The 144,179-nt window shown below is 40.6% G+C and overlaps 2 protein-coding genes, 1 long non-coding RNA gene and 1 pseudogene across 6 annotated transcripts; 2 read left to right on the top strand and 2 right to left on the bottom strand.

The window, feature by feature from the left end:
- Positions 1-70,488: 70,488 nt before the first annotated feature.
- Positions 70,489-79,049, bottom strand: uqcrb.L (ubiquinol-cytochrome c reductase binding protein L homeolog). 4 transcript variants are annotated; one of them, XM_018268165.2, is made up of 4 exons: positions 78,941-79,039; positions 73,679-73,750; positions 72,507-72,673; positions 70,489-70,714 (listed from the first exon to the last, which is right to left on the bottom strand). In XM_018268165.2, the coding sequence occupies exons 1-4, from the start codon at positions 78,957-78,959 to the stop codon at positions 70,637-70,639; spliced, it is 336 nt and encodes a 111-aa protein (XP_018123654.1). In that variant the 5' UTR covers positions 78,960-79,039; the 3' UTR covers positions 70,489-70,636. The 4 variants fall into 4 exon arrangements, with proteins under 4 accessions (XP_018123654.1, XP_018123656.1, XP_018123655.1 ...); XM_041566564.1 differs by having other exon boundaries at positions 70,664-71,765; positions 78,941-79,049; XM_018268167.2 differs by lacking the exon at positions 78,941-79,039 and having other exon boundaries at positions 73,592-73,733.
- A 5,470-nt stretch (positions 79,050-84,519) lies between these two features.
- Positions 84,520-91,261, bottom strand: LOC108719356. Its single transcript, XR_001936212.2, has 3 exons — positions 91,123-91,261; positions 86,462-86,808; positions 84,520-84,889 (listed from the first exon to the last, which is right to left on the bottom strand). It is a non-coding gene; the product is annotated as an uncharacterized LOC108719356 (long non-coding RNA).
- Positions 91,262-91,403: 142 nt separating this feature from the next.
- On the top strand, positions 91,404-118,876 carry LOC108719355 (phosphatidylserine synthase 1). The gene is made up of 13 exons (XM_018268164.2): positions 91,404-91,737; positions 99,650-99,741; positions 100,796-100,840; positions 101,850-101,974; positions 102,065-102,223; positions 102,590-102,741; positions 103,533-103,674; positions 105,038-105,150; positions 105,880-105,945; positions 108,868-108,967; positions 109,909-109,977; positions 112,304-112,370; positions 117,571-118,876. Exons 1-13 carry the CDS (start codon positions 91,559-91,561, stop codon positions 117,675-117,677), a joined length of 1,416 nt encoding a protein of 471 aa, XP_018123653.1. The 5' UTR covers positions 91,404-91,558; the 3' UTR covers positions 117,678-118,876.
- A 20,309-nt stretch (positions 118,877-139,185) lies between these two features.
- LOC121394909 lies at positions 139,186-139,285 on the top strand (annotated as a pseudogene).
- The last annotated feature ends 4,894 nt before the right edge of the window (positions 139,286-144,179 follow it).

The following is a 144,179-nucleotide window of genomic DNA, read 5'->3' as shown; positions in this document are numbered from 1 at the left end:
TGAAAATATTAGACAGTGAAAAGCACGTGTGGAGACAGTGTACGGTCCACACAGCTGACGGATGAGCGAGATGTTGAAGTAAAACGGTAGAGGATGGTGTGCAAATAATGCTACAAGCGTCAACGTCAATACACTACTCACACGGTGGATCAGGATTACGTAAATATATAATGGGCTGCTTGAAAATAAAGTAACTCAGTGGTTGCTTTCTAGGCATAATTTATCAATATTTAACAAAAAATGTGAACAAGAATCACACAGCTCGATGGCGGGTTGAAGAAAACAGTGTGCAAATAATGCCTACAAGGTCAACGTATACACTACTACAGCGGTGGATACGGATTACGTAAAATATATGAATGCTGCTTGAAAAAAAGTAACTCCAGTGGTTTTTCTGGAGACGATAATATTATCAATATTTAGACAAAATGTGAACAAGGTCACACAGCTCGATGGCGGGTTGAAGAAAACAGTGTGCAAATAATGCCTACAAGGTCAACGTATACACTACTACAGCGGTGGATACGGATTACGTAAAATATATGAATGCTGCTTGAAAAAAGTAACTCCGTGTTTTTTCTGAGACGGTAATATTATGATATTTAGACAGAATGTGAACAAGGTCACACAGCTCGATGGCGGGTTGAAGAAAACAGTGTGCAAATAATGCCTACAAGGTCAACGTATACACTACTACAGCGGTGGATACGGATTACGTAAAATATATGAATGCTGCTTGAAAAAAAGTAACTCAAGTGTTTTTCTAGAGACGATAATATTATGAATATTTAGACAAAATGTGAACAAGGTCACACAGCTCGATGGCGGGTTGAAGAAAACACTGTGCAAATAATGCCTACAAGGTCAACGTATACACTACTACAGCGGTGGATACGGATTACGTAAAATATATGAATGCTGCTTGAAAAAAGTACTCCGGTGTTTTTCTGGAGACGGTAATATTATGGATATTTAGACAGAATGTGAACAAGGTCACACAGCTCGATGGCGGGTTGAAGAAAACAGTGTGCAAATAATGCCTACAAGGCCAACGTATACACTACTACAGCGGTGGATACGGATTACGTAAAATATATGAATGCTGCTTGAAAAAAGTGACTCCGGTGTTTTTTCTGGAGACGGTAATATTATGGATATTTAGACAGAATGGGAACAAGGTCACACAGCTCGATGGCGGGTTGAAGAAAACAGTGTGCAAATAATGCCTACAAGGCAACGTATACACTACTACAGCGGTGGATACGGATACGTAAAATATATAATGCTGCTTGAAAAAAGTACTCGTGTTTTTCTAGACGTAATATTAATATTTAGACAAATGGAACAAGTCACACAGCTCGATGGCGGGTTGAAGAAAAGTGTGCAAATAATGCCTACAAGGTCAACGTATACACTACTACAGCGGTGGATACGGATTACGTAAAATATATGAATGCTGCTTGAAAAAAGTACTCCGTGTGTTTTTCTGGAGACGTAATATTATGGATATTTAGACAGAATGTGAACAAGGTCACACAGCTAGATGGCGGGTTGAAGAAAACACTGTGCAAATAATGCCTACAAGGTCAACGTATACACTACTACAGCGGTGGATACGGATTACGTAAAATATATTATGGCTGCTTGAAAAAAGTCACTCCGGTGTTTTTTCTGGAGACGGTAATATTATGGATATTTAGACAGAATGTGAACAAGGTCACACAGCTAGATGGCGGGTTGAAGAAAACAGTGTGCAAATAATGCCTACAAGGTCAACGTATACACTACTACAGCGGTGGATACGGATTACGTAAAATATATTATGGCTGCTTGAAAAAAGTCACTCCGGTGTTTTTTCTGGAGACGGTAATATTATGGATATTTAGACAGAATGTGAACAAGGTCACACAGCTAGATGGCGGGTTGAAGAAAACAGTGTGCAAATAATGCCTACAAGGTCAACGTATACACTACTACAGCGGTGGATACGGATTACGTAAAATATATTATGGCTGCTTGAAAAAAGTCACTCCGGTGTTTTTTCTGGGAGACGGTAATATTATGGATATTTAGACAGAATGTGAACAAGGTCACACAGCTAGATGGCGGGTTGAAGAAAACACTGTGCAAATAATGCCTACAAGGTCAACGTATACACTACTACAGCGGTGGATACGGATTACGTAAAATATATTATGGCTGCTTGAAAAAAGTCACTCCGGTGTTTTTTCTGGAGACGGTAATATTATGGATATTTAGACAGAATGTGAACAAGGTCACACAGCTAGATGGCGGGTTGAAGAAAACAGTGTGCAAATAATGCCTACAGGGCAAATAATGCCTAAAAGGTCAACTTATACACTACTACAGCGGTAGTAAAATAAAAAAAAGTAAAATAAAAAAAAATGAATATTAAAAAAAAAAATTAAAGTTGGTGCTGCTGAACTACTAGGAGCAGCAGATTAGCACACCAGTCCCACTCCCCAACACTGCTAGACTAATAGCACTGGGCTCTTATAGTAGTAGTAGTAGTAGTAGTAAAACAACAAAAAAATAAATAAAAGCAGTCCTTACAAGGACTACTGTTATTGCAGCAGTCAGCAGATGAGATCAGAAGCAGGACAGCTGCCCACTGCAGCTACATACAGAGCACTGCAGTAGAAGGTAGATTACTAGCCAGCAAAGCTACCTAAGCTAAAATGTCCCTCAAACCCCTGCAGACTTCTGTCCCTCCAATAACAGAGCAGTATCAAAACGATTACTAGCCAGCAAACTTTCAACTGTCCCTGAAATCACTAACAGGCAGCAGCTCTCTCCCTACACTATCTCTTCAGCACACACAGGCAGAGTGAAAAAACGCTGCAGGGCTTCGGTTTTTATAGGGAAGGGGAGTGGTCCAGGGGAGAGCTTCCTGATTGGCTGCCATGTACCTGCTGGTCTGGGGTGAGAGGGCAAAAAAAGCGCCAACAATGGCGAACCCAAAATGGCGAACGTCGCGCGACGTTCGCGAACTTCCGGCGAGCGCGAACACCCGATGTTCGCGCGAACAAGTTCGCCGGCGAACAGTTCGCGACATCTCTAATACCAATTAGCTGCGTGACCTTCAAGCAAAGAGGTTTCATTTAAGTTCCTAAAATCCTATATGGAATCAGCTGCAATCTCCAGTAGTTGCCATATACTGCGGTAGTCATTCTCAGGAGGGTTGGATAGAGAAGGAGTTATCCCTGGGGGGCCCAGCACCAGAGGGACTGCCCATCAAAGATTGCTTAGCTACAGCAAATAAAGTAGCACTTTGCCTACTACAAAAATAAGAATAAATTGCATGGGGTTTTGAAACTTTGCGAAAATCGAATTTTGCCGCCCGTGTCAATTTAAGGCAATTTCGACGCCGGCTTTAAAGTCAATGGACGACTGAATAGTGTTGACGCACGAGCGACTTTTAAGAGGCACGTCCAAATTCGCCAGCAAATTTTTGCAGCAGTTTTTAGAATTTTTTCGCCGGCAGCGGAAATTCCCCGGAAATTTGTGCTGTGGGGGGATTTATTCGCCCATCACTATTTGAAAGTAAGGCCCATATTTTAGACTCTCGTGGTTTTCGTTTCGGAATCAGTATGTCTATGTAAAAAATGCAATTATATTATTTTGTTTTGAAGTTCAAATAGTGTTTAAGCAGCACATTAGATAAACCCAACTGAATAAGCCTATGCCTAAAAGAAGCAATATATTTTCCCTTTAATGCCAGCAAATGCTAAAAGAATTTACAGAGGGTATTTCGAGTATTTCATTTGTGTTCAATCTCCCTTTGAGGCTCATCCTGTGGTCACGGTCCCAATAACTTCTAACAAGGTTACAATTTTACTATGAGGTAAGAGAGGACTTGACCAAATAGTGAATCTCAAAGGGGAATGCAAAAAGTCTGAGAAAATATTTCTACAGAAGCACAAAACAGTGAATTGAAGGGAGGCCATCAGATCACAAGTGCAACTCCAAGAGATTCTTTGGCCTGCAGTACACTCAAGATCTCGATAAAATGATGATATTAATCCAACTCCAATACAGTATGTGCAATAACAGATAATTGGGACACTACAGGGCAAATTTACCTAGGGTCGAATATTGAGGATTGAAATCCTTCGACTTTGAATATCGAAGTCGAAGGATTTAGCGCAATTCGAATCTAACGATTCGAAGGATTTTAATCCATCGATCAAAGGATTATCCTTCGATCAGAAAATTGTTAGGAAGCCTATGGGGACCCAATAGGCTAACATTGACCTCGGTAAGTTTTAGGTGGCGAACTAGGGGGTCGAAGTTTTTTTTGAAGAGACAGTACTTTGACTATCGAATGGTCAAATAGTCGAACGATTTTTAGTTCGAATTGTTCGATTCGAAGTTCGAAGTCGATGGTCGAAGTAGCCAAAACACTTTGAAATCCGAACTATTTTTCCTCTATTCCTTCACTCGAGCTATGTAAATGGGCCCCTACATGTACAATCTTGGACAGCATCATCCCCAACTTTTTTTTTTGTTTACCTGTGAGTCACATTCAAATGTAAAAAGAGTCGGGGAACAACAAAAGCATGAGAAAAGCCCATGGGGGTGCCAAATAAGGGCTGTGATTGGATATTTGGTAGCCCCTATGTGGACTGGCAGCTTACAGGAGGCTCTGTTTGGTAGTACATCTGGTTTTTATACAATTAAAACTTGCCTTGCAATTAAAAAATGAGCTTTGTGGTTACTGGGAGCAACATTGAAGGGGGTTGGTGAGCAACATGTTGCTTGTGAGCCATTGGTTGAGGATCTCTGATCTAGATGAGAGCTGTCTAACTTGGTATGGTGATCTGATTATAAGGCTTGCAATGTAAAGAAAAATAAAAAAAAATTTAATGGAGAGCCATGTCTAGCCTACAGACCGCTGGGTTGATAACCTCGATAGAGTGTGCCTTTTTCTCAGCTTTCATTTTGAAGTGTGGGGAAAGATAACAATAAGTAGTTGGTAGAAACTACTGCAGTGCCTAGTTATGGGTTTAGAAATCAACACATGGTTTGTTATGGCAGATACAAAGCTGTGCAGAGCAACCAACCACAATATCTCTTAATGTAAAATGATAGAAAAATAAATATAGGGTATTTAAATGACATTTCCTTTCATCGGTGCCCTTTTGTTATAAAAGTTATTACTAGGTAATTCCTTGTAAAATAAACTAGGTTATTAAAGATAATTGTCAGCTACCAGTAAGTAAGTGCAGATATGCTATCCATCTTTTATCTTTCCTTTTTTGTTTGCTTTCTTTGCTTCTCCTTAATTAGCTGGTGCACTCGACCTGCGCCTTCGCTTATGCAGCTCTCTGCTTGTCCATATCTAAGTATGAGTGTTATACCTAATTTAATAGCATACAGCTAAAGAGGGGGCCAGTACTAAACATGGAATTGGACCTCTAGCTACTTCGCCTTTGGTGGGCTGATCAGTTGTATAACCCAAATATCAGCCTGTGTGTGTGGCCGTGTTAACACAAAAAAGGTCCTGTCTTCATCTGAGCCAAGTCTGTATTTTATCCCCCGTGAATGCACCATTCCTTCCTACCAGATATTTATGTCCTAGCTATAAGCCCCTCCATTTTTTTTCTAGCGATGACATTCACTTCTTCCAAGGTCTAATGATAACACAGCCATTTCGCAAAGGGGCCAAAGAGCACCAGGTTCAGAATGTTGATGTTGGAAAAGCATTATGAAAACTATCCGTTATATGGAACACAAACAGTGGCTTGAAAGAGAAACATTACAGTGCTTGCTTGTTTACATTCTGAAGGAAAGCCTTGCTACCAGATATATGGGGAGAGAGAAGCCCATGTCAGACAGATGGGACGCGCGTGTTCTCGGCTGCCTGAGGGATTCCGCTGTATAATAAATGGTTTAAGCACATATTAATTTGTTATCACTAAGTCCATCAGATTAAACTCTGTATGGCTTCAATACTGTAAATATTGCCATAGCAAGGGCAGAGCTTACTTAACAAGGTGTGTTAACAAGCTAATGTTTCCTTAAACATCGTCTGTAAAATGTGCAGGCTGACAAAACGTTTACAATCTCCGTGTTGCACAACCAGCTGGGTTCAGCAGGAATTAATCACTTTCATGTCCTTTTAGTGACTAGTGTAACACGGAGGCCACTGATTCACAGCTGCACGTTTAACGCTCTGAGAGCAGGGCCAAGAGCTTTCATTGCAGTCAGTGCTCTGTATTCATAAACCATCTAAGATCTGTGTTTTTACATTGATTTGATTTCCCTGTATGTTGCTAAGGGGCTGCATTCAATGATATTATATGGGGCAGGCCCGGACTGGCAATCTGTGGGTTCTGGCAAATGCCAGAGGGGCTGCTGTATGGTGCAATAGAAAGTTACCATATAGTGGGCTGGTAGGGGGCTGTTTGGGCCTCTGTGTACTTGGAATGGCAGGGCCTATTTTGACTCCCAGTCCAGGCCTGATATGGGGCACTGCACACCCAACATCTTGTTCCAGAACCAAAGGTATTAATATAAAGTTGGGGCTCTCTTTGCTGATAAAACATCCCTTACCCTCTAGTGTTCAGGGAAGGCTGTCCACTAGATGTTGGAACATTGTTGGTGGGATTGGCTTTCATTCTTACATGTTGAGAAGTGACGTTGGGTGATCAGTCAGTGTTCATCCCACATGGATTTCTTTGGATTGAGATCAGGGATCTGTGCAGCTTCCAACTCTGCAAACCCAATGAACCTTACTCTGTGCATTGTGTTATTATCCTGCTGAAAAAGGAAACAGCCTTGCCGAAACTGTTGCCATAAAGTAGAAAGCACAGAATGGTGACAAATGCCATTGTATGATGAACTGGCCCCTGTGTTGGCAGTTATGGGTGGGATATAAATTACAATAATTAAATATTATAAGGGGTGTCCACTTTCTTTTGGCCATGTAATGTACCTTATATCCAAAGCTTACTCCTAAGATCAATACATGTAGAAACTGCAGAAAGGTACATTGTACCCTGGCAAAACCTTTAGAATCAAACACATCAGTCCATGGGGTGAAATGTTTTTCAGTCCATTTGGGCTGACAGCCTTTTCTTTCCTTATCTAATGATACAAAATGCTGACAAGTTGCATCAGCAGATGACTTTTATTTGATTGATCTCTGGTCTGACATGATAGTTTGTTGGAAGTGGCCCCTATGCTGAGATACAGTATGGTAAAAATTGGAAAATTTGCAAATCAAATCTAGACACCTATGACTCGGTTCACTACTAAGTTCAAGTATGATGTAAACACAGGGCCAACACGAGGGTAGACTGTTACCCCAGGTCCAGTCAAATTTTGACCTGCCCTACCAGGCACCACAAACTAATGTACATTGCAAAGCTTACATGGATTACTCAAAAACTTTTGTTACTAAGGTATCAAACATTCAAGGGGTTATTTATCAAAGTCCGAATTTATCTCAATATTTTCTGCTACAAACTCAGAACAAACCTGCTGGGGTTTTATACGCTTATTAATTATTATATTTTTTCAGATTTTTTTCATCCAATTTTCCGGGTTTTCATGATTTTTTCGAATATTTCACCCGAAAACTTCAGGGTATTGCACGAAACCCAATGCACATCAAAATATCATTGGGACTTCTCTCATTGACTTATATGCAACCTCGACAGGTCTGAGATGCCGGATTTTCAGATTCTGACTTTTCCATCCTCTGGCTTTAATAAATTCCAAAAAATTTGTGATTTCTTAAAGGTCTGATTTTATTTAAAAAAATCAAGAATTGTTGCATTCGGAGTTTAGTAAATAACCCCCATTGTGTCTGATTGGGGAGATCTTGGCCTACCTGGGCTGCCACATCAGGGGCCCGCACCACCCCGAGTCTGCACACACACCCCCAGAGAGTAAACATGCTCCATTTAGCATTTTTGGGCTGAAAGGCATTTGGTATTTTTGAAATGGTATTTTTAGGCTTGACTTATGTTAGTGCATTGGAGGTAGTAAGAGTGGATTTGAGTTCTTCCTTATCAGATGAAATATGCCAGTAGAGAAAATTCCATTGTGTGCTAAAGCACTGAATCCACTGAATCCTAAAATATCCTGTATTGGGCTCATCATTTGTGTGACAAGTGGGTATGTTTTTATTAATTTGCACCTTGCCCCCCTGGGATTTTCATGTGTCACCTATAGACACAACTCTTGCACTAGCTCATTTATATATTCAGATCTGGCAGCTCAAGACTTGTGTTCTCTCTGGAACTCCCCTACCTTCATCATGCAGGAGCCCAAGAGAAATGATATGTGCAAAGGAGTTCTGTACTTATTGCCTGTTAAGTGCCAAAGAGATAAATATGCCTCCATATTTACAATACAGGTATGGAATCTGAAACCCGTTATCCAGGAAGCTCCGAATTACGGAAAGCCTGTCTCCCATAAACTCCATTATAATCAAATACTCCAAATTTTTCAAAATGATTCCCTTTTTCTCTGCACTGATAAAACAGTAACTTGTACTTGATGCAGGTCTGGACTGAGATTCAAAATAGACCCTGGCATATCAGGTACACAGAGGCCCAAACAGCCTCAGCCCACTAAATACTGACTTTCTATGGCACCTTATAGCAGCCCCTCTGGCATTTGCCAGAACCCACAGATTGCCAGTCCGGGCCTGACTTGATGCAAACTAAGATATAATTAATCCTTACTGGAAGCAAAACCAGCCTATTGGCTTTATTTAATGTTTACATGATTTTCTAGTAGAAGGTATGAAAATCCAAATTAAGGAAAGATCTGTTATCCGTAAAAAACCCAGGTCCCAAGCATTCTGGATAACAGGTCCCATACCTGTATTATATTAACATTTCTGAAGCAAACAAGCACTTCTTACCAGTCAATGGTAAAAGCACATTACATTTCAAGATCTACAAAACAACTTTAACTTTATTGTTTTCCTGGCTCTTTGTGGAACAGATCATCTGATTATACTGGAGTTTCTCAGTCCTTTCATCATGCCCACAAGGAACCACCAATTTAAGTATTTCCCTGTATAAACACTGGAGAGACAATCACCAGCTCCTTTATTTAGATTCAAATGCCTGTGGTCAGCAGGGATATCCTTACATCCACCACATGTATTTAGCCTCTCTAGCCTTTATTGGCTGCAAGTCTTCAGAGTTAAAGCCTTCTGCTTTGTCAAACAGCTTTCAGAAACATTATATTTTACTATACTATTACATTTTTTGGGGTGTTTGGGTTGTGCACATTTGTTTGCTCAGTGGGCTCTGTTGGCACTTGTGAGAATAATCAGTCTCTTGGATATTGTAAGGCATCAGGAGGGGGCTATGGTCCAGACTCATGAAAGGTCTATTTCTATAAGATCTATATTTATGCCTTCTGTAAGGCATCATTTTAATGTTTCTTAATAATTTACCAAAAACTTTGTTTATGGAAATTTAGCTTCAAAATGTTTCATTCCCATATTACATTGACAAAACATCAACTTTGATTATTTTTATCCCTTATCCTTATTTATAAAGTACTTAGACATTCTTAGTGACAAAAATAGAGAACACTCTTTAGCTGTTGGAGCTGGGAGTTGTAACTAAAGGGCTACAGTTTGGGCCATCTTGCCCTGCTGTCACCATCTTGCCTACTATCTGTTGTGCATTTATGCACCTGCCCAGAGCCCTGGGCAAGCACCCCCTTTTTCATGTTGCCACCAAGCTGCTATTTAACTGCCTAGCCACCAGAAACTGACTTGATATCAACATAAAATAAGTAGAAAGGCCTTCGTTTCTAGAAATGGTAGCAGCCCAACCCTATGGAGACTTCTGATGGGCAGCGTCATAGGGATTAGCACCTCAAATGTATTTACTTATTGAGAATTTAGGAGTGTGCACCTTCTGGCTATTGTTTTTGGAACCCTATGTAGACATCATTAAAAGATGCTAAATTGAAATAAGGAGGAAAGGATAACAGAATGCTTAACATGAACAGCTTTGTTCTTCTAGTATTCCCCAACTACAGACCATTGAGGTCTACCTTAGATATGGGCATGTATAGTCATATGATATCCCACTATTAGTCACATTAGTGATTGATCTATTTCATCTCTCTCTTGGAGCCTGATGAAGGGCAAGAAACAGACACAAGCCTGAGACTTGGAAGGGACTTTCTTTCTTTCCAGCTCATCAGACTTCATTCTACTTGCATTCTCATTGAGCTCCTGTTAGAATTCTCACATCTACCATGTGAATCACCATAGGAATAAAATCTAACCCTTGGCACCCTGGTCTCACTCATAGGAGGAAGCTATACACTAGGTTCACATGAGAAATGTCAACTTAAATGGAGGTCATAGTGGTCACAAGAGGAGGGCATTCCAAGACCTCAGGAATTTAATATCTCTGTGAAAGTGGGAAGCCAGAGAAGTAGAAGAAGAGAAGGGTCCTTGGTGGAAGGGTTGAAAGCAACATTAAATGCCACAACCCTGAATAGGATTTTTTTTTTACTAGGGTCCTGAGAGTTACAGAATGTGATGATTGGTCTGGTTATTAAAAGCACGCACTTATAGCGTGAAAATAGGGATTTCCCACAGTGGGAAAATGCACATTGCCACAATCCACCATGTCATCTAGTACTTGAAATTTATGGAACTCCATATAAGCAGCACTAAATTCACCCACAAATCCCTCCATATCCTATAAATAGGCATAGAGGAGAAATTCCTCATGACTGTGGGCAAAGAATGTTTTTCCGTTGAACTGCTCTCTGCTTAATGTTTAAGTGCTAATATGCCTGGGAATAGAAAATGGCATACACCCATTCATTATAGATCCGCATTACAAATATACACGCACACCCCTACTCCGTACAATACAATACAATGCTAGAAGCCATTACTTGGATTTAATGTTACCATCTGACCCGTGAGCATGTGGCTCTTCCAGAGGCTTGGAACACAATCCAAAGTGGCCAGGATACTGGATTCTTACATACATTTACTATTTCAATTACTCTGTTAACTCCTTGTATTGTTGGGCAAGTCACTTGCATCTGTCCTTTGTTCTGATTATAAATTCTTATCACACATCCTTTCAACTGGACTTCCTTTTTTCTTTTTTATAGTTTTTGAATCATTTGCATTTTTCTTCTGACTCTTTACAGATTTCAAATCTGAACCCATTTTAAAAACAAATGATCTGCCACAAATGTATTTTATTGTTACTTTTTTATGTTATTGCTACTTTTTATTACTCATCTTTCTATTCAGACCCTCTCCTATTCATTTATTTTGTCTTATATTGAAATTAAAGCATGGACCCTACCAACCAGAATGCTGAACTTGCAAACTGTAGAGCAGCGGAATAAAAAGCTAAATAACTCAAAAAACACAAGTAATAAAAACCTGCAATTTCTTGGAAAGGGGGACAAATAAACAGCTTTTGCAGGGGAATACCCCAGCCCCCCAAAGTTATTTCTCCACTGTTCTGCAAAAGGTATTACTCAGGTTTTATCCCATCAGGTCTCAATGGTGTGTTGATAGCAAAAGTATGAGCCATAAAGCAGGAGGAGAACAGCTGCTTTGCACAAGAAAGGAAAGAAATGTAGCCTTTTGTACAAGTCCCTTTTCAACACAATTCCCCTTATTAAACATTATTCACTGTGTTATGTGCTAACTTTCTTTCATGATGATTTAATTATTTCTGCTTTTAAGGGCAGGGATGGCACTCGGAATGCTTAGTTTTCCAAAGTCGCCCGAAGTTGCCTCACAAGGAAACTTTGGGCAACTTCTGAAAGCTGATGCGATCCGAGTGCCATCCTGCTGGCGATTTATATTCCAACCGGTGGGAAGGCAGTTCGGTGAGATTAGTCGTCCGAAAAAGAAGCGATTTGTCGCTGGGCGACTAATCTCCTGAAATAGCAGCGTGGGTCTCTGCCCTACTTTCTTTTCTATCCCATAATGAAATGAACATCAAACCTCAGTGAATGGTTCATTTACATAATGATAAGGACAATAAATAAAATGTAGCCTTATAGCGGAATGTTCCAGGTTATATTACATGTTCAGGTTCATAGCGCCATCTAGAGATCTTTTAAAAATGTTCTTTAAACAGCTGTTACCTTGTAAGAAATTGATTGCATTACCTATCTATCTATCTACCTATCAAAAGGCAGCAATTCTGAGAGATTAGTCGGCAGGCGACAAATCTCCTCTTCTTCAGGGCGACTAATCTCCCCAAACTGCCTCCCCTGCCTTCCCGCCGGATAGAATGAAAATCGCCGGCGGGATGGCACTCGGAGCACTTCATTTTCCAAAGTTGCCCGAAGTTGCCTCACTTTGGAAACTTTGGGCGACTTTGGAAAACATAGCTCTCCGAGTGCCATCCCGCCAGTAATTTACATTCCAGCCGGCGGGAAGGTTGGGGAGGCAGTTCCGGGAGATTTGTCGCCCCCATGAGTCTCTGCCCTAACAATAAACCAGGGTAAATAATAATGACTGTGCAAAATCAAAACTGTTACAAAATAGGTTACAAAAATGTAACCTATAAAGGCTAGAATGGCAGGATGTCTAACATAATAGCCATAACAGTACTTTCTCTTTGGCAGCTCTATAACCTCTTAGTTGGTCAGGGAGTTAAAGGGGACCACATGGGAAATAACTGTTCATTTAGGTTGCTTTTGATCTTAGCACACAGGTCAGATTCAAAAGCAAACTAACTGAACAATTATGTCCAATATGGCCCCCCTTCAAGTCACTGATTGGTTACTGACTGGTAACAGGTTAGAGAGCTGCAAAGGAGGAAGTAGTGTTCCAACTATTACGTCAGACATCCAGTCACTCCAGTCTTGGATTACATTTTTGAGTAATTCACTATATTGAAAACATTTTTTTATTTTGCACAGCCTAGCTAATGACCGGGGTTCATTCTTATGCTGAAATGTTCCTTCAACCTCCAAGGGGAACCTCAACTGAAAGGTCAGATGACCACTGCCATGGAGTATAATGCCACCAGAAAAGGGCTGGTTGGGTGGAAAAGCTAATATAGCCTCAGTAAGTGATGTCATAAACTGTAGGTGGGGTCAGAGTTCCATTGACACACAAGTGTCTGGCGGCCACTAAATATCAAGTGGCTTCAGTAGAGGAGGTCCCAGTAAAGTGTGCTCTGATGCAGGAGGCCTCAGGCCAACCACAAGGGAGGAGAAGGAAATTAGCAAGATGAGGGTAGATTTATAGGAGTGTGGGGATTTAGAAACTTAAGGAAAACAGGTAAAAATGCAGGTACCCAGAGAAAATATGAAGGATGGAGTCTCCTTGAAGATGATTATCTATTTTATAGATAATTGGACTAGAGCAGAATGTTTCCCATGTTACTACTGCTTTAGCGTAATGCTCTGATTGTTTGAGAGGATCATTAATGGCACTAATGATCTCTATAAGTAATTTGTCATGGTGCCACCATAATGAACACGGGTATTTTCTTATTAGCCACAATGATTAGATCATAAACCAGAAAAGCAAACAGGTAATGGCAGTGGGTCCCAAACTTGGGGGCTGGCTCAACTAGAGAAGCCGAGAGCCTTGGAACTGGATTGTTAGGGAGAGATTTAGAAAGAATTACTTTTTGCTCTCCATGATACTTTGGAAAATGGAATTCCAGCATTACGGCCAATTACAGTGAGATTTGGGGTGGATGTATGCTGTCCTAGATATTCCTGGAACTATGACTGAATAAATGATAAATCAGTGTTTTTATATGCCTGTAACCTTAGGGGCTCCGGCCATTTGTTGGAACTTTAATAGGTGCTTGAACCCAAAGATTCCAAAAATGAGTTACAGAGTTAATCTCAACCCACAGCTGGTGAGAGTGACTTGGGTTGAATACATTTTTAGAAATATAAATAGAGTCAGGAAGAGATCTTTCCCTCTCCTGAGATGGGTTGTTGACCAAGTAGTTAATGAAGACATTTTTCGTGCTGAGTGGGGAGAGGATAAATTGGCAGTTGACCTTCTGGGCTGTTTTATTTGCATTCTTCTGATTTTTGGATCAGATTACAGGATTTTCCAACAGTTTAAATGTGTCTTTTTTTTTCTCCAACCCATTATGCTACAATGGGAGAATGTAATGCCAGATACAAACTATGCTCTGGTTCTAGCAACCCATAGCAAACGATTAGTAGGTAACATTTACTGGGCTACTGTTTGACCCAAACAGCCCCAATAAATAATGACTGTTTATGGCTTCTTGTAACAGCCCTTCTGCCATTTTCAGTCTACAGATTGGCAGTCCAGGCCTGCGAGGGCCAATTTATCAAAGCAAAATATTCAGGTTTATCTCAACGGAAAATGAAGTTACTCCCACAGATCATGAATTTTTAGATATTTCTCAATTTACTCGAGAATTTTTACCAGTGTTTTTGACAAAAGAATTTAGGAGCTCAGTCCTGCCTAGATCCATTCACATTTTGCGAGGTTTTGTTTTACGTTGGATACATTTATTTCTTAGTAGTGATGGGTGAATATGTCCCGAAAACGTGAATTTTGACACCTGCGTCAATTTTGATGCCCACATTAAAAGTCTGATGCTCACATCAATTTTGACGCTCGCGTTAAAGTCAATGGGTGTCCAAATAATGTTGGCATATGACGGTTTCTATGCAAGTGACTTTTCAGACGCGTGTCCAAACTTTTTTGACGCTGGCGAAATTTCGCGAATTTATTTGCCGGCAGTGGAATGTGGAAATTCGTGCCTTGCAAATTTATTCGCCCATCACTATTTCTTAGTACGTTGTTAATTTGATTATCACCCTTGAACAATGCAGTTATTGTGCAATTTTGACGCCGGCGTTAAAGTCAATGAGGGCCCGAATAATGTTGACACATGGTGGTTTTGACGCAAGTGACTTTTCAGACGAGTGTCCAAACTTTTTTGATGCTGGCGAGTTTTCGCAAATTTATTCGCCGGCAGCGAAACTTGGAAATTTGCCATGAATTTGTGCCTTGCAAATTTATTCGCCCATCACTATTTCTTAGTGATTTATTTGTTAATTTGATTATCACCCTTGTACAATGCAGTTATTGTGCTCATACTTTTATAAGTGTTAGACTCCTTTGCATTGTAAGCTACATGTGATAGGCAGGGCAGCCATCAGGGGGGGACAGAGGGGAGAGTTGTAGGGGGCCCCGAGGGTAAGGGGGGCCCGGCCACGCCGCACTTTCTTGATTAGCCGGGCCCCCTGCTTTCTGAGAGCTGCTGACTTCTGGAAGGCAGGGCAGGAGCACAGGGGAGGTATCTTCTGTCCATTACTTCCCCTTATTGGTCACTGAGTTTAAGTCCTGGTTGAGCTGCTCAGGGATTGGATAGCTGAGGTTTGAACTTCTCCTCCAGCTCATCCAATCACCATGCAGCTTTACCAGGACTTGAAATTCTATGACCAATAAGGGAAGAAAATGCTGTCACTGGAAGAAGATCCACTCCTCCCTTCTGTAGTTGGCAGCTCACTGACAGCAGGTGGCCACACTAATGAAGTAAGGGTAACATGGCAGCCCCCCCCTAAAGGTAACCCTTTGTGGTCCCTGTTGTGTGGTGGGGCCCTGGGCACCAAATTTTTTTAAACTTCTGGGGGTGCAAGTTTTTTTAGATGGATGTTTAAGGGGGCCACTGGCCACCAATTTTCTTATAATGTGGGGGGGGGGGCTTGCCACCAATTTTTTTCCCCATGTGGGGTCCTAGCCACCAATATATTTTAATGGGGGGCCCTGACCACAAATGTTTTTTTCAATGGGGGGGTCCTGACCACCAATATTTTTTTTAACATGTGGGAACCATAGCCACCAATGTTTTTTTTTTATAGTGTGTGGTGGGGGGTGGACCTGTGGGGAGGGCGGACTTGTAGGAGGGGTTTGTGGTGGGTGCAGCCCAGGGGGCCCAGGAAATTTTTTCGTACGGGGCCCTGTGATTTCAGACGGCGGGCCTGGTTATAGGCTTGCATAATATTTTATTGTAGTTAAAATGATCTGTTGGATTGAAAATCTTTTGTTTTTTGGAAAACCTAATAAAAATTTTGAACACAAAAAAAAAAAAAGATCTATTCACACCAGTATTTCTTTTGGATGGAAAAAGTGCTCTACAAAATTTCTGACACTCAAAATTGCCATGAGAAATCAAGAAGAACATTCGATTTCTGATTGATATGTCCCTTATTATGAGATAAAATGCTCATGGAACTAAGCAATGTTACTGATATTTCTTCCACCTTTTAAGCTGTGCTTATGTGTCAGCGCAAAACATCTGCATTAAGCTGGATTCCCACTTGTTTCAGGTCGATGTTTGTTTTGGTTTATTTTTCTAATTTGCCTTTCATCACTTCTTGGGCATGCGGAATGCCCTTGGAAACATGCGGTCATCTGAAGCAGACAAATACAGGTCACATCATAACACATCACGGCAAAATGTTCCATTACACCATTTTCTGGAATCGGCCTTTAATTGTTAATTACAGCACATTTCTTATTCTAGCTCTACTAGAATATAGCTTTTAACTGTTTATAGGCCGCCTAAGTCCTGTCCCCGTAGATGGAAATGGCACTTTGTGATATCCACTTTACCTGCAAGGGATCTGTGGTACAGAATTTTTAAATTATTTTTAAAAATGAGTAACTTTTGGAAAGAAAGAGGCGGGGAAACTGTAAAGTGGGAGCAAAGAAACTGCATTAAGCACAGAGTGTTGTAGCAATGCGCAGCAGATAGTTAGGGCACATGCTTGTACATGTATAGGATCCATTATCTGGAAACCCATTATCCAGAAGTTTTGTTTTCCATAAACTTCATTTTATCCAAATTATCCAAATTTTTTTAAACAGATGTAATTTATCTCTTTAATAATAAAATCTTGAACTTGATCCAAACTAAGATATACTTATTGCTTATTGGAAGCAAAACCAGCCTATTGGGTCTATTTAATGTTTACGTGATGTTCTAGTAGACTTGAAGGCCATGAAGATACAAATTACAGAAATGATCAGTTATCCAGAAAACCCCAGGTCCCGAGGATTCTGGATAACAGGTCCCATACCTGTAACTACAGGCACACAGTTGCTCAGCAAGTCCTTATGTAATTTGTATATAAATAAGAAGTCATGCTATGTGCTATGTGAACTTGATTTATGCTGCACGGGCATTTTTTAGGTTTAGCTTGGAAATTGATTCCTTTTAGCACCTCCCTTTCTTTGTGGTATCAAACAGGGTCATAACTATAGAGGAAGCAAACCCCAAGACCCCTTTAAAGTACTGGTGAGCCCATGGCAAAGATCTCACATGGTAGGTCCTTGCTTCCTTGGTAGGAAATGTTGCCAGTGCTACCATTGTGTAGATGAGATGGAGCCCAGTGCTAGGATCTCCAGTAGGTCTGAGCTCTGGTTTAAAATAGGCCCTGACATTACAAGTCCACTGAGGACCAAACAGCCCCCATCAGCCCATTAAATAGTGATTGTCTATGGCATTTACAGCAGCCCCTCTAGTATTTCCAGAACCTACAGATTGCTAGTTCGGGCCTGATCTCTAGCAAAGAAACCTTTTCTATCCCCCAATATTGTGAAAGTTCCCCTGGGAAAAAATGATACTACCAGTGGTATAACTAGATATTACTGTGCCCCACAGCAAATCATTTTTCAGGGCAGCAAAATGTCTAGAGGTTTAACATTTTTACCAATATTTACTGAAATGATATATGAATTAGGGCCTTATGGGGCCCCTATACCTGCTGGGCAGGGTCTGCTTTCTCTATAGTTACACCCCTGTCTATAACTCTACTGTTTTTCTTACAAAAAACTTGTCTCATTACAGCTGATAGCTGGTCAATTCATGCACAAGACCTAAATATTTAACTTGCTCTCATACAGTCTGTAAACAGAGACATTAAAGAGATACTGACACCAGAAATTAAACGCCTTTTTAACATAATGTTGCCTTTGAAAGCTACTTGTAAAAGCTTTGTGCAAATACTTTATGGCAAAGTTACATTACCTGTCTGATGCCCCATGTTCCTGAATAGGGATGTAGCGAACGGCGGAAAAAATGTTCGCGAACATATTCGCGAACTTGCGACAAAACATGCGAATAGTTCGCGAACGTCGCGAACCCCATAGACTTCAATGGGAAGGCGAATTTTAAAAGCTAGAAAAGACATTTCTGGCCAGAAAAATGATTTTAAAGTTGTTTAAAGGGTGCAACGACCTGGACAGTGGCATGCCAGAGGGGGATCAAGGGCAAAAATGTATCTGAAAAATCCATTGTTGACACAGCGCTGCGTTTTGTGCTGTAAAGGGCAGAAATCACACTACATCACTCAGGTGATGTTTCTGGACACGGAATGTGAAAAAGCTCACACAGCTAGGTGGCACTTGGTTAAAGACTGGGCAAATAATGCCTGCAAGGTCAACGTATACACTACAGCCGTTGGATACGGAATATATTATTGCTGCTTGAAAAACGTCACTCGGGTGGTGTTTCTGGAGACGGTATTATTATTGATATTTAGACAGCTAGGTGGCAGTTGTTTGAAGAACAGATGCAGATGAGAGATCAGCAGCAGGACAGCTGCCCACAGCAGCTACATACAGAGCACTGCAGTAGAAGGTAGATTACTAGCCAGCAAAGCTACCTAACCTAAAATGTCCCTCAAATCCCTGCAGAGTTCTGTCCCTACAATACAGAGCAGTATCAAGTAGATTACTAGCCAGCAAAGTTACTATCAACTGTCCCTCAAATCACTAACAGCTCTCTCCCTACACTAGCTCTTCCAAGCACACACAGGCAGAATGAAAAAACGCTGCAGGGCTTCAGTTTATATATGGAAGGGGAGTGGTCCAGGGGGTGTGGGGGTGGTCCAGGAGGGAGAGCTTCCTGATTGGCTGCCATGTATCTGCTGGTCTGGGGTGAGAGGGCAAAAATAAGCGCCAGCTAAGGCGAACCCAAATTGGCGAACGTCGCGCGACGTTCGCGAACATTCGCCGAACGCGAATAGTCGATGTTCGCGCGAATTAGTTCGCGGGCGAACAGTCCGCGACATCCCTATTCCTGAATGAGGGGGGCTGCCATATTTGTGCAGCAGGAGTCTGTTAGCATTAGGAACTTAAACTGACAGACTGAGATGAGACAGTCAAGTTGGCAAAACAGTCAGGTTTAGTAACTTCAACTAAAAATTACTTAAAAAAAGAAACCTCTCAGTAAAAAACGATCAACATGACCTATAGTTAACTTTTAATGTACATTCATATTTTAAAAAGTAGTTTTTTAGAGTCGGTATCCCTTTAAATGTCCTGATAGGCCAGAGCACCCAATCCAAAAACTGCTTGGTACTGTATATGCGAGTAATCAAATGAGCAGACTTATCAAACGGCATGTTACCATTCTCTTTATATGTGCATCAAGTGAAGATAATTATTTTAGTATTTTAGGCCCTCTCTTCCTTATTGCAAACATCTGTAGATCTGGTTTCTGCTTCAGCAAAGTAACTCCGTAGTAATTTTCTCATTTTCCCCAGAGCAGTACTAAATGGATTTGATGCAGAAGTATTATTAACCCTGTGCAGCACAGGGTAGTAATATAATAACAGATGACTAAGGTACAGGTTTATGGTAAGGCAGAAAGAGAACTGGCCCTTTGCCCCATGTATAACAGGGGCTCCTTGAAGGGGAAACATATTTGTTTAATAACTGTTGTATAGTGTAAGTATGTTAGCAACTGATGGCTTTGGCTGAGCTGCAACCTCCACCACCTCCTACAACTCCTGCTCAACTCCACTCCTTCTCAGCTCATTGGGGCTCAGTCTTGATAGAATTCTGAGCAAACAAAGCAGAACAAATGGATGTGACATTTAGTCATCATATGTAATATGGCCAGTAGTATCAGGCCAATCATTTTGGAGGTGATAAGGCAGCTGTGTGGCCAGATATGTTCCATTGAGTGTCTTCAATGAATTCCTACCCTAAAGTCCCACTTTCCACCAGCCAACATACAAGTGGGTCATCTATATCTACTACTGCAGTTACAGTTGGGCCAAATTTTCCCACAGTCAGATGTATTTAAAACCCAATTCATTATAGGTACTTTTTGTCCTTCTCACCTCATGTTCTAAATCAAACAAAGTTGCTCCTATTGATGCAGGGGAACCAGGCCCGGACTGGCAATCTGTGAATTCTGGCTGAAAGATGCCATAGAACGTTGCTATTTAGTGGGCTGGTGGGGGCTGTTTGTGCCTCTCTGTATTTGGAATACCAGGGCCTATTGCAAATCCCAGTCCAGATCTGAACCCTGAATCTATCACCTCCTTCAGACCAGGTGGTAGCTCAAGGGTTCCCTTTTTACCCTGTCTCAACAGGAGCAGTGCACTTGTGTCCAAATAATTGGATGTGACTTTTAGTGCAATTGCATCTGATTTCTGTGAAAGTGTGAGTGAAATAATTCTAATGTTGATGCATCGGCTGCAGTTGCATCAGGTGAAACTCCCTCTGGTTAGTGCAATGTCGCTGGACTTGTAGATAAAACTTACATAATCGGGAAAGACATTGCATTTGTGCTTGATATTGTACTTTGCTCACTAATTATACGGCTGTACATGATGCCTTTAGTCAGGGCCAGAACTAGGGGCATACAGTTGTTGTTGCGCCAGGCACGTACCTGTAAAACCATCTTCTGCCTACCTCTAGTCCCTGTTCTCTGTCCTGTGTCCTGCTCTCCTCTCCCCCTCCCTCCCCTTCCATCCCACCCCCTTCCCTCCCATCTATCGCTCTCACATCTGACACTTTCCCCTCTCCTCCCATCAGACGCTCTCCCCTCCCATCCAACACATTCACATCTGACACTTTCCCCTCCCTTCCCATCCGACACTCTCCCCTCATTCCCGACTTCCCCTATGCTACCCCGTATGTGCGCAGAAGTTGCGTTTGGGCGCGCTCGCATTCAGACGCACTCATGTTGAGATGCTTGTGTGGGGGGAGAGGGCTTGCCGACCAGGTTGCCTAGGGTGCCCGCTCGGCTTGGCCTGGGACTGCCTTTAGTGATGGCCAAATTTATTCGCCAGGCATTCATTTGTGGCGAATTTCTGCGTTTAACCTCCCGCAAATGTGTTTGCAAAACTGGGCGAAAATTTGCCACGGAAAATTTGCCGCTACAAAAAAAAATTGTCACACATCAAAATTGGCGCGCACATAAAAATTATTTTGACACCCATTGACTCCAATGTGTTTCGTGAACTTTTTGCCGTTTCGCAAATTTTTCCGGACTTTCCTGATTTTTTCAGCGAAGTGAAATGGGACAGATTCGCCCATCACTAGATGCCTTCATTGTCTTACTTTGCTTATTGTCTTAATTGCATATCTAGCCAACTAGGCACCTCTATATGATTAAAGGGTGGTTCTCCTTTAAGTTAACTTTTAGTATGTTCAAATGGGGGACGCTGACCCCATCTAAAAAAACAAATGCTCTGTAAGGCTACAAATGTATTGTTATTGCTACTTTTTATTACTCTTCTTTCTATTCAGACCCTCTCCTCATATTCCAGTCCCTCGTTCACAGTTGCTAGGGTAATTTGGACGCTAGCAACTCGTTTGCTGAAACGGCAAACTGGAGAGCTGCTGAATAAAAAGCTAAATAACTCCAAAACCACAAATAATAAAAAATAAAAACCTATTGCACAAGTCATACAAGTTAACTCAAAGGTGAATGACCCGTTAATACACATAAAGTATATTTTTATCTCACTTTCCTCTATCTTTATCATGGCTTATTCACTAACATGTTTTTCCATTGATGCAGAATGCTTCAATGCAGATATTACCCCTAAGGTCTCCACAAAAATGTACTCCTAACCAGACTTTTCCTTAATTTTTCTAGATACCTAGTGAATCTAAGCAATGCAGCAGCCTGTATTCACAGAATCACAGATAAAAAGGCTTTTATACAGTACACCCACTTTCTAACTATTAAATACATGAAATAAATATCTATGCTTATGTCTATGCTTTTGGTTACATTTTGATATACTTTGTAAAGTTCCATTCTCATAAGCTTACTAGTTAATCTCATTATATTGCGTGTCGTAGTTTCCAGTCTACCGTGGTACTGTGCCTTTTTATTCTGACTCTTGAGGGTTTAGGCTAATTTGCCCTCTGGGAGAGTCTTTACATTCTTTTTCCATTTTATTGGTATTACACCACACAAAAGCTAATGAGTTTGATTGATCAGTACACTATGGCTTCACGGCTTTCAGCACATGGTGAGCTTGACACATCAAGCTGTGTTCCTTACCTCAGAGGGAGGCCATTTTAATTGACTTTTTACCACCAGTGCATGCAGGTTGAATATTCCCTGAGCTTAGCATTAGCAGTTCCTTCATTATCCAAGACTGCATACTCATTAAAACAAGTTTCCAGTTGTAGGGCTTCACTGGAACTTAGCCAAGGCCCACTGATAGGACTAAGTCTTAGCCGTTCGTCGTGTATGTGTGTCCCAGAATTCCACTTTCTTTTGCTAAAAGGGAAAAAAGCAAAGATATTATGGGGCAGATTTATAAAAGGACCAGTAACACCAATTTTTTTTTAAAAAAAAAATCAAAACTATACCCTCAAAATTATACCCATATCCTACTGCATGTTCTATATTTACCTTGGGTTTAGCTTAAAAAGTCACCAATGAAAATCACCACCATGTTGTACAATACATTTTGAAAAAAGACGATATGGCGACCAGCAGCTGCAGCTCTGTCCTATGTGCGCGTCCCCGACAGCTCTCCTACTCACATGACTTCCAGTTCAGGACTGAACCCGGAAGCGGCTTAATTTGAATTTTCGATTATTTTTTTATGGTCAAAACTGTCAAATTTGAGTTTTTTTAAAAAATTAGATTTTCGAGAATTATCCAAAAATTCAAATTAGAATTTTCGATATTTATCATACTCTGGCCCTTAGAATTAGAATTTGACTATTCGCTGCCTAAAAACTGCCGAATTCATGCCAAAGTCAATGGGAGAGGTCCGGTGACCAATTTGGAGATGTTTGTAGCCTTTCTGACATTCAAGTTTTTTTCTGGGAAAAAACTTGAATCGAGTTTGGTTGAATTCGAATCCAATTCGATTTGAGTTTTCAGGTCGGTAAAATTAGTCCGAGTCTTTGGTTTTTTTTTATATATAACCCCCCCAATCGAAGAAAAACTCACATGAATTCGAAATCTGCCTCTATGTGTTATTTTTTTTCAAATACAGTTGGGGGCAATAACTAACACAATAGGTGTCATTTAAAAAAACAGTAATATTGAAAAATAAAAGTGTTTTAAAGTAATAAAAATATGAGGCAGTTTTGCCCTGCACTGGTAAAACTGCTGTGTTTGTTTCAAGGAGAAGGAAAGGTTAAAACTAAGTAAGCCTTATCAGAAAGGTCCATCTAAAAATACCAGTAAACCCCCAAAGCAATGTTGCTCTGAGTCCCCTGTCAAAAGAAACACTGCATTTCTTTCCTTCTATTGTGTACACATGGGCTTCTGTATCAGACTTCCTGCCTTCAGCTTAAACCTCATTGCCCTGGGCAAGAGCATGCTCAGTTTGCTCCTCTCCCCCCACCCCTCCCTTCTCTGCTGTAATCTGAGCCCAGAGCAGGGAGAGACTCAGGCAGGAAGTGATGTCACACCACATTAATACTGCAGCTCCTATTCTAAACAAACAGAGAGTTTCTAGAGCTTTTTACTCAGGTATGGTAAAACATTCTACAGAATAAATATAGCATTCTAGCTTGCACTATTGCAGCTAATCTATTGGCAATAAAATGCCTCTGTAGCTTTCCTTCTCCTTTCAGAAACACTACGTATGTTTTACCGGGTAACGGATCTTTCTGTAATTTGGATTTTCATACCTTATGTCTACTAGAAATTAATATAAACATTAAATAAAGCCTATAGGCTGGTTTTGCTTCCAATAAGGATTAATTATATCTTAGTTTGGATCAAGTACAAGGTATTGTTTTATTATTACAGAGAAAAAGTCTGGGGGAAAACAGTTTTAGGATTTAAAATTGCGATTGCCCTCAAAACTGCACTTTGCTCACTGCACTGTTTTTTATCCATATAGCAGCGCCCCCCCCCCATAATTCTATCATCCTATTGTTCTGTGCTCTGAGGGTCTTGTCCTTTGCTTGTACTCTAGTACATGTGTATAAATCTATTTGGGTCATTGAAATGAACAGAATTAATCATATGCATGTATTTTGTAGTACAGACACTTCTTCAGTTCAAGCACTCATTAAAGCGGTAGTTATCTTTTTGTATTTTATAGCATGGCTAATTCTAAGCAACTTTTCCAGTGATCTTCATTTTTCATAATGTATTTTCCTTCTTCTTCTGACTCTTTTCAGCTTTCAAAAGGGGGTCAATGACCCCATCTAAAAACAAATGCTCTGTAAGACTACAAATATATTGTTATTGCTACTTTTTATTACTCATCTTGCTATTCAGGTATTTTCCTATTCATATTTGAGACTTTTATTCACATCAATGCATGATTGCTAGGGTAATTTGGACCCTAGCAACCTGATTACTGACATTGCAAACTGGAGCGCTGCCGAATAAAAAGCTTAATAGCTCAAAAACCACAAATAAAAAAAAAAATGAAAACCGATTGCAAATTGTCTCAGAATATCACTCTCTGCATCATACTAAAAGTGATTTAAAGGTGAACAACCCATTTAAAAGTCCAACCTTTGGTCAGGGTGTAGAGATATAGAAAAATGATTCTGTGCTTCTTCCCAAAGCTCACCCTAACTGACTTTCAAGCATGGTTTTAAGGTGCATCTAGGTAGTTAGGGATGGGCAAATTTTTTCACCTTGTTTCGTCGCAGAAATGACGCCCATAGGCTTGTATGGTATTGTGCGTCAAAAAAAAAAAAGTTAATAGACTTTAATGGGCGTCGGCGACATTTCACTGGCGGCGAATTTTTGGGGAAACGAAACGGGTCAAATTCACCCATCTAGTTCTGGGAAGGCTGTGGGGCACTCATTCTTGCTCTGAATGATCTGAACTATTTTGGCAACATTTGTCCCGTTGCTCCTTCAGCTTTTTCCATGGGAAGAAGAACCACGGATCAGACCCTTCTTTACAGAATAAACAAGTTGTTTTTTTTTTTTTACAGTTTTCTTCTCCAAAGTAGAAAAACAAAACAATGACTTCTCAGTGCACTTTCATCGCAGAGCCTGAGCAGAAAACGTATGCAGATGTTTAATATAAATATCACATTACTAGTAAATTTAAACATGTCTTAATGAATTAATAGTACTGGAATAAATTGCAGAGCGAATCAGCCAGCCAATGTACTGGAGAACAGATGGACTACTGAGCTAAAAGCCCTGCCAGAATTAGAGTGCCATGCAGAATACTGTGGAATGAAAAATCCATAATGAAAAAAATTCAGAAAACAGCTCATTTGTGGAAGCTTTGATCAATAACCTAAGGCACGCATGCCAACCATTTCTTATTGTAACAGCAGAAGGCTACATTCCCAGCCTTTCCTTAAATCTTACTTTTACCCTGCACTGCCTGACCTGCCCCCCATTATCGGACATCTGCTTGATATGCCATAAAACAGGGAGAGGAACATTTAAAAAAACAAAGAAATTCAGCTCTCAATATTACAATAGGAGTACCACTTGAGAAAAGATGTTTACCAAGCAGAAAAGAGATGTAGGCTCATATATATTATTATTATTATATGGGACCTGTTATCCAAAAGGCTTGGGGTCTTGGGTTTTCCGGATAAGGGATCTTTCTGTAATTTGGATCTTCCTACCTTAAGTCTACTAAAAAATCATTTACACATTAAGGGGCAGATTTACTAAGCTCGAATGAATAGTTTGAATAAAAAAATATTCGAATTTCGAAGTAATTTTTTGGGTACTTTGACCATCAAATTGGTCAAATTCGATCGAATTCGATCAAAACGAATGATTGGAACGATTCGAAGTAAAAATCGTTCGACCATTCGATAATCGAAGTACTGTCTCTTTAAAAAAAAACTTCGACTTCATACTTCGCCAAATTAAAGCTACTGAAGTTCAATGTTAGTCTATGGGGACTAACATTGGTTGAATAAAAATCCTTCGATCGATCGCTTAAAATCGTTCGAATCGTTCGTTTCGAACGATTTCATCGTTCAATCGAACTATTTTTATTCGATCGTTTGATCGAAGCTTTTGCGCTAAAATTCTTTGAATTCAATATTCGAATTCGAAGGATTTTACTTCGAGGGTTGAATTTGAGGGTTTTTTAACCCTCAAAATTCGACCCTTAGTAAATCTGCCCCTAAGTAAACCCAATAGGAGTGTTTTGCCTCCACTAACAATTAATTGTATCTTAGTTAGAATCAAGTGCAAGGTACTTTTTTATTATTACAGAGAAAATGGAAATTTTTCTTAAAGGAGAACTATCGAGAAAATGAAAATTTAATACAAGCTTCGGCATGCTGAAAGCTGTTTTCTAATTATCAAGAATTAAATATTCTGTACCATTTCTGAAATAATCAAGTTCATCTTCACTATTCCTCTCTCAGCATTTGTTTCCCTTCATTTTCTCTTCATGCAGCAGTTGGATGTCAGATATTTATTGACAGTTAGATCCAATATACTGTATCTTATAGGGTGGGTCCTTTTGCCTAGAAGATGTATTAGAGCTCACTCTATTAAAGTCACCAGACATCATGGGGCAAATTCTCTAAGATGCGAAGTTGCGCCAGGTGCAACTTCGCCGCACTTCGCCAGGCGTAGTTTCGCCAGGGCTCCGCAAATTCACTAAAATCCGAAGTTGCGCACAGGGGTAGCGTAAGGTTGCGAAGTTGCGCTAGCGTTGATTCGCTATATAAAGCGAAGTTACGCTAGCGAAGGCTAATTTGCATACGGCGCGAAATTCAAATTTCAATGGAGGAACACGTATCTGCACTACAAATGCCTAGAAAACCTTCAAATCAGCAAATAAAAATTTTATTTTGCCCTACACTTGTGCCCACTGTCTAGGTAAGTTGCCATGAGTCAGGAAATGTAGGGGGGAGGAAGGGGAGCCCCAAAAAATTTTCGATCTTTTTCAGCCTATCACCCATCATGTAGAAAACACGCCAGCGTTTTTTGGGACTTAGAAAAAAAATTGACTTTTTTTGAAACAATCCCTATCTACTCTATTGCGCTTCGCCAGGTCTGAGGTGGCGAAGGAAGTCTAGCATAAAAGGTAGCGTTCAGTACACTGCGCAAGTTAGTGAATTTGCGTAGTTTCGTCGCTAGCGAAAATTCACCTGGCGTAAGGTTGCGAAGTAACACTAGCGAAACTACGCTAGCGTTCGTTAGTGAATTTGCGCAGTAGCGAAAATGCCAAACGCTAGCGAATTAACGCTAGCGTTCGGCGCTTCGCGGCTTAGTGAATTTGCTCCCATGTCTCTCTACATGCAGAATTTGTGCAAAAGGCAGTTATTTTGTTAGATTTTGTTTGTACTGGAATCAGTTATTTGAGTGAGCTCTAATACATCTGCTAGGAAAGGAAGCCCCCCTATAAGATATATTGGATCATTCATCTGACACCCAACTGCTGCATGAAGACAAAATGAAGAGAAACAGATGCTGAGAGAGGGATAGTGAAGATAAAATTGATTATTTCAGAAACGATACAGAATTTTTAGTTGATTAAAATTAAAAAAACTTATTTCAGTATGCCGAAGCTTATATTGAATTTGAATTTTTGTGCTAGTTCTCCTTTAAAAATTTAAACTATTTACTTAAAATCTATCCCATTATACTATTCTAGATCTCCTGCATTTCTGTCCCAGTGAAACACTGCTCATTCCTTTATGGACCCTTGGAAATTGTACTTAATACATGACTGCACCACTGGTGGAATTAAAGGAAAAAGACAGTTATGCCCACAGGACAGTATGCACAAAAGGTTTATAGGGTAAAAACATAAAAAATGATCTCTATATGGGTAGGAACTGCTCATGTCATCTAAAGAATCACAACACAATGGTGGTGCCAAACGCACTTAGTTAAGTATTCTCACTTCATTTTGGGTTTGTGTTTTTGAAAATATTAAAAACGACTCTTTTCTAATTAAATGCATTTCACCCTGCGCTTCTTGTTGAGAAAACACAATCATTACTCAGTTTCCTTTGTTTTTTCATGGAATTTCTGCTGAAGTCATCGCTCATGCTGTTTCTGGAGATAACACGCATGCCTTATTGCATTCCTATCCATTTTCCCAAGAATCTACAATCAGACAAAGTAAGGGGAAATAGTCTGGGAATACGTCATGTTCCCTTAACAATGTTGTAAAATATTTCTAGAAATCCGAGGAGGAGGAGAAGTAGAAGGAGAAGTCAAGTTTTTGTAGAAATTGCAATATAAATACAAATGCTGAAACCATTTTACCTAGTTTTGTGATATAATTGTTATAACGTTAGAGAACAAACAAGGGGATAGATAATGTTGATATATGTTGACCTGCCCAATGCTACATGCCTAAAAATGTTTCTTTTCTCTTTTCTACATTACTATTAATCTTGATTATCTCCTGTATTATATATATGGTGCAGAATCACATTGGGGTGGGGGTTTGGAGGGCATCCTGCAGGAGCAGCAGGAAAGGGCCTGGAGATACATTTGTTATGAACTGGTAAGAAAGAACTTCACAGTCATCTCAAGGACATAACTTTACTTAGGAGGATTTGTTCTGGGACTAATAGAGTAGTATAGGAAACATCTGCCATCTGTCTACACTAGGGAGATTCTGGATTTTAGTTTTGTATTTGTTTTTATCAGTATCGTTACCACCAATGTTGGTCTCTAGAGCTACACAGGCTGTATTTGCTCTAACATTTGCTCTAACATGTCGGATTTAAGTGTTGACTCAACAAAGAAACCTGGTTAGCAATGGATTTTTTGACTGATGGCAATGCATGTGTGTGCATTTATTTGGACTGCTGTAGTGTATGGAAAACAAAGTTAAGGTGGCCATACACGGAGAGATCCGCTCGTTTGGCGATGTCGCCAAACGAGCAGATCTCTCTCCGATATGCCCACCTTGAGGTGGGCAATATCAGGCTGATCCAATCGTGGGCCCTAGGGCCCAACGATCGGATCCTAACGCATGGGAAACGGGGGTCGGATCGCGGGACTGCATCAACGAACAGATGCGGCCGCGATCTGACGGGATTTTTTGTCCCATCTGATCAAGATCTGGCAGACTTTCGGCCAGATCTCGATCGGGGAAGCCCATCGGGGGGCCCCATACACTGGCCAATAAGCTGCAGACTTGGTCTGTCGGCAGCTTTTATCGGCCCGTGTATGGCCACCTTTAGAGATTAGCAACTCTATTATTAGAGGGGTAGATATTTTGAGTTCTATACCTTCTAGACCAGGAGTCCCCAACCTTTTTTTACCCAGGAGCAACATTCAGATATAAAAAGAGCTGGGGAGCTGCATAAGCATGAAAAATGTTCAGGGTGGTGCAAAATAAGTGCTGTGATTGGATATTTGGTAGCTCCTATGTGGACTGGCAGCCTACAGGAGGTTCTATTTAGCAGTTCATCTGGATTTTATGCAAATAAAATGTGACTTTCAAGTCAGGAAATAAGCACCTGCTTTGAGGCCAATTGGAACTACATTCAAGGGGTTGGTGAGCTCACGAGCCACTGGTTGGGGATCAATGTTCTATACTGAAAATAATTGGAAATAACCAAATGCAGGTGTAGGTGTCCATGACATGGTATCTGCACAAGTGAGAGGGAGAAGGGGACAGGAAAAATATTGCATATTTTTAATAGCCCTCTAAACATCTATTGATAATGGTATCAGCTCTTGACTATTGACAAACTTCTTTGTTCATTGCCAAAACATTTGGTTTGGTCAGTGAAAACTTTGCTTCTTATTAAAATAAGTTTAATATATAATATTAAAAATAATATTGTTATTTGTTTATTATTATAAATAATAGAGAAAGTATGGCTTTGTATGACTGTCTGGCTAACATGATGATCAACCAATACAATTAGGACTTTTAGGGTTGTGACTAATAGAATTGTGATAGAGATTCTTAAGAGCATGGAACTATGACCCTGGATAATGCTGCGCAAGAGTTACTTTTAGACTTTGATCCAAAAGTCTCAAAGAGATGGCGTACTGGGAGGAAGCAACATGAAGAGGAGAGCTTGATTATGGTCAACCATGGGTGAACAGTACCATCAAGACCAGAGGAGATGTTCTATAAGAGGAGAAACATTGGGATTTTCATGTGTGGCTTACATTTTTAATAACAAGGAAGAAACATATAAGGGTGGCAAAAAGAACAGTTGAATTTAGAAGCTAGATGCACTATCCCCACTATCAACCTTTAAGATGTTTTTTTTCGGAGACTATTGGAGACTGTTTTAGACACCTGTAATTATTCTTATCCCTCCATAGGCATCCATAAGGTTGATGTTAAACCAACTATTTTACTTTAGTTTAATCAAAATTCTAGATTAAGAATTCCAGAAGAAATAGAAATAAATGGTGCCCTTACAATTAGGGTGTTTATGGAAATTTCATTGGGTTTGCAACACAAGTCACTTTCTTTGCTCTTGCATGCGTTACACATTTTGAGTACAAGCCCATTTGAACATTTCTCACTAACTTTATGTTAAAAAGACTTAATCATTGATGTAGAGTAGGGTTATCCAAGTGGATTCCCTTGGGCAAGATTAAAATGTTCATAAACATTAGTTGTTTAAAAGGGTTGTTCACCTTTATATTAACTTTTAGTATGATGTAAAGAGTGATATTTTGAGACAATTTGCAATAGCATTTAGTTTTTTATTATCTGTGTTTTTTTTTTTAGTTAACTTTTTATTTAGCATATCTCCAGTGCAATTTCAGCAATCAGGTTGCAAATTACCCTTGCAACCATGCACTGATTGTAATCAGATACTTATATAATATAATATATTATATAATATATAAATAATATATAATATAAATATGAGAGGTCCTGAACAGAAAGATGAATAATATAAAGTAGCAATAACAATACATGTGTAGCCTTTTGTGAAGCATTTGCTTTTTACATGGGGGTCAGTGACCCCCCCCCCCCCATTTAAAATGCTAGAAATAATCAGAAGAAGAAGAAGGCAAATAATAAAAAAAACAATAAAAAAGAAAAAATTAAGGACAATTGAAAAGTTGCTAAGAATTAGTCATTCTATAACATACTAAGGGGCTGATTCACTAAATTCGAGTGAAGGATTCGAAGTAAAAAAACTTCGAATTTCTAAGTATTTTATGGGCTACTTCGACCATCGAATGGGCTACTTCGACCTTCGACTACAACTACGACTTCGAATCGAAGGATTCGAACTAAAAATCGTTCGACTATTCGACCATTCGATAGTCGAAGTACTGCCTCTTTAAAAAAAACTTCGACCCCCTACTTCGGCAGCTAAAAGCTACCGAAGTCAATGTTAGCCTATGGGGAAGGTCCCCATAGGCTTTCTTAAGTTTTTTTGATCGAAGGATATTCCTTCGATCGTTGGATTAAAATCCTTCGAATCGTTCGATTCGAAGGAATAATCCTTCGATCGTACGATCGCAGTATTTGCGCTAAATCCTTCGACTTCGATATTCGAAGTCGAAGGATTTTAGTTCCTAGTTGAATATCGAGGGTTAATTAACCCTGGATATTCGACCCTTAGTGAATCAGCCCCTAAATGTAACTTAAAGGTGAATCATCCATTCAATATTTTTTTGAGTTCACAAAGATTTGCCAACATTGATGTAGAACACTACTAATACTTTCACCATAAAATGAAAATAACTATCTTCTCATTTGTGGAGAGTGATTCATTGAGCACAAGTCTGCTGCACCTATTGACGCTGCCCACAGAAAGAACTCTGGAATTACTGTCAGCTTGAAGGTGGCGGTCGCTTCGGGGTTCCTCTGCATCAACAAGGGCACTTGCGCCCAATTCAAAGGAAAAAGTGGTATTCATGCATTGTTTCAGAGCCCTATTGGGAAATATTAGGGAGCAAAAGGAGCATCTTTGGATGCAAGTACTTTTAAGGAATGGTGTCAATGAGCGCAAGAAAAAGTTGCATCCAATGAGCGCAAGAAAAAGTTGCTTCCAATGAGCGCAAGAAAAAGTTGCATCCATTTCAGGGAAGTTGTACTTGCAACTGCATTCTTAAATGATCTATAGAGTGTTTTTACACATAAAACTGTTGATACAGAAGTATAGCATTTGTATTGTCATGTGCCGTGTTTTTATACTTCAGTTATTCTCTGCTGGTTTACATTCATGTTGGAATAGCCTGTAAATGCATTTAATAAATATTAGATATATATATATAAATTCCAGTGATGGGTGTTTTTCTGGATGAAGTATTTGTACTCAATCAGCACATAAAGTGGAGGAGGCAAGAAGTCCCACAGTGACAATACATTTCCATGATAATAGATTAGCAGAAGATAGGGGGTAAGGACAGTTTCCAAGCTACCAAGATCAGGAAATGAAAAACACTGCGCTGAAAAAGATAACACTGCCACCAACTGCTTGGCCAGCGGGAGGCATCGCTGGTGATTGATTACAAAAGATGGTTTAAAGCTAATAGACCACTGTTCTTCTCAGTTCTGGGTTAGGCACACTCAATCTCACCAGTAATGGGATTGTCACAATGTCCTACTCTCTCTGCCTTTGAGCCACCGCAGTAACATCATGAGCTCAACCTATTAAAACAATGTATATACAGTATATATATTTTTTATATATTTTTTTTAGTAAAACAGTCTGGGGATCTAATACCCAGAATGGTTGGAACCTGGGGGTTTTCCATCTTTAAGATGTCTTTCTATAATCTGGAGCACCATGCCTACCATCCATTAAAACCCAATTAAGAACAAAAAGAAAACCCAATTGTTTTGCCATCACCATGGATTTATTCTGGGTTAGTTAACACCACTGACAAAGCATCGTTTTATTGTTACAGAGGATCAGCAAATCAGGCAAGGATGAAGAACTGTTTATTTAGACAGCACCCCATGAGGAAATACATTGCTGGTTTTCAGAGTGCTCTGGATAACAAAGAAGGATGTTGTCTCAATGGGCCACAAAAGAAAACACAATGTATTTTGATCACTTAGTGGTTTTCATCTCTTGATATCTGTGGTGTAATCCTCAGCAGGAACAAAAAAAGCCCCACTCACGTGCGTGTAGTATGGAACTACCCAAATGCAGCACAAGAATTAGAGAACATTTTTAAATTATATAATATGGCTGGCAGCCCACAGACTTGTAGGCAATTTTTCTTTTCATTTACTAAAATTTCTGATTTCTGATAGTTTAAAGTAAATATTATAATTGGTACGAAGGAAAAAACTCACATGCCCATACTGTGGCCACTCTTCCATTGTGTCCAATCTCAGTGGTGTGTTGGTTCCCTCATACTGGTCTCCAGTCCAGTAGACATCACATGTAGGGGGTTTGGTAGGTGAGAAAACCATTCTTCACACATGAGATAAAATTCACTGTCCAGCTTTATTGGAATAATAAAACAACAAACAGGCATCTATTACAGATGTACTCCTACCCTATGACATGTTAGGTCACCTGACGCGTTTCATGCCTCCTTCTGGCACTTCATCAGAGGTGAGGTCACAGGATATCCTGTGCCTTATATACCTGTGTTCATTAAAAAAAATCTCAAATATAAAATAAACAAACAACATATATCTTGTTTGTTACAAGTCATATTGGTCACAGCTGATATTCTCATTATACAATGTTACAAAAAATATGCATTGATATTCACACTTTTTTAACGATAAGGCCTTTCACTTGTACATCATCCAATATATAGTGAATAAAGTACCCCCTCTTGTAAAATATAAGGATATTATAAGTTACCGAGGAGTTTCATGACCATATAAAAACACGAGGCCGAAGGCCGAGTGTTTTTATACAGGTCATGGAACTCCGAGGTAACTTCTAATATCCACATATTTTACAACTGGGGGTACTTTATTTATTATAATACACAAATTTTAGTGAGTCATGTGACAGAAATGACATCACTACTCACCGTTTATAACTGATGACATCACTACTCACCGTTTATAAGGATATAATTTACAGGATATTCATGGCTTTTGTGTATTATACATATATACACATTATGGCTGAAAAAAGCATGTTACCTCCCAGTCATTATTGAGACCATGTGGATGCCTAGTCCTCAAGGTGAATATCCAAAACGTTTCCCTTTGGTCAATTATTCTCTTAATGTCACCTCCACGTGGTCCCAGTTTGACATGTTCTATGCCCTGGAATTTAATGTGGGAGAAATCACCCCCATGTCTGCACATAATGTGCTTACCTATAGCGGAAGTACGCTTGTTCGAGGGATTTTTTTCTTCTATTTTATTCGAGTCTAAGGGTATTAAGTGCTCTCTTACTCTCTCTTTTAGTGACCTGTATGTTCTGCCCACATATTGGACACCACAACTACAGGTCGCTAGGTAAACCAAACCCCTTGAGTCACAGTTTATATAGCTCTTTATGGGAAACATCTCTCCTGTTGTCATACTTTTAAAGAAATTTTGAACTAACATATGTTTACATACTTTGCATCTATTTTTCCCACATTTAAATGATCCTTGTTTCACTAACCAATTTTTGTTTACTTTCGTTTGTCCATCTTTAGGTCGATATAAACTGGGCGATACATAATTTGAAATGGTCCTGTTCCTTCTAAATACATATTTTAAATTACCCAACACTCCTCCATCCAATAGGGGGTCAACCTTCAGTACATCCAGTCTTTTCTCTATAATTCTCCTTATCTGATCAGATTGGTTACTGTATTTGGTAATAAAATATATGTTAGATCCTTCTTGTTTTGTTTTCACATCTTTGAGTGTTCTCCTCTTATTATTTCTATTTTTAGTTGGATATAAAAGCTCTTCCCTTGAGGTGCTAACGGCTTTCATATGCTTTCTTTATCACGTTCCTTCCAATGTGATATCTAAAAAATCTATCATATTATTGTGGGTTGTGTGGGTAAAGCGTAAATTGTATTCATTCCGGTTGCAATTTTCAAAGAACTTGATGCTCTCATCTTGAGTGCCCCCCCAAATGAAAATTAGATCATCTATAAATCGATGGTAAGTGATAATTCTATGTCTGTAGGGGTTCCCACATCCATAGACGTGGCACCGCTCCCACCAACCCATTACTAGATTGGCATAGGTTGGGGCAAACTTTGCCCCCATAGCGGTGCCACGTCTCTGGAGGTAGAACACCCCATCAAACATGAAAAAATTGTGGGTAAGTAAATATTCAATGCTTAATAAAATGAATTCCCGTGTTGTGTCATCATATAACTCGGAGTATCGCAACCAGAACTCGACCGCTCTCAATCCTATAGTATGTTCGATACTAGTGTATAATGAGCTTACATCCAATGTTAGCCAACTATAGTTACCTTTCCATTCGACATTTTGTACTATTTGTAAATAATGTCCTGTATCTCTCAGATATGAGGGTAAAGCCTTGACAATAGGTTGTAACATTATATCAATTATGTTAGACAATTTCTCATTAAGTCCATCTATTCCTGAGATGATTGGTCTCCCTTTTATGTTCTCTAAACCTTTATGTACTTTGGGTAATATGTGAAAAATAGGTATCTTTGGGGTTTTCACCACTATATCATTTATTTGGTCTATACTGAATACTTTGGCAGTTACACCATAATAGAAGATTTGTTTCAGTAGTATTTGGTAGCTACTGGTTGGATTATATTGTAAGGGTTCGTAAGTTTCACAATCATCCAATTGTCTGGAACATTCTTTAAAATAATTCAAACGCTTCATTATTACTATCGAACCACCTTTATCCGAATCCTTAATAATGATGTCCAAATTATCCTTTAGTTGTTTTAATGCAATACGTTCTGCTCTATTCAGGTTGTCATGTTTCTTTTTGCTTTTAGGTCTATCTTTTATACTTTGGGCCAACGTAATAAGGTCCTGTTCCACTAGTTTTTGGAATAGTTCTATATATTGTCCCCTATTTGATGCTGGGTAAAAGGAGGAGGGAGAGGGTACCCTTATAACACTAGTGGGAACATTAGTGTATCTAGATCTATCTAAATCAGTGTCTATAGTGTTACAGTGCTCAAAAAATGAAGAAACTGTTTTTTATCTCATGTGTGAAGAATGGTTTTCTCACCTACCAAACCCCCTAAATATTATAATTGTCCCTTAAACCCTTTGCCCCCCTCCCATTTACTTATTTTTTTCCCAGCAGATTGCATCAGTGCAATCATCTCAAATCAATATGACTCCAAAATATTGTCCTTTTATATAATAAACATAGTTAAGAATCCATGAGTAACTTCTTATTCTTCTATGCATGATAAGTAATAAATTATGGGAAGAAGCCGCAGCATTTTCAGCCATATCAACAAGCTTTAAGGCAGACAGGCAGACAGACAGAGAGGGACAAAAATATATATGCACGTTGTCCAAGAAATCAACCTACGTTGCTTCATATGAAAGTTCTTTTCCTCTAGTCTAAAGGGGAGGCCTCTGGTACGCTGATCTTCTTTATGGGAAAAAGCTCCTCTATCCGTCTAAAATGCCCTCTAATGTTCTTATACAGAGTAATCATGTCCCGCAGTTTACACTGCAAATAATTCACTCTATAATATAAAATTGCATTCCTGAACCAGCAAGTGTATTTTTTCAAGTTGTAATATTGGTGTGTAGGCGCCATCTCAGGTCATATTGCCTGGTCATGTGCTTTCAGAAAGAGCCAGCACTTCAGGATGGAACTGCTTTCTGGCAGGCTGTTGTTTCTCCTACTCAATGTAACTGAATGTGTTGCAGTGGGACCTGGATTTTACTATTGAGTGCTGTTCTTAGATCTAACAGGCAGCTGTTATCTTGCTTTAGGAAGCTGCGATCTGGTTACCTTCCCATTGTTCTGTTGTTAGGCTGCTGGGGGGGAGGCTGATATCACTCCAACTTGCAGTACAGCAGTAAAGAATGATTGAAGTTTATCAGAGCACAAGTCACATGACCAGGGGCAGCTGGGAAACTGACAATATGTCTAGCCCCATGTCAGATTTCAAAATTAAATATAAAAAAATCTGTTTGCTCTTTTGAGAAATTGATTCAGTGCAGAATTCTGCTGGAGCAGCACTATTAACTGATGCATTTTGAAAAAAAAATTTTTTCCCATGACAGTATCCCTTTAAAGTGCAAGTTTGCTAAGAGCCACTCTCTGATGAGGTTGGTTAGTTTACACCACCGGCCTGAATCGGTTTTCTGTCTCTAAAAGGCAGCCAGATTCATTCTGGACAAGCTGCGTTACAGCAACACACTTCTGCAAAGGCTCAAGTCAATGTCACATCTCAGAATCCCTGACTTCAGCGGATGGACTGTAAGCAGCCTGACATCTGGCTGGAAATCATAACATGAAATTTAAGTGTGCATATTATAGTGTTGTTTTTCTCACTGTAAAAAAGTTAGAAATCTTCACCGGTATCTAGTTGTCTAAAACAACGGGGCTTGTTGAGTAATATTACAAGCTCAACGCTGATCATAGCGCAAGTGCGTGAGTATATAATAAGGAGCGCATCCAGTGGAATTGGGCCACTAGGAGGTTGCGGGCAGGGTGGACCAGGCTAAAGTTCAGGCTACACTCACCCGTAGCCCACAAACTTTGTGCAGAAGTCGACCCAAACATCATTACCCCTATTGCCCTTCTTTATGTATGATGTAATTTCCTTCTATAATCCTTTTGTGTTCCTGCCTTCCATGATAAATGATCTGCTCCTTTTGACCTTCAACATTTGTCTATCCACCCCAAATGTCTGGTGAGTTCAGCTATCTGGCAAAGATTGCCCATTGCAGTGGTTGTATCCGCTCCATTCAGTCCAGGCAGAGGTCTCAAGTGAAATCAACCACTATCACAGCAATTGGAGACAGAATACCACCCATAGGTAAATCTCCATTTTACTTTGTTAACCCAAAATACCTACATCACCGCTGCTGGCTATAAACTTAGTAAGATCATCATTTGGTCATGTACATTGTACTTGTTCACCTTCTAAACGCTTTTTTCAGTTGAGTTGTTTTCAGATTGTTCCCCAGAAATAAAGACTTTTTTTCAATTACTTTCCATTATTTATTTTTTACTGTTTTTCCAAAATCTAAGTTTAAAGTTTAATGAGGTGGTTCACCTTTAAGGTAACTTTTATTATGTTATAGAACGGCCAATTCTAAGCAACTTTTCAATTGGTTTTCATTATTTATTTTTTTATAGTTTTAAAGCTAAATAACTAAAAAATCATCAATAATAAAAAATGAAAACCAATTGCAAATTGTCTCGGAATATCACTCTCTAAATCATACTAAAAGTTATCAACCACTTTAATGTCCCTGTCTCTAGTGATTGAGTCTGGCAGCTCAGTAATTCAGGTGGACAATTTTGCAACAATTAGTTGATACATTTCTCAGCAGCATCTCTGGAGTATTAGCAACTATTGTATCAATTCTAACAGCTGCCTGTAATGAAACTCAGCGATTCTGCTCAGCAGGGACAAAGATAAGAAATGTATCAACTAAATGTATCAATTTAGAACAGTTTACAGGGTCAGCGACCTCCTCTCCCAGAGCTGCTTTAGAAGGTAAAAAATTACTTCAATATTAGAAAAACAGTGACACATAGAACATAGAAAGTAATTGGAAAAAGTTGTTATTTCTGGTGATCTATCTGAAAACAACTAGTTGTTTGAAGGTGAACAACCCCTTTAATGGATTCCTCTTGATTATTGACAAGTCTGCTGCTTACTGAACAGAAACAGTTAAGGGGGGTTCTTGGCAGATGTTTTATACATCTGTTACCCAAAAAGCTCAGAATTATGGGACGGCCATCTTCCAAAGAATTTTCATTTTTAAAAATGATTCCCTTTTCCCTGTAATAACAAAACAGTACCTTGTACTAATTCTTGATTCTAATTAAGATTTTATTCATTCCTTGTTGGAAGCAAAACCATCTTATTGGGTTTATTTAATATTTAAATTATTTTCTCGTAGTTTTATGGCATGGAGACAGTGTTGGACTGGCCCATTGGGATATCAGGAAAACTCCCGTGGGCCCACCTGTCAGTGGGCCCTCTTGCTTCTAACCGTTTTGCTTATCATTCTCTATTTCTGTATGGGAACAAAAAGGCTAAATAGGTAAAATAATAGATTATAGAAAACATAGAAAAGAGAAATGAGAATAAAGAGGTTGAGTGAGTAGAGGGAGAGAAGAAATAGTTTGGAGAATGGGCCCATAGTCTAAGGTTTTCTGGTGGGCCCCTGGCATCCCAGTCTGACACTGCATAAAGATTCCTTATCTGGAAAACCAAAGGTCCCGAGCATTCTGAATAACAGGTCCCATACCTATATGGCAATTCTTTAAGGTAAACAAGAGAAAATCAAATGAAGAAAACAGGAATAATGCTGTGGTTTATAAAGCCCTTGTTACTTCATGCTTCGTAGAGTAGAAGGCGCTGTATTATTATAGTTATTACAGATTAGTGGCAATTCTTTTAAGTGAGAACAATAACACTGACTGCACAAAACCTGCAGAACAACTTAGAACAAAGTGCCACCTCTATGGGCTGCATGCATTTGCAACGTCGTCCCTCACCAGGGGCTAAAATTGCTCTTACTCAGTTTAAACACACAAAATAACATCAAGTATATTTGCACAGCAGCCGAGAAACTGTCAGCAGCCATAATTGCTAATTAAATATTTAAAACACGAACTTCACAAAAGAAAACATGTCAATGAGCTCTTCGGGGCCACTAATAGTAAAGCCACCTTTATGAACCTTCAAAAATGAAAGCAAATAAAAATGAAATATGACTTTTAGTTAGTCCAAGTCCTGCATTCTGGGCTTTATCTACCCCCCTTTATTTTTCAGGGAAGGTGAAAACATAAGAGGTCATTGTGTTTTCTGAAGTATTTACTACAATATAGGTTCTTAAAGTCAAACTGTTCAATTACAAGAGCTTAACACACCTGTAGTGAGTTAAAGGGCACCAAATGTTTGCTAAGTCATGTGTACTCTGAAATCTCTAGTGGCGTAAATCGGGTTATAATCAGAAAAGACATTTGTGAAGGAATATTGACATAAAACACTCCCGGGAATTGACTGAACTCTTCACCTAACACTTGCCATAGTGTCTGCACAGCGTGCTTGCTATACACCGCCATTACATCAGTTTCCTTTCTCCTCGGCATGCTTCGCAGGGAACTCTTTAAAGGGTTTGTAGACTTTCACACATTCAGGTGTTATAGCCCTGGACATATTGTTCCCTGGGCTTTTAATCATTAATAATATATTTTCTTTATTATTGACATCCAAAGGATTTAAAAATATAGAAATAAGGAAGGGTGAATAATGCCGAAATGAGAATATACCATCAGCGTAGTATGACCATATAGATATGTGCTCACGAGGTTGGTAGGATTTTTGATCACATTTAGGATGAGCCAAAAGCTAGTATAGCTGTAAAGATGTCAAGAATACTCTAGTTTACAATCCAGATGCTCTTGTAAACTACAGTTCATAGTTTGCCAACTATTAGGAAGACATAAACCCGTAAAAAAAATATATATATATATTAATTTCTGGAAGTTTCTGCACTTTTCCTACATAAACCATAACTAGCTCATGTCAAACAAGGAGTATATTATCCCTTTAAGTAAGGGTGGCAGCAACCTTTAAGATTGTCCCTCTAGGGAATTTTCTAGAGTAGGGAAGTCCAAGGCCCAGAAACCCATATGATGGGATTGGGAAACAGGAAGAGCCTCTTTGCCTTCATTAATATCTGGGGACAGTATTGACCTTTCAAGCTGGTAGCCCATGTAGGTGAAGCTGATCTTGGTAGTTGCTTGATAAGGGCTTGAAGATCCACTAGTAGCTTTTGTCTTTGGAGATTATCATTCATCCAGGTCATGATATACATTATCTAGTAGAGTTAAGTCTAAAGCAACTATATCTTCTGAGTTTTCTTGAAAAGTTGCACTACTCATTAGAGCTGCTTCTTCGGCAGAGATGTGAAATGTTTTCAAGACATTTCACATCTCTGCCGAAGAAGTGCAGTTCCTTTAGACTTAACTGTAGTAGATACTAATAGCTTGCCTGACAAGTGAGAATCAGATAGTTAGGCCAGAAAGGGCAGCTTGCAGCTAGTGATGAGCGAATCTGCGGATGGCAAAACATTAGGGAAACTTTTTTGTTGTGCCCATTTTGTTGTGCAATGATTGAAGCAAACTATATTAGGATCTATGAGAGTTTTTTTCGTGGCGCCTTGTTTCTGCTTTGGGAAGGCAACATCGTATGAATTTTTCGCTCAGTATACTGCTACACACATGCCCTACATTGTTTAAGGACCTCCTATCCCCTAGGCTACAACTGCTTTTTCAATAGAAAAAAGGCTCCCATGTGGCCAATTTCTTAAAAACACGTCTGTGACATTACCTCTGGCAGACTGATAATGGTGTCTACTACTACACTATGTTGCTGTTTAAGAAAAAAGTACCATCTATAGTTTATTTTTGGCTACTATATTACAAACACAAACACAGCTAATAATAAATCTGACCACCAACAGAAAATATCTGGGTGCTTTGTATCCCACATTTAAATGAATAAACCATATATTTATGTGTATATGTCCTTATATACACATTGGGATGTCTAAGATCCCTTTGGTTGATGTGGAAGGAAAGGGGAAGGATAAAATGATGAACGCACGTCTTAACACATGGCCAATTTTTGATGCAGTTTTGCAGAATGCAGAAGTACGGTCCAAATCTGTATATAGAGAAATGATTTGCTCATCACTACTTGTGGCCCCAATGACAAGTTTAGCTTATGGGACCCTGGGAAGCATTTGTGGACCAGAGAGGGATAGTTAGGTGTTAAGGTGTACTGTTGTGCACTGCAGTGCTGGAAATGACAGAGGAGTAGGTGGAACAGAACTTATTGGTTGGTCCCCTCTAAACATTCAAGGCACTCTGAAGTATTTCCAGGCTGCAGCCAGGCACTGAAAGCTTCACATTATGTAGGCAGATTTACTAAAGGGCGAAGTGACTAACGCTGGCGACAATTCACCAGCGTTACTGATTTCAGGCACTTCGCCAATTTATTAACAGGCGAAGGAGTAACTTCGCTAGTGAAAGTGACAGATGCTAGAGCTCATTCGCACTCTATCGCCAGCCGAATTTTTGCTCTGGCGAATGGACGTTGCTCCCCAAATTCACTAAGATGTGGATTTTACTGAACGTTTCCTCTTTTGCTTTGATTGCCGTAACGCTAGTGTGACGTTAGCAGCTTTCAGCGCCCTGGACGCAACTTTGCATTTTGGTAAATCAGCGTTGTCTGATCGAAATTTTGCCTGGCGAAGTGTAGCAATGGGTGCGAAGCTGTTGCTGGTGAATTTTCGCAGGTTAATAAATGTAAGTGAGCGAACTTGAATGTGAAATGTGTAAATATTTCTAACTTTTATTAGTGAGGGCCATCAGCGAGGCTCTATTGCTCTGCACTCCTTTGTAGGACTGCAGAGCCGGACCAGGCTGGCCAGGCGCCCCAAGCAACTCGACCGGCCACTTCGCCCCCTGCTGCAGGTGTGTGAAACCTAGGACGCGCACGTGGACGTGCGCATCCGTGGGCACGCGTGTTTTCATGTGCAACCGCGGGAGTACACATGCTACTGCGGGTACGCATGTGCAACTGCGAGGGTGCGCTGCTGTGCACAACCGATGCCTCGCATTGACGGGAAAAAAACACTTGCCGGACTAGGGGTAGGCTGCATATGAGGTATGTGCCTGGCGCCCCCCAAGCTTTGCACCCAAGGCACGTGCCTCTTCTGCCTTCCCCTAGTTCTGGCCCTGTAGGACTGTGATAAACTAAACCAGGTGTGGACTGAAAATTAAAATAGGCCCTGGCATTCCACGCAGGCCCAATCAGCCCACATAGAGGCCCAATCATCCCCCACTAAATAGTGACTTTCTATGGCACCTTATAGCAGCTCCTCTGGCATTTGCCAGAACCCACAGATTGCCAGTCCAGGCCTGCTTTGAACCCCCCCCCAAGTCTTGAATCTTGGGGATGTCTCTTTTTTATTATGATCGGCCCCTGACTGCAAGCAAGACTGGATGATTGCAACTGAGTTTTACTTACTCTTTATCCAGCAGTATATAATAAAACGAATGCCAACGCTTTGAACCTGACAAACCTTGCAAAGGAAAAGCTGAACTGAAATGACCATGTTTTGTCAGTAAACATGTGCACAGTATTTAGCAGAAACGTTCCAGCCATTCCCAGAACATGAGTGCACGATGAAACCATAAACTCCCTAAGTCTCTAAATGTGACCAGTTACCAAAAAAAAAACGTTTAACCCAAGACAATTTAGAATCTTGGGTTATGAGCATACATTCACGTTAATATATCGTCCATACTTAGCAGAAAGAGGCCACTGAGAGGGCTCGAGAAATCCATACAAAACCCAGACATGTGCTTGTAATATATCTAGGACTTTTAATTCACGAGCAGCTACTTTGGAAGTGCCATACATTAAAGTGGTGGCAGCTCATAACAATAAGGCGGCATTTCTCTTTATTCCTGTACATTTTGGCCAAATAAAAATTTGTTTGAACTTTGCTTTTCTTGAGACAGATAGCTTGGCCACAAATCTTACGATAAACACAAGCCTCTTAGGTCATTATTCCCTCCTTACACTTTAGCTGATAGGAATCTCAATTTTGTTTGGTTGGGAAGGGTTCCAAAGCACACTGGCCACCCGGCTCAAACTAAATACTGAAATATCAGGAAACCTAAAATATAATTTTTCTTTTAGAGATTCCAAACAGAGATCGAGTGCCAGGTTCTCCCCTTTTTTCCATTGTTTATACTTAAAAGTAATAACTCTGATGTTCCCAATTAATATGTGAATTCTTAAGGCTAGGTGACACATTTTTGTAATAGCATTTCTGGAAAAATCCAAAGGAAGGAGGCCAAGAGTACAAAAGAAAACAGCTACACAGATCTGAGGGAACGTATGAATTGAACATGATGGATACAAGCACATCTGAAGTTCTTTTAGTTATTATTACCCCTGTACCCAACTTGCATTAGATGTTGTCGGGTTATAATTTCCAGAATTCGAAAAACATCTGGAGGACGACAGGTTGACCTTCATAGATGTAATGCACAATTCCTATAAATAAATACCGTTTTTAATTCTGGGAAAACAGTGGCTGTAATTGTCCCTGAGCTCATTCATGATTCAGCCCCCTGAGACATTTTATGGTCACATCATTTTCTGCTGGTGTAACAGGAAACTTAGTAGTGGACCTAACTGTCCGGTCTTCTTCTCCTCTTCTAGTTCACCGTCTTTATAGTTGCTTTTGAGTAGAACCTATGCCTCAGGTGTTTTCCCTAGACTTAAAGGAGAATGCTAAAGCTTAAAGGAACAGTAACACTGAAAATTTTAAATGTTTTAAAGGAATGACAATATAATGTAGTGTTGTGCTGCACTGGTGTGTTTGCGTCAGAAACACAACTATCGTTTATATAAAGAAGCTGCGGTGTCGCCATGGGGGCAGCCATTCATGCACAGGATACACAGGAGATAACAGATACGTTCTGAGGAATCCCATTCAATACTTCAGAGCTTATCCATTATCTGCTGTGTATCCTGCGCCTTTTCAGCTTTTGAATGGCTGCCCCCATGGCTACACAGCAGCTTGTTTATGTAAACTATAGTAGTGTTTCTGAAGCAAACACATCAGTTTTACCAGTGCAGGGCAACACTACATTATATTATCATCACTTTTTTGATGTTACTTTTCCTTTAACTAAAGAAATAGGACAGAAATGTAAATTATGTTTTGTGCTTCTGTACCAGCTCAAGGCAACCACAGCCCTTTAGCAGTAAAGATTTGTGTCTCCAAAGATGCCCCAGTAGCTCCCCATCTTCTTTTCTGCTGATTCACTGCACATGCTGCCGTCACTTACCTGAGCCTATGAACTAACTCACAATATACAGTACAGGTATGGGACCTGTTATCCAGAATGCTCGGGACCTGGGGTTTTCCGGATAATGGGTCTTTCCGTAATTTGGGTCTGCATGCCTTAAGTCTACTAGAAATTAATTTAAACATTAAATAAAACCAATAGGCTGGTTTTGCTTTCAATAAGGATTACTTATATCTTAACTGGGATCAAGTACAAGCTACTTTTTTATTATTACAGAGAAAAATGCAATCATTTTTAACAATTTGGATTATGTGGATAAAATGGAGTCTATGGGAGACAACCATTCCGTAATTTGGAGCTTTCTGGATATTGGGTTTCCGGATAAGGGATCCTATACCTGTAGTAGTACACATAGTATATAAATGCCACAATAGAAGGCTGATTGGTGATTAATAGTGATGGACGAATTTGGGGCATTTTGCTTCACCGGGGCGCTGGCGTCATAAACGAGACACTGGCGGCATTTCGTGAATTTCGCTGGAAATTCGCAAAATTTGTTAAATAATTTGTTAAATAAACCTTACAGTGTTATTCCTTTAACTTGATGTTGTGCCACACCATGTTGTTTGGTACTTGTTATGGGTGTTCAAGTCCATTTTGAGCAACTGCTAAAACAGTTGAGGTGTGCGCCACTATGGAACACAGTCCTCAACAAATTCCGACTTAAATGGATCCCGTCATTGGAAAATAGTGCTACTTCAGCAGAATTCTGCACTGAAATACATTTCTCAAAAGAGCAAACAGATCTTTTTTATATTCAATTTTGAAATCTGACATGGGGCTAGACATTTTGTCAATTTCCCAGCTGCCCCTGGTCATGTGACTTGTGCCTGCACTTTAGGAGAGAAATGCTTTCTGGCAGGCTGCTGTTTTTCCTTCTCAATGTAACTGAATGTGTCTCAGTGGGACATGGGTTTTGAGTGTTGTTCTTAGATCTACCAGGCAGCTGTTATCTTGTGTTAGGGAGCTGCTATCTGGTTACCTTCCCATTGTTCTTTTGTTTGGCTGCTGGGGGGGGGAAAGGGAGGGGGTGATATCACTCTAAAGGTGGCCATACATGGAAAGATCCGCTCGTTTGGCGATGTCGCCAAACGAGCGGATCTCCCTCCGATATGCCCACCTTGAGGTGGGCAATATCGGCAGATCCGATCGTGGGCCCTAGGGCCCAACGATCGGATCCTAGCATTCGGCAAACGGGCTGTCGGATCGCGGGACCGCATCAACGAACAGATGCGGCCGCGATCCAACGGGATTTTTAAACCCATCCGATCGAGATCTGGCCGACTTTCAGCCAGATCTTGATCGGGGAAGCCCGTCGGGGGCCCCCATACACGGGCCAATAAGCTGCCGACACAGTCTGTCGGCAGCTTTTATCGGCCCGTGTATGGCCACCTTCCCTTGGGGCTTTAGCAAGGGCAAATTGCTGGGCAGAGAGTGCGTTAACTTACAATCTGAATGCACAGAGTGGGGGTGGTGGTTAATTGGGGCAGTGGATTCGCGAATTTATTTGCTGGTGGCGAATCGTGGGAATTTGCCGCTAATTTGCGCCTGGCAAATAAACTTTGCCCATCACTATGCTAGTGATGGGCGAATTTTATGTAGGGACCTATAGTAGAAAACCCTTTTATGGTTAGTTAGAGTGAGATCTGGGGTGAATATATATTTGTTGTCCTAGATATTGTTGGAAATATGACTTAGTTGTTGATATTTACTATATCTTTACTTATTTTAACTAAGGTTAGCCCTGGACAAAGGTTGGCCCTTCAAAGAGAACATAGCCAAAGGCTGGTATTTAATTGACTCTAGCTTAGAGTGAACTTCAGAGAGCCTGTTGTTTGGGAAATTCATAACTTTCCATCTCCCTTTCTGCTAACGCTGGCCCATTCAGACAAGTGTAGATATCCGTCAGTAAAAGCTTGAGGTTTGAAGTAATATGAACAGGTTATATAAATACTCCTGTGATCTGCTAAGAATAATAATGCGGATACGGGTGATTGTGCCTCCTTGTGCCAGATTCACTGAAGACATAGACAAGTTTTGTCTTGCACCAGGAATAACGCAACTGGAGGCCAATAAAAATGATAATAGCAGCTGCAATCAGGCTATGAAAACATAATTATCTAGATCACTTGCAGCACATACTGACCAGACTGACAAAATTCTGATCATCACATTTATCATTTCAGCACTGATTAAATGCACTGAAACCTACGCGTGTACTCGTCGACTTTACAGGGATTCTATCGCCCAAAATTATTCACTATATATATATATATATATAAACACACTATATATACACTAAATGCTACACACATAAACTGAAATGTTTGGTTAAATGGGCAGTAGTCCTTGTTTTTCGTCATTCTGTGGAAATAACAACAGTTATAGTGGCCATATCAATCAACTATTTGTACAGGTATGGGACCTGTTATCCAGAATGCTTGGGACCTGGGGTATCCCAGATAAGAGATCTAGCTGTAATTTGGATTTTCATACCTTAAGTCTACTAGAAAATCATGTAAACATTAAAGGGATTCTGTCATGATTTTTTTCTCCTTCTCAATGTAACTGAATGTGTTGCAGTGGGACATGGGTTTTTACTATTACCAGGCAGCTGTTATCTTGTGTTAAGGAGCTGTTATCTGGTTACCTTCCCATTGTTCTTTTGTTTGGCTGCTGGGGGGAAAGGGAAGGGGGTGATATCACTCCAACTTGCAGTACAGCAGTAAAGAGTGACTGAAGTTTGTCACATGACTGGGGGCAGCTGGGAAACTGACAATATGTCTAGCCCTATGTCAGATTTCAAAATTAAATCTAAAAAAATCTGTTTGCTCTTTTGAGAAATGGATTTCAGTGCAGAAGTCTGCTGGAGCAGCACTATTAACTGATGCGTTTAAAAAAAGTATCCCTTTAAATAAACCCAATATGATGGTTTTGCTTCCAATAAGGATTAATTATATCTTAGTTGGGATCTTAGTTGGGATCTGGCCTTTCTGTAATTCAGAGCAAGTCAGCCTTCCTCAAATGCCAATTTCATGCATATTTTGTTGCTGCAACTTTGTGTCAGACGAATATGATATACAGTAAAGTGTGAATAATGCGTCACAACTACCGTATGACAACCAGTAGTCATGGTTGCAACACTGCAAGAGTATGACAGAAATCCTGATGAATTTCCAACAGTCTGAACTTCATTAAATTATTGATATGCTCTTGAAATGTGTATGACACATATATTAAAGCATTTTCTGCTTTGATCAACATTTCAGTTCATCAGAATGTGTACATGTAGGGACCTATAGGACTGCTATGCCCCTATAGAGTTAATTCCCTACCTTTCTAATAGTTTTCTTATATGCTTTGTTATTGGGCATAAGCCCTTGTAACAGTTCTGTATAACAACAGCAGCTATAGGCCAAAGGGTGCCACACTGCTATATAGTGCTGTGTAGGGGAGTGGCCTCTTCCTCTTTGGCTCCTGGTGTCCCATTGAGCCTGGGATCACCAAGGCCCCAGTAAATCCATTTACCCCAAAGGGACCTGACACCTTTGGTGCTTGATTAATGGACCAGGAAACCCCTTGAGAAAGGAATAGCAAGTCTAGGGAAGCTGTGGTAATAGACTCTCTAGGAGAGTAAGGCAGATAGTCGCTCCATCAAGGATTGATAGTTGGAAGTAGCTTCCTACAAGGATTCCCTTGTTGTTGCCTTTAGTGCAGGGAACTCAGTGATAGGGACCTAGGTTAGCAGAGGACTGCCTGATTTCTACATTGATTGATCCCGGTCCCCACAGAGGTAACATCGGTCTTGTATGAATTGATGTACTCTTGAAACCTGAGGTCACTTGCATTCTGCATTGTTATAATAAATTCCTTTCTGTTATTTCACCAAAGAACGTCCTGGCGTCCAATTTATCTACTTTTGCACAGTCTGTGTTGTGTAGTTCTACTACATCTTAAAGGGGAAGCTTCCACCTGGCGAAGGCCCTGGCCCTGTTGTGTAGGTCACATGTAACCCATGATCACTCCACTAGCTGGACCCTTTAACTCCTTATTGGCTGGATAGCCCAAAAAAAGTGTTACATACAATTGAATTATTTAAACCTGAACATTATCATTCGGTGTTATAATATTATGCCAATCCAAGTCAATAGGAGCATAACAAATGTAAAATGTGTAGCTATGAGCTTTGTCCATATTAATCCTTCAGTATTTCTTTCCCAAGCAGTTATGGCTGGGCATTAAAGAGAAGGCAGCATGATATTATTTGTTGTGTTTTTGGTAATGCAAATATAGACATTCATCAATTGTTTGTAAAAGCCAAGGAACATTTTTAGGGACACAAATTTCTATGGACAGAGAGCCAAAAGCAGGGACAGTCTCTGGAAATTGTGGACAATGGGCAATTATGGTTATTGGATGAATACACAGTAAGTCTAATGAGGGGCTGCAGGCAAATTAATTTCCTCATTAGCATAGGGAAGATTTCTGTAAATGAATGGTTTTCAGACATTTTGGAGTCAAACTCCTCTTTGCGGACCAACATCTGATGACAGACATCCCTAACTTATAACAAGACTACAGGTATAAATAAAAACATTGTCAGTTTTCCTGAGCTCCGATTAGGGGCAGTAGGAGGACCAGCAGTGCAGGGCCGGAATTGAGCCATAAATTCAACCACACTGAGATTTAGGGGCTTTTTACTTGCAGCATTTTAATGGGGCGGTTCACTTTTAACTTTTAGTATGTTATAGAATGGCCAATTCGAAGCAACATTTCAATTGGTCTTCATTTTTTTATATAATTTTTGAATTGTTTGCCTTTTTCTTCTGACTCTTTCCAGCTTTTAAATGGGGGTCACTGGCCCCATCTAAAAAACAACTCAAAGCTCTGTGTGGCTACACATTTGATTGTTACTGCTACTTTTTTATGAACCATCTTTCTATTCAGTCCTCTCCTATTCATATTCCCAGGCCACAAAAGCCACAAAGGAATGCTGTCCAACCACACCCATATAGGTTCAGAAGCACTAGAGATTCGAAGGAGATACAATAGTTCAACATTTCCTGTGCACCAATCCCCAGTACTCCGGACCCGATGCTGAAAATTTGCGGATGTGCCCAAAAGAAGATGATGGGACAGGGGGGATGAACAGCAACGGGCCTAGAGGTCCCTGCTATATAAATCCGGCTCTGCATATTCCAATAGGACCAGTTGGACCTTACCAACCAGACTGCTGAAACAGCAAACTGCAGAGCTGCGGAATAAAAAGCTAAATAACTCAAAAGCCACAAATAACAAGAAAATGAAAACTAATTGCAAATCGTCTCAACAGTTCCAAATGGCCCAAAAATGCCCCTGAATACACCTGTGCAGTTGCTGCTAAATGCTGCCCAATAGATTAAGGGTTGGGCCAAGTAACGTCTTATGATGCCAGCTTTATGGCATAACAAAAATCATTCTTGAATTGACCTCCTTGCCTAGCTTCAAGTAATGTCCAAAAGAGCAAATAACTGTTCACCCAAATGTCCTCCGACTTGAACTTTAGACTGAGCCCTATATTCACTGCTTGAGTCCTCCTAATGGGGCAGCCCAACAGTTTGGCGCAGTAAAGCAATTACATCTCTTAGGTCTTGCTTTGATTCCTTTGGGTGTAACCAGCTTTGAACACTTATTTCAGCAGTAGTTCAATCTTACAAGAGTTTTGTGTTCCTTCTTCTGGTCTAGGGACCCTCAATCAGACTGTTAGTCATACAGTTCACTTCTGCTACAAGTCTGAACACCTTTGCAAAAGGAAAAGCATATGACCAAAGCTATAGTATTTCTGTGAAGGTCCATACAGCATCAAGTGGAAAACATTGCAAGCAGTATGCAAGTCTTTATCCTGCTAAACATGACGTGGTCTTGGAATACATATAGGACAAGGTTATGCGTATTGATCTCTAGAATTACGAAATCTTTTATTAAATATCAAGTGTGTAAAAGGAGATCATGGGTGTGATTCTGTTCTAATAAATGGAATTTGTGTCCATGCCACAATAAATATAGAATCAGTGTTAGCGCAGCACTTTATGTTAACTGGTATAACAACATCTGTGTTCAATTAAGTGCAGATGCTTAGACCGTGGGTGTTGCCATTCTGCTTTTTTTGTTTCTGTTTCTGGTAGAACATGATGTTGGTGATGATAAGTTCATATTTTATTTATGTGGCCAAAGCAAGAACAGTTTTGGAGCTCGTTTTGCTCAGTTTCGTGGTTACCTTTGTACGGGGGATGAAGTTCTTCACTGGTCTAGATTTATGTTCATGGGAAAGAAAGGTTTATGAAACATTTTTGGGGACTTGGTGTTTGGATATTCCAAACCCACATCTGGATATTAAGTTAGAGGGCCCTGTTTATAAAAGCGTTGAAGTAGGTATGTTTCCTACAGATTTTGAGTACTGTTATCAGAGAAGGAATTGTTTTGAAGGTTTAGAAAGGCTAAATGCACAAAGTCTGAAACAGGTTGTGTCATTAAACAAGGGATATGCAGACGGAATGGCTGGAAGAGCTGTATTGGTTGAAAACCACTGGCATTTACATGTGTTTTTGTACTCCTCAGGGTTTGGCTTCTTGAGTACATTGCACTACATTCAGAGTATCTGTTGTTTTCCCTCATCTGATGATCAAGATATACCTCCGAATTACTGATATTGGAGGAGATTTAGTAATCTGTGGGGTCAGTTGAGAACGATGGTCAGATGATTTTCTGGAAATTCAGGTCAAGGCAAGATTTATGGACATATATGTTTTATTCTGAAATAGCAAATAAAATAGTATCCTCCTAGTTTTCAGTACCGTAGCCCTTACAAGTCACTGTGTTAATTCATTATCTTGTAAATGTTGTTCAATTGCTGAGCATACTCCCTAATGAAACCTCTATCCTGTTTTCTATTGTACATTCTTCTAATATTCACTAAATAACCTTACTATTTGTCTTCTGAACATTCTAAGATTTTCCTTCCATTATAATGACCATGTGCTAGCAGTAGGATGTTTCCTAATTCAGGTCACAGCACTTGAGGCTATGTTGGTTTTCTTACCAGGAACCAAATGCTGCTGACTTGGTTCTTCTGGTCTGTTGATGAGGTCCTCATCCAATGAGTGTGTAGGCCCCTCCATATGATCCAATTGTTGGTCCCTGGGATTGGCCCAATGTATTGGTAACCAAATGAGTGGGTCTTGCCGTGCATGGCAAGCTTTGGGGTCATACTTTTAATAACTTGTGAAAGATACAAACATTTCTCATAAGGAGGCCATATATGGAGAGCTGCCAGCTCAGGCATTCAAGACAGATTTGTTAGACATGTGTATGGGCATTCTGATGGCCTAACTGATACAATGGGTGGCAGGGGGTGGAATGAAAAGATCATCCCAATTTGGCCAAGTGCATTAGTGATCAAATCGGGTTAAAATCTGCCCATTTGACAACCTTGCCAAATAAGGAGATCAGATTAAAATTGATCCATATAACTTGAAAACCGAATATGTTACTTATTCCACTACCTACAAAGTAAAAAAGTTATAACCTACTATATATGTAAAACTCATAAACAGCGTTTTTGATGAAAACAGAAAAACAAACAATCATATATTTTCCAGACTAGCTGAACAATAGCTCTTTAAAATCAACATTCCTTTTGCCAAAATGCCACTTTATGGTTATATTAATAGCTGGTAGGAGCACTGCCAAAGTTAAAAGATCACAAAGGTTGTGCAGGTTATATGACACTGCAAACACTCTCCTACATAAATATGCCACGGGTGTATAAATAAACTGCTCATTATTTACTATATGAAGTGCACAGTAGATGAGAGTGAGCCATATTTAGTTTTAATTTTATGGAATAAGAGAGAGGCTTCTAGTCAAGGTTCTATATTGTGGCCAAATCTTGCCTTAGCAGAAGCAGCTCAAGAATCAGATAATTATTTATATTTTTTTTGTGAAAACATAATGAGGTTTGTGCTAAGGGTCAATCAAATAAGTAAATAGTTCTTTTTTAATTGGTTCTTGAAATCAACCCTAGTGCGTGTGTGTGTGTGTGTGAACGTGATAGACTGTAAGCTCCACTGGGGCAGGGACTGATGAGTTTTAGAAAGTTTCTTATTTCCCTGAGATTAAGCTCATATATCCCCTTTAACTTTCTCTTGGAGAACATCTACATGTCATGAGCTGCTATAGCTAAATAGAAGTCTACTGTTTTCTATGAAGCTCAACTACCCTAAAACCTTGAAGAAGACTGCATTAATGGTATTCAAATTTCTGAATAAAACGATAAATGTAATAAAAGTCACAAACGTTGAGTCAGGTCTAGTAACCCAAAGCACCCAAACAAGTATATGAAATATTGCTAAAAGCACCTAGTCTGACAGATCCCCTGGTTGTAGAGTCAGAAAGATGTTGCATAAATAATAAATAAATAAATAGAATAAAGTATTGGAAAACCCATCAGTGACTCTCCAACTTTTAATAAATGTTACTTAGCCTAGCAATTTTGTTGGGGCTCCTTGCTGTGGTGTAAGGTTTAGTTCACACGAAGAGATTCGGGGAGATTTTGTCGCCTGGCGACTAATCGCCTCGTCTTCTGAGCGACAATCTCCCCGAACTGCCTCAGCGTGTTTTCCCATAAGGTATAATGAAAATTCGCCTGCGCTAATGCACACGCGGCGATGCATTTTCGTTAGTCGCCCGAAGTTGCCTCACGGAAAACTATGGAAAATGCATCGCCGCGTGTGCATTAGCGCAAGCGACTTTTCATTATAGCCTATGGGAAAACACGCTGAGGCAGTTCGGGGAGATTGTCGCTCAGAAGACGAGGCGATTAGTCGCCAGGCGACAAAATCTCCCCGAATCTCCTCGTGTGAACTAACCCTAATAAGTAGTGATGGGCAAATCTGTCCCGTTTCACTTTGCAGAATAATTAGCGAAACGGCAAAAAAAAATTTGTGAAACGCCATAAATTCCCGAAAAGCATTGAAGTCAATGGGCGTCATAATAAATTTGATGAGCAACAGTTTTTTACACGATCGATAATTTTTATATATGTGATTATTTAATCTAAATGCATTAAAGTCAATGGGCGTCCGAAAATATTTATGGCCACGACAATTTTTTTTTTGCGGCAGATCGTCTGCCAATTTTCAACGCAGTTTCCCAAAAACATTCACGGGTGGCGAAACCCAGAAATTCACTGCAAATCATTGCCTGGCATATACTGTATATATCTCAAGATCAAGGCTGGTCTTCAAAGTGGACATCAATTGGAATGGTTCAACAACACAGAACTAAACATGTCCCATTCTGGCACTTTCAAAAAGTTTCAGTAAGAATTTCAGCAAAACTTAAAGGGATACTGTAATGGGAAAACAGGTTTTTTTTTCAAAACATATCAGTTAATAGGGCTGCTCCAGCAGACTTCTGCGCTGAAATCCATTTTTCAAACAAGCAAACAGATTTTTTTATATTTAATTTTGAAATCTGACATGGGGCTAGACATATTGTCCGTTTCCTAGCTGCCCCCAGTCATTTGATTTGTGCTCTGATAAACTTCAGTCACTCTTTACGGCTGCACTGCAAGTGGGATTGATATCACCCCCCTCTCTTCCCCACCAGCAGCCTATGAACAAAACAATGGGAAGGTAACCAGATAACAGCTGCCTGGTAGATCTAAGAACAGCACTGAATAGTAAAAACCCATTTCCCACTGCGACCCCTTTCAGTTACATTAATTAGGAGAAACAACAGCCTGCCAGAAAGCAGTTCCATCCTAAAGTGCTGGCTCTTTCTGAAAGCACATGACCAGGCAAAATGACCTGAGATGGCGCCTACACACCAATATTACAGCTAAAAAAAATACAATTGTTGGATTAGGAATGAAATTTTATATGGTAGAGTGAATTATTTGCAGTGTAAACAGTGTATTTTAGGAATAAACACCATTAAAATCTTGACAGAATCCATTTAAGCTTTTAGTATTAAGGTTTTATGACCAAGAAGCCCCTATCTGACACTAGTGATATCAATAAGCTTTTCAGGTGGTAACACTGTCCTTTTATACTTCATTAAAAAGGCATCTGTTCATGGCCCTGGAGAGAGGGGTAGGCGCATTATCTTATCTTGGGGAGCACGTTACCTCTACAAATTTTCAGAAGAAAACCCTTTTCTATGTACAGTTCTCAGACACAGAGCATCAGCGCAGCAATGTACATTGGGCATTGTGATACACAAAAGAGATAATTGTGGGTATTAAGTGAAAGGGGATACAACTCCAAGAAGGAAAAAGACTATAGAACAGAATGTTTGCAAGGCAGATCCAGATAAAATCACTTGACCTAGATAATAAAGATGGCTGTTTCTTTTCAGGATTCGAGCCTCAGATCACAATAAGCTTTAATTATCAGAACGGTCTTCCTGTTCCACAGAACTTCCTTTTGTAGCATTCATGTCACTATGATATTGTCCTGTGATTTTCTTTTTTCGTTGGGGAAAAAAAAGGTGAAAAATAATATTGCAGGGATGCAGGGATAATATTTCATTTCTGGTAGGTAGGTTAGTTATTTTTATTTTGTATTCACTCACACTGTGAGAATATAACTTTAGGCATGCTTTCTCATTCCTTCAATCAGGTTAATGCAGGTGGAAGCTGATGGATTTCCCTTGTTATAGCTACTTCACTAGGTAGATCAGCAATTTCCAGCTTTTTCCATATAATGGGCCAGATATGCAATAAGCCACATTTTGGAGCAGTATCATATTCATTGATGTTATTTATTGAAATTCTCCAATGAGCCATTGGTAATTGGGCTTACAACCTACATTTTCATTTGCTTCCAAGTTGGGAGTGATTGTTAAAAGAAGGATTCTTATGGCATGAGAACAAGACATAGATAAAGAGGGAAACGGGACGAGCCAAAAATGTGACAATCTTGGGTACGATCAAGCTGGTTTCAGTTTGCAAACATTAGTTTTTTAAAAAAACATATTTCCTTGTGTGTCCATGGAAAAACACATCCAGCTGATGGCATGAGGTTTTTTTGTGGATCACCAAATGCCCTACGATAAGTTAAAGATCCACAAGGGAATGCACAACTTTTGCACCTTGAGCCAGATTAAATTCAGTGAAAAAAGGATTTATCACATGAAAACTCATGGACGAGATTCAATTTGAGTTGCAATTCAATTCAGAAGAACTTATCTCACTTTTTATCATGTGAAAACTCTATTGAAGTTTATGGGAAAAAAACTGGAAGTGAATTTGGAGAAAAGTTTCTTCTCCTTGAATTGAATCTCATCCATGAGTTTTCATGTGATAAAAAACTGAATTGAATCTGGCCTTTGATGTGATAAGTTTGTGACAACAATGGTTGTGCTGGACTGTTAACTAACCAAATGTTGACTGGTCACCTGTGAAATTTTAGGCTTTGGAGTAAAAATATTGGCAGAGAAAAGGACTGGAAAATGTTGTCTGGTCTGATGAATCCTGGCTCCTGCTGATTTACACTGACTTGGGAGCTATGCTATGGAGAGGACACCAAATCTAGTATTATAGTATTACAAGCTGGTGGTGGTAGTGTCATGGTGTAGGTTTTGTGTTTATGAAAACCCTCAGCTAAAAGTGGAATGTCAGTCAAGGGCTTCCCTTCATGGGAGGAATTATTCAAGAATGGTTCCATGAACATGACAATGAATTATTGAGTACTGATGGAATCAAAATCACCTTATCAGCCAACGCACCACAACTGTGGACCAGTATGCTTGGCCATAATAATGGTTGGGTCCATGTCTTGAGGCACAGAAGCTCTGCTGTTGGAGCTTTACAGCATACATGTTCAAATCTCAGACAGCAGGTAGCTCTAACTAGGATTAGAGTATCACCTCTGTTCCTGGGGCTAAAAGGATCATAGTTTAGTTTAATAGAATTAAGGTACATTTCTTGGCAGACCAGGGTGCGAGGTCAGCAATGTCTGAATTTTTTGGAATTAGAATCATAGGGAGGCATGTAACATTTCTAAATAAAGTCCTTAGGCCTATGGCACAACAAATGTTTTGACCACTGTGGTCTTCAAAGAAAGACTTGGCAGTCCGAACACCATCCCAGCCTGCAGTTACTTTGCATCAGACCTAAAGTATCCTTATAAAAACATGTTGAATATTAATATTTATGTACTCTATATGTGTTAAAATGAGTCTATGCTGTATACATGACCCCCACCTTGAGTCTCATACCCCTGTCTCCATTAGATTGGAATCTTTAATGAGCAGAGCCCTCTCTATCTCCTGAGCGCTTTATTCTTCACAATAATAATATACATCTAAAATAAAGCAGTGATGCTGGAACTCTTGTGATTAAAAATCTTTAATAGTTTACTGGCTTAACATATTGACAGCCCTGAATTATAATACTGATGGTTTTTTTTTTTCAGTTTGCTTCTTGTCTGGGCAAATACGCACTTCATTAGGTGTTTCTCTCTAACGTAAAGTCATCTGGTATGTTTAAAGTGTGAGTTCTCATATAAAGGGAAATATGGTCATAACTGATTGGAGTAATAAAACCCTGAAACCAAATCACATCTCATAATTCATTACACAGCATATATTACATTTCATTACATCAGTACAGGACTTAGTGGTGAATTCTCTTGATGGCAATAAACCTCTGAGGTGTTGTCATTCTGAAAAACGCGGGGGGCGAGGAGGGTTACCTATACCTATAAGGAAAGCAAAGGCATTTCTCACTGTATTTCACTGTGTGAGAACATACTTCCCTCTGCTGCTAAATAACAGAACTACAGGACTAGCACTCCACTATGAATATATTTGCTTTTTTTTTTATATTGGTACTAATATATGTTTGTGCATACATTTTATCAAAAGGTTTTAGCTATTCTTGCAGCAAACATTCATGGATGCAAATGGTTGATCCTGCCTTTTCTGATGATTGGTGAGCAACTGTGCCTACTTGAGGTCAGGGTTCCCCAACCTTTTTTACCCATGAGCCACATTCAAATGTAAAAAGAGTTGGGGAGCAACACAAACATGACACATGATCCCTGGGGATGCCGAATAAGTGCTGTGATTGGGTATTTTGGATCCTGTATGTGGACTGGCAGCCTCCAGGAGGCTGTGTTTGGCAGTACAGCTGGGTTTCATACAACCAAAAATTGCTTCCAAGCCTGGAATTCAAAAATAAGCAGCTGCTTTGAGGCCACTGAGAGCAACATCCAAAGGGTTGGTGAGCAACATGTTGCTCATCAGCCACTGGTTGGGGATCACTGCCCTAGGGAAACCTAGAGTTACTGCCATTCTGGACCAGGTGGTAGCTCAAGGGCTTTCATAGCATGTTGCACCAATAGGCCCAGGGTTTGGACAAGTAGCTTTTGCCTTACTCCTTGGTCTGGTGCTTACACATGCACAATCTCCCACCCCAGGTGCTCACTACCTGCACCACTGTGCCCATTCACCTTCCAGGCCAGTTGCTCTTTTCTGGCTCACCAGACCACCCCACCACTTGCAGAGTCCAGACTTGGCTCTACCCCTTTCACCACATCAGTACCAGAAAAAGGTCACTTCAATTATTCACTTCACAGGGTCAGAACTAGGGGTAGGAGATATGCATGCTTAGGGTCCTAGCGCCCATCAAATGTTGCGTTCCAGATATGTGCCTCTTTTGCTTCCCCTAGATCTAGCCCTGCTTGTGCCCAGTGAATCAGATGCTTATGTCACTCTAAGCTGGCACCCCTGAAATAATGCAACCCTCTGAAAATGCTAGATGCAACTTGCTCCTTGATTTGCATAAAAATGCAATGTACGCACAATTGCGCCAGACTCAATTTGCAGCGCTGAAATTATAGGGATAACTAAATGACCCCAACGGTGTTGAAAAGTTCTGTGAATTTTCTTTGTTTTTGTTTTCCTTGCATTTAATCAAAATATTAATTTTGCAGATTCAAATTCCATTGTCTAAGGCTATCAATTAATGTCCTTCTCAACTCCTGTGAAAATTCAATAGTATTAAAAATCCTCTTAATGTGACAAAGGGTAGGCCAGTAATATAATCAGTGTGGGTAATGTTATGACTACTATGCTGAGTGCAGTAAAACATGCTAAATTATTCAAAGGCCATAGAGAAAAATGCCATAAAACTAGGTATTAAGCGCAATTCTGCAAGGAAATTCTGCGGAGAAATTATATGATGATGAATGAATAATTGAGGAGGAAGAGGATGATTAGAATTGGTCATGTATTTAAACATATCCCATATTGATTGATACAGGAGGTAAAGGGTGACTTGATTAATTATGTCCTGTAGTGCATGTACAAATATATACTTGTATGTTGTATTTCAGAGGCATTTAGAAATGTTGACAAATGTCTAAATCTTGTCTATATTTGGAATATCCACAGAAGGATCAATGCAGATCTTTTTATTGTTTTAACAACAGCCAAATCCCATGCTAGGGAAGCCGGCAAATATGAACTGGAAATGATGCCGACTACAAAACCCAGAATTCCATTCTCAACATAACTTGGGGGACACTGGAAACAATCATTCTGTGTATGTGAGAAGAGAATTCAATTTGTTTAATCTAAACCAGAGATTTTTTAGACTTGTTCTGTTCAAGCTGCCCTTTACAGTCTCACATTTTGTTATTGCACTGGGTCAAGTTTTGGACAGAAAGACCCCGATTCCGTGACTGTGCGGGCAGTCTGCAGGTAACTCGCCTGGGTACCCGGCTATGGTGCAGCAGTGATACCTCCAACCCCCTGTGGTTTTTGGCAAGTTTTATTTCCTTATCCTGCTGATCTGGTGCTGGAGTAACATCAATTCATGATGGTTCATGATGGAGTCACTTCCAGTTTGCTGGTCACGAATCGGAAGGTAAGTCAACTATTTGCCGTCCGGGTCGGGTAGTGGTTCTGGGCAGGGGAACATATTGGGTGGTGGATTGGGTTACAGGTCAGCGGTTTGGGTCAGGCATGTCCATGCAGGACTATAATCTCCTCCTCCTTAACTCACAACAAAGAACATATATCTAAATATATACTGGTGTCTCAGCCATAGCTCCAGAAATATCTACACCTTGGGCCAGATTTAATTCAGTGAGAAAAAGTTATCTTGTGGTTTATCATGTGAAAACTCAAGATGATTCAATCCGAGGGAAAAAAAACGTTTCTCCAAATTCAGTCCCAGTTTTTTCCCATAGACTTCAATAAAGTTGATAAACCCTGAGATAAGTTTTTCTGAATTGAATTGCATCTCAAACTGAATCTCGTCCATGGGGTACATTTATCAAAAAGTGAAGTTAAAGATCGCCACAGTCCTCTAGAGTGAAATTCCACCACTCTCTATTCATTTCTATGGGATTTTGAAAGGCGTATTTATCAAAGGATGAACTTTCACTTTAACCCATTGATAAATACTCTTTTACAAATCCCATTGAAATGAAGGGAGAGTGTTGGAATTTCACTCTAGTGGACTGTGGTGAACTCTAACTTCACTCTTTGATGAATATACCCCATGACTTTTCATGTGATAAACCCTTTTCTCACTGAATTGAATCTGGCCCCTTGTGTCTCATCATTGAGCAGGGACCTCTTTACCTTCTGTATAGATTAGTATTTGTATTTTTGATCCTTGCATTGTACATCGCTGCAGAATATGTTGGCCCTACGTGTGGTAGAAGGAGTCAGATAATGTCTGCTCCTTCACATTCAGATCAGTGATGATGCTCTTCAAGGCTTCAGAGTACAAGACACAGTTACTAAGGGGAATAAAGAAGGGAAAGGTGGTACATTATCAGTCTGTTGTACATTGTGTGTGTTTGGAAGGGGGTCGGCCACTGTGACAGAAGCAAATTAACAGCACAATCTCATCCTTCTGTCTTCCTGCTGTCCCAGGGATAAAGGCTTCTGTTCTTCTCCAGAAACTTCCCATAATACCAGGGCCTGCACAAGCCTGCATGTTATCAGCAGATAATAGACCCCATGTGGCTAATATTAAAGCAGAATCTAATCCTGGAAGTGGTACAAACTATAACCCGTAGCCCCATGAAAAGATGCAATAGCTTCCCGGAGAGTCATAAAAGGAGATAGGTCACAGCTATTATTTCTTCATTAGGTGGAAGCAGCGCTGCCTTTTACAATGGCACGGTGAATTAGCCCGAGCATGGGAACCTGCCCGCACACATTATAAAGGCACAATATGAGTATTTCATGTATCATAAGATTACTGCAGCCTTCGACGTCTTAAATTGATCCTCTTTTCCGTCGACTAAATCACATGGCCTTCTAAACTTCTTCTTAATTGAAAAAGTTGTTAAAAAGGGGTTACAGCAAATACAGGTCAACGATCCCTCTGAGATGTAAATACATTTATAATGTGGGTGATTGAAAATAGCAGATGGATTTTCTAATAAACAAGTAATAGTAGGAGCAATCATTCTATGAAATGTCATTTATTTTTGTTTGTATAATGAATGGTTTCATAAAGATTATTTTCTTGGCAGTAACAAACACGGATGGTCATACCTTAGGCAGATGGCGTAAAATGGACCTTTATAAGATCCCATAATGAATGAGTAAAAGAGCAATAACAGGGCCACACTGAGATTGGTCTAAGCAGAATCAAGCTACACAAGTGATTCCCAGTCTGCAGCGGCACCTCCTACTCATGTAACCTAAAAAAGAATATTGCTAGAAATGCTGTACTTTACATGATGAACATATTGTACCAGCAGCAAGATTCAGCAGCCCAAGAACAGTAATGATCTGCAGTTGTAATGCCAGCTTTTTAAGGTGTCAGTGGCACTGCACATGCTCAGTGTGCTTTGAGCAGCTGTTGGGGTTGTTGAAAATCATCAAGTAATAAATGAGGATCTTCTGCCATAGAAGCCAATGCTACAGGGCTTAATATTAAATCGGATGCAAAATGGACTGGTTTCTGAGTTGCTATGTACCAATAATCTGAATTATTGTCAGGAACTACCTGGAATCAATCTCTGGACTATATACTTTCAAGTTCCTGCATTACCTCACTGAGTCACTGGAGACCTTTGGGATTGGATTCTACGCAAATGATTATAAACACTCTGGTTTCCTTATGTGTTTGCTCAACTCCTCCTCCTTCATCAAATGCAGGTGTGTATAGTTTGCCAATGAAGGGGCTTTATAAGCCTGTTGCAAACCATGCCCAAGTGCTTGATCATTAAGTGTCACAGCCTATTTCTACAGACCGGAGATTACCTTGCCTGGTTCCCTATTCCTGCATTTGTTCCTGATTCCAGCCTTGTTCCCGAGTCCCTGCCCGGTTCCCTGTTCCTTCTTAGTGCCTGTGTTCTCCGCTCCAGTTCCCATTACCTGCTCGCTGTTGGATCTCCTAGTAATTGACCTCGGCTTGTTTACTGGACTACCCTCTGCCATCAGCCTGCCTCCGACCTCGGCCTGTTACGGACTTGTTATTGTCTTCTTCAGCCTGACCTCGGCCCGTTTCTCGGACTTTTTTGTTGCCTGCCCTTGACCACTGGCCTGGTGTAAGAACTTATAAAAATTTTTATCTTTTTGTTCATCTGTTATATTGCCATAATTTTCATTATTAAAATATTCTTCTGCATAATATGTTTCTGGCCTATCAAAACCTCAAATACCTGCTGTACCTGTGTTATACAGCACCAAGGCTCCTACCTGCCAGCCACTCACCTGTGGTCAGTCCTGACAATTATTTATTAATCAACTAAGTCCCTAAACTCAGCAACTGACAGCAGTACAGAGCATGTGCAGCGACATGGGGAGCTATAGAGGCATTTTTGGAGGCACAGATCTTCCCTGCTAAAGGACTGTGGTTCCCCCCTGGCTTGTAGAGAAGTCCAAAACATAACGGCAGCATTACTTGCTAACAGAGATGGAACTAGGGGAAGGCAGGAGAGGCATTTGCCTTGGATGCAACAGGAGCACGTAGCCGAGGGTCAGGTCTTTGCAGACTGAGAATGAGCAGGAGGAGTTAGAGGCAAAAGATTTCCGGGTAGGGAAAGTTGACTAGAGATGTGATCAAGTGAGGGGCATACAAGCAGAGTGCCTTGGGTTCAAATAATACTTGTCCTGGCTCTGGTACCCAGCAGGCAGGGGAGGGTGGGAACTGGTGAGGAGGGACTGCAGAACCTGGACCCCCCCTGAAGATTTTATTGAGGGTTGAGGGGGGGCAGTGCTTCTAAGTTGCCACTGGTATTGGTTTACTTTTTTATTAAAGGGAATGTCAACCCAAAATATAATGTTTTGCCTAATAAAAAAAAAACATAATTCTAAGAAACTTTGCAATATTCATTCAGTACAAATTTTCTATGGTTGTTTAGTTATTTGTATATGTGTTGCTATTAAAAGCAGTGTCTGTCCATTTCCATTCTCTGCCCTGATGGTTCAGACTAGTGATGGGCGAATTTATTCGCCATGCGCGAATTCGCGGCGAATTTGCACGATTCGCCGCCAGCGAATATATTCGCAAAACGCCCGCGAAAATTCAGCATCAAAAACGGGCGCCGTTTCGTGAATTATTCGCTGTTTCGCGAAATTCGCGAATTTTTCGGCGAAGCAAAACGGCCCAAATTCGCCCATCACTAGTTCAGACTGTTGATACAATGTAAGACAAGGCGGCTGATTAACAGACCTGTCTTTGCTGGGGAACTAAGACTTTTGCAACATTGTTTAAAAAGTAACAACCAGGAGTCAAGCGAATGCTGCTTTCAATAGCAATTGATTTTACAAATAACGCCTTATGCGTTTCATACCCACCGGTATAAAACATAGGCCAATGATTATGATGATTAAGTATGATTGGCGGAGTACTAGGGGGTCTCTGTGTGTGTATTTTTAAGATGTAATTCAAAATAAAGACTTTTTATATAAAATTTTGAGTTACAGAATAATTTTTTGATAAATGTTTTTTGCCCTTTCGTTCTAAAGGACTTAAGCTGTTTTTTCTTTGGACTTTGATTTGCCTTATATGTCTCCCATTACTAAGTTTATTTTTATTTAGGAGTCAAGAGTCTGGCAAATCCAAAGTGCCTGGTGGAATCAAATCCTACAAACTCAAAAAGACATGAGTGGCTGCTATTTTCTAATCTTTTTCTTTGTTATTCCCAATTCTAATCAGTGTGGAAAATTATTATACAACTGATTGGGAAAGTCCATGGATGAGCATTAAATTCAGTTTCAATGGGAATTTCCAAAATGGATACGCTTTTAGGTTCTGGTTGGTATTCGGCTGAATCCTTTGCACAGTTTTCAGGTAAATAAAATTATAAATGACTTGAAGCCCTAGATTATATATCTAGATATTTATGTGGGATTGTTATATTGTGGTGCAACCTGCCTTATATCTTTTGTACTGTAGTGACCCCTAGTGTCAGACCTGATATAACTAAAAAGAACACATAAAATCCAGGGCAGCAGAGTTAAATATTATTATCATCCTTCATTTATATAGCACTGACATATTATCGTCCTTCATTTATATAGCGCTGACATATTCTGCGGTGCCTGGTTATCATTCCTATCAATCCCTGGGTCAGTGGAGCTTACAATCTAACACACTTTTGCTGTGAGTCTCAGACAGAATTCCAGTGCACGACTGACGCACAGCATGGTTGAGTTGACTGCAGAAAGTAAACAAATGTTAGGTTGAAGTACAGTAATGAACCATTTATATTTCATAAACAACCAATTTGTAAAAATGAATGAATAATCAACCACTAGAGGTTGGGAGCATGTTTATTAATAATGGTTCTCCTTTGGGTAAAGGGGAGCCCCATCCAACAATTGATTTTTGCATAATGAAAGAAAATGTAATTTTATAATATACAAGATTTTAGTAGTCTTTACACTACTAATATAGGGAATTTGAAACAGCAGTGCCACCTGCTGTTCATTTGTCAGAGATAGCTCCAGTCGGCTGGAAATTACATTTGTAAGAAAAGGAAAGATGTTGTTCTGAAGTTATGTGCAGGCTGGCCCGAAACCTGTGGAACTGGCCCAGCACCTCTGGTGGGTCCGCCCATGGCCCATCCAGCCCATGATGTTTCTGCGCATCTAAATGGCAGAATGGCAGTCTGCCTTATTAATATAAATGCACCAGTCTGCCCTGACTAGGGTTGCCACCTGGCCGGTATTTTACCGGCCTTGCCGGTAAAAACGATGCTTGATGCCAATGTTATTAATAGGAAAAAATGCCAAGAATATAGGAAGGCCGGTATTTTTTTTCCAGAAAAGGTGGCAACCCTAGCCCTGACCCTCTAGAGAACTGACCAGACAGGGTCGGTCTGTGCAGGAGGGACACCGGATTAAACCCAGACCCTCCCCTGCCTACGGCTCATGCTGCCCCTTGATCGTTTCCCCCTTAGCCCCGATGGTGGCTCCAACTTCTGCACAGGTAAGATTGGGGGCCTGGAGGGGGTCGTGGCTTGAGCAGGGGCCTCTAGGGGGGGCTGTGACAGAGGTAGGGGAGCCCAGAGGGGGGAGCTCAGTGATAGGAGCCCTGGTTGGCCTCTGGGCCGCCAGTCCGATGCTGTGACCAGATAAATAACAGATGATATTTCTCTGCTCAAAAACTTTATTTTCTCAACTGAACAGCCAGTCGGTCTAAATGGTCAGCAAGTGGCGCTGTTGTTTAATCATCAAATCAGCAGTCTAAAAACTGCTAATTCCTTGAAACCTAGAATAAAAATTTATGTTAATTGCTAAAGTGCTTAGAAGAGCGCTGTGAGCAATTTTACATTATTTTCTATAAATGTACATTTTCCTTAAGATGTCAATGGCTTCAGATTTGATTGTAAATGCATCAGCCGCTGAAAGCTGTTGGCTCCTGTTAAATTCACCCTCTCTGCAAAGGGCAGTAGAATATGTCCGTGTTGTCACAGATAACTAAAATGTCTAATGTATAGCCAATGGTTGTTCTAGTATGGCAAAAAACTGATTTTGGGTGTAGATCCCCTTTGTAATCACAATTCTTTATAATTCTTCGGACTACAACTCCCACCAACAACAGTAAATAAATGGCCCAATTCCGCTATAAACGTGGTTGTCTGTTGCACACCTGTGCGGGATGAGCAAAGAGAAAGTGTCTGAACTTTTGCTGAGTAATCACAGGAATAAATCCAAATAAGGAATAAGAAGTCCCTTGGCCTTGGTGCCTTCTGGCTGCAATTGGAGGGATTTCATTGTACAACATTCACTTGCATTTGGGGAGCAAAGCTGTGTTTAGGGAAAGATCTGCCTGAGATTGTTAGTGCTTGATGTCAGCTTTAGCAAGACTTGTTCCATGATATAAAGTAGAAAATGAGGTGTATCCTGTCAGCGCTTGTACAAGATGCCGCACGATTAACACATTTCTGGATGTTTCCCAAGGAATCTTTCTGGCTCTTGGGGGAGGAATATATAACAGGGTTCCTGGCTGCCTCAATAAAACGAGCACATAATTCCTTAAAGGCCACAATGTATGTGCCGCCGGGCCTCATCCTCTGCTTGGAAGGTGGAGATGTTCAGAGAAGATGGATGAGAAGCAGATGACTCTTGGATTGGGGCACTAAGGCCCATTAATTAGAAAGGATTACACAGCCACAGGAAAGCATAGGAAAAGCACGGAGAGGAACAGCAGGTTCCTTATAGACCTTTGCGGGAAGCACCTGCTTTTGTTGGGGGCCCTGAGTTTATAGAGGGATTAATTCTGAGCAGGACCTCAGTTCGGGAGCTCAGAGGTGTTTCCTGTGAGGATAAGAATGCGCCTCGAAGGCTTTTCCTTGGAAACTCAGCCCATACAAACACACCAAATCCAACACTCTTCTGCTTTACTTCACCCCAAGGAGCCCCAGGAGAAGCAATCTAACATCTTATTAAATCATCCAGCCCTTAGTAACCAGACCATGAGGCAACGTGTCCGATAGCAGACCATTATATTCAAGCGATTTGCATGGTTATTAAACAAGAGTCAGTATATTTGTTTCCTTGCTTTGGGACTTTGGCCAATCATTTTGCACCAGATTAACTGCCAGTCCCCCATTGTAACCATAGGCCCACTCATTTCCCTGGCTAGTCCTCCCATTTTCCTGCCCCATCCAACTTTCCTCAACCGAACCCTCCTGGATCCCACCCCCAACAACATGCGACATCATGGTCTGCCCCCATTTTGAAGGCCGTATTAGGTAAGAAGAAAAGGTGGCAACCCTAACTGTGATTTAGGGAATTCACAAAAGTGGAGATAGTCCATTTTTGGAATAAAAGTGGTGGTAAACTGGAGTAGAATACTTTCTCCATATTCACAAACAGAAATTAGAGTAAATTCCGACTCAACCGCCACTTTTCATTTTTTAGTGAAAGAAAGACAGTTTTCAACACTTTTCTGAATTTGTCTTTCAAATCACATAAAAAATGTAGCAAAAACAAAATTTTACACAATATTTTCTCCCCGCCTTTTTAAAATGGAGTAAAACTCAGTATAAAAAAAGATCAGTTGTAAAAGAAATTGCTCTGCTTTGGTTCAGCCAATCTTCATTTCACACCTCTTGTAGGTGCCCCATTGGGGAATTATTATCATATTAATAGGGATTAGCATTTTATAGTCAGGGCACACGTTTCTGTCTAACCCTATAGGTGTAAAAGCCTCATTAAAAAAACAAGTAAAAAAGTGTATTTTATACTATTTTATATGTAAAAAGTTTTTAAATTCTGCATTATTTTACTAGTTTTAGCGTAATGAATCAGGCAATATTAGCAATTTGAGTGAATATATTATCTAAAGGAAAAGTAAAGCCTCCCAGGCAATTTTTCTAGTTTTAGCAGCACTTAGACACTTGATCTAAGAAAATAAAACATATTTCTGATACAAATCACTATATTATGCAAAAAAGCATTTTTTGTGTTTAGACCCTTATATCTTGTTACAGAAGTGGAATTACACAAACAGATGTAAAGCCTGAAAAAAATGATGTATAGTTTTCCTAGGTAAAATAAACCCCCTCCCCAAAAAATTCTAATTTGATGGCTGACTGATGGCTGATGTTGTAGTAAGGGCTAAAGACTAGTGATGGGCCGAATATATTAGCCAGGCCAATTCGCAGTGAATTTGCCTGTTTCCGGCGATTAAATTAGCAAATTTGTAGCGAAATTTGCCGGCAACGATAAACTGACTCCCATTACCTTTAATGGGCGACAGCATCAACTTTGACGCCGTTTCATGAATTTTTCACCAAATTCATTGCAAAGCAAAACGGGACAAATTCGCCCATCGCTACTAAAGACAAATTCGGAAAAAATGTCTATAAAATGTTGTGCAAAAGAATAAATCTGAAAACTGCCTGTTTAAAAGACAAACTCACAATAGTGGAAATAGAGTTTTGTGAATTTGGTGGCAAATCTGATATTTTTATCTCCACTTTTATTTTGTCTCAATATGACCACTTTTGTGAATTCCCCCTTAGTGTTGCCACCTCTGACTTCTAGAAAAAAGTGGGCTGAATAATGGCATCAGGGGAGGAGTAGTGACATATGGAGGTGGGATCATGATATTTGGGGTGTGTCTATGCCTAATGTGGGTGGGGGTTTTTATATCAGAGATGGCTATTGGCCATATTATTGTATGTGTTTTACCAGGCTGAAACCTGTACAGACGGTTGTGACCTGAATAGAGAAACCAAACAGTTCAGGTCAAAACCGAACAGGTTACAACCCAACTGTGATGAGTATTCATGATTCTGAGCTGGCCCAAACACAGAGCCAGAATTATATTGGACTATCTATCTAGCAACACCATATGGCCCTACAGTATGTACCAGGACATATGTCACCCAACATCTTATTCCCAAATTAGTACAGTGAATCTTCAAATTTTTTGTGCCCATCACTAGTGAAGAGAGATCTCTATGCTCTCCCAATGGTAACTCCGTTTTATTCCTTTTCATTCTCAGTAGGGATGGGCGACGCCCAAAGACTGGTATGGCGTTGCGCTTCAAATAAAAAAAATGAAGCACGTCCAAAAAATGTTGACGCCCATAGGCTTTAATGGGCGTCAGCTGCAAATTTTTGGCGAAACCAAACTGGTCAAATTCGTCCATCCCTGATTCTCAGGTCATACGTTCCCAAATTTATAAAACTCTGTGACTGCTTTCTTCTGGGTTCTGACTCATGTTCAGACTCCATGGAGCTTGTGTCAATTAAACTTTGTGTTTGATCTTCAGTTCCTGAAATTCCATGATAGTGGGAATATTTGAACTAGCGCTGCAACCAATCGCATGCAAATTTTTGGTTTCATTGTTCTAATTGCAGTTGGATGTACAAAGCAAATAAATGATCAGAAGCTTTGGGCTTCTGTCTAGGTGCAAATAAGCCCTAATGTTGCCAATGAGCCTAGGATGGATCATTACTGGACACTTTTCATTTCAGATGGGCCGTGGGTATAAAACTCAAAATACCGGTGCCCAAACATTAATGGTGCAGGAGAACGTATTTAGAGGTATTAAAGGGGTTTTTCACCTTTAAATTAACTTTTAGTATGATGTAGAGAGTAATATTCAGAGAAGATTTGCAATTGGTTTTCATTTTCTATTATTTGTGGTTTTTGAGTTATTTAGATTTTTATTCAGCAGCTCTCCAGTTTGCAGTGTCAACAATCTGGTTGTTAGGGTCCAAACCATGCATTGATTTGAATAAGCGACTGGAATATGAACAGGAGAGGGATTGAATAGAAAGGAGTCATAAAAAGTAGCAATAACAATGAATTTGTAGCTTTACAGAGCATTTGTTTTTAGATGGGGTCAGTAACCCCCATTTGAAAGCTGGAAAGAGTCAGAAGAAGGCGGCAAATAACTAAAAAAAACAATTAAAAATAAATAAAGAAGTCCAATTGAAATGTTGTTTAGAATTGTCCATTCTTTAATATACTAAAAGTTAACTTGAAGGTGAACCACCCCTTTAAGATCCACACCTGTATGTCAGTTGGCTGGATGAGTTTAATTTGCATACTGACATAGGACAAAATTGTTCAATATATTACTAACATCTCTGGCTGTATAAAATAAAGTCAGCATGCCAAACTTTACTTGCCCTTTAATATATATATATATATATATATATATATATATATATATATATATATATATATATATATATATATATATATATATATATATATATATATATATTTCTAACTAATATACCTAAATCATGTTTAATATCTTTAGGTTTCTGTGGCTGGAGACAGTTTTGGGGTTGACATTCCTAAAAGCAAAAAGGACAGATGCCGCTCATTTTAGATAGATAAAAACTTCATTAATCCCGAGGCAAATTATTATACTAAAGGTTTATTTCTTGGCCATGCCCACGAGTACATAGGGACGTGCTCCGTTATAATAGACCGACATTTACATAAACTTTCCCTGAACAGAAAACATTTGCACATCACTTCTTCTGCCATTCTTCTTTTTCTGTTCTTTCACAAATCACTTCTTTCAGATATGGTTCCAGATAGTGAACATCCTTAAAGCAAAAACAGAATTCAATCATTTCAGTGACATCATTAAATATACGCCGTTCACATATTAGCCTCATTTACATTAAGAGGCACATTTATCAAGGGTCAAATTTCAAATCCATGCGAGTTTTTTTTTTTTATTTTTTTTTTTTTAACTCACATGAATTCAGTTTTAGTTGAAATTCGATTGGGGGGTCATTTATTAAAAAATTGGAGACTTAACTTTGAAGAATTTTAAGGACCCGAAAATTTATAAACACTGGGCAAATTTGCACCTGGGCAGTTACCCACAGCAACCAATCAGATGATTGCTTTCGTTGTTTTCCTTAGAAAAAATCTAATCACTGATTGGTTGCTATGGGTTACTGCCTAGGTGCAATTTTGCCCAGTGTTTATAATTGAGCCCCAGTGTTTTTAAACCAGGGGTCTCCAGCAAATGACTCTTCAACCACTGTTAGAGCAGTCTTTTTTTGGGGGGGGATGGCTCATTGCTTTTAGAAGGACTCAATTGTACCAGATGGATTTCTATTTCTGATGGTGGGACTGCACTTATGGAATAGCCTGGGTATTGCAGGGCAAGATGATATCAATGGAAAGGGCTGGGATAGTTGGAATCAGATGAAGGAGCTTTATCTCTGGGCACAGAAAGGCATGTCACTGTCACTTTAAAAGCTCACCAATGTCAAGATTCAGCAAAAGGCTGTCAGGGGAGACTAGGTACTGTAGTTAAAGGACCAGTAACACTTAAAATTTGTAAGTAAAAAAAAAACCCATTATAGCCCCCTTCAGTAACAACTCCATAAAACACAATGTTAACTATTTTAATGCTTTTAAAAATACCATAATAAATATCTGCTTCCGATTGTAGGGATAAGGCGGCATGCCCTCTGCTACATCCAACGTGCACGCTCCACGTCTCCTAGCCCGACTTCTTTGAAAAACCGGAAGTCAGATGCTGTGGTGCTAGAGAGGATTCTTTTCAGCCTGTCTGTATTGTCCGTTAGTCTGATTTGTGCTGTGAGCAGTGAAGGCAGCACCAGGTCAGCTATAGATCTTCTAAAGGCAGAGACACATGGTCAGATTCTGGGAGATTAGTTGCCCAGGGACAAATCTCCTCTTCTTCAAGGCGTCTAATCTCCCGAACTGCTTCCCGCCGGCTAGAATGTAAATTGCCGGCAGGATGACAACCGATGCGTTTCGTTTTCCGAAGGAAAAACTTTTTGCCGCAGTTTCATGAAAAAAATTGCACAAATGGCGAAATTCGGAATTTTGCTGCAAATCTATGGCTGGTGAATAAATTCACTAATTATGTGGGGTTCTTTAAAGGATCAGTAACAAAATTTTTTTTTAAAAGAAAATTTGTTTCTACTAAACGAAAAAAAATAAGACACTTAACGTTAAATCTGGAAAGTCTTTATTAAGAAATAACTTGCTGATTCTTGCGCTTCTCTTCAGAAACGGCGACAGGGCGACGATCCATCATGCGGCGCTCGATTTCTCCTCCCTGGCTATCACCAATACAAGGCAGGGAGGAGAAATCGAGCACCGCACGATGGATCGTCGCCCAGTCTCCGTTTCTGAAGAGGAGCACAAGCGGAGAATCGGTAAGTTATTTCTTAATAAAGAATTTCTGAATTTAAAGTGTATTTAAAAAAAAAAAAAAAAAAATGTATGTTACTGGTCCTTTATAAGGCATGTAATGTTGCATCTGATGCAAAACGGGGCCCATGTCATAAGCACATACTGAACTCAAGCTGAATTCCGTCATTTACATTTAAACATAATTATACCCCATACCTCTTCATATTTAGTCCACTGTGCTTTTGGGAGGTGCTGCTGTCTGATGCCAAGGTCCAGTGCCCTCTTAATACGGAAAATTCTGTCATCATAAACTGTAGGTGGCAGCCTCCTTATTGCTTCTTTCACGTCATCATCTTCATAAATGGTGTCATCTCTCATTAAACCTGGTGAAGAAAATAATGCCGCTGTCACAACAGCACCGATATTCTGCCAAAATGGGAAACCCCCAAACAGTGCAGACTGTAACCAGAATTAAGGCTAAAGCTGACCATTATTATTATTATTTTATTATTATTATTAACATTTATTTATATAGGGCCAGCATATTTTGCAGCGCTGTAAAGTAAATGTAACATACAACTAAATCCCATTAATTACATACATAGAACATATGGAGTTACATACATCACAACCAAAGACTCAAGACGTAGACTCAAAGAAACTACGTTTTGTATATTGTTTGGACCATGTGTGGATCTCCCCGACATTTTTCGAGCCATGGAGATCGGTCATTTGGTTGATCGGACAGGTTAGAAGATTTCTGTCGGCTAATGATAATATCTCTGCATGTATTGCCTAGCTGACAATATCAGTGGGTGACTGTCACTACTATTTGTCAGACATAACTTTCGTATGATTGCCGCCTTTGAATTAAAAGCCAGAACATGGGTCTCATTTGTTTAATCTGAATGGTTACTGGTAGGTCAGGAGATTACAATGCACGATCATTCGTCGGATATATAGTGAATAAAGTACCCCCTCTTGTAAAATATAAGGATATTACCGAGGAGTTTCATGACCATATAAAAACACGAGGCCGAAAGGTCGAGTGTTTTTATACAGGTCATGGAACTCCGAGGTAACTTATAATATCCTCATATTTTACAACAGGGGGTACTTTATTTATTATAATACACAAATTTTAGGGAGTCATGGGACAGAAACGACATCAGAACTCACCGTTTATAACTGATGACATCAGAACTCACCGTTTATAAGGATATAATATAAAAGATATTCATGGCTTTTGTGTATTATAAGGTTATATCTGCACGTCTAGCCAGCTTAAAGGGGTTGTTCACCTCTAAATATTTAGGTGAACTGCACTCTGTGTTGGCTTCTTTCTGGAAAGTGAAATCATAATATTTGGTGCATCACATGAGCTTTACCGAGCTTGTTGAATCCGGCAACATTATAATACCATTTCCTCAAACCGTCCAAGAGTCGGCCTGACGCAGCAACTGCAACATAGGAAAAGAAAGGATCAACAAAACGGCAATTTATGTTCCATTGTACAAGTTATCGGTCATTGTGTTCTTAAAGGACCAGTAACATCAAAAATTTTTTACAAAAAATTCATTAGTATACAACGAAAAATAAACACCTTGACAAATTAAACTTGTAAATTGCAAAGCCTTTGTTTAGAAATAACTTACCGAAACTTCACTTCCTGTCCTCTTCAAAACAGGCGATACGGCGACCATCCATCCTGCAGTGCTCGATTTCTTCTCCCTGGCTATTCTAGTGACAGCTGTGAAGGAGGCTGAGGCTCCACTCTCGAGTGCTGGCTGGTGGAGCAGGGTTTGTAGTGGGGTTCCCGATGTGCTCCGAGCCTGCCAGTGCCTGAGTGCACCTCACCTTCCCAGGCTAAAGACCACGATTTGTACTTTCGTGCTGCCTCACAATGAAGTCTGTGTTTTACCGTCGCTTCTTCATTCTCCTTCCTTGGGTGCTGATTGTGGTGATTATAATAGACAGTGACACGAGGAGATCCCCGGGCTCAGGCAGAGTCCCCAGCGCTCGCTATTACCCCTACTGGAACCGGAGGGTCGGACGCGCAGCTCTCGTGAGACCCCGACCCAGTGATCCCAATGATAACCCGGGGCTGAACTCTGCCCCTCACAGGAGGAAGAACGAGACTGTGCTGTCCATGATCTATGCCATCACCCCCACCTACAGCCGCCCGGTGCAGAAAGGAGAGCTCACCCGCCTGGCCAATACCTTCCGCCTGGTGCCGCGTTTACATTCGATTCTGGTGGAGGACTCTGTGCACCCGACGGAGCTGGTGAGCCGCTTCTTGGCTGGGGCAGGAGTCAAAAGCAGTCACCTGTATGCGGTCTTTAGCATAGGAGCAGTGCGGGAAGCGGGGTAGCATCGGCAGCTCCCTGTCCTTTTTTTCCACTGCCCACATCAAAGTCGGTCTTTTTGGGGAGCAGATGTAGGGCCCGCACAGAATGCACAGAGTCCTCCACCAGAATCGAATGTAAACGCGGCACCAGGCAGAAGGTATTGGCCAGGCGGGTGAGCTCTCCTTTCTGCACCGGGTGGCTGTAGGTGGGGGTGATGGCATAGATCATGGGCAGCACAGTCTCGTTCTTCCTCCTGTGAGGGGCAGAGTTCAGCCCCGGGTTAGCGTTGGGATCACTGGGTCGGGGTCTCACGAGAGCTGCGCGTCCGACCCTCCGGTTCCAGTAGGGGTAATAGCGAGCGCTGGGGACTCTGCCTGAGCCCGGGGATCTCCTCGTGTCACTGTCTATTATAATCACCACAATCAGCACCCAAGGAAGGAGAATGAAGAAGCAACGGTAAAACACAGACTTCATTGTAAGGCAGCACGAAAGTACAAATCGTGGTCTTTAGCCTGGGAAGGTGAGGTGCACTCAGGCACTGGCAGGCTCGGAGCACATCGGGAACCCCACTACAAACCCTGCTCCACCAGCCAACACTCGAGAGCGGAGCCTCAGCCTCCTTCACAGCTGTCACTAGAATAGCCAGGGAGAAGAAATCGAGCACTGCAGGATGGATGGTCGCCGTATCGCCTGTTTTGAAGAGGACAGGAAGTGAAGTTTCGGTAAGTTATTTCTAAACAAAGGCTTTGCAATTTACAAGTTTAATTTGTCAAGGTGTTTATTTTTCGTTGTATACTAACGAATTTTTTTTAAAAAATTTTTGATGTTACTGGTCCTTTAAGAACAGAATCAGTTTCCATTTTACACGCAAAATACAAAAGCTACAAATACAAACAGTCACTAATATATGCATTTATGAAATTATAGTCTCTTCCCAAGAACTGTCTGTTTAGATGCAATACCACTGACATTCTTAAAGGCAATCTAAACCATGTCAACAAAATAACGTAAAATTGCTCAGAGTGGTTTTCTAAGCATTTTTGCAGTTTCCATTTTTCTAGTTTAAAGGAGAACTAAACCCTAAAGAGGAATATGGCTAAAAATGCCATATTTTATATACCACCAGGCTAAAGTTTCAGCTTGTCAATGATCCAGGACTTCAAACTTGTCACAGGGGGTCACCATCTTGGAAAGTGTCTGTGACACTCACATGCTCAGTGGGCTCTGAGCAGCTGTTGAGAAGCTAAGCTTAGGGGTCGTCACTAATTATCCAGCAGAAAATGAGGTTGGTCTGTAATATAAGCTGATGCTACAGGTTTGCTGATTATTAAATTCTGATTCTAATTGCACTGGTTTCTGTGCTGCCATGTAGTAATTATCTGTATTAATTACTAATCAGCCTTATATTGTGACATTTCTATTCTATGTGTACTGTATATTGTGAGTGGGTCCCTAAGCTCAGTAAGTGACAGCAGCACAGAGCATGTGCAGTGAATCAGCAGAAAAGAAGATGGGGAGCTACTGGGGCATCTTTGGAGACACAGATCTTTACTGCTAAAGGCCTGTGGTTGCCTTGGGCTGGTACAGAAGCACAAAACATAATGTACAACATTTCTAGCTACTTCTTTAGTTAAGCTTTAGTTCTCCTTTAAAGGGGCGGTTCCTTTTAGTATGTTATAGAATGGCTAATTCTAAGCAACGTTACAGTTAGATTTCATTTTTTTTTTAAATAGTATTTTTAGTTTTTGCATGTATTTGCCTTCTTCTTCTGACTCTAGCTTTCAAATGTGGGTCACTGACCCCATCTAAAAACAAATGCTCAGTAAGGCTACAAATGTATTATCATTGATACTTTTTATTACTCATATTCTATTCAGGCCCTCTCATATTCATATTCCAGTCTCTTATTCAAATCAGGGCCTGGTTGCTAGGATAATTTGGACCCTTGAAACCAGATTGCTGAAACTGCAAACTGGAGAGCTGGTGAGTAAAAAGCAAAATAACTCAAAAACCACCAATAATAAAAAATGAAAACCAACGGCAAATTATCTCAGAATATCCCTCTCTACGACCTACATGATACTAAAAGAGAATTTAAAGATGAACAACTGCTTTAAGAGATGAGGCAGTTTTTTCACTGATAAACCAACAGCACCCCCTGCTGTTCATTTCTAACCAGACAGCAGCAGGTGAAGTTAGTGAGAAACGTCTTTGGCTGTTGCTCTGCTCAGAAAAAAAAAAGTTAGTGCCATTTCTCTGATCACTTCTAAGCAGAGCAACAGCACACGACTTGCATGAATGGACAATGGAGTCTGTAATTCAGGCTGTTTTCAATTACTTTATCCTCCCAAGAACATGACAATGGAAACACCCACTTTAGGGTGAATCCACACTGGGCGTTTTGGGGAGATTTGGTCATCTGGCGACTAATCGCCTTGTTTTTGCGGCAACCAATCTCTCCAAACGCCTTCCCTCACTCTGCGCCGTCTAAAATGAAAAAACGACGGCGCTAATCAATCGCGGCGGAAAACGAATCGCTGCTGTGATTAGGGACGGCGTTTTTTTTCATTTTAGCCGGCGCAGAGTCAGGGAAGGCGTTTGGAGAGATTGGTCGCCGCAAAAACGAGGCAATTAGTCGCCAGGCGACCAAAATCTCCCCAAAACGCCCAGTATGGCCTGACCCTAAGGAGATGGGGACGTTGAATTTCAGACGTTTAAGTATATTTGTGTATGAAGTCCACCCTAAAAATGTTGCACCGCACTCCGCAAGGGGCACATTTACTAAGGGTCGAATTTTGAAGTTGTAAAACTTCGAAAACTGGACCATCGAATTGTAGAAATTCGATAGTTGAAGGGTTTTTTTTGAGTGAATTTAGCCGTTTTTGATCCGATTCAAATCATTCGAATTGAATGATTTCAAATAAAAAAAAAAAAACTTTGACTTCTAAAAACTTATACCAAATACTGGCTATAGGTTCCAGGAGGTCCCCATAGGCTAACATAGCAATACGGCAGGTTTAAGGTGGCGAAGTTGAAGTTTTTTAAAGAGACAGTACTTCGATTTTTCGAATGGTCGAATATTCAAAGTTTTTTTCAATTGAAATCGGATTTTGGCCTATTCGATGGTCGAAGTACCCAAAAATGACTTCGAAATGGCAAGTTTTTGAATTTGAAAATTCCCTTTGAATTCACTTCAAACCTTAGTAAATTTGCCCCTTAAAATGTTGAATTAGACTTGTGTGATGATGGGATTTTTTGTGTTTGTGTTACTATTGGGAGGCGGCTAGGCCTCCACCCGTGTGCACCAGGCATTTCTGCTCAGCCAAGTAGGGTGTGCGAGGACCAACAACCAGTCGTATCTTACTGTACAAGCACATAACTTAGTAACATATTGTTTGGCTGATAGGGATTCAAACTTTTATACTGGTCTGGACTGGGATTCAAAATAAGCCCTGACATTTCACTACAATAAGTCCCAAAAAGCCCCCCACAGTTCCATTAGATAGTGCCCGTCTATGACATGTTACAGCAGCCTTTCTGGCATTTGCCAGCAGCAGTGGACAAAAACATAATATTAATGAAAATCTCAGTTCATGAGCATGTGACCCACCAAGCTGATCACAAAGACATTTATAGGTTGTAATGCACAGCCCACATTAAGCCCCAAATCTGCCACAGGCTCTTCCGTGTGCCACTGCGAGTTATATAAATATACAGGGAAAGCAGCTCCATGAGCAATAGCTCCCAGGCAAGTTTGCTGTCCCTTTAACTGATGCCTTGTTCCTGGGGATCGCTGTTGGTGCTGGCAAGAGGGGAGCAGGGAAACATGCCTACATACAATCACACACACACATACACACATACAATTACACGCATACAATCAATTACAAACATACAATTACATACAATCACACACAATCACACGCATACAATCACAAACATACAATTACACACAATTACATACAATCACATGCACAGGCTGGGATACACAGGTTATTAACTAGTACCAACACTTCCCTGCTTACTGTATTCTTCTCATAGGACAAACATAACAGACACAGTAGAAGGAATATAATATATATAATACATAACTTCCAAGAACAAGCCATGACTTTAGTCACTGCACTACAGGCGGCCTTTCTAGAGGACGGGGTCAATGAAAGGACACAGGCCGCACTCCCTCCCTGCGTGTCACACCCACAGAACGAACGAGATTTTGACTCCAAGGGCCCCAAACAACAAAGAACGAGTAACCCTAGGTCCAAGAAGGGCCAATGAAGGAGAAGCCTGCCTCGACCTTACCCGGTGCCCGACCTGCCATCTTTCTGCAGTGAGAATGACGTCTGACGTATAGTCGCGCACAAATGACGTTGCCTAGAGTGTGGGCGGAAGTGTAATGGGAAGTAAGGGAAAGCTTACTGAAAAGTGGACATTTCTACATTTAATAACCGGGTTTTTCCTCACATTTTACAGGAGCAATATAGAGGCGACATTAAAGGCTTTACAGCGTTGCTAAAGCTTTCTAGTGCTCGTAGTAGGAGGAGGTCACCTGGTGCTCACTAGTAGTATTAGGGTTGTTGTGTTGTGTATATTGGTCATTCCTCATTAATAGGATCTCCCTCTCACTAATTTGGGGGAGAGGGGGTCTCAGACTGTGGCTGGTTGGTTGCTTTGGGGACTGGGTGCATATTATGTAAGAGGGTTTCTTGCAGGGGAATCTTACACAAGGATAATACAAATGAAAGGATGTTCTATGATGTTTTTCCTCACCTGCACAGAGATGTCCATGCTGCAGCCCTCCATCATCCCTCTGACAGCTTGTATGATTTTGAGTTGTAGTTCAGTGGCAGGAGTGAAAATTGGACATCCCATTTACGTACATATATATATATATATATAATTTACTATCCCCTAAATGTTTTCTGACCAAGTTGGCAGCTTATTTGCTGGTGTTTGAGCCTCCCCAACAGTTATGTGGATGAAAATTGGCAAGATATCTATCCAATCAGGGTGAGGACAGTCCCCTTCTGGTTGTCTCCTCTGAATTCTGTTAAGATTTGATTGCTGAGTGGCAAGTGATCAGAGCAGTCTGATATGGCCCAGTATACCCATGGCAATATTGGTCAAAGCTTCACTTATATATCTATGCAAGTAGATCTTCAGATGTACAGGCATTTTAACACTTGCTGTGAGAAGATACATAAATATAAAGGGGGTTGTGAGAACATCTAACATGGTCCCTAGTGAGAGAGTCTAGCCTATAAAGTCTGTGACTGGAGGTAATTAGTATGGTTCACAGTGTGGAGTTTAAAACAGGACATATATACTGATCAGCACTGTACAAAAAGTACAGTACTGTGTGCGGCAGCGCTTTACTTTATGGGGCAGCCAGAGCCGGGGTAGCAGGTCTGGGCCAGCAGGGGCCCATGAGGGCTTGGGCCCACCAGGTTTTTTCCCGGTGTCCGACACTGTTCATAGGGATGCCAAATAAGGGATGTAGTTGGCTATTTGGTAGCCCTACTGGCAGCCTACAGGATATTCTGCTTGGCAGTACACCTGGTTGTTATGCAACCAAAACTTGCCTCCAAGCCTGGAATTCAAAATTAAGCATCTGCTCTGAGGATACTGGGAGCAACAGCCAAGGGGTTGGTGAGCAACTTTGCTCATGAACCACTGGTTGGGGATCACTTCTAAAGAACACAGCATTAATTTAAACATAAATAAGATCTAGAAGTTTCAGGTGCAGGTTCAGAAACTTTGCCCAGGGAACTGCAAATCCTGGTTTTAGCAGTAAGGTTTAAGTAAGGTGGCTTATCAATTTTATGGTCATAATTTTGTAACTAAAAAAAACCCTGTTCTGCACAATACATGCATTAGCTTAGATACTAAATTTATTTGTAAAACACGGGACCAGGGAATGTGCATTGATCAATTTTTTTCTGTTTTTGTATGTTTGTAACTATCCTGGCCAGATCAGCTGACCTTCCCTTGTATTTTTATTTGGCCTTGGAGCACTCCCACAACTCCCCCTTTTTAGCAGTAAGGTCTGAAATCCACTCCTCCTGTTGCACCAACAGTTCCTGTCAGTGCATACTAAATATGGGGAAGCAGAACCTTTTAATAAAGCAATGGGAAAAAAAGCATGTGAGACACTAGCCTTATATCAAAGCAACGACTTACACACAATTTTAGTACATGAATTTTGAAAGATTCAGCATAGTTGCCCTTAGTGGAGTGTAAGCTTTAAGGAGGAACTGTGCATTTTAAGTGGGAAGTGTGCAGGTGAGTACAAATCTGTCTATTCATTCTATACCACTACAACTACAAAAATGGGAAAATAACGTGGTGACAGAACACATTCGGGGTCATTTATCAACACTGGGCAAATTTGCCCATGGGCAGTAACCCATGGCAACCAATCAGATTGCTGCATTCATTGTTTCAAAAAGCTATTCACTGATTGGTTGCTATAGGTAACTGCCCATGGGCAAATTTGCCCAGGGTTGATAAATGAGCCCCAATATTGAATATGTTGCCAGCACCCACTACTGGGCAAGAGTATTTAGAGTGTTGTTGGTTTTTTTTCTTCTCCTTACCTACATGTGGATGATTCCCTACAAAAGCCTTATGCCAAGACCAGTAAAATGATACAAAGAATTTTCATTATTAGCATCTGTTTGTATCAGGTACCTCAATTTCTTTTTTAACTTGTTGTTAAGCACCAATATGGCTGCTTTACTATAGTTATTCTCCCTTACCCACTAGTAGGCAAATTAAATATTAGTAATTGCCTGTAAAAGGCGGTAAACCAAATTAATTAGGTAAGGGAAAGTTGAACTCCCCAATTCTCCTGTTTGGAGACAATACATCTTAATAGATATTAAATCACATTTGCACTAAAATTAAAGCCAATAACAGATATATTAGCTCGGTATTCAGTGTGTGTCACTTCAGAGACACTTATTAGAGTTTTCATGCTAAAAAGCAACAGTGGCACTTTCAGGCATTTCCCATTGATGTCAAAGGGAGCCATCAGGATGATTTGAGTTTAGCGTTGCAAAGAAATGGTCATCCTTATTTAAATTTAATATTACTCCACACAGGTCTGGACTAGGGTTGCCACCTGGCCGGTAAATTACCGGCCTAGCCGGTAAAACAGGTGTGGAGGCCGGTGCCGGTATTAAGATAATACCGGCAATTACATTGGCCGGTAATTTTTTGCGGGGAGAATGCCACTTACTTTTAAGCAGCTTCGCTGCTCCCTCCTCCCACAGGGCTTTTTTTCAACTATCTTTATTGACCTCTCTAATACATCACAATTCTGTTTTCCGGCCTTCTGATTGGTTTTCCGTTGCATGTGACAAGGAGGTGGCTGAGACGCGTCATTAGATTGCAGCCATGAACCAGGAGAGCAGCTTCAGAGCCCGTGAGTGGGATTTGTACCCACATAGCTTTGAGTGGGGGCGTACTAGTGGGGATAACATTACTATTTAGATTGAGTATGGTTTATGGGTGGTTTCCATAAAAAGTTCAGTTACGCAAGTGTGATATCAGAATCTGCAAGGCACAGGGGGTGTGGCTTTGGGCGGGATTGGGGGTGTGGCTTTGGGCAGGGCTAAGGTCTGTATTTTTTTTCTAGAAAAGGTGGCAACCCTAGTCTGGACTGAGAATTAAAATAGGCCCTGCCATTTCAGGTACACAAAGGCCCAAACAGCCCACGAAATACTGACTTTCTATGGCACCTTATAGCAGCCCCTATGGCATTTGCCAGAACCCACAGATTACCAGTCCGGGCCTGACTCCAAACCAATTGTTATCTTCAATTAGAAACTTTAAAGGAAATGTCAAGCCGTTTTTGACTTTTACCATGCCTGTGTAGCCTACCTTAGCCCCAATCGAACCGCATTATTTTTACTTGGAAAAACGCTCTACCTACCCTGCACAGAAGCATTGTTTGCCTCCCTGCGCCTTCATTAACCAGCGGCCATTTTTTCATGCTCGCGCTCTTCCTATTAGCAATGCGCATGCGCCAATACTCCCATCCGTCGATTTGCTAACTTGTTAATAACTTACATACAGTAGTTATCCTGGTTGGCAGTGTAATAGTTAATGTCTCCCGCGCTCTCTTGCTCTGCTCCCTGCAGTCAGCACGAAGAAATATGTGCTAGAAGGGTGGGGGGAGCAGAGAGCCAAAGCTTGGCAGAATACAGTCACTATAGCAACCGCCAATGCTATTTTTTGATTGGCGGAATGAAGACACAGAGGTGCGGCTGGATGGCTTTGCCGAGGTCGATTCAACTAAACTGCGCATGTGCTAGATTAGTTTAGACAAGTGCGCATATGCGTCTCGCCAAACTACAGCTCGCATTCCGAAGGGAGGGGGGAGAGAGGCAGATAGTGCAGGACAGCGGCAGGCAGCCAAAATCAACAGAGCTGCTTAACGGATCACTTTTCAAGGGCTGCAATACTAGGTATGTAAGACATGTAACGAGCCATATCGCTTATAAAATTTTTGTTGTAGGAGTTGACATGTCCTTTAATAAACACATTAAATGTGAGGGGTGGAGAGTCCAACATTTTAGATTGATTCACCTTAAGATGGCCATAGATGCAATAATCCAATCGTACAAATAGTGGATTCGTGCGATTTTCGGACCGTGTGGAGAGTCCCGACATTTTTCATCCGGCAGAGATCGGTCGTTTGGTCGATCGGACAGGTTAGAAAATTTCTGTCGTCTACCAATAATATCTCTGCATGTATTGCCGATCATACGATTTTCAGTGGGAGACTGTCACTAGCTTTGTCAGACATAACTACCGTACGATTGCTGTCAGTGGCAGAGCATTGGCTGATCTGTTCTTTTACTACTTTATTTGATCTGAATGGTAAGACTTTGATCTTTATGGTTAGTGGAGGGTCGGGAGATGGGAAAGTCTGATCGTATGTTGATTTGTACGATCGGATCTTTGCGTCTATGGCCAGCTTTATTTATAGATTATTTTATTTGAAGAATTCCCTTATTGTCCTAAATGTAAGTCGAAAATGCTTCTTTATTTCATTATATGTGGGAGTGTAATTTGGTTATTTTTTTTAAAAGATAAACTAGACATTGATCTTAAGTTGTCTCCTGAATTGGCATTAATTGACTCTCAGGTGACTCCCTCTGCTGGTTTCTCTCACAAGATGACACAAGTATAAACACTTTATATTTATGGCTCTTGCTGCTGCCCGTAAAGCAATTTTTTTGTTTTGGATTCGGGAAAACTCCCTGGACTTGAAAGTCATCTTGTCCTATCTTAGGTATCTCTGCTTTGATGAAGCATAAGTTTTAGATATGGTAACATTGATTTTAGGGGGAAAAAAATTAAAACTGTGGTCTCCTTACTTCAACTTATTGGAATCTGAGGATAAGGCTATTATTGAAAAGTTTATGTATGGTTCTGACAGATTCTTTTTTTTTATAGTTTTAATAAGTAATGGTTGATGTGTAAATCTTTTCCACATATGTTATATTACTTGTTTTATTGGGTTGATGGAGAGGATGTTTTTATTCTTATTTTTATTTCCATTTTGTATTAATATATTGTATTCAGTATTTTTGTTCAAAGACATCTTTTTATGTTTATTTTCACTAGTCTGACATGTTATCTTTTCCTCTATTCTGTTAACGGACTGGATTTAATGTCAATTTTTGTCTTTCTTTTCCCTTATGCTGTTTATTTGAAAATACTAATAAAACACAATTGAAAAGGATGATTTGAGTTGTTTTTCAGCTGGCTAAAAGCACCCTGTGTAAAATGAGCACTGATCCTCAGCAATGGTATGTCCAGGCTCATTAACATAAAATGTAGAAGTCAGATAAAATTATGGTTGTAAAGAGAACGCTGAGGATATTTTTTATTCATAACAAGCCAAGGATCATATACAAATTCACATATTACAATGTTACTGAACTGACATTATAAGAATGATAAATAGATATTCTCCATGTGTGCATACACACTATATACAGGTGCCTAATTGCAGCAAGGAAAACACAGTTCTCATTACTCTCATTGCTTGTTATTCAAAGAGTTTTCAGGAACTGCTCATAATCTTGCACCGATGCCTTGGCAACTTCCACACAGAAGATCTCATCAGGAGACAATGTTAGTTTGTCTAAGGAGACATAGTTTGGCTTCGTTGGATCATATACAGCTCTGCCCAAACACTTGAGGAACAGATGTCTCTCCTTAATTGGTATTAAAGACCTGCAGAGAAATGAAACAAAATTGGTTACCGGTAGTTTATATACCTGTACAAGCTGCCCCTATGCGATCCATGTTCCACTGCATGACGTGCTTCCCTCCATCCTATTACTCCTCTCTCACTCCCTTTAACAACATCCATATATATTTCAGTGGATTTGGAGTTAATGGTAAATGTCTCTCTTTACACTCACTGCTGGTTTTGACTATTGAAATCATGTGGCAGCAACTGATAGCAGACAGCAAAATGCACTGTGGGAAGTAGGAACCTTCGCTGGGGCTACATTGTGTCAAGATAAAATATGTTTTTAATTGCAGTTACATTTGCAAATGTTTAATTGTATTTTCAAGTTAGAATTAAAGTGATTTAGGCAAAATGTTATTTTGGGCTTTCCATACTGAGGTTTTTAAACCTTTCCTGAAATACTTTGTAGTTTTCAGTATAAAACATTATTTCTGTAGACGGGCTTCCTTAACAGAATGCAGTTGAGGTCTCGCCTATAAACTATATGATCTATATTAACACAAAAAGCTCACAATTCCTGTTTGAATTTAACAATATTGTGCACAGTCAAAGCTTTCTGTTAATTTCTTCTTGTTAGCCATTAACTTTTTCGGAACCTTTGTTGCAATGTGCTGGATCTCAATTTTTTTTGAATCCCAGTTCGATTCCACATACCTTAAAAAAAAATTTGAATAAAATGTACTTTGATTTCTGCCAAGTCCCAGAGGAGTTTCATGTCTACATAAAAGCACAAGGCCGAAGGCAGTGTTTTTATAAAGGTCATAGAACTCCAAGGTGACTTCTAATAACAGGGGGTTCTTTATTTATTATAATACAAAAGTTTCAGTGAGCCATGTGACAGAAATGACATCTATAAGCTCCGATTATAACCGATGACATCACTAAGCACCATTTACAGGATATTTGTGGCTCTTGTTTATTATAACAGATACAGTATATGCAGGGTTTTTTCTTTGTGTTTTAGGCATCATTGTAACATGGATTTGGCGCAGCTCAATTTAAAACACGGTATTTCTGTGACTGCAATGCCATTCATAATGCATTCTAGGACCATATTGCCAACGAGGCAGCCACTGTGGCCCCCAATCGATATATAATGATTACCAGGTCCGGACTGAGAATTAAAATAGGCCCTGCCATTTCAGGTACACAGAGGCCCAATCAGCCCACATAGAGGCCCAAACAGCCCCCACCAGCCCACTAAATAGAGACTTTCTATGGGACCTTACAGCAGTCCCTCTGGCATTTGCCAGAACTCACAGATTGCCAGTCTGGGCCTAATGATTACTGGCTACACCACCAAGTGTCATGCTGCTACTTAGAGCAACTGTCTGCGTTGGCTCCATGCTGCTACTATCTCAGAATTTAAAGGTCATGTGATAGGCTCCATTCTGCCCCCCAGCCTTGGGTAACAAGTGAGCAGCCAACAGAGTTTTCAAGAGGCTGTAAACATTTTAGGTTTAGAAAAAAATACCTTTAAAGGTAAAGTAAAGCCTAATTAAAAGTAGGACAGTTTTCTCTGTACATCAAAAGAGCAAAGCTTTTCTTACCTTTGCTGAGTGCATTCAACTTTGTGCCAGGTGATACTTGAGTCTCCTGTGGATATAATTTGATAGATGGCAATTTCTGCTCTGAAGACATTACGCTTGTATCACTCTCTGTACTTAGATGAGCAAAGTGTCTTCTTAACAGCATCACAGAGCTCCACGTTGTTCTTTCTGTCCCACATAAATGGCCTAGCAGTTGTCTCTATGCTACCGTTTCATTTTTCCTTGCTAACCTCTGGGTGAGGGCGGCAGAGTGCCTCAATCCTCTTGAAAAACGGGTGCAATTACTGGCGTTTAAAAGGGAACATCTTCTGCTGATCTGACACACAACCAGAAACATTCTTCCTGCCCTAAAGAATCAATCAACAAGGGAAACCAATGCATTAAAGATATTGCATGTCAAGCCAGGCATCTTAGAGCACCAGTTATCATCTAGATGCCAAGATATATTCCCGTCTTGTGAAGTCTTCCTAATAGAAATACAAGAGATTGGTTGACAAATTACAATTGTTTATAATAAATTACAAATTACAAATGTTTATAATAAAACACCACTTCCACAGTTACTAGTAATAGAACTGGATATTTCTGTACACACATCCACAGTTACAAGTAACAAGTTATGTTCATATGATTGTAATTTACATATGTATAAGTCATTAAAATACACTAGGGCCATTCCTCTGCCCTCCTCCCCCCAATTTGTTCCCATTAGCAGGTCATTAAGCCAGATCTCCACTCTCAAAATCCTTATAGTATGATACATCGATAGATCTTTGCCCAATTTTGCCTTTACATGATTTGATCATTTGGTACCCAGGACAACCATCGATCATAATAGGGGATTATGCACACCTGTTGGAATAGGAGGACATCAACCACCTGATCTGGTCCTTATCCAGTGGGATTTTTAAACCTACCAAATAAATATCTGACCAATCCTCGGTCAGAGATCAGTAGATGTCCCAGTCTGTTTCAACCATCACTTGATATTTTTTGAAATATGGACTAACAAAAACAATTTTTATTACAAATATCATGTCTGTGGGATTTTTGTAAATTTTTGAGGCTATACCTCTATTTGGTCAGAGAGAGAGAGTCTAAAAGGCAGTGCACGCACCCCCTAAAAAAAGCAAAAAAGAGCCCAGGTTCTGCTGCAAACAGTATTATCAGTATGAAGAAAATGGAGCACTCATGATGTCTTGAGAAAGTTCCTCTATGTAGGACCGAAACAACTTACATCATTACATTTTTTGCAGATAAACAAGATCCCATAGAGTGCTCAATATCTATGGGAGTGTTCCATGAGAGTTGCAATATCCGAGGATGCCAGGTTCACTTTTGGGATCAGAATGGTCGCTTTTTCCCATGTCTGTTCAGTCATTTAGATATCAGTTCAGCTAAACTAGTAATCTAGTCGGAGCATATGAGCCTATGCATGCAGGGCCAAACACTCAGGCATGTGACATCCATTTATCTGCTTTGTAGTTTCGAAAAACGGTCCGCACACACCAATATTGCAGTCGGGGATTGTGCCCCTTTTATTAATGCCACCAACAATAAATATTCAACGTTTCGGGGGGACACAGCCTCCCTTCTTCAGGATAAATTCATAAAGTGCACAGTGCCATATTCTTATACCCTTAACTCCTCCCATCTCATCTGTGTAACATCTCATTAGTATCATTTATGTGATTAACTCATTCAGTTCATTTAAGTACAAATTCTGTGTAAATCATGTTTTAAATAATGTTACATATATTTCTTTAGATAGTGGAAAGCATTTCTTTCAATTAATAACAAACATTTTTTACTCACTGCCCCTGGTTGCGTTTTTACTTTAGCTTTAATATTTGGAAAATCTTAACACCTCTCGTGTGTAATTGGGCTATCATGATACTTCATCTGTGAAGGAAAAGGGTGATTATAAAAATTATTGAATAGTGTATAAATATCTAAAAAACCTACAAAACCACATATATTACAGAAAACATGTCAAATTAAAATCTTCATTGAGGCCTTTAGGCGAGAGTGTTTTCAGACGCCAAATCCAATAAGCTTCTCTCCTCAATAATGATTTTTTAAAATCAATACCTGCATTTTTATAAATAACTTCTAAAACTTGCCATCTTATTTGGGAGACATTATGTTTCACATTATAAAAGTGTCTAGCCAGTAGGGTTTCTCTTTTATACTTCTCTTTACTTTTTTTATCTTTAGGATCGGTTCCCTCATCTGGTTTGTAATTTCTAATCACGCTTTTATGTTCATTTAGACGTGTTTTAACTGCTCTTGAAGTTTGGCCCACATACCCAAGACCACAAGGGCATTTTAACAAGTAGACTACCCCCTCCGTATTACATGTTGCTAAAATGTTGTTAAAATGCCCTTGTGGTCTTGGGTATGTGGGCTCTTGAAGTTTGGCCCACATACCCAAGACCACAAGGGCATTTTAACAAGTAGACTACCCCCTCCGTATTACATGTTGCTAAAATGTTGTTAAAATGCCCTTGTGGTCTTGGGTATGTGGGCTCTTGAAGTTTGGCCCACATACCCAAGACCACAAGGGCATTTTAACAACATTTTAGCAACATGTAATACGGAGGGGGTAGTCTACTTGTTAAAATGCCCTTGTGGTCTTGGGTATGTGGGCCAAACTTCAAGAGCAGTTAAAACACATCTAAATGAACATAAAAGCGTGATTAGAAATTACAAACCAGATGAGGGAACCGATCCTAAAGATAAAAAAAGTAAAGAGAAGTATAAAAGAGAAACCCTACTGGCTAGACACTTTTATAATGTGAAACATAATGTCTCCCAAATAAGATGGCAAGTTTTAGAAGTTATTTATAAAAATGCAGGTATTGATTTTAAAAAATCATTATTGAGGAGAGAAGCTTATTGGATTTGGCGTCTGAAAACACTCTCGCCTAAAGGCCTCAATGAAGATTTTAATTTGACATGTTTTCTGTAATATATGTGGTTTTGTAGGTTTTTTAGATATTTATACACTATTCAATAATTTTTATAATCACCCTTTTCCTTCACAGATGAAGTATCATGATAGCCCAATTACACACGAGAGGTGTTAAGATTTTCCAAATATTAAAGCTAAAGTAAAAACGCAAACCAGGGGCAGTGAGTAAAAAATGTTTGTTATTAATTGAAAGAAATGCTTTCCACTATCTAAAGAAATATATGTAACATTATTTAAAACATGATTTACACTGAATTTGTACTTAAATGAACTGAATGAGTTAATCACATAAATGATACTAATGAGATGTTACACAGATGAGATGGGAGGAGTTAAGGGTATAAGAATATGGCACTGTGCACTTTATGAATTTATCCTGAAGAAGGGAGGCTGTGTCCCCCCGAAACGTTGAATATTTATTGTTGGTGGCATTAATAAAAGGGGCACAATCCCCGACTGCAATATTGGTGTGTGCGGACCGTTTTTCGAAACTACAAAGCAGTAAGGTGACCTGGCAAGGTCAACGGTGGACCAGCACCACTACGCAGAATAAGTGGAAGGAGGTGTGCGGTAACACAAAGTTTTATTATACATCCATTTATCTGCCAATTCAACTAACCTTCTGTGCGTGACCATAGCCAAGATGATTGGTGTGCCTGAACACCAGTTGTACTGCAACACGGCCAATGGTTTTGCCTGTGCAGCAACATATGGCAACCAATCAGCTGCTAGTTTTCACTGGTTTACTGGAATTATATTACAGGGGTGCTTCAACCTTAAAAAAAAAATTATTACTGTAAAAGCGCTCTTGTTTATTACTCACAACACTTAGTTAGTCCAGCGTTTCTGCCAATACTCTGTAGGAAATGCGCCGCTGAAAGAAGCCAAGTTTAAGAGTTGGTCCCCCAAAGGTCTGTGTGTCTCCACCTCACTGACCAAGGAAGTCTAGATGCACATTTGACGAATATTCTGCGAAAGCTTGAAAAATTTATCTATTTCCCCAGCTCCAATTCGCAGCTAGATAAGCATTTTTGGCGCATGCACAGAAGCGCAGTGTGGTTAAAGGAAGAAACCGTTTACTAATAAGATGGCAGGTGAGTTCCTAGACCCGGGATAATAATTAAGAAAGGCTAACACTAATTAAAGCAAAAAAACAAGTGTTCTGTTACTACTCAAGGAGAACCACCTTAGAAGCAAGGGGTTCATAATTACTTTTTTGTTCTTCTTTACCTATAGAACAGCCAATTCTAAGCAACTTTTGAATTGAATTTTTTAATCACTTTTTCCAGCTTTCAAATGGGGGTCACTGACCCCATCTAAAAAAAACAAATGCATTGTTATTGCTACGTTGTATTACTCATCTTCCTAATAAGGGCCTCTCCTATTTATAATCCAGTCTCTTATTTAAATCAGTGCTTGGTTGCTAGGGTCATTTGGATCCTAGCAACCAGATGCTAAAATTGCAAATAACTCAAAAAATCACAAATAAAAAAAAAAAAACAATTGCAAATTGACTCAGAATAACCCTCTCTCTATCATTCTAAACCCCTTAATAAACAAACAGCTGAATGGTATGGCAGCTATGGGTTTCTGGACTGGCCCTTAACCTTTGCCCTTTGTATAACAAAACCCCAACAATCTATTCTCTTGAGACCCTACTAATATATGTAGCGTGTCACATACTCACCAGGTAAATGGTTTTAGTTGGAAAAGGTCGCGCACTGACACTTAATCCCAGCCATATTCTATCATTTAGCAAAGGAAATCCCATCCACTGCTCAGTCCCACGTGCGTAACTAACTCAATCAAGCGCTTCCTCTGTGGAATGTACCATTCAACTCTAGCGCCGAGGGGTGTTCTCTATTTGGTCAAATCCCGAGTCTTGCGAATAACTCCTAGTTACCAAGTTCTGTATGTGTTAAAAAAAACAGAGAACGAATATGAAACACACCGAGAGTACAAGAAAGAAGGCGCATTTCATGATTTATTCAGTCAAGGGGATGCCGAAGAGAGCTGTGCCCCCCGCCGTCTTGTGAGAGTGGACGAGTCCGGGTGCTGTGAGAGTGGCTGAGGCAGTGTTTGCTTCCTGGCCTGGAGGAGAGTGACAGGAGGGACGTGGGGACATGGCCTCCTCTATGAGATCCCGGACTCTGAGCAAGGATGATGTGAATTATAAGATGCACTTCAGGATGATCAACGAGCAGCAGGTGGAGGACATCACCATAGACTTCTTCTACAAGCCCCACACCATCACCCTGCTCACCTTCACCATCATCAGCCTCATGTACTTTGCCTTTACAAGGTAAGCAGTAAGTAATTAAGTACTTGTGGGCTGCTGGGGGGTGGGTTGAAGGGAGTCAGCGACCCCCATTTGAAAGCTGCAAAGACTCCGAAGAAAAAGGCAAATAACTATCAAAAATAATGAAAACCAATTGAAAAGTTGCTTAGAATTGATCGTTCTATAACATAATAACAGTTACCTTAAAGGTGAACCATTCCTTTAATTAATGTCACCCTTCCCTACCCTGGGATGACAGTTAGTGACAACTTTAGATAACTGACAGCAAAGCAGGAACTCCGCAAGGGTGATCTACATAGGAAGGGCTCTCTTGTGTGTTTAACACCCTGATTGTGTCTCCATTGTGTAAGCTGTTATGTATTCAAATTCTATGAATAGACAGCGACACACGTGAGATATATTCTTAAAAGGCCTTTATTCCAAAAGGGCTTATTTCAAGACTGACAAACAGCAGCGGCGTTTCAGGCTCACAATCGCCTTTTTTCAAGCTGTTATGTATTGTACAGTTGGCTGTGGTGCGTCAGATGCTTTACATGTTCTATCTGGTTCCCCATGGTGGGACATGCTTTTTTTATATGGGCTATTTGTGTCCCTTTAAACACTTTACACATGCACAGTAGTGAAGTGCGGGCTGTCCCAATACCCGCGGGTTCGGGTCGACCTCGCAGTGCTCCTCGCGGGAGGGTGCGGGTTGAGCTCTTCTCCTGCTCTCCCCGCCCGCCACCTTCAAATGCCGGCATCTGACTTCCGGGTTCCGTTTTTATAGTCTTACATCTGCTCGCCCTGCCCCTTTTGTGACGTCATTGTGACGTCATCGGCGGGAAGGGTCAGCGCTGGTCTATAAAAGGACCCCGGAAGTGCGGGTGCGGCCGCGGGTTAGGGTCGGGTGTGGGTCAGGGAAACCCTGACCCACACATCACTAATGCACAGGCTGTGCCTTTGGAGCTATTTACAGTCTATTAGTGAGGTATTGGGTCTCCCTTCAACGGTGCTCGTTGCTTTGATCTTTTGCTTACAGTTCTGTTAGTAGGGGAATATTCATTTACTGATACTGAAGTGCTGGGATCTGATGGCACTGAGCAAATAAGTCTTGATATCTAGGCCGCTACATACATTTTAGTTACTTGTTGTCTGTCGCCATACAGTGTCAACTTCAGCTGCCCAAATGTTTAGGGTAGTGATCCCCAACCAGTGGCTTGTGAGCAATATAGTTACCAACCCTTGGATGTTGCTCCCAGTGGCCTCAAAGCAGGTGCTTATTTTTGAATTCCAGGCTTGGAGGCAAGTTTTGGTTGCATAAAAAACAGGGGTAATGCCAAACAGAGTCTCCTGTGGGCTGCCAGTCCACATTTGGGCTACCAAATAGCCAATCACAGTCCTTTATTTGACACCCCAAGAACTTATTTTGTGCTTATGTTGCTCCCCAACTCTTTTTACAGTAGAATGTAGCTCACAGGAATAAAAGATCAGGGTACATGAAGCGTTTCGCTGCTCACGCATGTGGATGTTTGTTACCCAGGGATTTTGTAGGTCAGGGGCAAAATTACAATTCATTGCAGACAGATCTCCTTTCTTCCACTGTCCAAAAAACTGACTGCCCGGCACCTTTGGAGCAATTGCCATTCAACATGAACGGAGAGTGATTTTGTGTTTGGTCGTGTGCCATTGCCCTCACTGGAAACTCCCTGAGATGTGTCTGCAGTGAGTTGTATTTTGCAGAAATCAAACAAAAACCAGCAAAGGAAAACTATAGGGCGTGTCCTTGAAAAGTGGAGCAGTTTATTTCGAAGTACTTCATCCCCTTTGTCTACTGTTCTGATCTGGACTAGTAACATTGACGTCAGTGGTGGCCACACCTAGCCTCGGTAGCATGGGTGGATCTGTCTGTCATCCTCCCAATTTCTCATTCTATGGATGATTTTTTAGTGGACTTTAAGGTATGAAGATCCAAATTACGAAAGATCTGTTTTCCAGAAAAACTCAGCTCCCGAGCATTCTGGATAACACGTTCCATACCTATACTGTATAACTCCCAAGACACTTCTTAGACAGCTAGAACACCCAATCATGTTGACATCAAACTGCAAAAGGACTGGGGGTTGTGTGTGTGTGTGCATGTGCTTTGGACCTGGGGTTTTCTGGATAAGGGGTCTTTCCGTAATTTTGTATCTCCACACCTTAAGCTTACTAAAGAAAATTATGTAAACTTTATTTAAACCTAATAAGCTGGTTTTGCTTCCAATAAGGATTAATTATATCTTAGTCGGGATCAAGTACAAGGTACTGTTTTATCATTACAGAAAAAAGAAAATCATTTTTAAAAATTATTATTATTTGATTAAAAAGGAGTCTATGGGAGATGTCTTTCTGTCATTCGGAACTTTCTGGATAACGGGTTTCTGTAAAACTGATCCCATATCTGTACTGGTTTATCATAAAGTAAATAATTTAAAAAAATGGAATTACTTTATTAAAATGGAGTCTATGGGAGGTGGCTTTTCCGCAATTAAGAGCTTTCTGGATTACGAATCCCATACATGTACTCCATTCTACCAATTCTCCTGTATACAACAATTTCCTTCAAACTCATGCTAATTACAGTCAAGGCCTGTGCTCTTTATGGTTGTACATTCCATAGTCATGTCCCACTCTAATCCATGCCAAGCAATTTTAGGTCTGAATTATTGTTCTTTAATATAAGCGGATTTATTCTTTTTCCCAGGATACAACAAGTTTTATAATCTTGGCAAATGTGTGTCTGGCTGATAAGCGGATTTAGCTTTTTGTTTTATGAGGTGTTTTGTTGTTATTGGAGTTAAAGGGTGGTGTGAATTGTCCCTTGTCTTCGGACACTGCAATCTGGTGGGCTATGCCTATTTTTTGGAAGTGTTACCCTTCGGCATCTTTGAGGCACAATTGCAGTTAATTTAAATGTACCAAGGGGAATTTTTAACATTGTACTTCAGCTATATAACAGCATCCAGAACCCAATGTTACTTATTTTCTTGCTGCTCCGTTTGCTATTACAGTATAGGAATAAAAACATACTAAAAGGGCATATATTCCCAAAAATACTGTTTTGACTAACGAAAAAAGTGTCTTTCTAAGCCGTACTTGTATCACAAACTGCTTTTCGTTATGCCAGGGAAACTAAGTGGGTGGTTCACCTTTACGTTAACTTTTAGTATGTTATAGAGTGGCCAGTTACAATCAACATTTCAGTTTATCTACATTATTTAGCATTTTTGAATTTTTGCCTTTTTCTTCTCACTCATTCTAACTTTTAAACGAGGGTCACTGACCCCATCTAAAAAAACAAATGCTCTGTAAGTCGACAAATGTATTGTTATTGCTACTTTCTATTATCATCTCTCTATTCAGGCCTCTCCTTTTCATATTCCAGTCTCTTATAGGAGAAGGAAACACCTATACAGTATACTTGGGTGTGCCTAACTTTTGTCATCCCAAATAAATAGGCCTTTCCTTCTCCTATAACAGATTGGAATATGAATAGGAGAGGAGGGGTGATATTATTTACTTACCTGAAACCCTGGGCCTGTGCACCTATCAGCAGATAACTGCACTGGTCTGGGGGTTATTCCAACGAGCACCATGGATCGACTTGCTTCCGGCTTCTACTTTCTTCAAATTTCCCGGGGTATGCGCAGTAGAACGAAATAGCCAACTTCTTAGTTAAAGTTGGCTTTTCGCGCTACTGTGCATTCAGACCCCCGCGAAGAAAGAAGAAGGAAGTAATTGTTCCATGGTGCTCGCTGGAGGAACCCCGTGACCAGTGCAGTTTTCTGCTGATAGAAGCACCGGCCTGGGGTTTATGGTAAGCATATACAATCACTTGGGGGTGCCAAACTTGGCACCCCCAAGTAAATTTGGCCTTTCCTTCTCCTTTATTCAAACCAGTACATGGCTGCTAGGGTAATTTGGACCCTAGCAACCATATTGCTAAAAGCGCAAACTGGACAGCCATTGAATAAAAAGCTAAATAGCTCAAAAACCACAATTAAAAATAAAAAAATAAAAAACAATTGCAAATTGTCTCAGAATAGCACTACATCATACTAAAAATTAACTCAAAGCTAAACAACCCCTTTAATGTGAGCACATAGCAAAATAATATCCTATAAAAAGGAATCACATTGGTGGACGTCCCCTTTAAGGTTCCAGCATGGTTTCCAAATATCCCAAGGAGGGCACAGTTAACTAGGGCTCTATATCCATAAAAACCTGTATTGTTCAAATGCAAGACAGCTGAAACATTGATGGAAGTTCTGCAGGATAAGAATTGTTAATGATTCACTAACTGCTCAGAATACCAAATGATCAAGTGTAATTGAGCAGCCTAAGTTTCCTGTACTTGCAGATCAGACCCCAGCTGCCCTATTTTCTTTATTTCTATGCCTGTTTCTTTTGAGTTCTCTGATAGGGTGGAGGTGGCAAAAGCAGGCTATCACCCTGATTTTTTTTATTATTTTTATTATTAATCTCCTTCATATTTTTATAACGGAAATATAAATGAATAATTATTTACCATTACTGTAATTGAGGGAATGACTGCTAGCAGTATCAGATTTGTATCTTTCCATTATTTACTGACTGGTTGGCCCGTCCTTCCTTATCTCCAAGAATCCAGCAGGTGAGTGGTCTAGCAGCCACTTTCCATTGTTTGATCCCAGTTGGCTAGTGGGCAACATTGAACGGCCACTCATTCATATCCCATACCTCGGCTACAACAGGAACACACCTATGATTTCTCCTGTCTCCTATAGAGAGATACACCCAGAAAGAGCACAGCATGATCTGAAGGAAATTGTTGTATACAGGAGAATTGGTAGAATGGAGTACATGTATGGGATTGGTAATCCAGAAAACCTGTTATCCAGAAAGCTCTTAATTGCGTAAAGCCACCTCCCATAGACTCCATTTTAATTCCATTTTTTTTTTTTAATTATTTACTTTATGATAAACCAGTACAGGTATGGGATCCGTTATTCAGAAACCCATTATCCAGAAAGCTCCAAATTACGGAAAGGTAGTCACATACCTCCCAACTGTCCCTTTTTCGGAGGGACAGTCCCTCTTTTGATAGCTCAACCCGCAGCCCCTCATTTGTACTGGAAAGTCCCTCGTTTCTCTGCACTGAACAGCCAGAAAAAGAAACAAAGTTTCTCACTTAATTGGCTTTTAGCAGAGAGCCCAGAACAGCTAACAGGTGCAAATAAGATACTTTGTAACAATTTTGAGGCACAAAAACACAGTTTAGATAAGGAGAAATATTTTCAAACTTGCATAACCTGCCAAATTTTGTAATACAAACATGGTAATTAGGGGGTGTGGCCACAGAAAGTGGTGTGGTCAAAAAAATTGCTGCGCTACGCGCTAAAAAAAAATTTTTGTCCCTCTTTTTACTTCCAAAATGTTGGGAGGTATGCAGTCACCCATAAACTCCATTTTATCTAAATAATCCCTGTACTTGATCCTAACTAAGGAATGTCGATTGAAGAATTGCTTAGAATTGGCCATTCCATAACATACTAAAAGTTAATGGAAAGGTGAACCACGCGTTTAGCCTTGAACTGCAGATAAAAAGCACAAAAAGATGACAACATTGTAAAAACTGCGATTTTTCTCCTATGGTAGGTGAGGGAAGGTGTGATGTGTAATCGAAGTCTTTATGTTTGCATAACATGTTTGTTTGCATAAGTAACAAAAAAAAGGTCAAAGTCAGAAGTTGCCCCATAGATATCACACTGTATGGATTATTTCTATAAAAGTTCCAAGATAATGTCCTTGCCAGAGCGGGAAAGGTATAATGTTCATTTCACAATCCATTTATAAAAAACAAACACACTTCAATCTCTAGCTCCTGCCAGAACTCATCTGCTCAAGGGTTTATAATTCCCCCAACCAACTGCCAGTCCTAATTGCCGATTCCTTGCCTGTAACATTGTTAGATACAGTATGTTCCTCTCTGTGCACGTGTGTAGTTACAGTGTCATTGGAAACCCTATTTATCTCATATTTCCGATCATTGTAACACAATGCTGTTTGAGGTCCCTACATACCTTTTTCTGCCATTCGCTTTCTCTATAATACTGTACTTTTGGGTGGTGGCTAAGAGTATGTCCATCATAACACCCCTGTGTCCCTTATATCAGATTTAATCTCTCCGTGTGCCCCTTACAGCTTCTCTTCACTGCACTTGTGCCCTACTTTTTTTCCAGACTCTGTGCCAAGGCCACTTTATTATACCTCTTGTCACTGGAACTATTTCACTGTGCATCTGCCATCTCACTTCTCCTCTGTTTCCCAAAAGAGCGACTGAACCGTAACCTGATAGCACTTAGCTTGTTATAGAGCAGAGCCGTTGTACTCTCTTTATAATTCTCTCTATTTAAAGGGGTTCTGTCATGATTTTTATGATGTATTTCTAAATTTAATTCTAAATTACACTGTTTACACAGCAAATAATTCACTCTACTATTTAAAATGTAATTCCTGAACCAGCAAGTGTATTTTTTTTAGTTGTAATATTGGTGTGTAGGTGCATCTCCGGTCATTTTGCCTGGTCATATGCTTTCAGAAAGAGCCAGCACTTTAGGATGGAACTGCTTTCTGGCAGGCTGTTGTTTCTCCTACTCAACATAACTGAATGTGTCACAGTGGGACCTGGATTTTACTATTGAGTGCTGTTCTTAGATCTACCAGGCAGCTGTTATCTTGTGTTAGGAAGCTGCTATCTGGTTACCTTCCCATTGTTCTGTTGTTAGGCTGCTGGGGGAAATGGAAGGGGGGTGATATCACTCCAACTTTCAGAATAGCAGGAAAGAGTAGGGATGGGTGAATTTTTTCACCTTGTTTTGCTGCAGAAATGACGCCCATAGACATGCGTCAAAAAAAAAGACGCGTGTCAAAAGAATTTCGCCGTGCATCGAAAGAATTTCGCCGTGCATCAAAATATCTTTGACGCCGTAGTCTTAAATGGGTGTCTGCGACAATTCGCCGGCGGCGAATTTTTGCCAAAACTAAACGTGTCAAATTCGCCCATCCCAAGTAAAGACCGACTGAAGTTTTTTAGAGCACAAGTCATATGACTGGGGGCACCTGGGAAACTTCAAAATTAAATATAAAAAAATCTTTGCTCTTTTTAGAAATGGATTTCAGTGCAGAATTCTGCTGGAGCAGCACTATTAACTGATGTGTTTTGAAAAAATATTTTTTCCCATGACCGTATCCCTTTTAACTATTCACTTTCTAGTATGAAACCTTTCTGTGCTCTGCAGTAGACAACACAAACCAGAGGGGATTGGGGCAGGTGGTTTATTAAAGCTAAATGCTAATAAAAGTCAAGCAAACCACAGTATGTTACTGTAACAGCCTCCGTCTGTCAAGTGTGAGTTGTATTTAAGTCGGGTGTATGTAACTCGAGGACTTCCTGTATGTGTGTATGTACAGTATATGTATGTATGTATATAGTCAATCTGGAACAAACAATTCCTGGACCAGCACTTCCCTTTAATTCTGTGTTTTATTTATACACACATATAGCCACTCCAATGTTTCAGTCCTCTTTGGGACCTTTATCAAAACTCGCATATACACCAGAAATTCACAAACTCACAACCGCTGTTGGCTGCTATCAGGACAGACCAGAGCATTTATTTGTAAGAAAATAAACCGCAACTGTACTGCAATTGTATAATGACATTTAAAAAAAAAAAAACAGAAACCTGAGTAATACCATCGTCCCCTCCACAGTTGTCCCACCCTGATTCAACAGAGTAATGTGTATGTGAATGAGCCCCTATTTGGTTCTTTGGGTTCTAGTGACTTTTTGACCCGCTGAGCCTCATGGGAATTGTTACATTGTTGTTTACAAATTTTTTCTGTTTTCTTCCAGGGAGAACACAAGCCAGGAAGACAATATTTGGAAGGGAATCCTCTCTGTCCTCTTCTTCTTTCTAATTATTAGCGTATTGGCTTTCCCAAATGGTAATGTATTAAAAAAAAAATTATGTCCAGTATGTTCCCTGGCCGTTTATGTTTAATAGGAAAAAAGTAAATGATTTACAGACTTGAGTTCTGCCAAAACAAATTTCTTTTTATTTGCTGTATTTTTCGGGTGGTCACACATGCTGCAATTCGTGGAGATTAGTCGCCCATCGCCAGTTCTCCTCTTCTTCGGGCGATTAATCTCCCCTAAATGCCTTTCCGCCGGCTAGAATGTGAATCGCTGGTGGGATGGCACTCGGATTGGATTGTTATCTGAAGTTGCCTCACGAGGAAACTTCAACTTCGGAAAGCCCAATCAATCCGAGTGCCGGCTATTCAGTTCTACCCAGCGGGAAGGCATTTCAGGGAGATTAATCACCCGAATAAGAGGAGGTTTATCGCTGGGCGACTAATCTCCCCAAATCGCAGCGTGTGCCACCACCCTTAAGGGTAATTTTACTCCTTTATTAATCATCTAAACTCATGAAGCCAAAACTCTTTTCTCAAGAGTACTAAATAAAGAATCTGATATAAATGCAGCATTTTATATACTGTACCAACCCCATTGTTCACTGCTCCATAACTAGAATGTTCTGTACCGTCAAAGCCCAGATATTCGATTTTAATGAATTCAAATGCAAATGATTTCCTTTTTCTTTGTAGTAATAAAATAGTACCTCCTACTTGAGTTCAACTAAGATATATTGAATCCTTATTGGAGGTTAAACAGTTCTATTGGGTTTATTTAATGTGTACATGATTTTCTAGTTGACTTTGGGTATGTTGATCCAAATTACAGAAAGATCCCTTATCCGGAAAACCCCAGGTCCCAAGCATTCTGGATAACCGGTTCCATACCAAGAACATATTTAGGTTATTAATATCTCTCGCCTATCTGGTTGGTTACTAAACTGTGCCCTGTGCTATTTGGGTGACCTTAGACATTTTGAAGGTGAAGAAGGTCACCTGTCAGTCCCATTCTCTTGTGTTCCATATTAAATGAAGTTGTAGATAATGAATTTGTGACAATTAAGACTTATTTATTCATTTGTAGGCCCATTTACAAGACCTCATCCTGCAATATGGCGAATGGTTTTCGGTAAGACATTTCATTTCATCGTATTTTTATTAACACTGGCCACAGCCCGGGCAGCAGAGGGCACTCCTGTTACTTTATAATGATATTAGAAGTGAATGACTGCTAATATTGTTAGGTCTAATAGCAAAAGGGGTGGTTCATCTTTAGTATTATAACCTTTAGTATGCTATAGACAATTATATTTCAAGGCATATGCAAATTGTTATTTTTGATTATTCCGTTTTTTGTTCAGCTGCTCTCTCATTTAAAAATGAGCCAGCTATCTGGTTGCCAGGGTCCAGTTGGCCCTAACAACCAGACAGTGGTTTGAATGAGAGACTGCAATATGAATAGGAGAAGGCCTAAATGAAATGAAAAAGAATAAAAAGTAACAATAAATTTGTAGCCTCACAGAGCAATACTTTTGGGTTGCTGGGGTCAGCGACCTCCATTGAAGACTGGAAAGCGGCAAAAAAGGAACTAATTCAGAAACAACATAATAAAATTTATAGGGGGGGTTGCCAAACTGATACAACTGATTGTATTTACTTACCTGACACTCCGGTTCTTCCAGCGAGCCCCACGGAGCGATCCTCTTCCTGCCTTTTCTTTCAGCTCTTGGCTGTGTATGTGCAGTAGAGGGAAAAGCTGAACTTTAACTAAAAAGCCGGCTATTTCTTTCTACTGCGCATGCGTTTCCCCCGGGAAATTTGTAGAGCGAAGAAGCAGGAAGACTATCGCTCCGTGGTGCTCACTGGAAGCAGTAAAGTATCAGGCAAGTAAATACAATCACTTGGGGGTGCCTACGTTTTTTGCTCCCCCAAGTATAAAATGACTTTCCTTCTCCTTTAATGGTGCACTGCTCTAAATTGCAAAAGTGCTCAGAAGATCAGTCAGTTACATTGTTATATGGGTGAGTTGATGCCCCTTTCAAATATCTTGTTGGTTACAGAGAATAAGACATTACAATCCTCTAGATTGCACTAATATGTTTAACCTGATTTTTATTTGTATTTATTTAAAATGCCAGGTCTTAGTGTACTCTACTTCCTGTTCCTTGTCTTCCTGCTTTTCCTTAACTTTGAGCAAGTAAAGGCTGTAATGTATTGGCTGGATCCAAACCTTCGATATGCTACAAGAGACGCGGACGTTATGGTGAGTGTGCCAGTGTGTTGAATGCTAATAACATGATCTCTAACCAGCAGTTTGCTTACAACTTATTTTTGTCGATACGTTTTCATACAGGAGTACGCCGTTAACTGTCACTTAATCACATGGGAACGAATACTGAGCCACTTTGATATATTTGCCTTTGGGCATTTTTGGGGCTGGGGCATGAAGGCTTTGCTAATCCGAAGCTACGGCCTGTGTTGGACAATCAGCATCACTTGGGAACTGACAGAGGTGAGCTGTGACTAAAGTGGGACTTACAGAATATAAGGGAAAGGCAAAGAAATGGCATTCCCGCACTTAGGAGTTTTCAGTATTAAGGGTTTCCTGATAATAGATCCGCTACTTGTCCTGTAAATAGATCACATAGAATTTCAGAGGAGCCTGTCAGTGGAGGATACAATGTATTGTTTTATTACTACAGAGAAAAAGGAAATTGTATTTAAAAATTATTTGGACAAAATGGAGTCTATGGGAGCCTTTCCATAATTCTGAGCTTTCTGGATAATGGGTTTCCCGGATAACGAATCCCATACCTGTACTGGATTTCTTGTGTCCACTATTCCGTCTCACTGTGTTTCTTTCATTTCTACCATTTAGCTGTTCTTTATGCACCTCCTTCCTAACTTTGCCGAGTGTTGGTGGGATCAAGTGATTCTGGACATCCTCTTGTGTAATGGCGGGGGCATCTTGCTGGGCATGGTAGTTTGCCGCTTCTTGGAGATGAGGACATATCACTGGGCAAGCTTCAAGTAGGTCAAAACACAAATGCCTTGGTTGCTAAAAGATCTTTGAACTCTGGTGATTGTTGCAGCATTTCCACTTGGGGCTTGTGCGGCAGTTACATCATGCGAGTGCAACCTGGGGCCCCCCATGCAGAAATCCCTTCTGGATTCTCTGTCTATGATTTGTCACTCTGACTCTGTTATTTGTCTAATGGGTTTTCTATTTTATTTTGATTAAATGAGATATATAGTGAATAAAGTACCCCCTCTTGTAAAATATAAGGATATTATAAGTTACCGAGGAGTTCCATGACCATATAAAAGCACAAGGCCGAAAGCCGAGTGTTTTTATACAGGTCATGGAACTCCGAGGTAACTTCTAATATCCTCATATTTTGCAACTGGGGGTACTTTATTTATTATAATACACAAATTTTAGTGAGTCATGTGACAGAAATGACATCAGAACTCACCGTTTATAACTGATGACATCAGAACTCACCGTTTATAAGGATATAATTTACAGGATATTCATGGCTTTTGTGTATTATAAGGATATAATTTACAAGATATTCATGGCTTTTGTGTATTATAATGAGATATAAGAATTATTGGATAAAGGTTGTTTTTCAATCGGCTGAACCTCAATCACATTTCAGTTGTCTGCCTTAGGAAGCCATATATCCTCACACGTGGGGGAAACATTCTTGCTTGTTCCTCCTCGAATAGAAACATAGCCATGACCCTGGCTATTATTAGTTCTTCAGAATTCCTCACATCCAAACACAGGTGGACTTTCTACTGCTCTTTTCTCATAGGGACATTCACACCACAACAGGCAAAATCAAGAGGGCCGTTCTACAATTCACTCCAGCAAGCTGGATGTACGTGCGCTGGTTTGACCCCAAATCTTCCTTTCAAAGAGTAGCTGGAATATATCTTTTCATGATTATCTGGCAGGTAATGGAAACGTCCGTATAAAGCAATACATGAACATACAATACATATATTCCTGATGCAGGGCTTTCCTTAGCTTCTATAAAGGTTTACATTAAAGGGGTGGTTCACCTTTAAGGTAACTTTTAGTAAGTAAGTAAGCAAATTTTTTATTGTTTTTCATTATTTATTTTTTATAGTTATTTGTCTTTTTCTTCTGATTCTTTGCAGCTTTCAAATAGGCATCGCTGACCCCTTATAAAAAGCTCTGTAAAGCTACAAATGTATTGTTAATGTTACTTTTAATTACTAATCTTCTATTCACATTCTCTAATTCAAATTAATGCATGGTTGCTAGGGTAATTTGGACCCTAGCTAACAGATAACTTAAAATGAAAATTAAAGAGCTGCCGAATAATAATAATAAATAACTCAGAAACCTCAAATAATAAAAAAATGAAAACCAATTACAAATTGTCTCAGAATATCACTCTCTACATCATACTAAACGTTATCTCAAAGGTGAACAATCCCTTTATTTTTTTAATTTAATCTTTGCCTAGGCTGAGATTGCAGCTCTCCCATGTGTTATAATCCCTATATGATAGGGATGCACTGAATCCAGGATTCGGTTCAGGATTTGGATATGGCAAATCCTTGTGCCTGGCTGAACCGAATCTACATATGCAAATTAGGGTTAAGGGCAGGAAATCAAGTTATTTTTTTTGTCACAAAACAAGGAAGTAAAAAATGTTTTACCACTTTTTCCTTTCCCATACCCTAATTTGCATATAAAGATTCGGTTCAGTAATCGGCCGAATCTTTCACAAAGGATTCCGGGATTCGGCCGAATCCAAACTAGTGGATTTGAGGCATCCCTACTATATGATAAGCCACAAAAAGGGAATGGCCTAGGGATCTGTTATGAGTTCATTGAGGAGTGGCTATCCCAAAAATGTACCTTTCCATAACAGAAAACACTTTCTTGATTTTTCTCATAGTCAATACAGAGAGGGAGCATAACAGGGTGGCTGCATTCTCCTACATTAAGAGTAAATTTACAGAAATATTTAAGGATATAGTGAATCTTTAAATTGCACAGGAATGCTGTGCCTAAGTAGGAGCTGTGTGCAACTATAACCCTCATTTTCCCCAAAGCTTATATTCATGTGCACTTCAGTTAACTCACAGCTCTTGATAAATAATGAAAGCATGCAGCTTGCCTTTAGGCTAATGTTATATGGTGCCTACTGGTCACCCCACACCAATTAGCTCCTCCACCCCAGCAATCTCAGGGTCTGCTTCTTCTATAGTTACACCACTGATCCATGGAGAGAAACAAGTGAACTGTTCCAAAGGTAAATTATTTGCTTTTCTTCCCCTGCAGCTGACTGAACTGAATACGTTCTTCTTAAAGCACATCTTTGTGTTCCAAGCAAGTCATCCCTTGAGCTGGTGCCGGATCCTTTTCATTGGTATCATCACAGCACCCACTGTAAGGTAAAACTATACCTCTCCACTCACCCACCACTTTGCTCACAAAGCTTTTGATAGTTGTTGTAAAAAGAGTTACATTTTCCAAAAAGAAACAAGGTTGCGCCATAGGTTGCAGCCGCACAGTTTAGTATTGATCATCCTAGTATGATAATGGACAAAAAAATGGAATGTCCTTTTCTTATTTAATCCTATTGAGTCATGAGTGAATTTATTCGCCAGCCATGGATTAGTGGCGAAATTCCGAATTTCGACATGTGCGAATTTTTTTGAAAATGCGGGTAAAATTTGTAGCGAAAAAAACGCTCATTGACTTTAATGCATTAGGACAAAAAAGTCGCATAAGAAAAAACACCCATTGACTTTAATGCATTAGAACAAAAAAGTTGCCATAAGAAAAAACGCCCATTCACTATAATGCATTTGGAGAAAAAAGTTGCCATAAGGAAAAACGGGCATTGACATTAATGCATTTGGAGCGAGAAAAATTGGTGCACGCTTAAAACGCCCATTGACTTCAATGCATTTAGCGAAATTTCACTTTTTCACAAATTGTTTCGCTCATTACTAATCCTCTCCATTCCTTTAACTTCTCATCAATGTCTGTATCCCTTTTGTGCACTTCACATGGCAGATGGGTGTTTCACTTGCCTGAGGACTTGTGGATGGCGTGGTTATTTACTTATATCCGCTTGCCTTTAAAAGTTTGTCACTATTGTTTTTATTTTTCTCTAGGCAGTACTATGCATATCTCACCGACACACAGTGCAAGAGGGTTGGGACGCAGTGCTGGGTGTTTGGGTAAGTTCTTGGCTACGTGCAGCACCAAGTTTCACTGTAATTTACTTTTTTTTGGTTAATTATTTATCTCTTTCAATTTTGTTGCCTATGTGACAGAGGATTAAATGGCATATAGATGGGTGTAAAGTACACCAACTTTTGTGTCCCCCAAATGTCTCAAAAGTTCCCTGTATTCTACAGGAATCCGGAGCCAAAAGATTTGTCCCGATATTGCTTTCACACCTGGCGATCGCTTCTTGTCTTTAAAATAAAAGAAAAGACAAAACGCAACAATGTGAAATATCGTAAGAGCCGGTATTAGGGCCCTGCTTAGTTAGTACTCACAGGATTTCCCAGACACGGCTACAGATAGAAACCGATCCGCAGTGTGGCAAAGCTCAACCCGTCCCTCCAAGCGGTGTTACTGCTCTCTTCACGGTATGTTGCGCTCACTATCTTTGCGATCTCGCTCCTGGACGCACTAGTTGCCTCGTGTCCCACAGTCTCGGCGTCTTCTCATCCACTTCCTAGTTCAACCAGGGTCAGATCCTCACGGGATAAGTTAGCGGATAAGAGATGCCTTGTACTCTTTTGCCAGACTTGCCTTCGCCAGCTCAGACCAGGTGAAGTGCCCTGCAGTGCATAGATCTTCCTCAATCTTCTGTTGCTTACATAATAATCTTTATGTTACTTGGTTGTAATTCACATTGATTCTCATTCTAGTAGATTTAGTCCAGTCTCTGCCTGTTGCCCAGTTGCTTCCTTCCCTTCCTTCAGCAAACAGATAATAGGTGATAATAGACCTATTATCTGTTTGCTGAAGGAAGGGAAGGAAGCAACTGGGCAACAGGCAGAGACTGGACTAAATCTACTAGAATGAGAATCAATGTGAATTACAACCAAGTAACATAAAGATTATTATGTAAGCAACAGAAGATTGAGGAAGATCTATGCACTGCAGGGCACTTCACCTGGTCTGAGCTGGCGAAGGCAAGTCTGGCAAAAGAGTACAAGGCATCTCTTATCCGCTAACTTATCCCGTGAGGATCTGACCCTGGTTGAACTAGGAAGTGGATGAGAAGATGCCGAGACTGTGGGACACGAGGCAACTAGTGCGTCCAGGAGCGAGATCGCAAAGATAGTGAGCGCAACATACCGTGAAGAGAGCAGTAACACCGCTTGGAGGGACGGGTTGAGCTTTGCCACACTGCGGATCGGTTTCTCTCTGTAGCCGTGTCTGGGAAATCCTGTGAGTACTAACTAAGCAGGGCCCCAATACCGGCTCTTACGATATTTCACATTGTTGCGTTTTGTCTTTTCTTTTATTTTAAAGACAAGAAGCGATCGCCAGGTGTGAAAGCAATATCGGGACAAATCTTTTGGCTCCGGATTCCTGTAGAATACAGGGAACTTTTGAGACATTTGGGGGACACAAAAGTTGGTGTACTTTATTCTATAAACGGAAGCGCATATCAAACCAATTGTTTTAATCTTTTAGGGACGGAATCCCTTTGTACTTTGCGCATCCAGTGTTTTATTTTATTTTATTTTTGCGCAAGATCTATACTACTGTATATAGATGGGTGTGTTGGCCAGGTAAGAAGAATACTGTAGGATCTTCGCTTGTAGGCTCCCTCGATACCATATTGTAGGGCAGCACTTGGCAGACAAAATGTCTCATTTATATAATGTAACAGTTGTAGCCCATAGAAATGTAGTCATTTATTTGTGTAGTTACTAGTGACAAAAAGTCAACCCACACCCGACCCTAACCTGCCACTTCCTGATATGCCCCCGACCCTAACCCGGCGTGCCTCTGTATTTATAAGTCTGCGTCCACCCCACTCTGATGTCATGGAAGGGGCGGGGCATGCGCAAGCCTCTATTAAGCACCAAATGGAGGTGGACAAGCAGCCTTGTAAGGTCGCAGGCAGGGTAGGCACATGGTAAAGTTCAGCCTGAACCCACCTGTGTCCTGCAAAGATTGTGCGGAAGTCGGCCCAACCCACTTGTAGTTACATATGTGTGTGAGTTTGCTCCCAGGCCAGTATCCAGTCAGATATTGATAACTGACAATTGGTTGCTATAGGTTACAGGACTAGACCAAGCTTTTGTCAGTGAAACTTTCTGTAGACTTTTGGATTCTGGAATACCAATCGGAATCACAAATTAGGGGTGGGAAGGGGAAAACATTTTTTACTTCCTTGTTTTGTGACAAAAAGTCACATGCTCTCCCTCCCCACCCCTAATTTGCATATGCAAATTTGCTTCTGCACCCGAACAGAATCCTGGATTCGGTGCATCCCTAATATATAGTGAATAAAGTACCCCCTGTTGTAAAGTATAAGGATATTCTAAGTTACCGAGGAATTCCAGGACCATATAAAAGCACAAGGCCGAACTCTGAGGTTACTTCTAATGTCGTCATAATTTGCAACAGGGGGAACTCAATATACATTTTATCTATAGGGGACTAGGCAACCTTTAATGCCCCTAAATATTCCAATAGAGCTGTGCTTAGTATACGTCGATCCATGAGTGGTATGTGTGTATCATGGGCTTCCCGTTTGAAACCCTCCAACTTTGCTGTACTGTTCAGTGGGAAAAAAAGTATTCATTGTCTGCAGCCCTCCATCTATTTCTGAACAACAGTAACTCCCAGCAACACCACTCAAGCTTATCTTCCCTCCTACAGTACCAGCAACATGGCTGCCTGGATCAAGAAGGCTGGTTGGAAGAGCAGCCAGGGTCACTCACTTACATTGGGATTTCATGGAATAGCAGTTCCTTAGAGTTGTACAGAGAGAAATTTAAAAAAATTGGATTATTTGATTATAATGGAGTCTATGGGAGACTAACGGGATTCCGGATAACGGATCCCATACCTGTATTATATAAATATTGTCGCACTTTGGATGATAGATCATTTCTATATTGTTGCAGTGCAATTGCCTTTCTGGAAGCCTCCGTCTGTATAAAATTTGGGCAAGATCTCTTCTCTAAAACGCATCTACTATATGTGGTCCTCTGGCTTCTCTGTGTGGTGAGTGGATTATTCATTCTATTCCATTATATCCTGAAGGAATGCCGTCCCACTGGTGGGAACATCATTGGAACATGGGAATATCTAGAGTTTGACCTGTTTTACCAATTAGTATTGAAATTGTATATAAATAAGGGCCTTGTGTTGCCCCTATACCTCCTGGGCCCCCCTGAAGCCGCAGGGTCGGCTTTCTCTGTAATTACACACCTGGAACAGGACTGCATTTGTAAACCTATGACCCTCCCAATCTGAGTAGCGTAGATGCCCCCTTCATTACAGAACCAATCGCTCACATATAACCGCTGTCGGCTTGTCGCTTTGCTTGCACCATTTGACACTTTATAGAGACAACTAGAACAGCACCCCTAGTGACCATAGATTAACTAACAAAGTAATTTCTTGAAATAAAAAAAAAAGTATATCATAGTACAGGTTATTTTTGCTCTCAGAAACTGGAATTTTTAACAACCAAGCAAAAAATATAGCAATGCCTTGATAAGTTATATGGCATCCGGGCACTTAAAATCGAGGTTTCATTGTAGTTATCAGCCATCACTATATTCCAGACTGGCATTGTTCTAACCATCATCATTAAGCAAGTCATGCATAAAGGGCACATTATTCTCCTCCTTAGAGCAGTCGGACCCACTGCCAGTGTCCATAGAAATGTTGGCAAACGTGATGCACAGAGAAGGAATGTTCTATCCAAACAATAAGCTGTGCCTTGTCCTTTACTGTCTGCGGAAAAATAAACTTAAGCATAAACCCTGACTCTGAGATCACCGGCGGCATGCAAATTCCTTCTGTGTTTACTTGCACTTTCTGCAGATGAGTCTGTCTCTGCCAGATCCCTTACCTACTGATCTCTCATTATGTTGCAGTGGCTGTTGTTGTGAATTGCTCTGGCCTCATGCTTAATCCCATTGTGCTTTGTCTTGCAGGCAATCATTACATTCCTGTGTCTGTATGGGATGGTGTGGTACGCCGATTACTGTGGCCAACGAGAGACGGTATGACTCCAGGTCCCTATCCGATTTACACACACATAAATGGTAGAGACACACGCTCAGATATGGGAAGATTAGTCGTCCAGCAATGAATTGCCTCTTCTTCGGGGGGCGACTAATCTCCCCGAACTGCTCAGATTCGGGGAGACTAGTCGTCCAGCGACAAATCTCCTCTTCTTTGGAGGGTGACTAATCTCCCTGAACTGCCTCCCACAGTTGGAATGTAAATCACTGGCAAGATGGCAATCGGTTCTCTTCGTTTTCCAAAGTCGCCCGAAGTTGCCTCATGAGGAAACTTTGGGCGACTTCAGGAAAACGAAGCTCTCCGAGTGCCACCCCGCAGACGATTTACATTCCAACGGTGGGAGGCAGTTTGGGGAGATTAGTCACCCACGAACAAGAGGAGATTTGTCGCTGGACGACTAGTCTCCCCAAATGTGAGCAGTTCAGGGAGATTAGTTGCTCCGAAAAGAGGTGATTTATCGCCGGGCGACTAAATCTCCCCGAATCTGAACGTGTGTCTCTATCCTCAAAGAAAAGTATCACCAAAAAATTTGTGTTTTAAAGTAATGAAAATATAATGTATTGTTTCCCTGCATGTGCCTATAAAAACCTTCATTATACATTTAAATAACTATATAACAGAACCACTAGTAACATTCACATAGAGGTCGGTGGGGGCTTTGGCTTCTGAGGCCTTTTGTCACAGCAATTAACCCCCAGGTAATCACTATAGGACCCTTCCCATTGCCTGTATGGAAAGCCCTCAGGTCATTGTCATATTAAAATGCTTTCAGTTGTAGATATTGGACTTCTTGCCATGCTTTCATATATCACTGGACACAGACCTGGGCTAAGCCCATCATGTTTAAAGGAGAAGGAAAGCTCTAATCCAAGGGGGTGAAATGTTAGGGCACCCCCCCCCCAATGTCTGTAATGACTTACCCGATACCCGGGCCAGTGCTCCTATTGGCAGGAAACTGCACCGGCCCAGGGCACTTGCGAGTGATACTCTTTTTTTGCTCTACTGCACATGCATCAGTCGCTGGATTTTGAAGGAATGAAGAGGCTCGCTAGCAAGTGCCCCGGGCCGGTGCAGTTTTCTGCCAATAGGAGCACCTGTAATCGGCACCCCTCTTGCATTGGAGTTTTCCTTTAATTGCAAAATAAATCAACTCCAGATCTTCGCTAAACATAGTGAAACAGTGGCCTCTAGTGGCCAAATTCTCGCAGTTACTCGCAGATGAGAATACCAGTCCATGGGGCAGATTTACTAAAGGGCGAAGTGACTAACGTTGGTGAAAATTCGCCAGCGTTCCATCTTTCAGCCACTTTGCCAATTTACTAACGGGCGCAGGCATAACTCCAAAAGCGAAAGAGACAGATGCTAGCGGTCATTCACACTCTTATCGCCAGGCGAATTTTCGCTCTGGCAAATGGACATTACTCCACAAATTCACTAAGATGCGGATTTTACTTAACGTTACCTCTTTCGCCACTTGCCTTGGCCAGGTCTGACCATTCGAAGTGCATAGATCTTCCTCAATTTATAGTGGAAACATTTTCCAAGTCCCAAAAAATGCTGGTGTCTTTTCCTTTTTTCAGGTGCTAGGTAAGCATGAAACGCGTTAGGCGCTTTAAGGGGATCTTCTAATGTTTTTTAATACTTTGATGTAATAAACTATATTTTTTAACTTATAAGCATGCTTTGGAGAATTATTTAAGTATATATGGTTATACCTCTGTTTGGTCACTAGAGGGCTCCAGCATGCTTAAGATTGATGTTTATTGACCTCTACTTCCAAGTTGATCAATATAGCCTGCAAAAGTCCTTGAAATTTTTTTGGGTAACCGGGTTCCCCCATACATTTTCTAACACATGGAACATACACTGGGCTCATGTGTAGGGCAATATAACAACTCTATTTTCTTTATTAAGGTTCCCTGGACTTGTGTAATGTAATGTATTTGCTGCAACATATACGTCCATTCAACTTTATAATTTCAAGCCATATGCAAATTAGACAACGCTAACGCATCTTCGATTTGATTGCTGAAGTAACGATAGCGAAAATTTGCCAGCGTTCGGCACCCTGGACGCAACATAGCATTTTAATGAATTAGCGTTGTCCATGCGAATTTAAGACTGGCGAATGGTTGCGATGGCTGCAAAACCATCGCTGGCGAATTTTTCGCTGATTAGTCAATTTACCCCCTAGGGTGAAGAACCACCCCTCCCCAGTGGTTTGGTTGGGGTAATGCAAGTGACCGTTTTATTCACTGTGAATGGAAAGGGCTAATAATGTGTAACCTGTGTTTTCTCCTGCAGACATTTTCTGAGTATGAGGACAGCACATACAACACAGACATTCCCTGGCATCACAATGACAAACCAGGCAAGTTTGCACATGTACTGCCAGTGTAGCCAGGGTTTTATTCAAACGATCTCCATCTGTGTAGCTGCTCACTTTCCTTTATAGGTCACACCAGAATAAATACTTTAAACAATTGGGTGTAGGATGGAGCACATGTACGCAGACTCTGCTGCAAAGTCTTTTATTTAACACAACAATAAAATATTATAACAGTTAAAAAATTGTATCAAAATAGATAGACATTAATAAACTTGTAACAAATGTTGCAAAGGATAAAATCAGTACAATAACTTACTATTTAGCTTTTTCCAATTTTTTAACGGTTATAATATTTTATTGTTAGTGTGTATAATGTTTCAAACGTAATCATTACCTAAAATACGATTTCTTCCGGTGGTCAAACATAGTTTGTTGGACTGGGGGATCAAGTTGCACCTTAATCAGCCATTAAGAAATGACTTTTTGGAACAATTGAACAGCATATGATGTCACAAAGGGAGGAGTAATAGTGTGGGGTTTGGGCTTATAAGGTGGTTTTTGGCATTTGTATTTTACACTTGAAAAAGGATCCTTGCCGATCCGAAACATGTTGTGTTACATAAAAAACTTTGCAGCAGAGTCTGTGTACCCTGTGCTCCATCCTACACCTCATCCTTTAACGTATTTACTGCCACTGCCTTCCCCAGATACCTATGTATTTATGTATGTATGTATAACTTTATATGTAAAGCTCTGTTAAGGAGCCGCAGCGCTTTACAATATATATAAAAGTACAATATATAGTGAATAAAGTAAATATAAGGATATTATAAGTTACAGAGGAGTTTCATGACCATATAAAAACATGAGTGTTTTTATACAGGTCATGGAACTCCGAGGTAACTTCTAATATCCTCATATTTTGCAACAGGGGTACTTTATTTATTATAATACACAAGTTTTAGGGAGTCATGTGACAGAAATGACATCAGAACTCACCGTTTATAACTAATGATATCAGAACTCACCGTTTATAAGGATATAATTTACAAGATATTCATGGCTTTTGTGTATTATATATATATATATATATAAAACAAATGCTCTGTAAGGCTTCAAATATATTGTTAGTGCTGCTTTTTTATTTCTCATGTTTCTATGCAAGCCCTCTCCTATTCATGTTCCAGTCTCTTATTCAAGTCACTGAATGGTTGCTAGGGTAATTTAGACCCTAGTGACCAGATTGCTTAAATTGCAAAATGGAGAGCTACTGAATAAAAAGCTAAATAACCCAAAAAACACATATAATAAAAAATGAAAACCAATTGCAAATAGTCTCAGAATATCACTCTTTACAGCATACCAAAAGTTAATTTAAAGTAGGGATGCACCGAATCCAGGATTCGGTTCGGGATTTGGCCAGGATTCGGCCTTTTTCAGCAAGATTTGGATTCGGTCGAATCTTTCTGCCTGGCTGAACCGAATGCAAACCCTGGGGAGGGAAATCGCGTGACTTTTTGTCACAAAACAAGGAAGTTAAAAAAGTCTTCCCCTTCCCACCCCTAATTGGCATATGCGTTTCGGCCAAATCTTTTGCAAAGGATTCGGGGGTTTGGCCGAATCCAAAATAGTGGATTCGGTGCATCCCTACTTTAAAGGTGAACAACCCCTTTAACTAGAGAAACACAGACATTGAAAAGATGATTTTGCTTAGGGCTGATGCATATTAGAGGGGTAAGAGTACTAACGTTTTGCTTAGTTGTGGCTCATGCAAAGCCAAGCACATGTTCCAATATCTTCTCAATTGGCTAATCTGTTGTTCGATAATGTGACTTCATTGCCCAAGGTGACTGTCTCCTATCAGTTTGGCGTTCGAAGAATTTATTCTGGGAAGGCAACGTTTGACATCAGTAGGAGTATAGAGTATCTGACTTACTGTTTAACTCAAGGACATCAGGAAACATTAGACACAGTTCTTACAGCCGCACAATTCCATAGATCTGAAGTGTGTTTGGTGAATATTTCCCAGAGCCACTAGATGGGGCACTAGTATAACCTCTTGGAAAATGCTCGTACTTCATTTAGGTGTTCTTTATCAAAGTCCGTATGCCGAAAACTCTAAAAATGTGATTTTTTTTTTTTTTTTTTTTTGACTATAAAATAAAAACTCAAATTTTTCGTGATTTATTAAAGCCCAATGCTGCAACAAATTCTGAATCCGAAATTCCGGCATCTCTATAAAAGGCAATGGGTGAGGTCCCTATCCTACCGTATATACTCGAGTATAAGCCGACCCGAGTATAAGCCGAGGTACCTAATTTTACCTACGAAAACTGGGAAAACTTATTGACTCTAGTATAAGCCTAGACACAACTACAGCCCTGTCTCCCAGCAGCGCACATTCTGCCAAAGCGACCCCCCAGCGATCAACCGGACTTCTTTGCAAAGCTGATGGTGACAGAGAATTGCCAAACGGATTACTGTGTGCATTGTCCCACTGTCCCACTACCATGTGCAGAGGGTGCTGTTTGATATTGCCATCACTGTTAATCTTTAGTATAACCAACAGAGGGCGCTGTGTGATATTGCAGTCACTGTTATTCTTTCATATAACCAACAGAGGGCGCTGTGTGATATTGCAGTCACTGTTAATCTTTCATATAACCAACAGAGGGCACTGTGTGATATTGCAGTCACTGTTATTCTTCCATATAACCAACAGATGGCGCTGTGTGATATTGCAGTCCCTGTTATTCTTTCATACAACCAACAGAGGGTGCTGTGTGATATTGCAGTCACTGTTATTCTTTCATACAACCAACAGATGGCGCTGTGTGATATTGCAGTCACTGTTAATCTTTCATATAACCAACAGAGGGTGCTGTGTGATATTGCAGTCACTGTTATTCTTTCATACAACCAACAGATGGCGCTGTGTGATATTGCAGTCACTGTTATTCTTTCATATAACCAACAGAGGGCGCTGTGTGATATTGCAGTCACTGTTAATCTTTCATATAACCAACAGAGGGCACTGTGTGATATTGCAGTCACTGTTATTCTTCCATATAACCAACAGATGGCGCTGTGTGATATTGCAGTCCCTGTTATTCTTTCATACAACCAACAGAGGGTGCTGTGTGATATTGCAGTCCCTGTTATTCTTTCATACAACCAACAGATGGCGCTGTGTGATATTGCAGTCACTGTTAATCTTTCATATAACCAACAGAGGGCGCACTGTTATTCTTTCGTATAACCAACAGAGGGCATCGTGGGATATTGCAGTCTCTCCCCAAGTGAACTGTTGGTATAGGAATGATTAAAAGTGACTGCAATCTCAGCAACTCGGGTCGGGTACCGCTGACCCGAGTATAAGCCGAGGTAGACTTTTCCAGCACATTTTGGATGCTGAAAAACTCGGCTTATACTCGGGTATATACGGTAATTGGAATTTTCTTAAGGTCCCCATACATGGATAGATCCGCTCGTTTGGCGATGTCGCCAAACGAGCGGATCTCCCTCCGATATGCCCACCTTGAGGTGGGCAATATCGGGCAGATTTGATCGTGGGCCCTAGGGCCCAACGATCGGATCCTAGCATTCTCAAACGGGCGGTCGGATCGCGGGACCGCATCAACGAACAGATGCGGCCGCGATCCAACGGGATTTTTAAACCCATCCGATCGAGATCTGGCCGACTTTCGGCCAGATCTCGATAGGGGAAGCCCGTCGGGGGCCCCCATACACGGGCCAATAAGCTGCCGACACAGTCTGTCGGCAGCTTTTATCGGCCCGTGTATGGCCTTTAGCCTGAAAATCCGAAAAAAACCGTTCGATTCGGATATTCGCATGATTTATTCTTTTTTTTTACGATTAAATTGTGATTTTTTTTTTTTTTTATTAATATATAAGATCCAATCATGGATTCTAGTTTGGTCAGACTTTTTAGATAAAAAAATTCAGACATGATCGATAAGGCCCTGAATGTTTATGAAGACACTAAAATATCCATAGGTTAAATTCTATTGCCATCACCAACTTCCAAGTAAACCCTATAATGTTCTTTTTTGTAACAACAACATCTAGGAGAGAAGGGTTGGCTGATGATACAAAACCTGGGCAGTTTCACTACAGTTTCATGACAAACCCTTGCCCTGAGCAACAGGATACAGGGACGGTTCATATTTAAAGGGATCCTGTCATCGGAAAACATATTTTTTTCAAAACGCATCAGTTAATAGTGCTACTCCAGCAGAATTCTGCACTGAAATCCATTTCTCAAAAGAGCAAACAGATTTTTTTTATATTCAATTTTGAAATCTGACATGGGGCTTGACATATTGTCAATTTCCCAGCTGCCCCTGGTCATGTGACTTGTGCCTGCACTTTAGGAGAGGAATGCTTTCTGGCAGGCTGCTGTTTTTCCTTCTCAATGTAACTGAATGTGTCTCAGTGGGACATGGGTTTTTACTATTGAGTGCTGTTCTTAGATCTACCAGGCAGCTGTTATCTTGTGTTAGGGAGCTGTTATCTGGTTACCTTCCCATTGTTCTTTTGTTTGGCTGCTGGGGGGAAAAGGGAGGGGGGTGATATCACTCCAACTTGCAGTACAGCAGTAAAGAGTGATTGAAGTTTATCAGAGCACAAGTCACATGACTTGGGGCAGCTGGGAAATTGACAATATGTCTAGCCACATGTCCGATTTCAAAATTGAAAAAAAAAAATCTGTTTGCTCTTTTGAGAAATGGATTTCAGTGCAGAATTCTGCTGGAGCAGCACTATTAACTGATTCATTCATGATAGTATCCCTTTAAGTTAACTTTTAGTATGTTATAGAAGCAATTTTTCAATTGGTCTTCATTATTTTTTTTTTTTTATATAAAATGCTCTATAAGGCTACAAATGTATTGCTATTGGTACTTTTTATTACTCCTCTTTCTATTCAGGCCTCTCCTATTCATATTCCAGCCTCTTATTCAGATCAATGCATGGTTGCTAGGTGTTAATGTGAACTGTAGCAACAGACTGTTGAAACTGCAAACTGGAGAGCTGCTGAATAAAAAGCTAAATAACTCAAACACCACAAATAATAAAAAAAATTAAAACCAATTGCAAATAGTCTTAGAATATCACTCTCTACATCATACTAAACGATAACTCATTTCCATATTATTGTAATAATTTAAAATGTTGTAGAATGTGATTCCCCCTCCCCCCTAATTTTTTCATTTTCTAACAGAGACCCCCCCGATCAAGCCGAATGAAGGTACATCGAGAAGAAAGAACCGCCACAGAGGAAAAGTCACCAACGGGGTTGGCAAGAAGTTAATTCAACACACCCGGTGAAACCTTCGGAGGGAGCAGGAGCCAATTGTATTGTGGTTCACGCCCAGGAGGAGCCTTTAGATGATTGGAGGCGGAAAAGGATCATGCCATCAGGGTTTATCTTTCCTTAAGAATCCCACAAGCTACAGATCCTCCATCATCTTGATTTCTAAGCCATCACCTGCTCTTTAATGCCGTTTATAAGCTTCTCAGAACCATTAGAGGCATTGGGTCTTCAGTACTGCAAACTGCAGGCAATCAAACAGCTGCCTCCGCTCTGTAGTGGAGAAACGATAAGGGCCTCAGCCCTGCAATTTCTTTTTGTTTTTTTTACTTTTTTTGGGCCATGCACTGCTTTTTTTTTTTGTGACAAATGTCTCTGTTATCACAGATGACTGCCAAAGCTTCCACCCCACCAGCCTTGTTGGTTTTATTTCAGTGGGTTGACTTTTTGTATTTTTTAACTGACACTTTGTGACCCAACGTGTCCCGCTTTTACTCCCTATTTTTCCCCGGCATTTTGTACAGCATTTTGTACAGCATTTCCTCCACCCCTACATTTTGTATTACTACTGTTCTAATATTTTTAGGGATGCACCAAATCCAGGATTCGGGTTCGGGATTCTGCCTTTTTGCCTTCTGCCCGAACTGAATCCGAATACAAATTTGCCTTTGCCAATTAGGGGCGGGGAGGGAAATCTCGTTACTTTTTGTCACAAAACAAGGAAGTAAAAAATGTTTTCCCCTTCATACCCCAAATTATGATTCGGTATTCTTTCACAAAGGATTCGAGGGTTTGGCCGAATCCAAAACAGTGGCTTCAGTGCATCCCTAATTATTTTTTTACATACGAATATCGTCGTTCCATTAGGAATGATTATGATTTAACCACTTGCAGAAGAATTCCTTGGACTTCGTTCAGCAATCACAGAACCCAGCGTTTACTGCCATGGTTGTGCAGAGGTTTGTGTGTAACGTGTGTTCTTTCTGACCTCCTCTGATGCGGGTTGGCTGGTCGCAATTAAAATGCACATTATGAGACCCTGAATGCCAAACACAAATTGATCATGCAACTTTGTAGCTGCCATGAGTGGATGTAGGACTTGACTTTTTTTTTCCGGGTAAACAGGGAAAGGCAGGGCTTGTACCGGCCATGACTCAATTGCGACATGGCTAAAATACACATCTTTGAGACACAAAATAAACTACCATTATAATAATAATTATCTGAGAAATGTTATTGTGTTTGTGTGCTTCAGGAATTGTGGGAGATGTAAGTAGGTTGCGGGTTTCAGTATGAGGTGCCAGCGTGGGAGCAGCAGAGGGTTGGGGATGGGGGCAAAACCGTTCGAAATCCATCACAAAGCATGTATCTGGAAACAAAAGTATTTGGACCGTCCTATCGGCTTGGCCCAGTACTGCATACAACATGGCCGTCTGATCCAAGAGCTCCCTCACATTCCCTGCTCACTATTAACATTTTCTGGCCCAAGTAGTATTGTTCCCACCAACCAAAGTGCGTATTCTATTAGCAAATTTTCATCCAGTAGACGGCACTCCTGTTTGATTAAAACCGTCTTTATTGCTTTTTAGGACAACAGCATAATACAACGATTCGAGTGGCACTCCCCTCTTTGTCAAGCATAAAATATCCCATAATCACCTGATCTTAAAGGGATACTGTCATGGGAAAAAAAAATTTTTCAAAATGAATCAGTTAATAGTGCTGCTCCAGCAGAATTCTACACTGAAATCCATTTCTCAAAAGAGCAAACACATTTTTTTTTATATTCAATTTTGAAATCTGACATGGGGCTAGACATTTTGTCAATTTCGCAGGTGCCCCCAGTCATGTGACTTGTGCCTGCACTTTAGGAGAGAAATGCTTTCTGGCAGGCTGCTGTTTTTCCTTCTCAATGTAACTGAATGTGTCTCAGTGGGACATGGGTTTTTACTATTGAGTGTTGTTCTTAGATCTACCAGGCAGCTGTTATCTTGTGTTAGGGAGCTGCTATCTGGTTACCTTCCCATTGTTCTTTTGTTTGGCTGCTGGGGGGAAAACTTGCAGTAAAGTGTGTTTGAAGTTTATCAGAGCACAAGTCACATGACTTGGGGCAGCTGGGAAATTGACAAAATGTCTAGCCCCATGTCAGATTTCAAAATTGAATATAAAAAAATCCGTTTGCTATTTTGAGAAATGGATTTCAGTGCAAAATTCTGCTGGAGCAGCACTATTAACTGATTCATTTTGAAAAAAATGTTTTTTCCCTTGACAGTATCCCTTTAAATACCATGAGGCACAGTGCCCCCTGGTGTCATCACACATTTTTACAAGGTTCATGGAAACAACATACATAAGTGTCCAGTTATTGTTACATAAGTATCAATTTGTATTCACATGCATTCCTGCAATTCTCAAATGTAACTGTATCCATATAACATTAAAAAAGGACAATGTATCTGAAATGTGTCCGATACAAGCTGTAACCAAATCCCGAAAAAGTAATTTTAAAGTCCATGCAACCACCTATAAAGAATAAAATCAACTCACAGTTCAAAATTATTTTACAACAAATGGATTCAAATCCTAGTCCTGGTTTAGACCGTGAAGGGCCAAAGTGCCCAACTTCCTTATCCACTGCGCCTTTTTACGCAGTAATTCATTATCACGGTTTCCCCCGCGTCTCTTTCTTGGAACTGTGTCTAGGGTTTGAAGACGTAGTTGTCTTTTAGTGTGACCACTCTCATTGAAGTGTTTAGCGACTGGCTGGTTTAATCTATTTCTGATTGCTGATTTATGTCTCGTATACGTCGGATAGTTTTACCCACATAGATTATCCCACAGGGGCATTTAATGCTGTACAGCACATAAGTGGATGCACAAGTAAAAAAGCCCCTAATGAGAATTTGGGTACTTTTCAAAGGGTGATATATCCATTCCCCTTTAGTACATTATTACAATGGCTGCATCCACAGCACGGAAAGGTCCCGTTTTTTCGTGGTGTTAAAAAGGTTTGTACCTGTTTCTGGGATGAACCCAAATCTGCCTTCACCAACTTTGTCCCAATTGTCTCTGCCCTAATATAGGACATCACTGGTGGAGACTTGAATATGCTTTTCTCTGGGAAATTCCTAGTTAAGACCCCATTCCTTATTTATAATCCTTGAGATTTCACTACTCCGTAAATTGTAGTGATTTACAAATGGAATCCTTTGGAGATTTTGTTGTTTATTTATATTTGTGTAAGTGATCCTATTTGTCTGACTAGATAGTCCACCCCTTTCAGAATCATTGTCAACTCTCTCTAAAATTCTAGCCCTGGCGGGGGAAACTATTTTACTGTGATAGGTACCCTTTAAAAAGGGGTGGTTCACCTTCAAGTTAACCTTTAGTATGTTATAGAATGGCTACTTCTAAGCAACTTTTCCATTGGTCTTCATTAGTTATTTTTTACAGTTTTTGAATTATTTGCCTTTTTCTTCTCACACTCTCCAGCTTTACAACTGCGTTGTAAGGCTACAAATGAATAGTTATTGCTACTTTTTATTACTCCTGTTTCAATTCAGACCTCTCCTAATCATATCCCAGTCTCTTATTCAAATCACTGCATGGTTGGACCCTAGCAACCAGATTGATGAAATTGCAAAACTGGAGAACTGCTGAATAAAAAGCTAAATAACTCAAACCACAAGTAATAAAACATGAAAACCAATTACATACTTATATCTTTCTACATCATACAAAAAATAAATTTAAAGGTGAAAATACCCTTTAAGAAAAGCTAAGACAGGCTCAAACAGTTGCCTCCACTTTTTTCTTTCAATCTCTTTATTATTTTAAGTCACAAATAACAGGACAAGACACGATACTGTAGGTTACAGAATAATACTTGAATTAATCTTACAAAACAAAACAAAAAAAAAAAAAAAAAAGAAGGGGGAAGGGAACAGAGAAAGGTGAAATACCAAGTTAACGTGACGTTACCATATTCCCCTATCTAATGACGTGATATGGAGCCTAAGCAATTATTATGGGTATCATAACAAAGTGAACCACAACTTAAGAGGGTCATATATAACTGACCCATATCTATATTAAATGTGATAATAGAATAGAAAGTGAAAGTGAGAAAGAGAAAAAAAAAAAAAAAAAATTTTGTGCTTAGGTTCAAACTCGTGCCCAAGTGAAGGCCCGATGAGGGCCCATGTTACTAACTCCCGTGTCTCTAGGGTCTCTATGACCTTACTATTAAACTCTCATTAATCATAGTGATCGAATCTCTATTAGTGCATAAAGAGAAGAAGAGAAATAAATAAACAAATACATAAAAAAAAAAAATAAAGGAAAAAAAAAAAAAAAAGAGCCCCCAATACAGTACAGTCCAAAACTATACATTTCACCTCAACTGCTTGCATTTACACATGAACAAGTATTTTTATACTATTACAATGATAGAAGATTGTCTGGCATTCCCGATCCATACCTGTATTCAATCCAAGGATTCCATACTACTAGGAATTTCGAATGAGTATCCAGGAGGATGCTCATCATTTTCTCTTGGGACATAATCCAATCTATTCTGGATTTAACTGGTTCTATTGGAATTTGTTTTTGCTTCCATGCACCAGCTATCGTTCTTTTGGCTGACAGTAAGATAAATCCAAGTAGGCAAAACTGGGTATTAGTGAGAGCTTCCGGTTTTTTACCAAGGAGAGCCAACAATGGATCTTTAGGGATGGGAACCTCGAAGACTGAGTAGATCATGTTGAAGATCCTTATCCAGAATCTCCTAACCTGGGGACATGTCCACCAAGTGTGAATCATTGTACCTGGCTCCCCACAACCTCTAAAGCAATTAGGGTCTGCTGAATTGACAAATTTGGCTATACGAGTGGGGACTAAGTACCAGCGAAATAAAACTTTATAGTTTGTTTCTAGTAGGGATACATTATTAGATGACCTTTTAATTGAACTCCAAATCTGATCCCAATCTTCCAAGGATATTTCCCTTGATATATCCTCTTGCCAAGCTGACATATAGGGCAGCATTGAAGATGGAGAAGACCCAAAAAACTTGTTATATAGCATAGAAACCACTTTTTGTATATTAGGGGATCGGGAGCACCAGTTTTCAAAAAATGTCTCCCTATTATCCACATCTTTTACCTGCCAATATGTTGAGACAAAGTGATGCAGTTGCTGTGCCCTGAATCTTTCTGTTAAAGGGACCGAAAACCTATCGATCAATTTCCGTAAAGACAGAGGTCCTGAGGAGTTACATAATTGCCCCACTGTTCTAATATCCCTATCTAACCACCACTTAAATCGGAATATTTGTAACCCCGGTGGGAACTGTGGGTTCTGGAACAAGGGAGCCAATAGACTTCCAGGAGTTTTCAGCTGAATATGTTTACCAACAGCACCCCAGAGTTTCAGAGTATGCTGTAAGCATCTGCTTGTCTGTTTAAATTTCCCCTCTGGTCGATTCCAAATAAGTGCAAGAGGGGAGCAGGGTCCTGTGAATGCACCTTCCAGTGCCACCCAATGAGGACTATCCTCCCGGATATGTAAGGTAAGAATCTGTGCTAATTGGGCAGCCTGATAATAATAGGATAGCTTAGGAAAACCCAGCCCCCCTCCATCTTTAGGTTGAAATAATGTATTTTTATTGACTCTTGGTATTTTACTTGCCCACACAAACTTTAATACCTTGGATTCAAACTTCTTAAGATGTCCTGATGGGATTGGGATCGGTAAAGTCCTAAATAAGTATAACAATTTCGGCAGAAGTGTCATTTTTACAGAATTTATACGGCCTATCCATGAGATATGGTGGGAGCTCCATTTCTCCAGAAGAGAGGATAGGGCCTTAAAAAGTGGGGGATAATTGTATTTAAATAGGTGATCATATGATCTGGTCAATTTAATTCCTAATAGCGAAATATAATTAGGGTGCCAATGAAAGTCGAAATTTAGTTTAAGTAACTTTTCCATATCGTGAGGGAGATTAATATTTAAGACTTCAGTTTTGCTATGATTAATTTGTAACCCTGAAATTTTACCAAATCTATCTAGTAATCCATATAAATTTGGAAGTGACGTAAGGGGTTTAGAAATGGTAAGGGACAAATCGTCCGCGAAAAGACTAAGTTTGTGTTGGTGACCCATTACCTCAATGCCAGCAATATTTGGGTTGGAACGGACCGCTATAGCTAGTGGTTCAATTGCCAGGTTAAATAAAATTGGAGATAGGGGGCACCCCTGGCGAGTCCCCCTGTAGATCTGAAATGGATTAGAAACAGAGCCTGCTATATTGACCACAGCTGAAGGCCTATCGTATAACGCAGACACCCATGACAATAAATTTGATCCAAACCCCCATTTTCTGAGGACGTAATAGAGATATTCCCACGATAAAGAATCGAAGGCCTTACGTATGTCCAATTTAAGGATCATAGATTTAATCCCTTTAGAAACAGCATATTGTGTAAGCAGGATTAAACGTCTAATAGCGTCTGAGGCCTGGCGCCCCGGAACAAAACCCACTTGGTCCTTATTTATTATAGACGGGAAAAATGTATTAATCCGTGTTGCTATAATTTTCCCTAAGATCTTAATGTCTGTATTTAAGACCGAAATCGGTCTATAGTTTTTACAGTCGTATAAGTCTGAATCCAGCTTAGGTATGGCCGAGATTTTAGCTTGCACAGATTCCGGTCGAAATCGTTGTCCCTCTCTCAGGCCATTGAACATGTCAGTTAGATATGGAATTAATTCAACTGAGAATTTTTTATAGTACATATTGGTAAAGCCGTCGATACCTGGGGCTGTATTAGATTTGAGCTGCTTAATCGCCAATGCTACTTCTTCCACCGTTATACTTTCCTCTATCAATGAGGATTGCTCAGGGGAAAGTTGAGGTAGCTCAAGATCTTTAAAAAATTTGGGTATTGCCCCGGGTCCAGACGGGGCCGGGCAGGCATATAATTTCTGATAGAACTGCTCGAATGTCTCAGCTATCTTCCGTGGGTTCCCTGATATAGGGCCTTGGGCAGTCTTAATTCTATGAATCGGGGATGGATTGTCCCTCTCGTTTAATTTCCGAGCCAGCATCCTGCCTGGCTTATCTAGGGAACTGTATAATTTATGTTTAGCCCATCTCAAGGTTTTCTCTGCCCTAGAGGTTAAGAGAAGATCTAGATCCCTTTGGGCTTGTTGCACCTGGGATAAGAGGGCCTCGGTAGGTTTACTTATATACAGTTCTGATAACCTATCAAGTTCTTTAACCAACACATTGACCGCTTTGTCCCTTGTTTTTTTCCTTTGGGAACCTATCTTGATAAATACCCCCCTAATTACTGGTTTGTGGGCTTCCCATAATGTTGTTTCAGTTGCCACAGAGGAAGCATTTTCAAGAAAATACCTATCTAAGTTCTCCCTTATTTCTGTCACGACCTCGGGGTAGCTCAAGAGAGACTCATTGAGTCGCCATTGCCGGCCCGGAGCGGTGGCAGAAGCAAGGGACAGACCTATCAATACCGGGCAGTGATCAGACCACCCAATATTAATCATTTTAGCTGATTGGAGTGATGTAACTATAGGAGAGGTAATTAAAATGTGATCTATTCTAGTAGAGACCTTATGAGGGGCAGAGTAATGGGAAAATTGACGGGTTCCCGGATTAATTTCTCTCCAAGCATCCACAAGTCCTGACAAACTTAGGAGATTCTTAAATTCTACAACCTGCTTATTTGTAGTCCCGGTATTTCCCCTATCAATAAGAGATAAATGGTCTAGGTGTGTGTTCCAGACCATATTAGAATCACCACATAAAATCATCTGGGCAACCTGATTTTGCTTACAAGAGTCAAACAGCTTGGTTAAAAACCCCAACTGGTGTAAATTGGGAGCATAATAAGACACTATAGTAAGAGGGGAGTCGCCAATGTGGACATTAGCTATGACGTATCTTCCCTCGGGGTCCGTGATAACCTTGTCTATCACAATTGATAGGCTAGCATGGAAACATATAGCGACCCCTTTAGTTTTTGTAGTACTAGTTGCTAATAAGACTCTGGGGTATCTTTTATGAAAATATTTAGGGTGGGAAGAATGCGAGAAGTGGGTCTCCTGTAAACAGACAATGTCAGCTTTCAAAGCTGCATATTGGACAAAAGCCTTGGTTCTTTTAACCGGTGAATTAAACCCCTGCACATTGTGACTGAGTATCTTAATTGACATTATTATGTATAACGGTATACAGTTTACACTTTTTTACGGGCCAAGACAGGCATCTAAGTATCAAACCATTTAGGGCAATGCCAGACAATCCCAATACAACGAACATACTATACATTTCCTTTCTTGAAGTTGGACCTGCAAGTTGAGGCATACAAAAAAAAAAAAAAAAACCCACACAAAAAGGAAAAAAAAAAAATAAGGGAACAATATAAACCATATATACATCCAGCTTATAGATAGCTCTACCACAAATACTTTATAATAATCTCAAGAATCTAGTGGAGGAGAGGATTGGGACTTCAACCTAACTCTAGAGAAGCCCCACCCAACTAACCCTCCTGGCAGGGGGGAAAGCCCCAAGTATCGAGAGCTTTTGATGGCTACTTATTTCGTGACATATTGTACCCCTTGAACAGATCGAGGACAAAGGTTCCTTCACATAATATCCATTTCCATGCCTGTAGCCTCCAAGCCAGTCAATTGCAGTAGAAGCTCTGGAGTATAATAAAACAAAGAGAGGAGGGGAGAGGAGAGAAAAAAAAAAAAAAAAAAAAAAAAAAGGAGGGGAACCCCCCCGCCTTCCCCCCCTCTCTTAAACATAAGCCTTTATCAAAGGATATCCAGGATCAATTCTTAACAAATAGATGGGCCTAAATCCCAGGTTTTAGTAAAAGTTAGGGCCCATACATAGCTTTTATTACTAGAATAGAGCATAATACTATACAGGCCCTTTTACTCTTTCCCACATTGGTAAAATCTTCCGTGAAGCCTTAGAGGTTTTCGGGATCTCTTTCAATGAGGCATCATCTAGACCCAGTTTTATAAGTAAGTCGCGGCCCTCTTCTGGCGATGAAGCTGAATATTGCTTATTATTGTAGGTAAGCATCAAACGGAACGGAAATAGCCAACGGTATAGAATTTTACGTTGTTGTAGAATTCTTGTAATCGGGCCCATATTCCTTCTCCTCTGTAGCGTTGTGGGAGACAAGTCGGCGTAAAGCTGAAAGGGGAATGTTTGGTAGATCAGCTTACTTTGGCTGCGTGCGGCTGCTAGGATAGCCACCTGGGTTTGATGGAAGTGAAAGCGGAGTATAATATCACGTGGAGGGTCCTCTGGCCTACGTGGTCTGAGGGCCCTATGAACTCGGTCCATCTCTAGCCTATCTGGCGTAAGATCTGGAACTAGCGCCCGCATTACCTCTGTGACTGCTGTATTAAGATCTGTAATGCTTTCCGGAAGACCCCTTATCCGGATATTGTTTTGTCTGGATCTGTTGTCAGAGTCCTCAATCCTATCTTGCACTTCTTTTAATTGGGCTTGGATCGCTTCGATATCTTGCTCATGTGCATCAAGGACCGTTATGCAATCATCCATTTTAGATTCTGTTTCAGCAATCCTCTGACCCATTTCAGCCACCTGTTTTGCAAGATCCGCTGAGATTTTGCAGGCCATTAATTCCAATTCCCCTTGAAGTAAAGTTTTAATTTTACCCAGGAGCGCTTCTTCCATAGGCAATGCCTGCTGGCTCTGGGTTGGTAGCCCTGGATCCTGACTTTCGGGGATTTCCATGGTCATAAGCCTCCCTACAGGTGATACTGGGCCCCTTTTGGATGTATTCAACATATCTGTAACTGTACGTTGTGGGGTTACTGCCTTACCCGGCCCAGAGGATTGACCAGCCTTGGCGTTCCTATTTCGGCCTGCCATTTCCTGTCAGCATAAACCTCTAGGGACAGAGGGAGTCGCAGCGTCCTGGCCTCGGGACCCACACCGGTCGCCTAAGCAGAATGGAGGACCGGGAGTGATCACTCCAACCACCCGCCGTCCGCGCCAAGGCAAGCGCTGTCTGGCCGCTGGCCGGAACCGGAAGTCCCCCTACATAGGCCTCGAGGTCACGCAGCCGAACCCAAAGTACCTCCGCGGGCAAAGTCTCCACACTGGCGGACAACACACGGAACCGTCTTGCCGCCTCCGATCCGCCGCACCCCAAAGGCGCAGGTATCAAATGTCGGGACGGCTACCGTTAGTTAGAAGCTCATAGATACTTGCGGAGCAGGGTCAAGGCGCATCCATCTTGCCCTGCTCACGCATGCGCACCCCTTCCTCCACTTTTTTACTAAATTATTGCTTTGTTGGAGGTGATGGGAGTTGCAGTTCTACAGCAGAGGTGGGCTTCTGTTTGGGTATGGCTTTTATAAACAGCCTTGTTTTCAGCACTGCAGAATATTCAAAAAAAAGTCTCTCAAGGGTTTCTATTAGGCCACACAATGTGACATCTGCTGCAGGGGAACAGGAAAAATATTTATTGCTCCAAAACCAACATTTTATTTCTTTACCTTGGCATCACTAGTTCTTTTTCCATCACTCATAAAACTCTTTCCCTGTAACTTCCTCTCCCAAATAATCTGTCTCCATAGCCCCAACATTGTGGGATTAGCCGTTCAGTTGTTTGGTCCTGCCAGGACCCCATGTTAGAGCCTTTCTCTGTGCTTTGTTGTTAAAGGAGAACTAAACCCTAAAAATGAACGTTACCTTATTTTATATAATTAACTTATTGCACCAGCCTAAAGTTTCAGCTTGTCAATAGCAGCAATGATCCAGGACTTCAAACTTGTCACAGGGGGTCACCATCTTGGAAAGTGTCTGTGACACTCACATGCTCAGTGGGCTCTGAGCAGCTGTTGAGAAGCTAAGCTTAGGGCTCGTCACTAATTATCCAGCAGAAAATGAGGCTGGTCTGTAATATAAGCTGATGCTACAGGATTGATTATTAAATTCTGATTCTAATTGCACTGGTTTCTGTGCTGCCATGTAGTAATTATCTGTATTAATTACTAATCAGCCTTATATTGTGATATTTCTATTCTATGTGTACTGGATATTGTGAGTGGGTCCCTAAGCTCAGTAAGTGACAGCAGCACAGAGCATGTGCAGTGAATCAGCAGAAAAGAAGATGAGGAGCTACTGGGGCATCTTTGGAGACAGAGATCTTTGTTGCTAAAGGGCTGTGGTTGCCTTGGGCTGGTACAGAAGCACAAAACATAATGTATAATATTTCTAGCTACTTCTTTAGTTAGACTTTAGTTTTCCTTTAAGGAAAATTAACTGGAGGTCAAAGTTTCTTTATAGACTATATGTATATGAAATAATTTTCACTTTTGCATGTAAGTGAAACCGTCATGCATTTTCAGTAACTGCTGAATGAATCTGTTCCAACAGATAAAAATCTCCAAATCAGATTTTTCCTCCCGTACCGCTATCAGCTTTCCATGTCCGATAGGAGACAGAGCAGATAAGCAGACACAGTATGTATATATATATATACTCTTATCTCTCTTGGGTGAAAAGCAGCCAGGGAATCTGATGGAGAGATTGGGCCTGTATATCCCGGTTATGATACTGACGGTGGAGGTGATCTCTCTATGGGCCAAGGATTTCTGTTGCTGACACTGCGGGGGGGGGGGGTTATGAGATTCTCCAAATGAGGTTATTGCAGTAAAGATGTTAGAGATGGTTTTCTTCATGTGGATCTGTCACTAGAGAATAAAGGTGTTTGATTTGTAATGTGCTCAGGCTTAGCAAACCCATCTACTCTTTATTTATTTAAACGCCATTCTGCTGTGTTCCTTATAAAGCCCAGGCCAGACACGTCGCACCTCAAATCACATAAAAGGACTGGTGGACTTGGTGCTGGTGCTAAAACCCACACCCAACCTGTACCTGCTTTGCCAGAGCCTGACCCCAACCCTCTTACCCACCTTCCCAACCGCATGGATTTTCACTGGCCCCGCTGTTTTCCCTGTGCCGACCCAGGGGTGTTTCTGCTGGATTGGCCACCTATACCCCCACTTCAGAGGATTGGGTACCCACAGGAATAATCTGTCAGAGTCCCAATCATATTGCAGGCATTCCGCTGGTACCCGACCTGATGCAGGACTGATGCTACTTCCTTATTGTTAAAGGGGAACTACACCCAGATCCTGCTTTTGGCACAAAGAAAGAAAATGTCATTTTAAGCAACTTTGCAATATACATTCATTACATGGGGTCAGTGCTTTTAAAGGGATCTGTTAATATAATTGCAATTGAATGGACGGTCTGTCCATTTCTGAACTATGCACTCTCTCCTAGTCTAACACTTGCAACAATGTAACCGGCATCAGTTCCCCTCCCTGGCTTTTGCTACATCGTAATGCCAATGTTGGACCAATTGCACCCTACTTTCTCCACGTCCCCCCAGCCTGTTCTTTGGTCTGCACAGCAGCGTCACCCCAGGTCTTCGGCCTTCACAGGATCCTTGCTGCCTCCTGAAGTTCTCGGTTCCTTCCCTTTGATTATTGTTCCCTTTTTATTGTGACCACCTCCTGCTCCTAAAGCACTTGCCTCTGCTGCCTGCGCCTATTCTAGGTCCTGACCTGTTTTCAGTGGAGTAACAACAGAGCACCGGGCCCACTGCAAAAAAACTTTGGAGGGAAACGTTCGCAAAGCAGCCCCTACCTGTCCTTACCACCACCCACCGGGGACCACCACTCCCCGGCCACTCACACCGATTTAAGTAAGAGTATGGCTTGGCAGAGGAGATTCTTTGAATTATACAGGAGAAGTAGACCTCATTGTCCAGGTCCCCCTGTTCCCCCGTGACCACAGGGTCTGCTTCCTCTATAATTAATTAAGCCCCTGCCTTTTTCTCTTGAACCGTGCTGTCTCCATGTTGGCTGTTGCTATAAGGGTCAGAGCTCACAGGCAAATTCAGGGAGATTAGTCGCCTCTTCTTCAGGGCAACTAATCTCACAGAATTTGCCTGTGTTTTCCGAAGTTGCCTGACGAGGAAACTTCAGGCGGCTTCGGAAAACAAATCGCTTCGCTTTCCAGTTAAGGATCTTTGTGTAATTTGGATCCTCATACCTAAAGTCTACTGAAAAATCATGTAAACATTAAATAATCCAATAGGCTGGGTTTGCTTCCAATAAGGCTTAATTATATCTTAGTTGGGATCAAGTACAGGGTACAAATTTATTATTACAGAGCAAAAGAGAATCATTTTTTACAAATCGAGTTTCCCGTTCATTTCACAGCAAGGATCACTTCCATAACTACAGCTTTAGGAATAGCAGGCCACACAGATCTGCTGAGGTGCTAATCCTGGCAAACATAAATACCAGATTTATTTGCCATCCGCTCAGAGCCACGCTATTATTTATTTATTTTTTAGCTATGTGAGGCCATTTTCATGCCGTACCTCATAAGGAGCAGATGGCTTGCATTAAACCCTTATATACTACTGAAATACTTCAATGAAACCAGTCTGCACTTATGCGGCGCAACCTTTAAGCAATGCCATTCAAGATGAAAGAAAAAAAGAAAATGTGGCCTTTATTAAAAACATTCTCAGGGCTTTCTTCCTATAGGGCTTATAAAAGGATGAAAGTGTGTGTGGGAGGGTCAGTCAGGGGTAGGAAGGGGGAAAGCTAGGGGGTCATCATGGCTGTTGGTGGGAACCACAACCAGAATACATATTCCTTTATTTCTGTTATATAAAAGTTTCAGGTTTTTATGCATCTCATTCCCACTCTGGGCCTCCACATAGGTACCATATTTTTTGGAACCTTGTCACATATAGTCAAACCTATTCTTTGTCTTGAGAAGGGCCAAATGGACATCCGTTTACCGCATTCTGGGTCTACCCTGCCAGCCAGAGGGACGTATTCCTGATCCTGAAGATCCTGCTCTTCAAATAAGTTGTTGAACTCTTTCACAAAGGTTAAAGGCTGTAAACTCGCATCACGTTGATGTATTCAATAAAAATGTTCCTTTGAAATAAATGAGTAAAAAGTGCCAAGGCGTAGGGAGGTAGTAGGAAATAAAATCCTCTGCTATTTCTACGCCGACTACATTGAAATCAATGGTCATGGTGCATGCACTAAATACACAAACAATTCACAAAATTGTGGGAGCACTCCAAGGCTAAGGAAATATACCAGTATAATGGAAGTGCAACTGATTGATATGACCTGTATGCAGAGAAGCCCGTGTACTGCCCGGAAAACTTCTAGATGAACTAGAGAGCCCCACTTACCCCGGTTTTCACTGATGCCCTTTTGGGGCCCCGGACTTTCTGCTGCGGAAATAGGCAGGGATCTTATTCACAAGTGAAGTCAACTGGAATGTGGTGTCAGAAGGGTTAATCAGTGGGCTTAGCCAGAACTGGCACTAGTTAATGGCGGGTGGCAAGGTTCTTAGTTTAAGGCAGGCAATTGGTCAAAGGCTGGTGGCAAGCATCAGAGTCAAAACAACAGGCAAGGGTCAAAACCAGTAAAGATAATCAGAAGTATACGCTTAGCAAATCCAGGAAACTGAAAACAAGCTTGAGCAATGAGTTTGAATCAGAATGAACCTTTTATTTTCAAATTTGGTGCTGAAATGAGGTCCGACTGACGTCACAACGCTCTGCACATGCGCCCAGGTGCCTTATGCGCATGCGCGCGACAAACATAGTAAGGTTGTTGGCACGTGTCCGGATGCCACCGCTGACAGAACTCCGGGAGCCGGCGCACCTAGAGGTAAGCGCACAGGCAGGTCTTCTGGAGCGCCTAACACTAATCTTGCTGAATTAGCTACAAACATACAGAAGAGAGGGCTTTGATCAATGCATATTCCCAGGTCCCATTTTACTAGTCATTTAGTATCTCTGCAAGTGCACATATTTTCACAAATAAGTGGAAATTCCATTACCGGAGAACACTTGAGCTAAAAGATAAAGTTTATTTGACATGAGCTCTGTGGATTCTGAACTCACAAAGAGTCAGAACCCTGAACAAAGGAATCATAGAGTTTTTATAGACTCGGGAACATATGACATGAGAACATACACATACTGTATGAGAATGAAAGGGAGTTACCAGTGGGAGAGCATAGAGATATTGCTCTACAGTGCAAAAAAAACAAAGAACTGCTCTTAGAGCCAAAAAGGTGGTTCTGCCTCAAGGTCAGGGTACTAATAACCGAGATAGCTTGAGAACAGAATCCATCCAAGTCATGGGGAATCTGCATACATAGAATTTTATTCTCTCTCGTTAGTAACAAAGTTATGATCATAAAATTGGTAATTAGTGATGGGCGAATTCATCCCAAAAACGTGAATTTAATGCTTGCGTCAATTCTGACGCTCACGTCAATTGTGACGCTGGTGTTAAAGTCAACGGGCGACCAAATAATGTTGACGTGAGCACGTCCAAAATTTTTTGATGCTGGCAAATTTCCGCAAATGTGTTTGCTGGTGGCAAAACGCGGAAATTCACCACAAATTCTGCCGAATTTATTCGCCCATCACTATTGGTAATCCATCAAATCATGTCAAGCTAAACCCCATATGGCAGCATCGGACTGGCCTGCTGGGAAACTGGGAGAAAACCTAATGTACCCTGGTCATGTTGGGCCCCACGGTCCAGGCAGAGGAGCAGGCAATTCAGGAGTGTGGGTGGCCACACGAGCAAAAAAACGGGTAGGGGGCGTCGGGTGGTGTGCCATTAGCTAGGGGTGTGGTGAGCTCTTATCTTGGGTTCCCAGAGGGGTCCTGCCTCCACCAGTCCAACACTGCGATATGGTATAGCGGTTTGGGGATTTCATGCTATTTTTAGAGAAGATACCCAAGAGTTGAACAGTAGAGAGAAGTCTAGTCTAGTTGATTCCAAGAAATCATCTTTCCTACCATGAGATTTTGCTTTCAGCTTTGTTGGTGCTGTACAATAAGTCTGCAGTGGTTGAGCAGTACTAGTACCATGGTTATCTGTGTGTAGTCATTTTGTTTGTCCCCCCCCACCTCAACCCTAGCGGGGGTGTATATATTTCTTACCTTTGCATTCTGAGTCCCAAGCTCTGCTCCTGACCATGCCCAGCCCTACAGAATGGATAATTACAATTATGACTTTTCCTGATTGTGTATTACAATGTACTGTAGGTCTGTAACTGGTGGTTCATTTTTTCAATAAGGCTGATATATTAAAAGCAGCTGCATATTATATGGGAAAGTCTGATAACTATAAAAGAAAACAAAACCATACTGTTACATTAATATACCACCATGTGTTGAGAAAAAGTGGAATAAATGTTTTAATGAACAATAATGACAAATATAATAACAGCCTTCAAAGCAGCGCTGGGTGATGGTGAAAAGTGGAAAGACAGTTAGGGGCACATTTACTTAGCTCGAGTGAAGGATTAGAATAAAAAATACTTCGAATTTCTAAGTATTTTTTTGGCTACTTCGACCATCGCATGACTACGACTTCGAATTCGAATCGAATGATTCGAACTAAAAATCGTTCGACTATTCGACCATTCGATAGTCGAAGTACTGTCTCTTTAAAAAAAACTTTGAACACCTACTTCGCCACCTAAAACCTACCGAGCACCAATGTTAGTCTATGAGGAAGGTCCCCATAGGCTTTCTAGACAATTTCTGATCGAAGGAAAATCGTTCGATCAATGAATTAAAATCCTTCGAATCGTTCGATTCAAAGGATTTAATCATTCGATCGAACGATTTTTCCGGATTGCGGTAAATCCTTCGACTTCGCTATTCGAAGTTGAAGGATTTAACTTCGATGGTCGAATATCGAGGGTTAATTAACCCTCGATATTCGACCCTTAGTAAATGTGCCCGTAAGTATTTACAGATTTTAGTAAACAACTGCAGATTAGGCTTTAATATTTAAATGCTTTGGACATATTATAATGATGTGGAATCTATAGTCATAGAGGAGATGATGAACTGTTGGATAAATGGAACAGAACGGAAAAAAAATGTAAAAATCTATATATTTATGTGTGTGTGTACATATGTGACAGAACAAAGCTATGTTTAATATATCTGCGGATCAAAGGCAGAAAGTTGTGCAATTAAGTGTACAGTGGGAGCAAGAGAAATAATGAATGTAATGTAATATTGTGCAGAGGAAACAAGTTTATTTTGTGTTAAAGGATAAGGGCCTTTCGGAATAAAGGCAGAAGTAAATGAAGCGTATCAAATTGGAGCTATAATCATGTTCAGCCAGAGACAGGGCCATTAGAGGATCCTGGTTTCATTAAAATAAGTATAAAGTCAAAAACTATAAAAGAAACAGTGTGGGGGTGTATCTCTTCCAATATTTTCATCCAAATATCACTCGAGGAGAACGAGTATTCTGGTCGGATTATAGGGAAAACTCCAGAAACTTTGGACATTATTGCTATCTAGCATTTCTTGTTCTCTTCCAATATTTTGCAAGAATTTGATATACTTACATTTTATTCTTCTCTGCCACGTTGCCGCGCTTGCAGGATTTCCGGTGGAGGCTGAGCAGCATAGACAAGAGCATATTGAGAATCAAATTAATAAAGCATTTGAATTACGTCTCCACTGTGATTATCCTCTTTATTACTGTTATATTGTCCAAATCCAACATAAATATCATTATAAAAAGTATTGCTGTATCCATGGCCTTGCAAATGGCAATTGTGGTGTCCCACAAAAACTGGTATGCACAACACCACTCTATCTGATTGGCTCATTATTGGACCAGCTCCTTGTCTCTCCTCCCCCGTCCCATGGCAACCAGACATGAGGTAATGGTGTGGTGGGACATCGTTTTGGCCAGGGCCGAAACCAGGGTCAGACTGGGCCAGCAGGATACCAGAATAAAATTGTGGGCCCTGTTGACCCAGACCCGCTCCCAGTGCTGCTCCCTGACCTCCCCTACTGGCCCGATCATGTTGCAGCAAAAAGAAAAAAAAGTTACACACAGGGAATAGGGCTGACAAAAGTTGTGTCTGGGGCAGGGAGCCAGGGGAGGACGGTTACGTCTGGGGCAGGGGACCAATGGTGTGTAGGGGCCCCTCACACAGCAACCCCAGTGGGCTCTGGACCCCTAGTCCGACCTTTACTAAAACTAAGGATAGGCAAAACTGGTACATGTCTAGAGCACAACAATGGGGGGCCCTTGGCACGCAACCTCTGTTACTATCTCCAGCTATGCAGAAGTGGTAAATGTTGAGGGTGGGCTGGAGAGAGGACTTGCATAACAGGTAGTGGAGGGGGGAGGAGAGAGAGTTGCCACCTGAGGGCAGACTTTTGGGTGAAGGGGCAGATGAAGCCTAGGGTGTGCCTTTCTTCTGTATTGGTCCACTCTGACTTATTCTGTTTATTGGCTGATGTAATTAAGCGTAGATGTGTGCCTTTGGGATTGGCTGGATTTACAGTCAATCATAGTTGATTTCAGGTTTTAGACTTCTCAAGCCCAGACATGAATTTTCTAAAAAGAAAGTTCTTGTTATTACATTCCTGGGTGGATAGATGTCTTGGGAATGTTTCAGCCACTATGCTTTTTACTTGGTTAAAAGCCCCTATCCCCTTGCACTGTCCACAATGATGGTTGGTTAAAAGCATTTGTGGGGTTTTTACACCGTCTTTTAGGACAATTAATCTGAAATCTCTCCATGTGCCATTGCCATTGTACTGATGTATGAACAACCACCCACACATTCAGTCTCAGATCAGTGCTTACAATTACCTTTTAGGGAGGGCCTGAGAGGGTCGGCCAGTGTCGGACTGGCCCACAGGGATACCAGGAAAAGTCCCGGTGGGCCCAGGTGTCAGTGGGCCCTCATTCTGCTAAACATTTAGCTTAATAGCCTACATGGCCATTCCCTATTTCTATGAGAACAAAGAGGCCAAATAGATGGAATAATAGATTATGGTATGTAAAGAAAAGAGACTAGGAGAATAGAGGTTGAGTGAGGAGAGGAAGAATAATAGTCCTGAGAGTGGGACCCTGGCCTAAGGTTTTTGGGTGGGCCCATGGTGTCCCAGTCCGACACTGGGGTCAGCTTCCAGGAACCAAAAAGTTCTCCACCTTCCATTAAATACAGTAAAAGCCTTATTAAAACAGGAGTTATTTACATGTCCTATGGTATTTTAAGTCATGTAGTGTGTCTGTTCTTTGGTTATTAGATCTACAGCAAACTTTGCACCTTTTATTCCATTACCCCATAAGGCAGTGATCCCCAACCAGTGGTTCTAAGCAACGTTACTCACTAACCCTTGAATGTTGTTCTCAGTAGCCTTAAAGCAGGTGCTTTTTTTTTTTGTTCCTGGCTTGGAGGCAAGTTTTGGTTGTATAAAAACTAGGTTTATGGCCAAACAGAGCCTCCTGTAGGCTACCAGTCCACATAGGGCCTGCCAATAGCCAATCACAGTATACAGTATATTTGGCACCCCCAGGAAACTTTGCATGTTAGTGTTGCTCTCTAATTCTTTTTACAATTGAGTGTTGCTCAAGGGTAAAAAAAAGAGACTTCATTTTAATGGTCTGATGAACCACTTCCAAAAATAACACACCCAAAAATGGTGAACTTATTTGTTGGTTTGCTTGTCTGGCTTATGTCTATACTCTTTTTTTTTTTGGGGGGGGGAACAGAAAATGAATGAGTGGTGGCGCTAGTCAAGGCAATGATACGATGATATGTGTTTGCATTACAGAAATAAGCATGCAGTGTCTGTGATAGACTTATTTACTTACATTAATCCCTTAATAAATTAGCTTCATGCTTGGCTTTGCTAAGCCACACTAGTATTTATTTTATATAATTATTCTGCAGAGAGACGATCTTAATTTAATTAAAGCATATTACAGCCAGATTACTGACCCAGGGATTGTGGAGAAAATGAAACGGTGAGACACTCACAATTGATTGCATTTCAATGAAACCGTAAAACTGATTGAGATGATGCGAATAAATAGACAATGATTGTTGCTTGCTCGGCGTGAAAATTGTCCTAAATGTCAATAGCCATATTGATTAAGTATGGAATTAAATATTTATTTTGCATTATTACGAGTTGGAAAAGCCTTCTAACTAACAGACATGCAGGTCTTTAGGGTGGGCATATATGGCCTACATGTTTATTACAAACTTCATCATTCAGTACATGGGCCTCACCACCAAATGCAGTAAGTTACGTGGTGTATGTGCTCATCGAGTTTTTTTCTGGTGAACAATCTGAAAACAATTAAACTGAAAAAGAGTTCTTGGAAGGTGAACAACCCCTTTAAATGGACTACTTACGTTTTTTACATTTATTCCCCACTTGTGGCTTCAGGTCTAAATGAGAAGGAAAATCGATCAATCTTAGAGTTGCCCTTTTGGGTCACATAACAATTTCCAAACACAGGAGCAAGCAAAAGAAACTCTTTCCTCCCATTCAATAAACCAAGTGGTGGAGTGAAACATTGGTAATAAAAGATGATTCTGCTAATGCTGCCTTTCTTTCTTTCTTTCTTTCTTTCTTTCTTTCTTTTTTTTCTTTCTTTCTTTCTCCTGTTTTCTGCACCGTGGGCTTCCACAATTAATAAAATATTGAATAAATACTTTACATCTTATTGGATAGGTTTAGATAACTTTAAATGAGAAATCCTCTTAAGATCCTGATGTCACCTGAGCCGTCTTGCAGAGACATTAAGCCGCGTGTATGATCGCAGTGCAGTGTTTAAGGTTCAATTTTGAGATTTTTTTCACCAGAATTTGAGCCAAGTTACTGCAATTGAATCTCATGTATCAAAACAAACACATTCATAATTGCGCATTTGCAACTCAGGGTGAAACCTATATTTCTTCCTTTTGTTGTAAAACCTTTTGGGTTGCATAACTATTTCCAAACACAGAAGCAAACAAAATAAACTCTTTCCTCTCTTTCAATCAACCAACTGGTAGAGTGAAACATTGGTAGTAAAAGGCTTCTACTCTCTTGCAGTCCAAGAGACCCTTCCTCCCTCCCTTCTTCCCTCCCTCCCTCACCTCCTTCCTTCCTCCCTCCGTTCCTTCCTTCCTTCCTTCCTTCTCCTTCCTTGGCCCATATTCGTTTTAGGTATGTCATTAAATGTATTCTTTCCTGTTTTCTGCACAATGGGTTAGTAGCATATGTCAAGTAAACACTGATGATATTGAATAAGTCCATCTTACCAGATGGGTTTAGATATTGTTATCATAATCCATATTTTTGCAGTTCGGCATGTGGCAGGTAGTGTTTCGCTTCAGTCCTAACATGTAAAGTTAAAACCATATTAAATGACTGTTGATGCAACCTACTGTCATTCTCCCTGTGATTATCCACAGGTGATTCCCAGAGAAGATGGTTGATAATTTGACTTGTATTTCAATAAAAGCCAGTGATCCAAATTCATACATAACTGCCCTGGAACAAGGGCAGGGGTGGGGCTACAGGCAGGACTGCCCAAGCCAATACTACTTGGCTAACTTCTCTGCCTTTTGGCTAAGATCAAGTATAGTATCTGTTTTTATCTGATTTCCTTAGGTCCACCAATTACCCACTGATAGAACCAAGAACCACATGATCGTTGCCATGGACGGGAAGCCTGCATTGGGGATGCCTTACGATCACAGTGGGGTCAGACACTGCAATTATTGGCACTTGAAACACTTGGTTTTATGCAATCTTTCATTCTTTTAACCCCAGCCTTTTAGCAACGGGTGTTAAAGAAAAAGCTGTAATCCGGCCGACAGGTTTGTGTTGTCCACAGCCACTTTTTATGCTCTTATCTATTTATTTATTTCGCCTCCACTGTTTTGTCATCTTTTCACTTTTTTTATGTGTCTTTTCACTTGGATCTAGCAAAAACAATGGGATCTTCTCGAAGGTCCACTGGTTTTCCCACTCCCTTGTAAGCCTTTTAACTGGAGGGGAATGGATAAAGGGACCCCCTAGCCTTATGGTGACGGGAGTTTGAAGACTCTATTTCATTGCAGGCCTTGTGGCTGAGTGACTTGGAGGTTTTTGGGACCTAGCCTCTTTTGAGACAGGTCCATTGCACCCTTAATGCACTTTGTGTGTTTTTAATGTACTTCACACTTTGGGGCAAATTTACTAAAGGGCGAAGTGACTAATAGTCGCTTGCGTAACTTCACTAGCGAAGGAAACTCTAGCGCTACTTCTCACTCTTACGCCAGGCAAAGTTTCAATTTGGTGAAAGAGCGTTACTTTGCAAATTCAGCAAGATGCGAATTTTACTGAACGTTACCTCTTGCGCCAGACTTGCCTTTGCCATCTCAGACCAGGCGAAGTGCAATAGATTAGATAGGACTTCCTCAAAAAATAGTTGAGAATTTTTCTAAGTCCCAAAAAACGCTGGCGTCTTTACCTTTTTCAGGGTGATAGGCTGCAAAAGATCGTAAATTGTTTCTGGGGTACCCGGCTTCCCCCCTACATTTCCTAACATATGGCACATAAACTATACACTGGGCTCATGTGTAGCCCAATATAACAACTTTATTTTATTAAGGTTTCTCGGGCTTGTGTAGTGTAATGTATTTGCTGCAACATATACGTCCATTCAACTTTAACTTCCCACCATATGCAAATTAGCCAACGCTAGTGCAGCTTCGCTTTGCTTGCCGCAATAACGCTAGAGCAACTTCGCCAGCATTCGGCGCCCTGGACGCAATTTCGGATTTTAGTGGATTAGTGTTGTCCTGGCGAATCTACGCCTGGCGAAGTGTTGCGATGTGAGCGAAGCCTTTGCTGGCGAATTTTAGGAGGTTAGTGAATTTGCCCCTTTGGGTGATTTTGAAGCATTGCTTGAGCTTATTAAAAAAAATACTACTTGGCTCTACTCCCTGCCAGTCCCCCTGCACTCATAATACTCCCTCATTCCCCCACAATCTCATCCTCATCCACCCACCGCTGCCTCCTTCTCCATCACCGTTGCCTCTCCTGACAAGGCATGGGGTGGCAAAGATGTACCCTGGCCTCTGTGAATCTGGGCTGGCATCTCTGAATTCCCAGACTCCATTCCACTAAACTGTATAAACTGCAGCACTTAAAAAAGTAAAATCACCTCCATTGTCCCACAATTAGCGGCAGTTGGCCTAAAGTGCTAGATACAGTTTGCATTCTTTAAACAGCTGTTTGCCATATGGATACCAATGTGTCATAAAGCACTGCAGGGATGGTGCCGCTGCAAGTAAAAATTCTGAAATGATGTATATTTACTCTCCCACCCCTTTTCCTTTCTGTAACCACCTCCCCAATTAAAATTAATGTGTAATCGTAAAAAAAAAATCTCTATAATAATGTGCAAGCCTCGTAATAATAGAGTAAGAAACTAACATTTTTAATAAATTAACCGTTGTCTAAGCAATCACTCATCTTTGTTGTCATTTATTTCAACAAACTTTCCAAAGTCTGTAGGGTGGTGTAAAGCTTTAAAGGGATCCTGTCATCGGAAAACATGTGTTTTTCAAAACGCATCAGTTAATAGTGCTGCTCTAGCAGAATTCTGCACTGAAATCCATTTCTCAAAAGAGCAAACAGATTTTTTTATATTCAATTTTGAAATCTGACATGGGGCTAGACATATTGTCAATTTCCCAGCTGTCCCAAGTCATGTGACCAGTGTCGGACTGGGACATCAGGGGCCCACCCAAAAACCTTTGACTAGGGGGCTACCAATAAATCTTAGACCAGGGGCCCACTCTTTGTGCTATTATTCTTCCTCTCCTCACTCAACCTCTATTCTCCTAGTCTCTATTCTTTACATACTATGATCTATTATTCCATCTATTTAGTCTCTTTGTTCTCATAGAAATAGGGAATGGCCATGAAAAAAGGCCAAATGTTTAGCAGCATGAGGGCATACCTCCCAACTGTCCCTTTTTCGGAGGGACAGTCCCTCTTTTGACAGCTCAACCCGCAGTCCCTCATTTGTACTGGAAAGTCCCTCTTTTCTCTGCACTCAACAGCCAGAAAAAGAAACAAAGTTTCTCACTTAATTGGCTTTTAGCAGAGAGCCCAGAACAGCTAACAGGTGCAAGTAAGATACTTTGTAACAATTTTGAGACACAAAAACACAGTTTAGATAAGGAGAAATATTTTCAAACTTTCATAACCTGCCAAATTTTGTAAAACAAACATGGTAATTCGGGGGTCTGGCCACAGAAAGGGGTGTGGTCAAAAAATTGCTGCGCTAAATGCGGAAAAAAAATTCTTGTCCCTCTTTTTACTTCCAAAATGTTGGGAGGTATGATGAGGGCCCACTGACACCTGGGCCCACCGGGAGTTTTCCTGGTATCGCTGTGGGTCAGTCCGACACTGCATGTGACTTGTGCCTGCACTTTAGGAGAGAAATGCTTTCTGGCAGGCTGCTGTTTTTCCTTCTCAATGTAACTGAATGTGTCTCAGTGGGACATGGGTTTTTACTATTGAGTGCTGTTCTTAGATCTACCAGGCAGCTGTTATCTTGTGTTAGGGAGCTGCTATCTGGTTCCTTTCCCATTGTTCTTTTGTTTGGCTGCTGGGGGGGAAAAGGGAGGGGGTGATATTACTCCAACTTGCAGTACAGCAGTAAAGAGTGATTGAAGTTTATCAGAGCACAAGTCACATGACTTGGGGCAGCTGGGAAATTGACAATATGTCTAGCCCGTGCCAGATTTCAAAACTGAATATAAAAAAATCTGTTTGCTCTTTTGAGAAATGGATTTCAGTGCAGAATTCTGCTGGAGCAGCTCTATTAACTGATGCATTTTAAAAAAAAAATTTTCCCCATGACAGTATCCCTTTAAATACAATAGCCTAGAGTTTTACATATAGAATCTACAGACACAGGGAGACTTGTATCTTATGATTCCTCTTATGTCAAATTTAAGAATGTAAATCACATATAACAGGAAAAAATCAACCTTGCTCCGGCCCATTATCAAGTCCTATTTCTAAAAATTATTAAAACATTCAAATTCAGTTCTCTTTCCATTGTTTATGTGCAATTAGGTGTTTAAACGTCACCCCAAAGTCCTGTGCCCTGTATTAATGCACTTGGCATCATATTTTTAGCAGGGCAGGTCAGGCCAGGTCATTAATATTTATTTCTGCAGTTCTCCTTTAACAAAGAGAGACAGTAAATTACCTGTTAGCTAAATGACCTATTCAGAAAGGAAAGCGCAGGATAATGACAATGTTACACTGCTGTACAGCGATGTAAAGAGACTGGGCTGGTTGCCCGGGCTTTATGCAGAGTAATGAGGCAATTCAGGAGTCTGGCAGGAGGGCCACTTGGAAACATGGACCCAAGGCTGAATGTTCCATTCATTAGAACTGGTGCAGCACAAGCAAAAGGAAGATTTTTTTTATCCTTATTCTGACCAAATGCAGATAGGTTTTATTTCACTGCTTATGGTAATGAGAGAAAGTGCAGGTCATTTTACGGTATAAAGACATTGGATCTGCCATTAAGATAGGCACAAAGTGGATCATCATTGTTTGGGAAGAAGTATCTTTTATAACGTAACACCGGTTATTAGTTTTGAACAACCTGCTGCATGTGGGGAGATGAAAACAAAGACCTCATCGGTTGCGTTTTTGTTGATCCTCAATATTGCAGAACATGAGGGCAGGATCTCTTGATTAGAAAGAAATATCCTGGACATGGGTAGTTTCAATACAGCACTGGCTGCCTCTTTAACAAGGGAGAAATACAAGGTTATCAATTTTAAGTCTTTATAGAAAGTGAATGATCCAGTTGCCCTTTTGGAGCACATTTTTCACCCTCTCGGCTTGTTGAATGTTTTTGGTTGAAGCTCACTTTGGAGGTCCAACCTTTACTCAAGGCCTCCTTAGTTTATAAAAAGGTTTTGATTAATAACATTGGTGTATGAGTCATTCAGCAATCTGTTCTAAGAATATCTCATACAGCATATAAGCCCTGCTCCTCACTGGCTCCAGACCTTAACCAGGGGGCCAGACCTACATTTGACAACCACTGCTCTAAGGCAAGCAGGAGACAACTTCAGATGGGGGTTTTGCCTCAGCGCTTACACCAGGGATCCCCAAAATTTAGAACCCGTGAGCAACATTCAGAAGTAAAAGGAGTTGGGGAGCAACACTAGCATGAAAACTGTTCCTGGGGTGCCAAATAAGGGCTGTGATTGGCCATTTAGAAGCCCCTATGTGGATTGTCAACCTACCTTGAGGCTCTGCTTCGCAGTACAACAGTTTTTAATGCAGCCAAAACTTGCCTCCAAGCCTGGAATTCAAAAATAAGCTCCTGCTTTGAGGCCACTGGAAGCAACATCCAAGGGGTTGGAGAGCAACATGTTACTCACGAGCTACTGGTTGGGGATCACTGGCTTACACCTTCCTCTGGATCACCTGTAGGTTTCTCTTGGCACTGACAATAACAATACATGTGTAGCCTTACAGAACATCTGTTTTTAGATGTGGTCAGTGACCCCCATT

This window comes from Xenopus laevis, chromosome 6L (assembly GCF_017654675.1).
Source record: "Xenopus laevis strain J_2021 chromosome 6L, Xenopus_laevis_v10.1, whole genome shotgun sequence".
Classification (NCBI taxonomy): domain Eukaryota; kingdom Metazoa; phylum Chordata; class Amphibia; order Anura; family Pipidae; genus Xenopus; species Xenopus laevis.
The sequence above is the reverse complement of the archived record's forward strand: the minus strand, read 5'-3'. Positions and strand labels throughout refer to the sequence as shown.

Coding starts and splice junctions, on each gene's coding strand:
- uqcrb.L (XM_018268165.2), bottom strand. Junction 72,674..73,678: donor TGCCGGATTCAACAAGCTCG/GTAAAGCTCATG, acceptor TTTCTTCACCAG/GTTTAATGAGAGATGACACC. Junction 70,715..72,506: donor AGTGGACTAAATATGAAGAG/GTATGGGGTATA, acceptor TTTTGCTTTAAG/GATGTTCACTATCTGGAACC.
- LOC108719355 (XM_018268164.2), top strand. CDS start 91,559: ATGGCCTCCTCTATGAGATCCCGGACTCTGAGCAAGGATGATGTGAAT. Junction 91,738..99,649: donor ATGTACTTTGCCTTTACAAG/GTAAGCAGTAAG, acceptor GTTTTCTTCCAG/GGAGAACACAAGCCAGGAAG. Junction 102,742..103,532: donor TATCACTGGGCAAGCTTCAA/GTAGGTCAAAAC, acceptor CTTTTCTCATAG/GGACATTCACACCACAACAG.